Source organism: Xenopus laevis, chromosome 8L, assembly GCF_017654675.1.
Source record: "Xenopus laevis strain J_2021 chromosome 8L, Xenopus_laevis_v10.1, whole genome shotgun sequence".
NCBI classification, from domain to species: domain Eukaryota; kingdom Metazoa; phylum Chordata; class Amphibia; order Anura; family Pipidae; genus Xenopus; species Xenopus laevis.
Genome location: NC_054385.1, coordinates 72240816 through 72384994, shown reverse-complemented (window position 1 = coordinate 72384994; position 144179 = coordinate 72240816). Strand labels below are relative to the sequence as shown.

The following is a 144179-nucleotide window of genomic DNA, read 5'->3' as shown; positions in this document are numbered from 1 at the left end:
CTGGTAGATGGGTGAAGCCGACCCACATGGGTAGAGGATTTGGATTATTGACCACCTTGTCATACATATTGCATGTAAAAAATACTTATCATTGCAGATTGGAAAATCAGGACATTTTATGCTATGCTCCTCAGTTCACCATGACCATGCTCACTCATACTCAGACATGCCTTCATCTGCCCCTGGCTATTTTTGGGTAACTCCCTAGGAATGCTGTTCATGTAAATTATATTCGATTAAATTATTATAGTTTTCCCCATACAAACTCTGCATGCCATTGAAGTGCAAGTAAAGTTGTATAGGTGTTGCTCAATTATCTGAAAATATACAGAGTAAAGTAGTGAGTGGAATCTGTGAGGAACTGATTACTGGGACTGACAGAACTTAGATTTACAGCCTCCTCCTGGCTGCTAAACTAGGAATCTTCTCTGCCAGATATCAGCTGAATAAAAACAGCTTTGCTCTCTGCCACAAACCCATTTGGTAGTAGCACTGCCAAAGCTGCTACAGATGAATACATTTCTCTTGCTGCTCACGCCAAGCTGGCAGCCTTTAACACATAAACAGCCACACAGAATATGTGCCCCACCCATGATGCTCTCTTCTCCAATGTGATCAGTTGCCTTGAAGAAAATGACATTTTTTGTGAGATGTTTCTGAATTTTGCCCTGTCTATTGAATGACATTTAAGCTTTACATTTCTCTATGTAAAACAGTTTTTCTCACATATACAATATATACAATACTCCCATAATTGCTAGCTTCCCGTTTCTTGTGATTGTTAGAAAGTGGCAAGATTATTGTTATGCAGCAAACTACTCACAGCCTGTGTACATATAAATACCAATACAGTACAATTCAGCAAGTCGGCAGCAGGAAAAATGAACTTGGCTTATTTACTGGTACTTAAAAATGTGCACATAATCAGAAATGACCTTTGATCTATCTACTGTGGTTAATAAATTAAATAAATTAAATCCATTGCTATGGGTTACAGTTTACTTTTGGGTATTCATAACAGACTGACAACCATTATCTTGAAAATCGAGGAATTGTTTGGGATGCAGCCACTTTTATTTCCAGCTGCCCAGAAACCTCCTAAATACACTGTTGAAATGTTCAACCCTGGGTTTCCAACATTTTTTTGTTTGAGTGCTGGCCATTAGTCCTCATGAAGCATTGTGCTGCACCAAAAATATTTTTATCTGGTCATGAACACATAGTTTTTACTTTTTTGGGTTTTTAGATGAATGTTTAAAAAGGGTACAGAGATTAATGCAAGAAGTCCATGAGTCTACACACCCCATGGTTTAAATAAAGATATGACAGTTTTTTTGCATTAAACTGCATGTATAGATTTTACATTCATTTTTATGCTAATAAATTTTAAATGTTATTGTATTTTTAATCTAATATATATTTTATGCAACCATATTATTTATTTTTTTGTTTTTATTGTTTTCCAAGTAAAACAAGCAGGATTTTAACAAAAGATCAAGGCTGAACAATAAGGCACACCTACACAACTTGCTGTGGCTGAGCCATTTAGAATGTTCAACATATTAAAACACATGAGTTAAAGGGATACTGTCATGGGAAAATATTTTTTTTTCAAAATGAATCAGTTAATAGTGCTGCTCCAGCAGAATTCTGCACTGAAATCCATTTCTCAAAAGAGCAAACAGATTTTTTTATATTCAGTTTTGAAATCTGACATGGTGCTAGACATATTGTCAATTTCCCAGCTGCCCCAAGTCGTGTGACTTGTGCTCTGATAAACTTCAATCACTCTTTACTGCTATACTGCAAGTTAGAGTGATATCACCCCCCTCCTTTTTCCCCTCAGCAGCCAAACAAAAGAACAATGGGAAGGTAACCAGATAGCAGCTCCCTAACACAAGATAACAGCTGCCTGGTAGATCTAAGAACAGCACTCAATAGTAAAAACCCATGTCCCACTGAGACACATTCAGTTACATTGAGAAGGAAAAACAGTAGCCTGCCAGAAAGCATTTCTCTCCTAGGGGCAAATTCACTAAGATGCGAAGTTGCGCCAGGTGCAACTTCGCCGCACTTTGCCGCACTTCGCCAGGCGTAGTTTCGCCAGGGCTCCGCAAATTCACTAAAATCCGAAGTTGCGCACAGGGGTAGCGTAAGGTTGCGAAGTTGCGCTAGCGTTGATTCGCTATATAAAGCGAAGTTACGCTAGCGAAGGCTAATTTGCATACGGCGCGAAATTCAAATTTCAATGGAGGAACACGTATCTGCACTACAAATGCCTAGAAAACCTTCAAATCAGCAAATAACATTTTTATTTTGCCCTACACATGTGCCCACTGTCTAGGTAAGTTGCCATGAGTCAGGAAATGTAGGGGGGAGGAAGGGGAGTCCCAAAAAATTTTCGATCTTTTTCAGCCTATCAGAAAACACGCCAGCGTTTTTTGGGACTTAGAAAAAAAATTGACTTTTTTTTAAACAATCCCTATCTACTCTATTGCGCTTCGCCAGGTCTGAGGTGGCGAAGGAAGTCTAGCGTAAAAGGTAGCGTTCAGTACACTGCGCAAGTTAGTGAATTTGCGTAGTTTCGTCGCTAGCGAAACTTCGCCTGGCGTAAGGTTGCGAAGTAACACTAGCGAAACTACGCCAGTGTTCGTTAGTGAATTTGCGCAGTAGCAAAAATGCCAAACGCTAGCGAATTAACGCTAGCGTTCGGCGCTTCGTGGCTTAGGGAATTTGCCCCAAAAAAGTGCAGGAACAAGTCACACAGATTTCAAAATTGAATATAAAAAAATCTGTTTGCTCTTTTGAGAAATGGATTTCTGTGCAGAATTCTGCTGGAGCAGCACTATTAACTGATGCATTTGAAATAAACATGTTTTCTGATTACAGGATCCCTTTAAAACCAAATCACACAGCCAAACTACTAAACTACCAAACCCACAAGCAATGCTCAGCGAATATTACAAGCGTCTAAAATAGTACAAACATAATGCAAAGAATGAAAACAAAGAATTAGGGATGCACCGAATCCACTATTTTGGATTCGGCCGAATCCCCGAATCCTTTGTGAAAGATTCGGCCGAATACCGAACCGAATCCGAACCCTAATTTGCATATGCAAATTAGGGATGGGAAGGGGGAAAAAAATGTACTTCCTTGTTTTGTGACGAAAAGTCACGTGATTTCCCTCCCCATCCCTAATTTGCATATGCAAATTAGGATTCGGATTCGGTTCGGCCGGGCAGAAGGATTCGGCCGAATCCGAATCCTGCTGAAAAAGGCTGAATCTTGGCCGAAGGATATGGATCAGTGGCAATATTGCTGTTTTAATTGTACATTGCTCTCCATTTTTTGTTATCCCTCAATATTACCCAGTTGGGGGGGATGGACATTATTTTTTGACCTATCATCCTTGGTCTAACTGACCTGATGGGTCACACATTGCACTTTCTAAAGACATTTTTAGGAAACGAACACAGTACAGGTTGTTGCAGTTAGTGCTGTATTATAATGAAGGGTGCTGCACCATAATATCCATTTTGCACTTCCCTACAGAGATTTGTTACATATTTTTTTATTCTTTCAGACATAAAAGGAACAGATTTTATCTAAATAATCTGATTAGCTAACTCCAATTACATTCTGAGGAATTTATACAATGGGAATAATTGCTTATAATAGTGCTCAAACCCATGGCAGCCTCTATCATACAATCTGTGCAACTGAACATATATAAATACAAGAAGCGAGGTCTGAGGCCAGTGAAAATACCCCACTATAAATGTAATCTTATTGGAAGGAGTGAGTCAGTTGAAACTACAAATGAGAAGTAATTGTGGGGTGTAAGATAAATGTATTATGTTAGTATTGGTTTGTATAACAATAAAAGTGAATTTAACCAATTATATTATTACAATAAAATATTATATTATAACAATAAAAGTGAATTTAGTTTACATTATCTTTTTTATATATTGCTACAACTTTTTATGTACAGGTTAAAGAAAAATGAACCCAAAGACTCGAACTACAGATAATAAAATTATCACTGATGTCTCCACGAGCCACAGGCCATGTTATTAATCCATGGAAGTGAAACTTCCAGTGTTTGGACAATCCATCAGAACTGCCTGGCTGTCTGTGAATACAGCAAATGAAAGAAGCAAGTGCTTTAATTTTCTCTCCTTAATCATGTTTAAAGAATCTAACATTAGAGGATTGCTAGAGACAATTAGTTTCAGCACATTACCCTGGGCTGATAGCCATTAAGTAACAGACCATGTACATGGCTGCCTGGGTATGTCAATCAAACTTCAAGTAACACTGTCCCCTTCTTCTGTCTTCCCCACATTCATATTATTATTCAAAACAGAAAGTCACTCGTACTGAAACATTATATATCAACAAAAATATAGGAATATTTGGAAGACCATCGTCAGACTGGAGCATTTGTGGTCCGCAAAGGCTGCGACACCAAGGGCCCTTCTGGCAGCAACCGGGGGGCCCCCTCCCAACTTCTAAATTCACCCCTTTCCACATGCGTATGTGCACGCCGTCGCTCCATGTCATATCGGTCACCTATAATCTTCTTCAAGGGGCTGCAGCCGATCGGGGGAGTGGGTCAGTCTGACCCTGAAGAAGACTGTGGGGCAGATTAACTAAAAGGCGAAGTAACCATCGCTAGTGACAATTCTCCAGAAATCTCATCCTCAGGGACATCGCTAATTCACAGGTGTAGAGGACAAACTGCTAGTGAACAAGTCACTTGCGTTCATTCTATCAGCAGGTGACTTTTCAATCTGGCGAATTTAATGAACATTACCTCTTTCGCCAGAGTTCACTTCGCAACCCCAGACCAGGTGAACTGATAAAACGAAGTTACATCTTCCTCAATCTTATGTCAGTGACATCATATCCTGTATGCCGGAAATGCATTAGTTGTAAAAAGCACTGGTGACTTTCCTTTTTTGTCTTCAAAAGTCTGAACTATTAAAGATTTATGTGTGAACAATTTTTTTTAAATAATTTGAGGAGCATGCCACATTTGTTTAAGGATGGGCTCATGTCTAGGGCATTAGATGATATCTTCTGTCTTTATTATGGCTGATTGGACATGTGCTTGAAAAAGTGGTCACTTCAAGCATTTGCACCAACATTGATAAAGAAGTCCATATGAATTTAAGGTAACCGCACTTTTCAAATTAACTTAAGTGTAAGAGGCAGAAATGAACGCTAGCGAAAATTCATTATAAAACGCTCGCTCAGCCGAAGTAGCGCTCACGAAAATTCGCCAGCGTTCGGCTGCTGGGACGCAACTTCGCATTTTAGTGAATTAGAATAGTGGTAACGAATTTGTGTCTGGCGAAGCAGTCGTTGGTGAAAATTCACCCTTCTGAATTTTAGTGAATTTACCCCTGTGACTTTCATAACATCTCATGGGTTACCAATTTGTTTCACTGTTTTAAAGAAGACTAGCAGGTAACAGAGGTGTATTGCAACTCATGGTAGACCACAAGGACAAAATTAGACTATATCATTAGCATTTCTATTCTCAGGGAATTCCATAGTACATTCGGTATAAATAAAACACACTCACTGACTGTTCAGATCAGTTTGAAGGACTGCGCAAAGCTGGCCATAAAGGGGAACTTAACTTTAATTATGATGTAGAGAGTGATATTCTGAGACAATTTACAACCAGTTTTTGTGGTTTTTCAGATATTTAGCTTATTATTCAGCAGCTCTCCAGTTTGCAGTTGGCAAAGTCCAAATGACCATAGGAACTATGCATTGATTTGAATAAGAGACTGTAATATGAATAGGAGAGGCCCTGAATAGAAAGATGAATAATAAAAAACAATAAATGTGTAGCCTTAAACTGCACTTGTTCTTTTTAGATAGGGTCAACGATCCTCATTTCAAAGCTAGAAAGAGAAGAAGGCAGATAAATAAAAAAAATATAAAAAAACATATAATAAAGACCAACTCAAAAGTTTCTTCATATTGGTCTGTGAGAATACCTGGTGGTCCCCACCATGCTCACGGCAGGGACGCCCACCGCTTCCTCTCCCTTCTGCTCCAATCTGCAAATGATGTGTGCTCACACCACTTCCAGGTTTGACGGAGCACTGTGTCTGACATCATCAAGTTTGGCACGAAATTCAAATATTTAAAGGGGCCCATGGGCAATAACTCACTTCCCAATGTAGGTATATTTTCCATAGTTCCTGGGTGTGTTTTTTAGTTTGTCTTGCCTGTTCCTGACCTTGCCTGTCCCTGACCATTCCTAGTCTGCTGCCTGCCCTGACCTTTGCGAGTTTACTGATTCTCTTGGATCCTGTTCTGTACTGCGGTACTGTTGGTTTTAACCCATCCTGTGACCTCGACTACACTATTGTCTCCCGAATGTATACTTCAATGCCTGATTGTTATCGACTCGGCCTGTTCCCTGTTCTTCCTGTAAACGTTTGGTTCCCTTGCCTGCCCAGAACACTCTCCCTGGTCCTCTCACTGTAAGACCTGGAGGCATCCGAATAGCAGAGGGTTCCTTCCAAAGTCAAAGGTGGCTGTTATAGGCAGAAGTGTGAGCCGAGGTCAGGACCTTGTGGTATGTTCTGGGTTTGGGATAAAAAAATGGTCATTCTATAGAAGTCAAGTTAAAGGTGAAACACCCCTTTAAGATATATGGCATCTTATGCAGAATATATAGTGGGCATTCCCTGACAATTAAAAATCAAGGATACAACAATAAAAAATAAAACACTTTCTTTTTTAGTGCATACGCACAAGATAATGGCATGTAGTTGGTAAACCCAATGCCTGTCCTTCCTTGAGCCCTATCTAAACTGCATCCTTCCAACACAACAAAATCCTAGATAAGAAACATACTCAAGCAAAGCATTCAACATGACAAATAATACAGTTAATTCTCTGTTTGTTTGTAAGGGGATGTCTTATGCAGAAAATTACAAAAACAGGGACAAGTAAGCAAGAAAATACATTATCCCTAAACAAATCATATAGAAGCAGAAGTGCTGGTAGGAGCCAAGAATGTGAATAATTAATTTCTATACTATTCTATACAGCTCAGTTTAATAAAAGAATCACATTAAGGGGCAGATTTATTAAGTGTCGAAGTGAGAATTCGAAATTTTAGAATTTTTTTTTTTAGGTCAAAACTCTCAAATTTGAATTGTAAATTATCCAAACTCAATTCAAGTTTTAATTAGAATTTCGATATTTATCATACTCTGGCACTTTAAGAACTCAAATTCGACTATTCGCCACCTAAAACCTGCCAAATTACTGTTTAAGCCAATGGGAGAGGTCCAGGGATCAATTTGGTTATGTTTGCAGTCTTCCTGACTTTCGAGTTTTTTTCAGAGAAAAAAACTGAAATCGAGTTTTTCAAATTCGATTAGATTTAATTTGTCCGTGCTGAGAAAATTCAATTTTATTAATAAATTTCGATTGGTCGAATTTATGGGAGTTCTAAAAAACTCATGAATTCAAAATTCTACCCTTGATAAATGTGCTTCCCAGTGTTATAGTAAATAAACCGCAAAAACTAGAAGCTATTTGATATAAGGTAAATCAGTATAGGTGATCATGCACCCTGAACTATTATCGCTACATACTAATGTTTAAATCTGTTCTACATGGTTAATGGATGAAGTAAATACTGTTCACATTCTGACTCATTTTTCAACACTGGGCAAACTTGCACCTGGGCGGTAACATATTGCAACCAGTCATGAATTAGCTTTATTCATTTAGCTGCAGGAAGGATTTGCATACAAAAATTACTTTAAAAACAAACACAGCATACATTGAAACAGTATTCAAAGTAATTTCATGCAGGGGCTGATGTGGTCTCATTTACAAACTTTGGACCATAGATACAACATAATTACTACCATAATGGAGCACAGAAATTTCTATCTCACTATGTATGTGGTGCCATCTGCACTTGGCAGCCCCATGTAAAGGGAGGAACAGGAATGGGTGGCACAGGGGTATCCTCTGGTATGCCCCTAACATGCACATTATTCAAAACATGAAAGCCTGGGGATAATATAAGGCATTGGGGAGCTATGTACTTAATGGCTGGCTGTGGTGCAAGACTCTGAGTACAGATTGTACCGCTCAAGGAATTTTAAGGGCTATGATTATGTTCCTCTGACAGAGCCAAAAAAACATAACATGCATATTATAGCTTCCAGTGATGTGGAAAGTAGTAGCAGATCCTAGAATGTCAATGTTTTGGTTGTGATTGTGTTATTCTGTACACTTTATACTTAGATTGTAAGCTATTTAAAATAGAAGCTCTATGGGGCAGGGACATCCATCCTCTTGTCTTTGGGGAATATTTAATGCAAATGTACTTTGCAATTATTTGTATTTACTGTTGTACTTATTTGTATTTATTATTGCAATGACCCCCTGTTTTTATAAAAATGAAAATATACATAGATATATACATGTAGTGTTCTATTTCAACTCAATTCATGCAAGGCTGGGGTGTGTTTGTCTGCTATTAGTTTGTAGACATGCATAGATTGTCATGACAACAGCTAAGTGCATTGTAGTGTTAAAAGGATGTATAGAGCACTGCTATTTCCTCCTTATAAATATCAGTTTGATATGGAAACATTACAAAGGTATGTACAATATGTGCACCTTTCTTTTGCCCGGATACTAAGAACTAACATGGCAGTCAGAACTAAATATTTTGAGTAATCCTTAATTACCAACAAATTGTCTTTGCACCTGGGCCTTAATGATATTGCCTAATTGTTTTGTGCCTACAGGTGGCCATCGACATCCAGAGCTACTCCTTTGGCAAGACTGATACCTAGGACCAATGACTGGATCATCCATTTGGACCAATGTTCCCCATCAGAGGAGTACTGCATTAAAGGAGAATTCAGCCCTAAACTTAAAAAAAAAACCCACAATCTACATAGACCCCCTTCCTCCTTCCCCCAGCGTGTTACCCCTGCGCAAATGCCCCCAACGTTTACTTACCCCTTGGTGCAGATTCAGGCATCGGAGTTCATGGGCGGCATCTTCAGCCATGTCAGTAGTCTTCGTAATGAGACCAGCGCATCTGCAATTTTCGTGTTTTCAAGTTTTGGCGCATGCGCAGTTGTCGAGAATCTGAAAATTGCTCCAACTGTGCATGTGCTGACATGCAGGTCTAATTCTGAAGATTTCTGAAGAGAAGAAAATGGTGCCTGTGAACTCTGATGCCTGAATCTGCACAGAGGGGTAAGTAAAAGTTAGGGGCATTTGCCCGGGGTAAAACTTAGGCTGGGGGGAGGAGGGAGGGGGGTCTATGTAGGGTAGGGGGATAGGTGTTTTTTAAGTTTAGGGTTGAATTCTCCTTTAATTCACTGATGTACTCTGTGTGGAATTTTCAGACCTGCCTCACTCATATCCAGATTTCAGCCAGAGATAAGTCAGACAGGCCTGTTGGTGGGCATATAGTGGGACAGGCTTGGTCCTGAGGAAGCAAGTTGGCAACTTTTATGTATCCACCTTAACTGGAGAGCCCTCCATATCTTCAGTATAACAAATTACAAACCACTTGCCAAAACAAATTGTTATTCAGTCATCTGGAGTCATTACTTAGGAGGAAATTACATATGTATGGGCAGTTTTACTGTTCTACACTCATATACTTATGTGGGAAGTAGTGAGGAAAATTAAGAGAGGAGTGGAAGGATGTCAGCTCAAGTGTATCATACACACAAAACTACAGTAATCAGTGGTTGCATTGTATCTGGGTTCTCCAAATTACCAGTTACTTTTTTCTATTTTTTTCTGTTTGCATGGACCCTTTCTTCTCCCGGACCATACACACATCATTCCACATGTGGAATCTAAATCTAAAACCTAAAACATAAATCCATTTGATGGGAAATAAAGATTGCTTTGGTTTCTAAGAACTCATTCACTTTCTGCACATACTTGTTAAAATATTGATTGGAGCTGCCTGTTCTATCTCAGCAGGGTAACTTTCTCCTCCCTCTCTCTGCCCTTCAGAAAAACAACTTTCACATAGGGATACAAATCAAACTATTCCTGCCTAGATCCTCCGGCTCTGCTTAATCTGCTGTCCTGTGCGTCTTGCCTCTTTTAAATGTAGTATGGAACTGTGCTTTGTAACAACGTGCACCGGGCAATATCTGTGTTTAAGGCACATTTAATTCTGGAAATAATCCATTGAAGAGGAGACTAGGTTAGAATGAAGAAGGGAAATAAATCACTAAAAGAGAAATCCTGTTTTATACCTTAGTGGTTTAAAAACATATCAACAAGCAGAGCTGGAATCTATCTATCTATCTATCTATCTATCTATCTATCTATCTATCTATCTATCTATCTATCTATCTATCTCTCTATCTCTCTCTCTCTCTCTCTCTCTCTCTCTCTCTCTCTCTCTCTCTCTCTCTCTCTCTCTTGAGGAAGCAAAACTCATGGTTTGCCCCCCCCCTGCAACTACAGGGTCTGCTTCCTATATTCCTCCACTATTCAAAGTATATCTAAACAGGCTATGGGTAAAATTGTCCTGCTTTCTACAGTTTCACTAACTGGTCCAATGTAACAGGCAGTGTTGGTAGCACAGTTAATATCAGTGGTGCCTTGCAGCGTTGTGGTCCTGCATTGAATTCGAACTACAGCAATATCTTGATAGATCTACTGTGGCAGGGAATGATATAAATGATGTATAATCTCTGTAAAGTCATGTGTAACTTATATATAAATAAAGAAGAATGTTGGAAGAAATACACCAAAGGTTAGACTGCAGAGATTTTCACATAGCCTTTCATGATACATTTCCTATAAATATACCAGTATTAAGTGGAAAGTTGAGAGGAGATTACCAAAAGGCTCTGTATGTCACTAAGCAAAACATCTGCTGCTAGTATTGAATATACTGTAAAGCTTTAATCTATGTATTTAAAAACCAACAGATTCATGCAATACAACATATTTACTACCATTTAGACTAAGCCCTACGGAGGCAGGAACCTCCATTCTTTTGTCTCCTTAAAACTGAGCACTTAAAGGAACAGTAACACCAAAAAATGAAAGTAATGGAAATATAATGTACTGTTGCCCTGCACTGGTAAAACTGATGTGTTTGCTTCAGAAACACTACTATATTTCATATAAACAAGCTGCTGTGGAGCAATGGTGGAAATTGAATAAGCCTATATAGCACAGGATAAATAGTGGATAACAGATAACACCATTATGTTCTACAGAGCGTATCTGCTGTGTAACCTGAGCCTTTTCTCATTTGAATAGCTGCCCCCATTGCAACACAGCAGCTTATTTATATAAACAATAGTAGTGTTTCTGAAGCAAACACAGCAGTTTTACCAGTGCAGGGCAACACTGCATTATATTTGTACTACTTCAAAACATTTTCATTTTTTGATGTTACTGTTCCTTTAATCTGTATTATAACTATACTTTTTATTTATGTGAATTGAATGTTAATAATGTACTTATTGGTATTTATTATTGCAATGACCCCCTGTTTGTTCTACTAATTTATTGGTCTGCTGTGCAGTGCTTTGCCCTTAAGGAGAGCTATATAAATAAAAATATAGATGCATACACATTCACGTGAGAGGAACCCACAGCTGATTTTATGAGCAAAGAGGAAATTTTACTTACCGTAATTTTTGTTTCCTTCAAGTCCATACAGAAGCACATATGGGTTAATCCCCCTATTCTGACAATTAATTAATTAACACTAAAATATTCCTTCCCCCTCCATCTGTTGCGTGTCATAAAAAAATACTCTTTTATGTTCAGTTTTATTAGGGTGGGATTAATTTGTGCTGCTGTATGGACTTACGAAATTAAGGTTAGTAAAATTTCCTCTTTCCTTCACATCCTATACTGCAGCACATATGGGACATAGCAAGTAACAGGGTGGGCAACATTTTATTTCCTATGTCAAAGATCGCCTCCTGCAAAGCATCAACATCCAGCCTGTAATGTTTGGAGAATGTACGAAGGCTTGACCACGTAACTACTTTGCAGATCATGTTTGGTGGAACCAAAAGACACTCTGGCCTTTAGGTTGCCATTGCCCACGTAGAATGGGCTTTAATGAAAATTGGAGGGGGCAATTTAGCTGCCATATAACATATCTTTCATCCATCTGGACATGGTCAGTTTAGAGGATGTTAGACCCTTGTTCTTCCCCAAAAGGCTATAAAGAGGTTTTCCAGCTTCCTGAACCCTTCTGTCTGCAGTAGATATCTCCTCAGCACATGGAAAACATCTAAGGACTGATATCTAAACTCTTCCTCTGTAGACAGATCTATGCAAAAAGAAGGGAGCCTGACTTTTTGATTTATGTTTTCTTTGGAAGCCACTTTAGGAAGGGAATGGTTCTAAGGACCACTTTATCTGGAAGAATGGCAAATAAGGTTCCCGTAGATGACAATGCCTGACAGAGGTTATAGCTATAAGGAATGCCACCTTAAAGGATTTGTTCAGTGTAAAAATAGAAACTGGGCAACTAGCCAAAAATGTAGTATATAAAGGCTGAAGTGACTGGATGTCTAACATAACATAACAGAGCGCTACTTCCTGCTTTTCAGCTCTCTTGGTTCCCACTGATTGGTTACCAGGTAGTAACCAATCAGTGACTTAAGGGGGGCATATGTGTCATATCTGTTGCTTTTGAATCTGAGCTGCATGCTGAGGATCAATTGCAAAGTCCTTCAAGTTGCTGACTAACTTAGAGAGCTGAAAAGAAGGAAGTTGCATTCTGGCTATTATGTTAGACTTCTGCTCACTCCAGCCTTTATAGATTACATTTTTGGCTAACTAAATATATTAGAAAATGTTTTATTTTGTGCAGCCTATCTATTTACCCAGTTTTTATTTTTACACTTAACTGTTCCTTTAAAGGAAATGTGCTTTCGAGCTATCACTTCCAGGGATTCAAAAGGAGTTTCATATAACTTCCGACTTTTTAGTTAAAGATTGGCTTTCCGTTCTACTGCGCATGCGCAGCTGCATGAAGGAGAGAGGAAGACTGAAGAGGATCACTCCGTGGTGCTCACTGGTATAACCCCGGGCCCTCCCTTTCCTTCTCCTTCGCTGGCAAAATTATAGGTAGAATGTGAGGACAATATTTTGATATCAATTTCTGGTGTCAGTATCTCTGTATCATAGGCTCAGTAGATAATCAGGAACCCAAGTAGGCAGAATTAGCCGAAACCTGGACCCTGGAGGCATCCATTGTTTTCAAGATCCCCAAGGGATCCTGAATTGGTTTCCCTTTGATATAATTGGCTGTCTGAAGTTAGAGTCTAGAGAGTCTATGACTTCCTGGGAGAGTATTCAAGTAGAATCTAGGGAATCTTCTGATCTGTCCTAGAGTGTAAGAATTTCCCTTTGAAGGGGACGCATGTGTAACCTGGCCCAAGGAAGGGCCTCTATGGAAGCCGTCACCAGCCCACACACTTTCATCATCTGTCTCAAAGAGATAGGAAACAGAGTATTGAGATGACTGACAAAGTTTGTACTACTTCGAATTTTTTGAGGAGTGAGGAGTCAGGGTGACCGTCATCTCTTCTGTATTGATACACATCTCCTGCTTTACCCTTCAGGGGAGCAGAGACAAATTGTCCTCGTTCACAGTCCACCCAAGATGACCTCTATAGATGTTTCAGAAGAAGAGAGGCTGACACTGCCCAGAATGACCAATCGTGTAGATATGGTATCACATGGATTCCTTCCTGAAAATAAGCACTGTGACGGAAGCAACCACTTTTGTGAACACCCTTGGAGCAGAGGTAATGACAAGGACAGGACAAGAAACTGAAAATGATGAAGCTGCTCCCCTAGGAATATTGCAAATCTTAAAAAATTTTCCAAAAAAGGAACACTTTCTAACACCCTCTCTTTGCAAAATGTGCAGATAGCCTCTTCCAAGGCACTTTGAGTCCTAGATAATTCACTCCGGGATCTGGAAGAGTGAGGTTTATCTTTCTCCTTTTCACCATACCTTGCTTGTCTGAAGGTGCCTGGGGACCTCGTTGCTGGACAAAAAAAAGTACCTCTCCATTTCAGCCTGCCCATCTTCAGGCAGGGTTTTACCCTTCTCATTAGACTTCCCCATGAGAGTGTACAATTTGGAGCCTTTGACCTGGCTCAAAGGGCATGTACCACAGATTAGTATTAGATGTGGTGTAAGCAGACAATAGCTTAATCCAGATAGCCCTCCTGGCTGCGGTAGAAAGGACCATGTTCTAAGAAGTCAACTTCAAAGATTCAATGGAGGCATCACTAAATTCCGATGCCAGATCTAGTCCCTTAAGTGTCAGTTAAGTAAATACAATCACTTGGGGGTGCCTTACATTTGGCACCCCAAGTGCCAATTGACTTTCCTTCTCCTTCATCCTGGCTGTAAAGAACTGGTAGTTTTATTAGTCTAAAGATATGTTCAAACCAAAAACTTTTCCTAGACTCCATATTAGCGATGAGCGAATCTGTCCCATTTTGATTTTTTGTTGCGGCAACATTTTTGTAGCAAGATATATTAGAGTCCATGGATGACTTTTTTCTCATTCCAATTACATTAAAGGGAATGGGCATTTTTTTCTCAAATTTTTTCTCGCTCCAAATGCATTAAAGTCAATGGGCTTTTTTCCCAAGTTTTGTCTCACTCATTGAAGTGAATAGGTGGAATTTGCCGCAGATCCATGCACTACTCTTTATCTGTCATAGAACTATTTTGGTCAGGGCATCCACTCTCTCCAATACGCCTCAATATGTATTGCACACCAGAGGTAGCAAGATTGCAGGTGGGAACAAAAGATATTCAAACATATATTTTATTAAGGGGACATTTATGGGAGTTTTAACTGAATCTTACTAAACGATGTTTGCATGTTGTGCTTGTCTATCTATAGCTCACCTTATTACCTTACTACCATTTGTTTCTACACCATTACTACATGAAAGGTAGCTTAATAGAAATCTGTTGAAAATATATGATAATAACATATCCAATAACATTTTGTATCCCCGATACAGTTTCAAAAATGTAATGGTATTTGTGTTTATAGTAAAGTTGATAGTCTTCTACTGAAAAAAAATATTAGTGGGTACTATTTTCTCTAGCATGAAATCAGTGGGTGCTGACATCTCAGCCAGGTAAAATACACCTCTTAGCCCTCCCTTACTGCATAATGCATTCTGTGCATTATCTTTTGCCACACTAACAATTACTTCAGTTATTGCCACCCAAAGCTCAATCTGTTTGTAATAGTTATCAGCTAAAATCTGTATTTATAGACTTACTATGTTATATTTATACCCTTTGATACATTTCTTATACCATATCTGCTTTCATCTCTTATATGACAGATCTGGCATTTCATTGAGAAATAAATCCGTTGCATGTTAGAAGTGGTTGATGAGCTCTGATATCTATTTCAGTCTAGTGAGTAGGCTGACTCACTGTGTGACTGCTGGAGGAGGATTTTCATTGATTCACATGAGGCACCATTTTTATAGGTGCTGTCAGCTTAAATTATAATGGTCAGCACTGCCACACTTTGGGGTTATTTACTAAAATCTGATTTTATCACATTATTATAAAAAGCTTGACCAAACTCCCATCTCTGATTTTGCCTTAATTACTAAAAAAATAACTCAAATGAATCGTATTGGGAAAAAACTGGATAAAATCCAGAGTAAACCACTATATCTTCAAATTGGGATAGGGGGGTCTCCCATTGACTAATACCTGACCTCGACTGGTCTGAGATGGCAGTTTTTTGGAATTGGGCTTTTTGCAGCATCAGCGTATCATAAATCGAAAACTATGAGGTTTTTTTTCCACAAAAAATTTTAGTTTTGCCTAAAAAAACCTCGACCAAAAAAAATCATCAATACATCAGCAAACTGTGCTATAATATCTTCTTTTTTTATGTCCTTGTAGTTGGTTTAAACAGTGCAGTCACAGTATATATATATATATTGTTACTAATTACTGTAACAAACATGAGAACCACCATAAAGATCTACAAAGAATCATTTTAATAGAGGATTTGCGGCATTGGTAATTTGGCAATTTCTACAACCCTGGTGATTGCTGAAACTAGCTAATTTCAAGATGATCTTTAGCTGTGGCAAGGCACTTTAAAAATATTCTAACCACCCAAGCATATCCAAATACCACTGTCTGTATCAGAACTGACTTTTAATCATCCTTTCCTCAAATGTAATTTCCTTCACTGACGGATGGACACATCTGCAAGGATAAAGGCTCTGCTCTATCTGAGATAGCCACATTATCATACAGGACCTATTTAACTGTTGCTTTTGGTGGTAGACCATGGAGCTAGTATGTCAGTCTGTGATGCAGGAGGTCTGTATGCTCTGGAAAACTATCTCTTTGGAATCATACACTATATCAGTAAACCATTATGTAAACATCTCAAGTAGCTACACATTGACCATTTCTGGGTTTGGGTTGTTCTTTATAACCAGCAAAAACGTGCAAAAACTGACAGCATAAGACCACCCTAGAAATTGATTTTTGGTGGTGAGAGTAAGAATGGAGGATGGTGTTAAAGTCCACCATATGTGAACAATGTAGTACCCAAACCATAATTTTACTTAAAGATTTCTATTTCAAGAAAGTGTATTTTACTCTAACAGATTATACACAATTCTGCAGTTCTTCTACAAAACTTTGCCACAAAGTGAAGCAGTGATAACATTTATAAAAAAAATAATCTGTTTACCTTCAACAAGGTAGAAGAAGTTTGCTCACATATATTTGAAAGAAAAATAGGTAGTGGAAGAACTTCAGAAGACCCCGAGGAGCAACTATGTTAAATCCAGCGGCGTAATTAGACCTCCAAGGGCCCTGGTACGTACATTTACAACTGGGCCCCCTTAACCCCCCCATGCGACCCCCCCCCATGCATTGGGCTGGAACACAGTTTCCCATAGACTCCATTATAATCAAGTAATTCAACTTTTTTTGGAAAAAAAATACCTTTTCTCTGTAATAATAAAATAAATTGTGCTTAGTACAGAGGAATACCTATGCTGCCATAGATTTAAGGATCTCTCTGTACAGGCTATGAACATATTTAGGGGCTGTTCCTTCTGAATTGTGCTTAGTACAGGGAATACATATGCTGCCATAATTTTATCGGATCTCTCTGTACAGGAAAGTTGGGTGGCCATATAGACACAAAGATCCGCTCGTTTGGCGACATCGACAAACGAGCCGATCTTTCCCCGATATGCCACTAACGGGCATCGCTATATCGGGGGTAATCTGAACGTTCGGCCCTATGGCCAAATGATCATATTATGATGAGAGCGCAATGGGCTCTGGCAGGACGGTCGGGACAAAATCAAACTTGTCAGATCGACCAAACGACTGATCTCTGCCGGATGAAAAATGTCGGGACTCTCCACACACGGTCCGAAAATCATATGAATCCTCGATTCCTACAATAGGATCTTTGCATCTATGCCACCTTTAAATGTGTTGGAGGATTGGGGTTAATGAACAGACCTGTGCTGCTGGCAGCCTCTATATCAGTTGATTAGTTGATTCATGGTCCTGCTGCTTAAAGGATTTAAGCCCTGGATCGTGTTTGCAGAAATACAATAGGCTGGGGGAAGGTTCATAGTTCACGCTGTAGCCCTCGAGCTGCAGAATTGTGGCTTTACTACTTTGAGAGAAGTTTTTTCTGCCCTATCCAGTCCTGTTGATTGCTCTCTGCTGTTTGTGAGTATCCCTCTGGGAACAAGTCAGCAGAAATGGTTCCGACTCTTCTGGTGCGTGCGTCCAATTGGCCTAAGGCCGGCCCTGGCGATACGGCTCTGATACAGATCCCACCTGCTTCCAGAGCAGCTGCAGCAGGATGTGTACCCAGGCTCCCCTCTCCAAATGTTTGCGTCAGTGACTAGCGAGCTGCGGGCATGCATGCCAAAAATTCCCCTTGCCTTGCCACCTGCCATAAGATTTATCGCAGCTCTGGCAGGCCCCAATTGGGTGCGGGCCCAGGTGCAATCGCACCCTCTCCACCCCTGGTAGTTACGCCACTGGTTAAATCAGGTCATTCAGTGTGTTTCTAGTTTACTATTTCAAGGTTTCTGTCCCAAGCTCTTCTGAGAGGGAAAGCATGAACAATAATCATGTGATAATCAAGTACAGCAACAGATGATGTTCTGCTAAAATAACCCAGTCTGAAATCATAAGTATTAAAATCAATCCAAACAGTTACTGTAAGCAAACAGTCAAACTTCACTTTGTACTCCAAGGATGGATTTTTTGAAAGAAGTAAATATATATTCTGGTTTGAGTTCAGTGCAATAGTAATCCTTATTGAGTAGTACACCAGAGCCCCCCCTTAAAAGATTGTAATGAAAAGTGAGTTATCTGACTGTCCTGATTTCAATCACTTGATAGTTTGCCATTCAGATTTAGATAAATTACTGTATGAAAGATGATTGGGAGAGGAATGATAGGATAATCTGCCCAGTCAGGCAGAAAGGGCATTTTTGTACAATGTGAAGGAAGTTCTAAGGACCACCTTATGCAGAAGAATTGCAAATAAGGTTCCTTCGATGCCAATGCCTGAATCGTTCTGGCAGAGGTTATAGCTATGAGGAATGCCGCCTTAAAGGAATTGTTCATTGTAAATATAAAAACTAGGTAAATAGAGAGGCTGTGCAAAATGAAAAATTGTTTCTAATTTAGTTATCCAAAAATGTAATCTATAAAAGCTGATGTGATTTTATGTCTAACATAATAGCCAGAACACTACTTCCTGATTTGCAGCTCTCTTGGTTTCCACTGATTAGTTACCAGGCAGTAACCAATCAGTGACATGAGGGGGGCACATGAGTCATAATTGTTTGATTTTGAATCTGACCTGCATGGTAAGCATCAAATGCAAACTCAATAAACAGTTATGTCCCATGTGGCCCTTAAAGTCGCTGACTAACTCAGAGTTCGAGAGCTGAAAAACAGGAAGTAGTTTTCTGCTCACTCCAGCCTTTATAGATTAAAATTTTGGCTAACTATACTAGAAACCTTTTTTATTTTGCACATACTATCTATCTAACCAGTTTTTATTTATTTATTTTTACACTAATCTTGTCCTTTAAATACATATTTTTCACATAGAGAGTGCTGGTCCAGGTTTTCTTTTTGATATATGCTAATTTTTAAATTTTTCTTTTTTAAAGAATTTGAGTGCAGTAACTTAAGGAACACAGACACACACACACACACACATTATTTGAAACCAGTAGCAATTGAGCATATGTGTGGGTGTAGGGGATGTTAGCAGTTCTCGACAGCACAATGCATGTGACCTTACATTCACCCACTATAATTATGAGGTGCAATGCATTAGACAGTATTGTGTGTACACAATACTGTAACAGTTTCTTCTGGGAAATAAAGAACAATTTGCCAAAACCGGACCAAGAACTTGGCATGACCTCAGATTTAAGATCTGTCATCAAAGCATGTTTACCATCGAAATGTCTTTTTTCTTCAGTTCACTGCTAAATATAGGTTTTTATAACTGGATGAATATTCCCATGTGGCCGCACAGACATACAGACAAAGGCCGTGAAGCATCATTACAGGAAATCGATAATATATTTTCTTGATTCGGTATATAGACAGAATGCGCTTGCTTTCTACTGCACTAAAAATCCATAATTTCATGTTAGACCCTTCTTAGCTGCAGGTATGTTTATTTTACATAGACAGTAAGAAAATATTATTGGATTCTTTGTTACAAAATTTAAATATGTCATAAAAGGCAATTACATTCTAGCATCATAGTAAACTGCTTCTGTTATATGCTGGATCTAGGCACTTTACCCCTGTTGAAAATAAAATTAAACTCATGATTGTATAAATCACCTGACAGGGATCTGTATGTGATGGGGTTATATGCTAAATATCATAAAAGTGGTGTATTGACTTGATTATGTGCATTCATGCTGCAATGTTAGGTTTGTCATTCTGCTGACAGCACATTGCTATCTATCCTTAGTTTTACATTCAATAACTCTCTGGTTTGAACATCATTTTCTCTCCATCAAAAATGAGTAGAGTGGCTAAATAGAAAATCAAAGCATAGGCAAAAAAGGGGCTTGTCCTCTTAACAAAAATAAGACTAAAAAGAGCAGAATTGGCGAGCATATGAATAAAATGTGTATCACATACACTGGAATTCTGCCCACTACAGGGAAGAACAGATGGAAAAGGGGTCAATATTATGGCTTAACTAGAGTCAATGATTAGTTTAACTGGGCTGTCCAAGCCCCGAGTTTCTTCTTATGCCACCAGGTCCTAGTGCCCGCCCGCTCTTGCATCTACCCATTCCCCCCTTGCCGGAATGCTGAGCTGTGGCTCCCCAGTGCCCCTTAGAATGCAGCTGGGCGGCATGCTCCCTGAAATTTTTCCGCCCTAGGCCAGGGCCTTTCTGGCCTCGCCACAAATCAAAGTTGTTTTTGTAATGATCAGTTCTATGAAAAAACAGAAAACAATTGAAACTAATTATATTGCTTAGTATATTAAATGTTTTGATCAGGATAGATAGATAGATAGATAGATAGATAGATAGATAGATAGATAGATAGATAGATAGATAGATGATAGATAGATAGATAGATAGATAGATAGATGATAGATAGATAGCTAGATAGATAGATAGCTAGATAGATAGATAGATAGATAGATAGATAGATAGATAGATAGATAGATAGATAGATAGATAGATATAGGAAGTACAAAGCCATTTGGTTAGAAATAACCAAGCAAAGTGATTAGAATAAGCTTATAACAATACCCAAAAGCTTATTTACACCCTCATCCATGATAATTCTGTGATAGAGTATCCTATCCTATCAATATAACCATTGACTCTAGTTAAGCCATAATATTGACCCCTTTTCCATCTGTTATTGTGTATAACTGACCCCTTGTTTCTCTCTCTGGATATCAGTGATCAGACAAAACCATCTCAAACACCTTCATTGTAAATGAAGGAATGGCACGAATTGTATCACTCACCTAGAGAACTGGAAAGCGCATTTAAATAAGAAATATTTAATAAGAAACACCCACAGCCAACAGTGTCTTAGGAAAACCCTTTCTACTACCTTCCTCTGATTCAACACCCTCTTTTGTTACCAATAAAAAAATAAAACTATGTCTGCCTTCTGACTCTCATTGGTCAGTGCATCTCCCACAATCCTCTTTGAAACTCCAGTGCTTCAAGCTAAGAGACAGCTATAAGTGTATATATGGTGCAATACTTTAACGGTATTCACACACCTTAGGTGCTGAAAAAAAAGGGAGAACAATTTTGTGTGAATAGAAAGGATCCAACAAAACTTGGATATGTCTGCCGATAATGAGATAAAAATCCAGATGAGAGAAAAATCTATTATAATTAATTAAGAAGGTGCTAGCCTTATTTACCAACACCCAAAAATGGGTACAGGTACTCACAAATCCCTAACGGTTTAAACATATCGTAATCATCTTTCAATCTAGTTGGCTGCAGACACTTATTAAACTACCTTCAAATGCACTTGCTTCTCACGTGTACTTTATTGTTTGCCTGCTGGGTTTATTTCTTTTGTTGTATTTTTTATTAATGACATAACACTGCTAACACTATGGTGGGTTTGGTAATAATGTCAGATATGCACACTTGGCACCTTTTGAATTTTAAATTCTCACTAGGGTTTATTTATAGGGGTTCCTGGGGTTGAATAAAGATTACTTTACCCTTTTGTGCTTGGTCCCCACATTTAGTATATGTTGTTTTGGCTTTTACTTTAATATACATACACTCATGCTATAAAACAACATTATATGCATCTAGTATGAGGAAATTGTGGAAACACAAGCCTGTACATACATTTTTTGCTTAGCTTTTCTTGCAATATTTTTTACATAGACTGGTGAAAATTACTTTCAAACAGTTTTCATCATTTTGTTCCAGTATTATATTCTTTCCTAGTGACTTTCACCCATCATGGGCTTTTCCTTCCAAGGCTAAAGTTCCAGACTTTGGTATCAGTACCCATGATACAGAAGAGAGGATTCCGATTTGCACTTACAAGAGTCTTCAGTGTGTTACAGAACAGCCTCTTGGATTAAATGAATCATTCAGCAGATATCATGGAAGATCACCGAACTGAGAATAAATCAAATAGCTGCCAGCCTGTGCTGCTTCTTCCATACAGGGACATGTTTTCTTTAACGTAATCCATTTATTGATTACCAACCAGGAATTCTCATCCTTGGTTATGTTTCCACATCCACTTTTTAATAGGCTTTTATCTAAACAAGTTCATTAATTAAGTGCAATGATTACAATCCTGTAATTCTCAGCAGAGGAGTCATGATTACCAGTCTAAACTGGAATGATGGCTGACAGCTTAGATTTTTATGGGGCATAAAATGTATGTTTAATTATCAGAAAACTGTAAATGTCTTGTTATTAGTCCATGGGAAATGTCCCTGTTGGATGTTGTCTGGTTGTTCTTCCCTCATACAAGACTAACAATTTGGATTGTGATTGCATTCTAAACAAATCCTATATCCTCTACTTGCATTTGGTGTAAAAATAAACAAGATTTATAGATTGTGCAGTGCTGTCGATTTGTGAAATCTGCACACTCAGGAGAGGAATAGGTTGCTGCAAAATACATTCTGTACTTCCAATGCACTGTATGCTCTCATAGTGTGTTCTTTTAATTGCTCTTCCCCCTTCCTGCTGTTTGTTTGAAATCTATTTCCTTTTCTCCTTATCATTACTGGCTGAAAGAAAATCAAAGTGGGGATGGAATCCAGCCATGTAAGTTTGATTTTGAGATGCACCATTGCCTAAAGCAAAAAGACTGACTTTTCTTTTGAATATATTTTTTTTTTCTTGTTTGGTTTTTACATTTTTATGTTTTTCTGTTGTGGATTCCTCTAATTAGAGACAGTTATATTCAAGAGAAACCTACTTCATATGGGTCTCTGGTTTCAAACATTTCATTGCTCTCATGCAGAAGGAATGACTTGTAAAATTGTATCAATATTTGAAATGCAGAGTGTTTAACTCTCTGAAAAGGATGGCTGCTTATGCCAGCCAAATACACTCTGAGATTTTGAATTAATAGGCTCCATTTAATATTGAGAACTTGCAACTTGCTGGTTCCCGACCAGTATTCAGAGTTTTGGGAAATAAATTATTCTTTCTGCTGCAAGAGTTTTCATTCTGAAGGAGCCGTATTGTCAGTACTAAAAAAAAGCTTTATAGGGAGCTAAAACATTTTCTCTGTTATTTTTCAGAGAGTGCCACTTCCATTTGCCCTCAAATGTTGGCATTTGTATGCATTCCTGTTGGGTCTGGATAGAGAGTCCACTTCCCCACTAAGTCAACTGAACAATTTGCAGAGCTATTGAATAGAAGCTGCAGGGAATTCCACTTTATGTCATTGGCAATAGCCAAATGCACACTTAACCACCTAGGATTTGGAATAAGTCCTTGGCCAATTTGTGGGATAGAAACCCTTATTTATCGAAGCATTAAGGTACTGAAAGCTTTACAGAGATACAAAAGAGAGTTTATGGCACAAGCGCTGATAAGAATAGGTCATAGGAATGAATTTAGGTGAGGCTTTTATTGCAGAAATGATGAAATACTGTAAAAGAATGATAGCTGAACAAAAATGTGTTTAGAGACACCTTCCAGGGGAAAAAACTGTATTTTCTCTGCAGCTGAATGGTATCCTTATAGGTTTGATGGAAATGTATTTTAGAAGAATGTACACGTTGTGGCAAGTAATCAAAAAAGCAAGCTCATTGTATTACCGTATATACTCGAGTATAAGCCGAGTTTTTCAGCCACCAAAATATGATGATATGATACTTTATAATGTAACAAGATACTGTTTGAAATTCAATCTTACTAGTGTTGCAGAATAAGAGGTTCTTGAGTTAAGCAATGTCATTATTACAGGCTGCAGAGATGTAAACACAGATTCTCCTTTTGCCTAGGGTAAAATGAAGCTTATGAATGAAGGACACAGGGGCCATGTGGGTGAAGGTTGGCATTTCGGATACAAATGATCCTTTATCAAGCTAACAAAAACATCACCATAACTTCCTTATTTCAATATAGCATAGCGACGTTTCGGATACAAATGATCCTTTATCAAGCTAACAGTTTTAATGGAAAAACCTGGAGTGCTGCAATTTATATACACTTGAATTGGAGGTATGTGGAGGTGAACATACGTTTGTTGCGTGCACCCTGAAGAGTTAATGACTTGGAGTGTATTGAAGTGTGCTGGATATCGACTGTGAAGGTGAAGGTTGGCCACAGCTTCACTAGAATGTTTATCCCGGATCCTTGCCCAATTATAAACACATATTCAAAGGAACTGAGACCATTTATTTATAGACTCTTCATTTTTATCTCAAAACTAAATGCCAGCTATTATAACAGTAATGGCCATGTGATATCCATATTTCACCATAATGTATGTAGAAAGGAAAGATCAAAAACCGCTCTGACTCAAGGTATTAAGTAACAGAGGAAAAGCTGATATAAAGCAATATGCAATAGATTACAAAAACAGGAACCAATTAATATCTTTTTTCAAGCAACAGAAAAATATGAACATTCTAGAAACAATTGTAGGTACATATAATGCTGAAGGGAAGGGGGGTGGGCAGATGCTTTTCCTAAACAAAATGACATTCACAACTAGGCCAGATGTGACATCATTGACCATTGCAAAGACAAGAGAGAGTGCATCTGGCCACACACGCCAATTTTCTGAATGGGGAGTTATGAGACTGGAGGGGAAAAGGGGTGGAACGGCTGCACTGCTCCCCACTATCCAGGCTGAAGAGTTGAAAAGGCTGATCATCTTAATTTTACTCTTCTGTCATCCAACACACACATACTGAATATAAACTGATAATATGATAATAATTTGAATTGAAAGGGATTCTGTCATAAAATGTATGGTTTTGTTTTTATTTCTAAATACCATTTAAAATGTTGTTATTGAAATAAATGTAATATCTTAATATTCTTTATTCCAATAAGTGTATATTTTTAGTTGTAGTAATGGTGTGTAGGTAGCCATCTCAGGCCATTGTACCTGATATTATGCTTTTCAGAAAGAGCCAGCACTTCACAATGGAACTTCTTTCAGATAAGCTATTGTTTCTGAGCAGTGTTGGATGGGCCCAGCGGGATACTGGGGAAAAAACCTGGTGGGTCCCGACCCTTAATGGGCCCCCGCCGGGCCAGTCCCCCATCCCAATCATCCTTGACAGAAAAAAAGGATTTTTTTTATGCGCCACGCAGCGCAATCTGTGCATGCGCGCACTGAGGAGCGCCTTTGCACATGCGTGCTCGGCGCGTCATAGTAGGGAGGCAGGGGAGTCGGAGGGGACCCTGGACAGTAGTCAGGTGTCAGGGAGCTGTTATTGTGTTACCTTCATGTTGTTCTCATGATAGATACTTGCTTTGCAGCAGTAAAAAGTGATTTAAGGTTATCAGAGCACAAGTCACATGGCTGAGGACACCTGGGAAACTAATTAACATGTCTAGCCCCATGTCAATTTTCAAAGTGAAATATGAAGTCTGTTGGCTTGCTGACGATATTTCCCAGAATCCTCAGGAAGCCAGTGTAATCATGCAATTGCTTGGTAAAACAGAGGCTTTTGTTTAAAACATCTAAATAGCCTGATATCCTCGTCAATTGTTGCTGTAGTCTTCTTTTTAGCAGTTTAGACTGCCACAACCACATTACCTAGGCATGTCTTGCTTACCAAATGAACAAACTCTTATTTACAGTGCTAAATAGTCGTACTGCTATCTGAAAAGTACTGTGAGCATAACCGCCAATACCAATAAAGTTATTAACATGATACTTTGAGGCATTTTTGTTTAGCAGCATTTCAAATCCTTCTACTTCCACATTTCTACAAATTCTCAGTTGTGATCTATCAAAGGTCGAAGTTCAAAGTTAAAAAAACTTCGAACTTCGAATTCAAAAAGACCAATCGAAAAAGTTTTTTGGGGTCGAAGTGGGCCGAATTCGGCCTTCTTCGAATCGTACGATTGTACTTCGATCAAAGGTTTTTTAACTTCAACCTTCGATCTCCCAAACTCCCCCAATTGCCTCCATATAGGTTCTAGGAGGTCCCCCATAGGCTAAAACAGCACTTCGGCAGCTTTTAGGTGGCGTATGGTTGAAGTCGAAGTTTTAAAGAGACAGTACTTAAAAAAAATTCGATCTTCGAATTTCAAAGTTTTTTCAAATTCGAATCGAAGTTGGACTATTCCCCAGTCGAATTACTCAAAAATTACTTCGAAATTCGAAGTTTTTTACATCGAAAATTTACTTCGACCTTTGATAAATCTGCCCCTTAATATAAATAATTATTGTGCTGAGCTTTTAAACAAAGCTGTAATTTTTTTATATAGCCAGTGATACTGTACCCAACACACTGAGTCGTGGGAATAGAAACTAAGAAATGCGTAAAAAATTTAGTATGAGTCAACCTGAGGTTTTATTTAAGGCTAAAAAAGCTGGTAATCATTGTAAGATTGTCAGAGCAAAGCCAGGTACAGCAGTTTGAGCAGTGTTTGAGCTTTGTGGTTTTAACATGGATTTCTCCTGGGGACATGAGAACTGGACATGGGAGTTTATTGTTCTTGCAGACTCCTCAAATTCCTTAACATTAAACCTCTTTTGGGAGCATCTCGTGGATTAACGTTCCTACGTAGGATACATCACCGTTCTCTCTTGCTTTTCTGGTATTTCTTTGAATAGTCTTTCTCTGTGAGATCAGATGGGTTATGGATCCCTTTTATACTTGTGTGAAAGATGGACTCTGGCATAAAACACAATTTGGTTTCCAAGGTAACCATATTTCCATTCTAGAGCTGCCACACAAATGGAGAAGGAGAAACGAGACAGAGAGACAAAAGGAGAGAAAGTGATTGGGGAAAAAGAGAGAAACACTGGGAGTCAAGCGATTATTTGGAAAGATGAGATGGGTACATCAGGGGAGGGGGCATATCTCTCTGTCTGTCTTTTCACTGAAATTTAAAGGAAAAACAACCTGCTGCTAAAGTGGAGAGCAGAAAAACAGACATCAGAGCCGTGGGAGGAGTGAAGGTCGAAGAGTGAGAATATGGGAAGCAGGCCCGGACTGGCAATCTGTGAGTTCTGGCAAATGCCAGAGGGGCTGCTGTATGGTTCCATAGAAAGTTACCATATAGTGGGCTGGTAGGGGGCTGTTTGGGCCTCTGTGGACTTGGAATGGCAGGGCCTATTTTGACTCCCAGTCCAGGCCTGATGGGAAGTATAACAGGAACAACACAAACATCAAACTGAAATACCTAAGATATATATATATATATATATAAATGATGTATATCTCTGTATATATATTTCACAATATGATGGCATATTCCAAACAAGGAAAACTGAAGGGAAAAAGAAGCTGCAAATCAAAGCTCACTGACAGGTGTTAAAAGACAGTTAAATGTCTAGTTGCTAAAAAGCACCAAAAATCATACGCAATAGCCACAAAATGGTATCTACAAAGTGTTCTGAACTTAAAAAAATGCTTAAATATAAATACAACTGTCAGTTCTAAAGACCATGCTAACCATAGCTCTTGTGTAGCAACAAATAGCATTAGATATGACTGCCTTCATCCAACACTGGTTTCCCAGCTGTTAATGCTGGTGAGCAGTGGTTTTAACAGGATTCCCATGTGAATGGTTATATCACTGTATTGTACTTCTACAGCCAATAAATAAAAAGCTGTGTACATGCTTAATAAAGTTGTCCTCATTCAGAGATAATAACACCAACCTTATCCACTGCAAATTAGATTTAAAAGTGGATTATTGAGCACAATGAGAGGAGAACTTCAAGATAACTAAATTACTGAACATTTATTGGATGCTCTGGAATACAGAGGTGGTGTAGAGGTGTACCCCCTTTATTCCTTTAAAAATAAAAGTATAATATATAGATGCCTCCTTTCTTTTACTGTGGCAATCACAGTACAAGTATGGGACCTGTTATACAGAATGTATATTTCCTTAAGTCTACTACAAAATAATTTAAACATTAAATAAACCCAATAGGATTGTTTTGCCTCCAATAAGGATTACTTAGATCTTAGTTTGGATCAAGTATAAGGTACTGTTTTATTATCATAGAGAAAAAGGAAATCATTCTTAAAGGGACTGTTCACCTTTGAATTAACTTTTGGTATACTGTAGAGAGGGATCACTCGGAGTGATTCGTTTTCCGATGTTGCCTGACGAGGAAACTTCGGACGACTTCTGAAAATGAATCGCTCCGAGTGCCATCCCGCCAGTGATTTACAATTTAGCCGGTGGGAAGGCAGGGAGGCAGTTCGGGGAGATTAGTTGCCCCAAAGAAGAGGAGATTCGTCAGATGCTCCAGATTTTGATCTCCTCTTTTCCAAGTGAAACAGTGTTCATACACTATAATACATCCTGTTCTATTCTAAGATGGCAGCAGCATGAAATCAGAGCCCATCTTGTTTTGGTACAAGAAGTGCAGAGAGGGTTGTAGAAAGATCATTCATTTGTAGAACTAGAAAAATTATTTGAGTGTGCCAAAAAAGTACAAGAGGAAAAGTATGGTGGAAGAAGGTCAATATATGGTAGCGTTTTAATGACTGATAAGTTAGTTAGATAAACTACAAAATGTAAAATTACATGGGAACACAAAACTTATTGAACATTGTGTTCTCTTTTGAACATTGCCCTTGCATAAAATTACAAAACTGGGGCAAATTGGCAATTCACTCACCCATTATTACTTTTTGGGAGTAAACTTTCTTCCTCCAGTCTGCAATAATTATTTTCCTTCGTACTCAGCAAAATGACAATCATACAGCCCAATGTGTTTTACAGTGTTTTTGTTTTCTTCTGTAAATATGTTTGCATATTTTTGGTTATTTTATTACTTTTATTTCATTTGCACTTGCTGTGAAGCTGAAAGTGCTGCTGTCTTATTGACATCTGCATTATTGAAGTTAATTCTGTGCCAAGCGCTGCCTTTTGCAGCTGGGCTCAGAGGAATACATGGTTAAAAAAGCAATAACAGTTTGTAATCTACCTCCTGAGCAATGTTATTTAGAAGAAACCATATGGGGAGATCACATATACACATAGTAGCACTACTGCAAATTCCCACCTGGAATGATATGGCATTCTTGTGAACCAAATTTAATATAATTCCCGCAGGGGATGAGAACACCACTGGGTAGCACAAGGAATCCAAAACTGGAGGGCATCATCACTGGTATTCACTAATGCCTTAGGGGGGCAGGGTTTCTGCTGCAGTGGAGTAATTATCTGAGAGCCTGGGATGAAAAAGTGATGCAGTGCATGCTGGATGGGAAGCTTCTATCAAATCAGAGTAGAGTAGTTTCAATACTGTCACAATGAAAGGCAATACAGGTATGGTACCTATGGTTATCCAGAATGCTCAGATAAGGGATCTTTCCATAAATTTGATCTTCATGCCGTAAGCTTACTAAAAAGTCATAAAAACATTCATTAAACCCAATAGGATAGTTTTGCTACCCAATAATGATTAATTATATCTTAGTTGGGATCAAGTGCAAGGTACTCTTTTAGTATTACAGAGAAAAAGGAAATCATTTAAGAAATATTTAATTATTTGATTACAATGGAGTGTTTGGGAGATGGCATTCCTGTAATTTGGATAATGGGTTTCCAGGTAACAGATCCCATACCTGTACATGGAGAATCCAGTTCTCTATAGAAATATATATATATATTAGGACCACAAATAAACTCTCCACTTTACTTGCTATGTTGACTTGCTGTTAATTATTGCCTAGGAGTGCTGTCAATCACTGCAGTTTTTATATATATATATATATATATATATATATATATATATATATATATATATATATATATATATATAGTAAAGCTTGCCAAAATAAACTTAATACCGAAGATGGAAGATGACCCAACACAAGATATAGCAACAACATATCACTTTGTATACCTGAACTTGATCAAACAGAGAGTAGTCAGCACAGCAATACTTGCATTCTCAATGCAGTGCAGGTTCCCCAATGGCCAATTTCCACAGGCATATACACAAAATTCAGGATGGAACACCACCATTTTTTCTTTGAATAATAAAAATGCCTTTATTGCATAATTTTATAGGGCATTTTGGGCTGGACAGCATTGAAGCTTGACAAGCTAAGGATCAGAATGCATAAGAAATGGGAGTAACCGGTGATAACAAAGTTCTGTGCAACTGTAACTTCTTGACCCATAAGCCATAATACGGCATATTTATCAGGATTAAAGTTCCAATAACAGGTTAGATCCATATCCTGTAACACATGGCATTAATCACCTACTTGAAATAAAGTTATACTTAGAATACAATATACTAGGAATAGCAAACAAACCCATGACAGCAACTCTGACCTGGGAGAAACAATTCCCAGTTGTTTGATGTTCCAAAACAAGTACAGCTCTGTAGTCTTGAATGTTCATACGCTGAAGCCATTATTCTGAAGATGGCTATACTGTAAAAAAACTTGGTGGGTTCCACCAGCCCTGACCCGCTCCCTACCTGCTGCTTGAAACTGTGAGCTCCCTAACCTTCCCCTTCCCCAATCACCAAGAAACAAGCAGGTAAATGCTGGTGGAGGGGGGGAAGGGGGTTGAGGCTCGAGTGGGGAACCTGTGTTGATGGCAGAGCAGGGTGGGGTGCTGGGGGTGTGTGCGGGCCCCTGAAGCACCCCCCCAGCCTTATTTGCTTTTTTATTTTTAACTACCTAAGGGAATAAGATACAACCTTTGCTATTACTCTCGTTCTTACCCTCTACAAGCACTGATCAGTTATTAAGTTGTTTCACCCTTTTTATCTGGTACTTTTTTCTAATAATTAATTTAACTAGTCTGGTATCTACCCTTGCCTGTTTCCTGAAATAATACCTTGCCTGGATTTGCTCCTAAATAGTTTTCTGACCCCTGTTAACAGACTTGAGAGCATCGGCTCCACTTGGTTTGATGTTCTGGATTGTCTTTACTAAGTACTGACTTTACTATTCTTCCCATCATCTCTTACTCTTCCACCACTGTCCCTCCATTTGTTTAAGAGAATAATTAAGATAACTTAGTTATTAAGAACTTTTCCTTGGGAAGCCAACTTACTTGTGCAGCCTGTTGTTGCTTACCCATAGCTAAATACCTGCAAAAAGAAAGTGAGACTTTAGTCATTAGTTATTGCCTAGAAACTTTGCTTGCATCCATTTTAGTTGTATTGGCTTTAATGGCTGTTCTTCCAGTTTCTACCCCCCAAACATATGATTCGTACCACTTATTTTACTGTTTTAATATTCTGTTTACGCCCTGCATACCTGTACCTATTGTAATTCTAGCTGTATACATGCAAAGTGGAAATATACTTTATTTTCCATCAACTTAGGTCCACAGTTAATCATTTTGTGCCTTTCTTTCTAGTTGCTACCTGCCAAAATGCTTCTCATGCTTTCTTATCCTTTCTTATCTGTCTGTTTGTTTTTGCTTAAACTGGCTTCCTACTGACAGTGTCTGACATAAAGAGATTTCAGAGATTTCTTGAGTTTGCTAATTATTACAATATCTTCTAGGTTAGAAATGTTGTACAATAGGTTTTGGGCTTCTGTACCAGCCCAAGGCAACCACAGTCCTTTAGCAGTAAAGATCTGTGTCTCCAAAGATGTCCCAGTAGCTCCCCATCTTCTTTCCTGCTGATTCACTGCACATGCTCTGTGCTGCTGTCACTTACTGAACTTAGGGACCCACTCACAATATACAGTACACATAGAATATAAATGTCACAATATAAGGCTGATTAGTAATTAATAAATGGGAGCACAGAAACCAACGCAACTAGCATCAGCCCGATTAGTTTGAAGCCCTGGATCATTGCAGCTATTGAGGTGCTAAAACTTTAGGCTGGTGCAATAAATGCGGTATATAAAATATGGCATTTTTAGCATGTTTTCATTTTTAGGGTTTAGTTCTCCTTTATGTTAAACTTTGACTTTCTTGAAAGAAAAATAATCAGAAAGGATAAAATAAAAGCTACAGAAATAATTTTGTTATTGATATAATGGAATCTGGCTGCCCCCATTGCAACACGCCACTGCTTTCTTTTGGCACATCTTTCCCCACTCCTTGGAGAAGAGTAGGAGTAGGGCCATGCCAGATTTTAATCAGGACCTTATTGTTCCAACCATTTCCATTTTCCATGTTCCATAGCCAAGGACCTGCCGAAGACTGACCAACTGAATAGTTTCTTTTTGAAGAATTGGGCCACAAATCAGATGTTTGTTTTCAAAAATCTTACCAGTAAAAGCTACCTGCAGATTGCCAACTGAATTACTAGACCGTGGTCCCTTTTATCCCATTACCCCATAGAGTTAAATTAAGACAAGAGAGAATAGCATGTGTATGCCTCAACCTGCCTCTGAAGAAAGCAGTGATTATGCAATATGGAAACAACAGGAAGGGAACTGTGCCATTTTGAGCAATTACTGCTAGTACAGTACATGCTGCAAAAAGTATATGTAGCCAAAACACAATAAGCTAGTATTTTTTATGCTTGACATGTGCAAGCCTGAGCCCCAGGCTGTCAATCAAATACTACTCTCACCTTCCTGAAATTATACCACTCTCTATCCATTCCTGTGGGATTTTGTGGGGTATATTTACTAATGGGTGAAAGTGAGAGTTTTGATAAATACTCTTATTAAAATCCCATATACTCTAAATGGAAAACAGCATAAATTCACTCTGGTGAGCTTCAGTTTCTTGCTGCATTCCCTAATAGTTTCAAGTACATTTGTGCTGACTCATGCAATACCTGTTCTTTTATTGTTTGTGTTTTTCTTCTAGCTCCTGAAATTACTATTCCTGCTCTTCCTTGTGCAGTGAGTAATGTTCTATGGTCTAACACTATCCGATCAAAGAGCAGAACATCACGCTGCACAGCTGAGAGTGCATTAGAACTCTCATCTGACTTTAAATAGAAAGCTACAGATTATAGGGATGTTATTGATGCAAACTCCAAACCCTGTATTTTGGAAACACAGTTCCATGAAACTTTTTGGTGTAACCTTCTTCACCTGTGCTATCCTAGCTGAAAATCATTGCTGTTAAGATGAACAAGGATGTTTTTTTCCCCTCTGCTTTTTTCCTTCCCAGATATTGAGAAATTAAATTTTTCATTAGTGTTCAGCAGCATATGCTTTCTCACAGTAACATAATTCCCTGCTGCAAACAACTCAGTCATGCTGTTTATCAGCATTCCAAATTGCTGACTTGTGATGGATTTCATTTAGATGATCATTGAACCACAACCTGACTTGTCAGGAAAACAAATGATAGTTTACTAATAAAGCCAGAACTATAAGAAACTAATAATAAAGGCTTACTGTGAAACAGATGTATTAAACATCCATTGCACATCGGTCTATCTGTTCCCTTCTAATCACTAATCCTATAGCTCTATAATGACAGATTATTTGCCCTCTTCCCCTGTACTGATTTTTCCCTCTGTCTACTTTCTTCTGGTTTCTATTCTCATCTCTTTTTGAGGCTAGGATAGCCCTCGTTGAGCTAAAACATTGGGTCCTTCAGGTGTCTCACCTCAACACAGCTACACAAGACAAAACTGATAATTACACAGCCTTTGCTTCCACAGTGTGAGATGTTCTTAGAGCTAAATCAACATGAATATTGAATAGTCCAGAAACTGCTCAGCCTTTAGCCTGCAGATATCTTTATTGTAAATGCTATTTTGGCTAACTAACTATATTAGAAACATTTTTTATTTTACACAGAATATCCTTTTACCCAGTTTCATCTTTACACTGAACTGTCCCTTTAATGGCTCTTACACATGAGCCCCTGGCTCAAGCCTTTTCTTCACCTATTAATCTTCTCATCAAGAAGCTCAGTTTACCATTGGTGTAAAGTATCTCAGGAGTTACTGACTTAGTTTATAGGCCAAAATCCAAAATCCAGTTATATCTCAAAATACAAACAACTCTTATATGTATCTACATTTGGCTAAACCATGCCATACAAAGAGTACATAAGTACAGTAAATATGCATCACTATGCCAAACAAATGCTCTCTCTTCACTAGAAAAAGAAAAATAAACATTTTGGCTTTTAAAGTTACTCAAGCTCTCCAAAATCAGCAGCGTGTGCTTGTACCTGAGCCAACCCAATGGTTTGTGGCGCAGGCAGGAGAGGAAGCTAATGTCCTCATAGGGGCTGGTTTTCATCCTGTGCATTTCAGCAGGTTGATTTCAGCCCCATGTGTGGCTTTAGTTAGATTCCTTTGTAGGTTGGATAAAACCTACAAGCTAATGCTTAGGTGAAAATGAACAACAACTTGTATAAAGAAAGGATAAGTAAGGCATACAATAGCTATATTTGCAATACTTGCATTTCAAAGGATTAATAAAAATCTGAGCTGTGTATTGGTGGCTAAGTCTTATAAAGTCACATACAGTCAGGCATAGGAAAGCTAAAAAAAACCCCTCTGTCTGCATATGTACTGGTAGAGCTCCAGAGCTCAGACTTGTTTGGCATTCTTTCCTCCCACAGGAAATAAAAGTTCATATTGACACAGCCTGGAGCAGGCTAGATAAAATGACAAAGAGAAGACCATTGTAGCGGAGCAAATAAGAGTCAGTGCATGGGGGTAGAATTAAGGACAGAGGGGGGGGGGGGAGAGCATTAAACAAAACCCAGCAATGTTAATTTTATTTGCACAATGCTAGTAAGCTTAGGGCAATTGTCAGACTATGCGATACACAGACAAGTTAAAATGTTGGTGGAATCTCAATACTTTATTGCAAGGGTTGATATTATTGTTGATTCTATGAAAAATATGTGCTGCCAACCTTCTCTCCCAATCTGTACAAATAAATATCTAATATATTGTTCTCATAAATAATGACAAATGCATATAGACGCCATGAGATAGTATTGTCTATACATAGATGTTTTTCAGTGCCCCCACTGATATTTATACTGGAGAAAAGGAAAGATAAAGACCTGCAAGAATCCCAGCAATGAAAGGTGTTTTTATCTTGTTTTGATATTAATCTGGCTTGAAAACACCACTGCTTTCCTTTTTATCTGCTTATATTCATCTGTCTTAGCGTACAACTTCCCGTGAGCTGGGCGCCCAAGGCAACCCGGCCGGCCACTTCACCCCCATGAGCTGCCTGGTTCCGAGTGCACATGCGTGCCCGATTTTCCAATTCTTGGAAGGGGGAGAGAGCACGTACAGAGCTGCGCTGGAGAGTGTCGGTGGGAGAGAAAGGGTCCGGATCAGGGGTAGGCGAAATAAGAGGTACATGCTTGGCGCCCCCACTTCGTTGTGCCCTAGGCACGTGCCTCTTCTGCCTACACCTAGTTCCGACCCTAGTTCTAGACATACCCTAATGCCCAAACAAGACAAAACCACATAGGAGTGGTGTAAATCTAGATAGACATGGTAGAGATAGACCTCTGTTAGATGCTGCTGCAACAGCACCAGTACCATGCACAAATGCAGCATAAATGCAGAGGTTTCCTTAATTTATCAGAAATTGAAATCTACCCTCTGTCAAATGTGAGTGTAATTTGTTGCACTCAGTAGTCAGCAGGTCAATAGCCGCTGGCAAACACAATGAGAAGGGACGGACAGCCAGCCAGCCCGGAGAAGTGCCCAGAACATTAGCTATTGATTTTTCTGATCTCTCATGAATCCAACTGATTCTTCTAGGTTGATATTTGGATTGTAGAAACATTTGCTTTTTCCTGTTTCATTAGCAAAATCTTTGTTTCAATAATAAAGAGTTAAAACACGTTCTGGCTGCATTTCTTCAAAGCAATTTAGAAGCTTTGAGCCAACATACTTACCTTGCTTCATGGCTAACCCCATCTAATTCAGTTTTAGCCTATGGCAGATACCTCAAGCCCCAAAATGTTGCAATTATGATTATGATATAGGATGAATGTCCAGTAATGTCAGAGCTGCGCTGGAGAGTGTCGGTGGGAGAGAAAGGGTCCGGATCAGGGGTAGGCGAAATAAGAGGTACATGCTTGGCGCCCCCACTTCGTTGTGCCCTAGGCACGTGCCTCTTCTGCCTACACCTAGTTCCGACCCTAGTTCTAGACATACCCTAATGCCCAAACAAGACAAAACCACATAGGAGTGGTGTAAATCTAGATAGACATGGTAGAGATAGACCTCTGTTAGATGCTGCTGCAACAGCACCAGTACCATGCACAAATGCAGCATAATTTGAAAGAACAAATGTTTTAAATTCCCTTTGCTATATCACCATTTAATCATGTAACAATTAACAGGAAAAGCTATGAATTAATCACAGTCAGTATGAAGGTAACCATCATTACATTGTTATTATGCAGTCTTGGTCACAAGAATTTCTCAGTAATTCAGCCCTGGTGATGAGGAACAGTGAGGAATAGTCCCTGCTAATTGTAATGAGATTTTGTGAAAGTCCTTGCTACATCCTTTCTTATCATTATCTTATCAGGCAAGGCATTCATCAGTATCGAGCTGGAGTGATTTTTATCTATGACTGATAAGCTGATGCATATATTTTATCTGATGTCAATATATGAATATGGCTTTTCCAATACTCGCGCTACCTGAATTATTTTTTCTGCAAAAAACATACAGTTTGAGCTCATCTTTCACCCAACCCAAATGAGGTTTCCTTAATTTATCAGAAATTGAAATCTACCCTCTGTCAAATGTGAGTGTAATTTGTTGCACTCAGTAGTCAGCAGGTCAATAGCCGCTGGCAAACACAATGAGAAGGGACGGACAGCCAGCCAGCCCGGAGAAGTGCCCAGAACATTAGCTATTGATTTTTCTGATCTCTCATGAATCCAACTGATTCTTCTAGGTTGATATTTGGATTGTAGAAACATTTGCTTTTTCCTGTTTCATTAGCAAAATCTTTGTTTCAATAATAAAGAGTTAAAACACGTTCTGGCTGCATTTCTTCAAAGCAATTTAGAAGCTTTGAGCCAACATACTTACCTTGCTTCATGGCTAACCCCATCTAATTCAGTTTTAGCCTATGGCAGATACCTCAAGCCCCAAAATGTTGCAATTATGATTATGATATAGGATGAATGTCCAGTAATGTCAGACATTGGCATACAATGATTAATTAGTTCTATGGGCCATTAAGGTGCAGTAGTGGTGATTCCATACATAGCAGGCCAAGGTGTAGTACAGATGTGGAGATTGACTCGGATTCCTGCAACATCGATCTAGATCCCTTACAGCAGAAATAGTTCAGGGTTAAAAACACAAAAGCTCCAATGCCTCTTCAGTAATGCTGTCCTTTACTTTAGGATAGTAGTGCCTAAGGGTAGCTATCTGAAGCTATCAGCCCTTGTTAGGGCACAAACTGCTCATACTAGTTTGCTTTACTATCTTACGTTCCTAGAATATACTATAACAAAACTAGACCTATAAATGACTTTACTAGTAGGGTTGTCCCACTAGGGCAGAACTCTTTACTGGGCCTTGTTGACACCAGGCTCCCAGACACATCCACCTGCGTCAGACGATGGAGGCCAAAGAAGAAGAACCACCCCTCTAATTATCTCTAAATAATTATATTAAATTGTGACAGAAAGTGTCAGTAATAAACATATGTAAATAAGATAACTCAGATACATATCAGTGCATACACTTACCTTGATGCAGCATGCAAAGTACAATTTTGATTGCAATTGCTATGGTTTTTTTCCACAATGTACCATTTGCCCCAGAATTCTAGCTACATTGCAGGTACAGGCGTTGAATATAGAAATATTTTGAAGATATTAAAAATTTAGAACCCTTTACAGTAACAAAAATACTTAGAATCACCACTGGTCACATGTATCTGTAGTCATAGAGGAGGAACACAAGGAGCACCATCGCCTGTGATTATAATATTTATACAATGCATGCTATTTGTAACAATTCAAGCAGATTGTAATGATAAGAAACCCTGTGGTGATTCTTGGTGCTCCTACTTCATTACTATTCCTGGGAAAAATTGTACAAATCAAAACCATGCCTCATAATTGCAGCCTTATTAGCGTGCATCATTAATGCAATTACTCCTATTTACCTTTGATAGGTCATAAAAATTACGGGTAATTTTGTTGCTTATTAAAGTGGGTGTTTAGAATTGTATTAATGCTCATTGCATCTTTATCAGATTGGTGCAGTTCACTGTATTTGTTTCAGCAGAGACATTCTTATTGTAGTGTAAAGGCCAGCATGCAGGTGAAGCAAATATTATATTTAGCACAGGAAACAGCACCCAGTGATGCCAACTGTGGCTTAATACTTGAGAGAATCACATTCCTTTCTAAATGGATTAAACCCCCTGTCACAGTTTTGTTTTAGATGCCATCTGTCTTGCTTATGAAGGGGATGGGTTTGATTTTGGTATGCCAGATTCAAGAGCTCAGTCGCTGACGGTATTACTTTAGTTTCAAATGAAACCATCTACACTATAGCTTTTTCCACTTTCGTGCTTTGCACCAAGTCATTAATGGTCTCACCGATCTCTTTCCATTCTCATTGATGTTTCTGTAGCATCTTGATGGAGGATTTACGGAGAGCCGATAAAACCCATCACTGACCAAGCAGATCTTCTTGTTTAATCTTGTTTAACATAGTGCCTGCTCAGTCAAGTTTTTCCAACCCATGACAAACTGAAGACTTTTTTTTTCCAGCCAAACAGCCACATTTAATGTGTGCTGCCACTAGAAACATAAACAGGTACAACTGCTTAAAGCTGCAATCCTCAGAGGCAGGCAGCTCTTAATGCTTTTAGCAGAGCTCTCTTCACAGCCCAGCTGGTGAAACTGATTTAATATTTGTGTTAATGGAAAACATGTGTACAGTTGCTACTGCCCTCTACTCTACTGCCCTCTAAGAGGCAACACAGAAACATTATCAAACACACAGATCTTTGCTGATAAATTTATTATGGATTTCAGTTCCCTGTTACAGTCTTAAGGACTCATTTACAAGAAAGGGTAACATTTTCACATGGAAAACCAACCAAATGTGTTGCTGGTGTGGAACACTGCTCTTCTCTCTGCATACACTGCTCATTGCAGGGATTATTCTGGGTAAGATGCTCCCCAGAGGCAGTAGACATGTCTTCCCTCTTCCCCATACTCACCCATAATCAAACAAAAGGTGAAGTGGGCAGGATCACTACATTTGCAGTTATAAATTGAAAACAACCAAATAGAGGTCTGGCATTTTGCAATTTTAATCTTTACTACATAGCCTCACAACTTCTACTGCCCCCCCCCCGGACCACTTAAAATTGGAGAGAGATTTTGGATCCTTCTTCTTAACATGAAGTACCCCATTCAAGGTGATTGCACTTTCTCAAAACTCTTGCCCTCATCTAGACTACAACTATGGGGCAACTATAGAATGTCCCATATACCTAGGGGACCTCATAATTAACTCCAAGTTCCTAATACATGCAGAGCTGGGCCAACTACAGTATGTTCAGTACCCCATATCTCCCTTTTTAAATATCATCAAATAAAGCATGGATTTTCATTGGTTTGGATTTCTCCAATCTTCTCTGCTCTTTCACCAGTACTTTAACAGCATTACTTTGTAGACACTCTCTACTCACCAAATAATTCCAAACTAGTATCTGGACTATACCGTGAGCAGATGGCCAGTAACCATTAAGGCTGTCTTGAATGAAATTGATCGATTTATCAATCCAAATACATTGGAGGCTCATTAATGATAAATAAATAAAGTACCATTCCACCTGCAGGTCCTGCTTCTAATAAATAAAGTGAACCAATATCTGATGGGATTGTGAGACTGTGGTTATGTTATGTGACTAAGAATTTTTAATGTGTAAATAAATGGTATATCTAGTATAGGTCAATCTAAAAACAACTGGACTTGCTGAGCAATCAATGAATTACTCAGCAAGTCCAGTTGTTTTTAGATTGACCTATACTAGATATACCATGACCTGGATGAATGAAAATCTTCATAGTCAAATAAATGGTATATTTTAGCGCCAGGATAAAAAAAATTCTGGGTATTTGGTACCTTACCAACTGAACTGGTTCTTTGGTTTTTGGGAAGGGGAGGAGAGATGAGAATTCTTTACAGTGTTTCCAATCCCAATAGGTATTGGTTCACTTTATTTTTTATCCCATAAAGACTGTGTGGAGGTATAAGCAACAGCTACAAAATTCCCTATCTTAACTAGAGACTGATTAAAGGGGTTGTTCACCTTTAGGAACAGGACATGACCATGAAAAAATTACCTTGAGATGGCTGCCTACACATTATTACAATTAAAAATGCATTTATTTTAAATCATAGAATGAATTGCTTGCAATGTATACAAAGTAATTTAGTAATAAAGCTATACCATAAAAATCATGACATAATCCCTTTAAGGACCCACGGTTCTGCATCCCTTAGTGCTCCTAAGATGTGCCCTTCCTTTTGTTAATGGGCTCATTAGAGTTTTTAGTTCTTTCCAACTATTAGAAGAACTGTATACAAGAAAAATATTTTCCCAAAGTGACAACCCAGTCACATTTTGCAGCAAATCTTTAAGAGTTGTTAAAGTGAAGTAACTCTACAGGTGCTGATCAAGATTTATTTTTATGCATGAAGCAAGCAGGGCCAGATTTCGAATTCGGGCACCCCAAGGCTACGCGCTCCTAGTGCCCGGTGCCTGCACGCGCCGGAGCACTTTGGGAGTTGCGTGTCCCCAGTGTCCCTCAGCAAGCAGCTCGGCGTCATGCTGCCCCTAAAATTTTGCCACCCTAGGCCTGGGCCTTTGTGGCCTCACTATAAATCCAGGCCTGGCAGCAAGCAGTTATTTAAAAGCTCAATAGTAGCATAAATCCTTTGTAAGCCTGTACATAGTGAAAGGGTACACATCTTACTCACCATCTGACAAATACCTTAGCTTTGCCCAAGAAATCACACTATTGCTGTGCTTCATTCATTAAAAGAGCTTCTCTATGCTACCCTAATGCTAGTGTTATTTGCATTAAAAAAGAAGGCTGCTGTTCTACTTTACTCTAGACAAGACAGAATATTCACTAAGCAGACACTGTGTCTACTGGGGGAGTTCCTGCTATTTCAGAAGGGCACAATTGATACATGCCTTGTGTTCTTGTGGTATTTTTCATAAAGAAGTCACAGCTTTTATATGGCTGTAGGTTTTGGGGACATTATAATCGTTTATATGTGAGTACTTTACGGAACGGTGCAAGGCTTACGGTATGTTAATTTTTCTGCTGGGGTATATCTGTTTTGGCATGTGTCTACAAAAGTGCACTGCAGGGTTCTTCTATGGTTGCAGTAATGCTGTCTTCTGCAGGGCAAGCATCAGTTCAGATACTAATAAAGTGAATAATCAAGTCTAGTAGTTGCTGAGATGGTACCATGCTGAGCAATTTTTACTGCCTGTATGGCACTGGCCAAGTAGAATATGGCAGCTCACCCACCAGAATCACATTGTGGAATGAGAGATGTAAATAACATTCCTTTAGCTCAGAAGGAAGGAAGAGGGATACTGGCATTATCACATGCAACTGGAAACTGTGGCATGATCTACAATATAGATACAGAACAGCATATGCTTAGGTAAGACACACTGTTCTCAATTATGCAAATAGTTTAATAACCAACTAACTATTAGTGTTTTGACATGACAAAGTGAAGTCCCTAATTAGTTTACAACCTCTTTAAGTACTTGTCTCAATCAGCAAGATCCGTGCTATTGACTACTGAGATCTGATAACAAGCGACGTGCATGCATTTAGATATAACCTGATTATTATTGTAATCTCCTCATAACAGGAGCTTTTACTTGTGGTTTATTTTCTCCGCTCCCCACATTAAACTGATGTAAATGCCTATTTCTCCATTGGCACTTAAATAAAGTCTACAGTGGACCGAAAGCAGAGGAGAAAATGTATGCATCTAGCCTGTACTGACGGTCATCACTTATCAGCGCCTCCCAGACCCTGTATTAATAAGCAAAACCATTTATTTTCATATGAAAACAACTGGCGTCTGTGCACAGTCTGTTGCCTTTGGCTTGGGTGCTCAAGTTAAATTTAAATACCTAATGGAGGGAGCTGAAATCCATTATGTGTGCTTTGCTTCTGCAATAAATTAAAGAAAACCAAGCCCTCTATATAAGTCTTCCCTCAGCATGTCCACAATCACATACAATAAAGATGTATGCTGCAAGAACTTATGTTATACTGATGTCATTTTTGGTGGAAGGAAGCCTTTCCAAACCTTCTGTACTCTATTCATATGTCATTGATCCTGGCACTACAATACAAGAGTGCCATATCTGCACACAGTTGCACCTAAAGTATTCGATGCAGTCATCAATCCCATGATGATGACCCCATGAAATGATGGCAGGCAGACTTTGAAAATATTTGGTGCAACTGCAGATAATTTACTCTAACATGCACAAGCAATTGCATCCATGTAGATGAACTGGATGTAGTTGTGTCAAGTCAGACAAAGTTCAACTGCATCCAATTAAATTCCCATATTGCACGTGGTTTTAAAACTTGCCTCCAAGCTAGGAATTCAAAAATAAGCATCTGCTTTGAGGCCACTGGGAGCAACATCCAAGGGGTTGGTGAGCAACATGTAACTCTGAGCCGCTGGTTGGGGATCACTGCAAAACCTGCAGGGCGTATAATGGCTCGATAGCTTAAATGCTGAACGTAACTCTGTAAGGCTAGATGCCACCTTGGTCAAGCTCCAAGTGTTTCTGTCTATGTTCACACTCTTTTTTGAATCTTATTCATCTTACATCTTGTACCTTACTTTTTTTTAATGTGATACAGAATTATGGAAATGCCATCTACCTTAGACTCCATTTTAATCAAAAAAACTCAAATTTGTAAAAATCATTTCCTTTGCTTCCCCTTGCTTTTATAAATATGATACTGTCTTAAAATGCATGGGTTTTTTTAAAAATAGCTTTTTTTGGTTATTTAAAAGATGAAGACAACTTTCTTTCTTGCTTTGCATTCCCTTGCTTTTATAAATGTGATACCGACGTACAATGAGTTTTAATCTTGTTGATGTTTCTATTGTTGTATGCTTTAGGTATAAACAAAAGAAAGTGAGTGGTCCTTTAAGATATGGATGCATCGTCTCCTCTTTCTTTTCCTTTCGTTGCTTTTATAAATAATATACTGACATAGCATGCCGTTTTAGTCTTCCCTATGTTTCTTTTGTTGTCAGGCCGCCGATGACTTTATTACTTGCCATAACCCACCTGTATTTTTATAATCTCTTCATAATTAGCCAGCACAAGGCTTAGAGTAGAATTATAATAAAGATCTCTTTCTGGTGTATTTGCTAACTAGACCAAATATCCTGGGTGAGTGAGCCCCCACCCTTTTTAGTTTAAGAATACAGCACCATTCTTGCACTGTGGTCTCCCTATCTTAAAATTCTGGAGTCTGAAGATATGGTTTATATAGAAAAATGTATGTTTAATTCTGGCAAAGACTCCTCTTTTTATGCTCATTGCAATTCCAAGATTGACTGAAGATGTGATAATTTTGTTTACTATTTGGGTAAATGTTTTTTTTTTTTTTTTTTGTGGTTGGTAGAGAGGAAAATGTTATCTTACTGTATCTTATTTTATATAATTTTACTTTCATTGATGAATTTTGTTATTATCTTTATTTGATATTTAGTTATGAATGAATTGTTGTGTACTAATTCTCTTCTTATTATGAAATTGACAAATGTTTGGCCGAGCTATTGCTTTGCTGCTTTCTGTTCTTTTTGTTTATTCAAAAATGCCAATAAAAACAATTGGAAAAGAAAGAAAGAATAAAGCACCAGCTATTTTGTAGCAAATTAATTACTATAAATGCTGCTTCTCGTGAAATAAGTTTGAAGGAAAAATGTACTTAGATTCATAATCAAACTGTAAATGTCTTCTAGACAAATATAATTAGCAAGGACACCAACACTCACTATCATAGAATAGATTCCTGGATGTTTAAGACAACACTACTGTGCAAGAGTGATATTTCTTCTGTGGCTTGCCCAATCTAGCTCAAATCCAGCCATATATGTTAAAAGAAGAAAAAATACATTTAGAATTTTAAAAACCACCACTAAAACTCCCCTTATTTTTCTAAATGCATACACTGGAAATTCAACATAATCAGTGCTAATCTTTTAGCATAAATGACAATGTAGCATTCCACAAATATATATATATATATATATATATATATATATATATATATATATGATAAGTGTTGCAAGCAGGGTAAGCATGTGCACCGTGCCCACACAGGCCATATTACTGGACAACCAGCAAACAGACTAATGTTGTTATTTTTTATTATTATTGGACACTTTCATTTTAATCTGTGATCTGGCAGAAATTTAATAATCCAACACCAAGTGGCTCATCATCTATCTCACCTTAAGACTGAACCAAAAATATTTTTGCCATCTAAATTCTGCATGCTGATATATTATTAGAGCTATAGAAGCAGAAGACAGGCATGGAGTTAATTAGAAGGCAAGTCCAAACTGTCTAATCTAGGTGTTTTTTCACTCTGAAATATTCTAATTCAAATTTACACTTGCTTGTTCCTGGATGCATTGGGGATTTTCGCATATAAATGTATTTTGTAAAACCTCTCCTGCCAGGTGGCTCAGTGCATTTTACACAACCCTCTCACCAGCTGGCAACATATTCTTTGCGCATTCTACCTTCTAGGTGGCACATCGCTCTTCCAGCTTTTCTGTGCTCCTTGCGTGACCATTCCTATAAAGGTCTCTTTCTTAGCATCCAAGCACCCTCCAGACTGAGAAGAGCATATAAAGGTTTTTAAAAAGCCTAGACCGTATATTAATGATATTAGGTTCCTGGCAGCGACATCAGACTTTGCTCACTTGTACACAGCACTCTCTGCATTAACCTGTGGAGCATGTCAGTGTACAGAGCTTACCATTCACTGCACAAGGCTCTGTTAATTAACCATGTGCTAATTGACTCGGAAAGAAAAACTGACAGATTTACTTGCTGGTTTTTGGTGCTCTGCACTTTATCATGCTCAGCCGTCATTAGCATGCAATGTCTGTACTTTAATTATTTGAGAATAATTACGGAATTCAAGGGGGGCAGTGTTAGAAAATCAGTTTACGCAGACCGCCAGGTTCTTTTCTTTCTGCTATAAAAAGTGTTGTGCTACAGTTCTAATCAGCCATCTTTTAGTGGGTTATTAAAACCTGTAGGCTGAGTTGAGTTGTTTTGATTTACTGGGGTTCTAAGTATTCCATACATATTTCAAGTGTTCATAGTGGCAGTGAGACATGTACAGCATACTACCCATGTTGTGCATAGCTTACTAAATTTCTGGGTGGCAACAGATGGCAGTCTACAGGAAAGCTAGGTATGATCATCTGTTGGTGACACTTGCCTTGCTAATAATGCACAAGGCAAGATTGCTCTTCAGATGCTGTCTAGATCTATTTAAAGCTATAATAAATGGAAGCTAAGAAACCCACCAGTCTTGTAAGCCTAAACATAGTTATAGCTTTCTACAGCCCCAAGCAAACATTACATTTAACTTGCATCTAGTAATGAGTAAACATTTTTAAGAATCAGAGGTCGTTGTTTTGATCAAAGCTGTTTTGACAGCTACATTCATTACAGTGCATCATTAATGGAGGGGTTTTGGTCAACCTCATTTGGGGAATTTTTGGCCTGAGCAACTGGAAACAGGATATCTTAGATGCTATCACAGCCTTCTATGAAGAATCGTTTCAGCATATTACTGTATGTAAAAGCTACTGAAAAGCTGAAACTCCTTAACCACAATGTTATTTTGCCTTCCAAATGACCTCAATAGATTGCAGTGAAATTTCACAGTTTTACAAAGTGTAATGCTCCAGATTTGCTCATCACTACTAGTATTGGACTTTCTTTCTTTTTTCTGATAAAACCCCACAGAACTATGCACAGATTAATTCCATTCACGTAAATGGTGGATTTGTGGCCTACCTTGAAAGATTGGACAAATCTTTGCATATTAAGACCTCCTGTATAGGAGCCACGGTGCTAGTTACTTTGTTTATTACTCAGAATTATCAGCAGCTGTTTCATGTCGGCTGGTCCAAATTTTGTAAAAGAAATGGAATCTTTGGTGTTCTCTTACCAAAAACTTTTTTATAGAGATGGGGCAGAAAGATCTACTGTTTATACAACCCCTCAATATTAAATTGTTTTTATGTCTTGGCAGTGACAGTGACCCTACTATATCCTATGAGAACAAGCTGAACTCCACCTCTCTCCACAACACTGTAGAAATAAATTAAACCAAATATATGGACACTGTCCCCTTTTTTTTAGAATAAGAAGCCCTGACACCCAAGGTTAGATCACAAGAGCCTGTTAATATTTTGGTGCCTAAAGCCACTCCCATACTAGAGCGCACCCACAAACTGGCAACCTCCCTGACACAAACAGATACTCCCCAGCATAAAACAGCACACTGACTCCCAACATTTAATCTCACGGTTAACCCAGCATCAAATGGTGCAGTGACCTTCATCATTAAATTGAACAATGACACCACCATGGCCCCAGATTTTAATGACGCAGTGATCCCAGTATTAGATGACACAAAGACTAACATCATAAAAATGCCATAGTGACCACCAGAATCAAATTGCACAGAGAGTAATATTATTAAAAGGCAAATGACACAGTAACCCACGGCATTAAATGGCACTTTGACCCATACCATCAAATGGCCCAGTAACCCACAGTGTTAATTCCCACAGTCATCAAGTAGCACAGTGGCTCACAGCATCTAATGGGACAGAGACCTACAGCATTAAGTAGCACCATCTAACTCAACTCCTGGACAGTCATGGTCCATTTTACTGGTAGTGGCAGTGATACTGTCTTTATTCTCTTCTCAGTTTACTGGATGAATGCCACCTGGTGCTCAAAAACAGATGCTAATTTTGCAGTGTTGTTTTTTGTTTAGGGCCTAACTGGCAGTTAGGCAGGGTAAAAAAGAGTTAAAAGGCTGAACTTGATGGACGTGTGTCTTTTTTCAACCTAACTTACTATGTTACTATGTAAATGGAAGCACACAAGCAATATTTCCCATAAGGCAACAGCCTCAGTGTGGGACCTGCCTCCTCTCTGAATGATAGCAGCTGATTAACAGTACTATCTTTAATCTTTATAACCCAAAATTCCAGCTGACATTAACGGATATTCACAAATTTTACCAAAATTAGACACCCAACATCTATGGCATTCTTGGATTCCGTAGATAATAAAAAAAGTGGCTCTTTTTATAGGACTGTACTGCTAATTTGATTTTGAAAGTGCTTCCTCTTCGCGTCCTCATAATCTCATCAATATGCAGATGTTTATGTTCTAGCTAAAATGATTTGGTGCAGAAATCTTGTGACCTGAGGGGTAGAATTAAGACATGGTCATTCAATGTCCAATCTGGTTAGAGCTTTTCACAGAGCAGTACAGACCTCACTAGATACCGGGTTTAATAAATATAGACCAAATGAAGGAATTTGTCCATCTAAGATATCCAACAAGAAAACACCCATTTCTAGTTTGTCCCCTGGCTCCATCAATTGTGTGTTAACATATAGCCCTCAATTTAATGATACAGTTAAGATTGGTGTTTTGCATCTTTGATTGGTTCTATAGTTCTACCAATAAATAATTTGTAGAATGGTTGAACACTTCTTTAAGTACCTTGTATTGTGAGGGCCCTCTAAGACTAAGACTAAGGTGTCAGAAGAACATGACAATCATAAGCCTACCTTTTGTTGTACTTGAAAAAAGTTTTACTTTGATTTTTACACACCTGATTGGAGGACTGCTCATTTAGTGGCTGCTCGCACACATATGATTGCACACACTTAATGTGCCTAAATATAAATCCATCAGTCCAGGACCTGACTGGGCTGGAGCCTCATGGGCGCCCGTGACCCAGACCCAATCTGCCCGACTGCCCCCCCCCAAAAAAAGATATGTGGCCCGCATGTATGCCGGTGCACTGGCGTTCGGGGGGGGCGGAAGTTTGGAACTCAGTGGGCCCCCAATTGTCCAGTCTGACCCTGCATCAGTCCACAGTGATAGGAAGACTGATCCTAGCGCCACTCATTGGTGCTCTGTCAGTTCTTTTTGAATAAGAAGACCCTCTTCTCATTTGTATGCAAGCTGAAGAATTCCTGAAAAGGAATTGTATTTTCATGCAATAACTTAAATGTGCCTCTGTGCATCCCACCACCCACCCTCATAAATATAGCACTCCTGATTGCAGGTAGCGCTGTATTTTTAGGACATGCAGCAATTCTATTAGGCAGGAAGACACGGTGTAAAGTACAAAAAAAGGCAGATTGTCTTCCTTTTCATAAATGAGTCTTTTCTAAAAAATGGTCCAACAGCACAAACCTCTATATACAATACAAGGCAATGGAACCCCTACTAACAAATAAAAGCACATGAGTAGTCATAAAGCTATGTAAAAGAAATTAGGCTGCAGCATCTGGTAATGAACTCCCCTGGAATCTTCCAATAGCCATATTTATCAGTTGGGGCACATATATTCCAAATGTTTCGTTTTTCATGAACACTTTATTGCTTTTTATGACTTACTACTGAAGGTTATAGAAAAAACATTATTCACGATATTTGCATTTTAGGGCATGTTTACCCTGAGCAGCTTAAGACATTAGACAAGTATTACAGGAATCAAGCAAGCTGTACCATTACACCTCATCTTCAATTTTGCATAAATGTATTGCAAATATAGAAGACAGTACCTTGTAATTAAAGCCTGAGATTGTTGAATTTGCTAATTTCAGTTAGATCGTTTCTGCTGCCAATCGTAGGCCCGGACTCTAATTAAATTTGATCATATTCCAGAGCTATGAGAGCAGGATAAATTTAATTAAAAGACAAGATATTGGGTCTTCAATCTTTCATACTGAAACTGTGATTGCCGGCAGGGTAATGAGAATACCCAGGGATGGTATTAGTATTAATAAGTATTGTTGTGTTCCCAGTACAAGGTTTAACCCTTTATTAATGGCATAAGGCACATTCTCTTGCAGCTTGTGAGATGTCACCTCATGCCTTGGGCTATTTCCCTTTAATATCTTGGGAATAACAAATCTTTCTCTCTGGAGACTTCATTTTTAATTCTTCAGACTCATACTATCTTGAATTTGTGTTTTGTGTGTTTACCTATAGGGAAAACCCCTTCTACTGAGTCATATAATTTGGTCTGGATAGAAAATACTAAGCGTTCATTTACATTAGCATTTTTTTCTCTGTTCTTGCTAGATGGCAAATCAGACAGTCTGTGCTATTTTTATTTCTGTCTGCAAGTCGAATCTTTAGGCAAGAAACAAATAGGATATTTTTGTATCAATTCACAAATTTCATCCGGCAAGACCATACAACTTTGAACAAAAATGATTTTGATGTTTAAAATAATTAATAAAAGTAAGTAAATCATTTGAGTTACAAAATAAAGATTATCTGATCTGATGCTGATCATTTTACTTCTGATTGACCCTATACCTTAATGAATCCTAATGCACATTGGTTGAAGAATGGACATTAATGGACATTCAAATGTAATGTAATATCCCCCCAAATGTTACTGCGGCTAGAGACTCTCACCAGGCTTATTATACCATACGAAGATCAACACAGAGAATAACTACTTCCTACTCCCCATATGTTCTTCTCTGACTTTGGAACCTCACATAGTGATGGGTAGAGTTAGTGGAAGGATTAACCCTGGTGAAATAATGAATAGATTACTATTCTGTAGGTTAATAGCTTCCTGAGAAAATCCAAAATTCCTATACCTGGGCAAACTTACTCATATAGGAAAGTCAGGTTATGTAAATTGGATATCAGATGAAAACACTTTTTATTACACAAACACTTTTTTCTGACCTTTTCACAGGTCGTTTAGCCATCTGGTCTTCCAGTTTGGGCTGCATAGCTGTTTGCAGTTCAAAATCAGATGGCTACTTAAACAAATATGCAAAGAACAGCATCCCCTGTGCATTAAGGGAGATGGAATATATTCTTGATAAGCTTCTTTAGATGGGAGTTACAAAGCAGCAGCATTGGATCATATGATGTCTTGAATGTTTCTCAGGTTCCTTTGTCACATGAGATTTAATACTAGTTATATTTTTGTCGACACTTCTTGATTTCCAATGTTATTTCTTTTGTAAAGACAGAATGTTGTTTTGTAGGGTTACTTAGACATTATAGGCAGACATAGTGGGGGGCATTTATATACATGGTTTTCAAGCTGTCCCAGGACACAATCCATGCACACAACAGAGCGATTTCAGACATAGGTCCTAGATAGTGATGGGCGGATTTCTCCTGTTTTGCTTTGCCGGAAAATTCGAGAATTTCCCACGAAATGGCAAAAAATGAGCGAAAAATGAATGAAACGTCAATGGGCATCCGTATAGTGTTGACAAATTTATTCACTGGCCATGAAACGCTGAAATTTGACACGAATTTGCGCCAGGTGAATTTATTCGCCCATCACAAGTCCTGGAGTTTTTCTGATCACAAGTTCTATCAGCTTAATTATACCAAATTATCAGTAGGAATTTAATCAGTTATGTTCCACTTTGGAGATTATAATTGCATTGGGGAAATAAGGGTGGCAACTATGTAACAAAATACAAGAATACATGGCATAGAGAATCGGACACTTATGGCATGGCAACTGATTGAAAAAAGCAAAGTTATTCTATACCAAAGCTGTGGTGATGTAACCAATTTAATCTGGATGAAGTGGCAAGCATCTAAATCAACATTGTTCTATAGTACCTGAAATCTGAAATGTTGGCTTAAAGTGATACTGTTTGCAGAAGAAAGTTGGATGTGCTCAAACCTCTCAACCTCTAATTTAAGGAGTGAAGCAACACATCTTTTTACTTATTCATAAAATCGCTCACCCTGTTACTGGGTGGGTCCAGGTGCGAATGCCCCGGACCATTTGCCTAAACAGTGACCTTCACATGCATTTTCAGGTTACTCACCGCTCAAAGTCCTTAGCCCAGGTGCAACGCCCCGAACCAGTAGCTTAGGGATGCCTGAACGACAATGTACTTAGGAGGAGTGTTGGGGGAATAAAGATATTCTTAAAATCACTGCTGATCTCTGGTTTGTGGAAGTGCACGCAACATTGGAAGTACATTAAAGTTATACTGCTCTTGGGGATTATCTGTTAGATCAAGTTTAATTGTGGTGTATGCTGGCAAGGCAAGTGGTGAAATTGGTGAAATTCGATGTGAATGTCTGTCCAGTGATCTGCTTTGCAGATATAAATTATTTACTATATCCATGCCTTTTATTCTTCTTCTCCGTCCTGGGCAAAACCAGCCACAGATATCATGCCGCAAGAGGACAAAATATAATATGTCAGCAAATCATGAGGCAGAAAGAATGAGCCTGAGTCCAGAAAGTGAGAGCAAATAAAAAAAATCAGAGATATAAAACCCAAGATCATGTGCTGGCAGTTAGAATTGTAAACAATGACCTTGTTGCTGCCAACTTGTTCGCTTAAATATCTAATAAAGCTTTGGGCAAGTTGTTAAGTTTTCAAGTACATCATTTGGCAACAGCTTTGTTTCAACTTCAGCATCTCGAAGGAAAATCTGTGTAAAGAAGTGCATTATCAGTGATTTAGCATGGCAAGCCGTCTCATACTTAAAGTTTATTACTATTTGTATTATGTACCTTCACTTCTGACTAAAGATTTGCTCTGTCTACTCATATCATTCACATCAAAATAAACATCTTGGGCTGTAGAACTGCAGACTGACAATGTTTATATAATAAATAAGCAAACTTACTTAGTGGCTTAGTGGGTAGCACCAGGGCAAGGAATGCATATGAATGATTATAATCTCTGTTTTCATGTGTCAGCACTACTAACTATTTTCTCCCTAGACAGTTTAACATTATATTAACCCCTTGTATGTCTAATAATAATGTATACTCATAGGAGCGAAGTGTAGTTTTAGAAGTTCCTTAATATGATTGTACTATTTAGAGTCATTTTCTAGTGTTAGTTATACTTTTCTAATTTAAACACTCCTTACTGAAGTATGGAAGTTTAAACCTATTTTTTGATAAACTTGTGCCTGGTTACAAAATTCCTCGGAGTGCTGCCACTATTTGCTTATATATATATATATATATATATATATATTGGTGTCTAATAAAAGGGCAGCCAAGTTTGGGAGTTTTACTTTGAAAGCAGCTAGTAAGTTGCAGGTAAAACCTAGTCCCTGTGTAAAATGTATAATGAAGCAATAGAATTCTTAATGAATCAGATAAAATTGAGCATAGGACTGGCCAGATATGGGATGACTTTGACGTAGTTGGCCAGCTTAAATATATTGCAATATATGGACAAACAATCCCTGTTTTGTTTAAAGGGTAAGGCATTTTTCAGTAGCAGTATGCACAAAATGTCGCTGTCTTAAATATATTGATAATGGGTTGAGTGCAGAGGAATCTTGTATTTGTCTATATGTATTTTGTGGTCACAGCCTCATTGCACCCCCGCCTAATGGTTTTAAAAACTAGTGGTGAGCACAACTTTCCCTTGTTTAATATCTACAGTTTAGAATGGACCAGCACTCCTGTAGTTTAATCAAACAGATTTATTGACAGATTTATTGACACGAGTGATGTGTCAATAAATCTGTTTGATTAAACTACTGGAGTGCTGGTCCATTCTGAACTGTGTATATACCGTATATATATATAGCAAAGAAAAAGATGCACACCAGGCACCAGGGTTTGTATGGAAAAAGTTAAAATTCCATATTTATTCCATATTTATTGGTTTACATTAAAAAACAGGCCAACGTTTCGATCTGCTCCTAAGACCTTTATCAAGACATCTTGGGAGCAGACCCAAACGTTGGCTGATTTTTTAATGTAAACCAATAAATATGACATTTTAACTTTTTCTATACAAACCCTGGTGTGCACTTTAAATTCAGTTGAGGTGTACCAATATGGTGTCTGAAAAAAGAGAGGGTGTAATCCTGATCCCCACCCACCAAAACTTACTAATTATTGGTGCATTTGGGTAAAGCCTTTTGATTAGTTGATTTGTTAATTGATGTTTTGTTCTGATTGGTGCACTCTTGTTTAAATATTTGAGACATGGCTCTGTTAAGAAGTGTTTGTATCACGAAACGCGTAAGGCTGTGGACACAATAAAACTTTTTCACTTTGAACTAATTGCCTAGTGGAAGATTGCCTTCATTGAGTGCCTGCTCTAAAGAATTTTTGGGTTGTCCGCTCCCCGTGCTGAGGGCTCAGGGCGGTGCACCTGGGCCTCTTCCCCTATGTTCTGAGTACTCACTTTCTACTTGGAGACCCTGATCTCAGATTTATCAGCACTATTAATACCAAGAAATAAATAAAATAAAAATGACCAAATACATGTCATCTTGTATCTCTTTTATTCATTGTTAAATATGGACTTTGTTAATAAATGACGGAGCATGCGACAAAACCTTGCCTTTATGAATATGCTGACATCATTTACGATGAATACATATGGGACTTTGTTACATATAGGGGCTATTTATTATACTGCGCAAAACAATTAACACCAGAAAAAATGGTGTAAAAAGTTGTGTAAAATAAATGGCAAATTGATCAAGGTGTGTTTTACACCGCCCACACACTGGATTTGACACCGTTATTTTAAACCATTTCAGACCATTAAAGTCAATGGGAAAAACTCAAGCAGCAAGCTCCAGCGAAAGAAATAAAATTCTGATGGATGGACGCCATATTTTTCCAAAGCGTTTTCATATGGCTGCTTCCGTTTACACCAGATTGTTTTTCAGAGGTACTCGATCGCTGAAAATCAATATACAACTTTAAGTATAGTACAGTGATTCCTGGTGATATGGTGTGTTTTGTGCTGTTTTTACACAGCGTGATATATAGGTCCCACCATGTACATAGTGACTAGTTTCTTCTCATTAAACAGAAACATTTATCTAAGTGTTAAAAGGAACAGTAACACCAAAAAAATTAAAGTGTTTTAAAGTAATGAAAATATCATTTACTGTTGCCCTGCACTGGTAAAACTGATGTGTTTGCTTCAGAAACACTACTATAGTTCATATAAACAAGCTGCTGTGTAGCAATGGCAGAAATTGAAAAAAATCTCTATTGCACAGGTTAAATAGTGGATAACAGATAACACCATTATGTTCTACAGAGATTATCTGCTGTGTAACCTGAGCCTTTTCTCCTTTGAACAGCTGCCCCCATTGCTACACAGCAGCTTATTTATATAAACAATAGTAGTGTTTCTGAGGCAAACACATCTGTTTTACTAGTGCAGGGCAACACTGCATTATATTTTTATTACTTTAAAACACTTTCATTTTTTTAATGTTACTGTTCCTTCAAGTCAGACTGACCAGCATGTGGTCAGTGACTGTGTCAGGGAAGCATCGCAGTTTCCGTATTTGCAGCCAACCAAAGCAGAACCCCATGACCCCTTGTAATGCTGCAGAGCGCAAGGGGACGTGAAGCTCCCAGGAATAATAACCAGTGCAATTATGGACTTATGCCAAAAGCTCAATCTACACTACAGTAGCTCAAGATCTAACATCGCTTCACTTTCATTCTCAAAGAGCACAGCAGAGGATAAAACCACAAGTCTTTTAGCTTCTATTACAATGTCTGTGAATATGAAATATGTTATTTTTGAATTCTTCAAACAAATAAAACAGGACAGAACATACTGGAATCATTTTATAAATAAAGCTAAAAGGCAAAGATAGTGTCTCTTAAAGGAAAACTATGGCACTATGGTAATCCCCAATAATCCTCTGTTCCTACTGTTATAGACATAGAAACTATATGTAACCGCTCAAATGTGCATTTTTTGGGCTGCCTGTCATATGTGGTAAAAAGTAGTTTCCCATTACTGTCAATGGCAGGAAGCATCAGGGTGAGGTTGGAGGATAACAAGCATTCGTCCTGCAAATGAAATACACTAGTGACTGAACACAATTTTTGCCATTGGCCAAAACATAAACACACAAGCTGCATTAAGAAACAGTCAGAAGCAACTCTCCTACTGTTTTTTTTTTTACTGTTACATATTAATCTGCCTTATCTGACAAGACTTTATCACAGTGTACTTTTCAAAAAGTTCCCTACAAGTTTCCCCAATGACCAGTACTGATGCTGGTAGGGTTGCCACCTGGCCGGTATTTTACCCTGTAAATTCACAAGAATCCTTTGTTTTTCCATTGTTTTCCTTCTGAATCACTGTTAGCCTGATAATGGAACACTAAGGACCATAAATAAGCATTCACTTCATCTACTTAGCATGCTCCCTTCCAAGCCAAGTTACACAGTTTGGAAACCACTGCTATGAATTAGAAAGTCTTATAAAACTAAAAAGGATGTGACTATAACATATACAGTCTTAAAGAAGTACAAACAATGCACAACTATAATAATAAAGCTTAGGGAATTGCAGCAGTTTTCTACTGACTGTTATAGGAAACTCAGAGTGCAGCCCCCTGTCCAGTATTATTGCCTGAACACATACAGGAGTTTTATTATTTAACATCTATGCATCTAGAGCTAACTACTGTATTTCATTGTGGAGTCAATGGTAAGAAACCTGAATTGATTCTTAACTTTTTGAAGGAAACAACTCAGTAGAGGCTAATAAACACCTTTCATGTTATAGCCCTAAATGCTATGGATATTGTTTGCCTGTTTTAAAAAAAAGGAATTGAAACCTCTTGAATAAAACAAACTGTAGCTCCAGAAGACAACAATAAAGAGCCTTCTGCTGCTTAGCTGCTTTGTTACTACTCATTGGAAAGACACATTTGATGTTTGGCCGTATCAGATATAAACTGTATATATTGAAGACTCTGCTTTGCAAGTCCAGCTTTCTTTAACTTGTTTTTTACAATACTTAAAATTCTCCCTTAAGCAACCAGTACTGGTTTATTATATTAGTCATTTGGAATGTTATTTTTGAGCTTCCCCCTCCAACAACAATTTCCCCTCGTCCTCATCCTTTATTATGCAAAACAGTTTACAGCTCAAGTTCTTGATCCCTCCAACGTATTTACATTTTGTTTTCTATCTTGCAACAGGCTGGGGAAATTAAATTTCACTTGCACTTTCTCCCTGTCAAGAGGCTGCAGTCTACAAAAGAAAAGTAATTCACTAAATGAAGGTAATTTGCTTTTTCAAACAAATTCTCACTCGCCACATCTTTGTGCATACTTGACTTTTTCATATTTTTCTTCTAGGCAAGTATCTGCATCTTCACTCATATACTCTAAGAGCTTTCTTTGCTAGCATGGGCTCTATAGAGGCCTCCCAGCTTGGATTTTGTACCAAAGTGTGGTTTTAGCCTACTAGCACATATATTTACTGTGTTTGTTATGTTTTGACCCTTGACTGTTTTCACTACTAGCTACATGGCTGGTGTTGGTCTGTAATGTGTTTGGTTGCTGCCTGGTTAGATACTAGTCTGTATATTCACAAGCCTGTTTTTGTATATCCAGTACTATACTGGGTATTGTTAACATACTCAATAGCAGGAATAATGTGAGTGGTGGGAAATGTAAAGCAGATGGAGCTGTTGAACATCAGAATCTATACAGCGCACTTACACGACGAAAACATTGGTTTGAGCTTCAACAGATGTAAATAGTTTGAACCTAATGTTTTTAAATGAGTGCTGTCCAACATTATCCATACACCAGAATTACAATCTGTTGTACCTACCATTTCATGGTCCAAAGTCTAATATTGGGTAATACATAGGTCTTAGGAGTTCTTGTGCGTCCTGTAGTCTATAATAAAATGTTTAAAGTCTTATGTAGTATTGGTCTGAGATACCTTTGACTTTGGATGGCAAGGCTTAAAATAATATATTGGATTTCCTTAAGTTGGTAGGATCCGAAGAAAAATGAAAAACCTCTGAGTTTAGGAGATATATATGCTCATCGCTCATCGCTCATCGCCTTTGTAAAACTGCAGGGTTGTTTCTTTTTGTTTGACTTAGGACTGTAGGAGGCATGAAGTCATGGCCCTTCCCAAAGACATTGCTTTTATATATTGGCCTCTGAAATAATACCCTGGTACCACATTTTAAAACTCTGTAATGAACTCTTTTTATAGTTATTGGCCATCATTTGTTAAATTTTAAGCAGTTGCATCTTGTAGGTCCTTAGTCATTATTGTCCACATTAGCTTGCACAATAAGCCGACTTGATTTGCTATTTCTGATGCACTGGGTAGGATATGGAGAATATGATATGGACCTGTCTTAAAGAAGAACTAAAGTTTAACAAAAAAGTAGGCTAGGAACGCTGCACTTTATGTTTGTATGCATCTGTACCAGCCCATGTCAACCACATGCTTTTAGCAGGGAAAATATTTATCTCTAAAGATGCCTCTGTAACTCCCCATCTTCTTTTCTGCTGATTCACTGCACAATATGCTGTATATATAATCTAAAAGTAACAATACAAGACTGCTTAGCTATTACTTCAGATTCTCATTACATGGCAACTCAGAAACCAGTGCAATTTGCCTCAGAAGTCAGAACTGAATAATCAGCCCTGTGTCAGATATGTGAACCTCGTTATATGCTTGATGATTTGTGACAACCCCTAAGCATAGCTTCTGGACAGCTTCCCGGGCCACACTGAGCATCTGAGTGTCACTGACATGCCATAATCCAAGATGGCAACCCCCTGTGCACAAGTTTATCGTTGAGCTAAGTAAACTGTGCTACATGTGCTCCTTCATGCAATGGCGGATTAATACTACATGAGGCCCCTATGCTACACTTTCCACAGATCCACCCCCCAATTTCCACAGCCCCCCCTCACTGCTGTTGGACTTGGTCAGGTGCCGTGCTGCTCCCCATGCATGCTTTACGCGTGTCTGTGTGCGCTCAAGCTCTACATGCTGCGTCTGCCTTGGTGCACGGCGGTGACATCACTGGTGCATGCCAAATCCCCGAAGCTGTGCTTGCGTCTTGCTACCTTGCCTAATCCTATATAAGCCAGCCAGAAAACAGGTAGCACCTGTGCAGGAGGGGAGGGGGTGCAGGAGGGCAGCACATCACCCCACTGGGCCCTGCAGCACAGTTACAAAAAGTTTTTTCTAAACAAAATAAAAACATATTGAAAAAGCCCCATGGGCCCCTCAGCACTGTGGGCCCCTTAGCTATAGCCTAGGTTATCCTATGCATTAATTTGCCCCTGCCTCCATGAGGTACAGTATGTTATGTGCTTCAATTCTGGTTTCCTTTCAGATCCATCCTAGACTGCAGTCTCTCTAAATGTGCTGGTACATGGTTGGACATTTGCTGCTGTTAGCAGTCTACTAGCCTATGTATTGGCCCAGAATTATTTTAATAACATCTGAGCTGGTTTGGTTACTAATCAGGCCAGGTACAGATGCATATCATCTGAGGACCCTGTGAATGTGTTTTTTAGCCAACAGTCTTTCTTGGGTCCCCAAGTAATAGAGAAATGGCTAAACATTTATATCAATCCAATTTGACCCATCACTTCCATGACCAATTTGGTCAAAAATCTAATTCATTTGCACATGGTTAATGTGCTGATCTTTGTTTATGGTGAGCTTCTTTCAATAGATCTCTCTTCCTATTTTTCTGTCACATACATCTTCAGATTCCAGTATGCAAGCTTCCAGTTCTGCTAAATTGTATCTTCGTCCATTCTTGCACAGCGTAATAAGCATTAGATTTCCTTTACTATATCCCACTGCACACTGGCTTTCTTCTTCCTTTCCACAGAAACATGTCTCTGTGTTTCCCCCATTCTCCTAAAACTCTAAACTTTAACCTCCACAATCTTGGCATTCCAATTTTCATCTCTTTCTATGCTTTTAAATGTCTCACTTTTTGTTTCCATTTCATCCCTTTGTCTCTCCTCCAGTTTTCATTCCTATGCCCCCCCATCATCCCTGTACTTTATCGTTTCATTCAGTGTAGTGCCTCCATTCTTATGTCTGTTGCATTATTCTGCATCTCTTCCTCTTCGAACCCCTAACACTTCTCTTAGTTGTTCAATAATCTATTATACACTTAGGGAACAGATTTATCAACATGTGAGATTAGAGCTCACCACAGAAAAACTCATGTACTATTCATTCCTAGGGGATTTCTAGAACTCAAACTTTCACGTATTGATAAATATGCTTATAAAATCCATTAGGAATAAATACAAAGTGGGTGAGTTTTTCTGTGCTGAGCTCTAAGCTTTGATAGGGGTAGGCTAAACATGAGGAATGTACCCTGCGCCTCTTATTGTTGCACCCTAGGCACCTGCTTCTTCTGCCTACCCTTAGATCAAGCCTAGAGTTTTACCTCTGTATCTCCACTCTCCCTGTCTGTTTTTCCCTCCTTTCCTAAGCCCACATTCAATTCATGGCACCAATAGTGTGTCCCTTTGCAACCTCTATCTCCCCCCTCTCTTTTCAATTCCCTGTTACCATCACCTACACTTTCCTGTATCCTTCATGGTCTCTAACTCACCCCCACATCTATTCGCTGAACTCTCTCTGCTGCCTTTAATATCCCACTCCCCTTTCACTCTACTTGCCTCTCTCTGCTTTCTGTCCAGCAACATCGATCCTCCCCCCCCAACAGAAATGTGTTCTCTCCATGGCTGCTGAATCTTTGCACACTGTCTCATGCTCAGTCTCCACCTTCAGTGCCCAATCCCTCCATTTCCCCAAGTCCCTGGACCCTCCTGGCTGTGACCTCCTATTATTATTATTATTATTTCCCATGAAGCTGCTGCAGTGCTAAAGATTTCCAACTTGGGCTCCTCCTCCTCCTCCTCTCCAGCAGCTCCCTCCCTGCTCCCCCACCCGAGCCCCAGACACAGGGAACCGGGGATTGGATGAGGTCGGCGCCCAGCTCTTGCTGCAGAAGGAGAGTCTGCCCTTCTCCCTGTTACTCTCCGGGGACCTTGTGGAGTAGGGAAGGTGGGACGAGCACAATGCTAAAGTGGCCGTGGGGAATTGTGTGGGCCATCAACTGAGGAGCCCGGACTGTGGGATTAGCCAGGAGCTGGCATAATGAATGGAATAATCCTCATCCTTTGAATGCTTCCTTTGATTCTTTTCCGAGGCGGGGGCAGCTGCGGGAGAAAAAGGGAAGGCGAGCGCTGGCAGCAGGTGTATGGCGTGGTGCAGAGAGGCTCCAGTGAAAGGTAGGTGCGACAGCAGCGACAGTAGCCGGTCAACACTGCAGTACTGGGCGGGGGGCAGGAAGATGCTGGACGGTAGGGAGGGAGGATGCTGTCCGTGGTGCTGAAGTCGCTGCGGTGGCAGCGGCCGGGAAAGACAAGAATGGCGGCTTATGTACGTGCCATCATCCTGCATCTGTTTGCGTCAGTAGGCATGCAGCCAAGGCGCAGTGTCAGCAAGGGCACACACTATGGACACACAAGAGCAGCACGGAGCCATGCACTGACACTGGCCGTTTTTGGACAGACTTATGATGTCACTTTATTCACTGTAGGTCATAAGACATGCAGTCATTAGTTATTCGTCATCAGCCAGAAGATACCTATCAACATTCTGTATTAGCCAGAAGACATGCTACCATTATCCATTAGTGGTCAGGGTATATCTCACCAGCATTAATTACTGAAAAAGAAGCTATGCTAAGTTATAAACGAGGTCACATCAACATCAAATATCAACCAGATGACACCCATATATGTGTGGCACCAACACACTGTGTCAGATGGGATAGATGCCAAGGAGCCAGGAATAAAGACATAAACCGATGGACAATACATTGGCTACACACACTCACAGATCAGACAGGACTGGAGATACCCCAGTTCCAAACAGACAACATTATATTATAAAAGCTAGAAGACAACAGACTAATTCAGTTGTGAAAACATAAAGCCAGCGCTCAATATCAGACTAAAAACATGGCGGTACATAGGTGACAATATACCTGCATGAAGTGTTAAGCTGAATAAAATTACTCTTAAGTTGTCAGTCAAAAGGAATCACATCCAAAACACTGAATTCTTCATATGATTTGCTCCCAAAAGAGAGCCTGAGCCAGGTTTACAACACTCAATACCATTTAATAGATATGCTACTCCCAAACAGCATCAATGTAGAGATATCAGTTAAGAGATATTCTTATGTGCTGTGTCCAGCAGGAGCCATGCCACAGTAGCACCATCATGTAATAATAGCAAAGAGGTGACATGATATAAAGCTATCAGCTAGGAGGCGCTCTTCTAACTTGTACTATAAGACAAGCTTATCCAATAGATATGCTAACCACATATAGGTATCAGCCACCAAACCTACAATTATGCAGAGGCAGAAGAGATAGAAGCCAGGAGTCATAAACCAGACATGCAAGAAATCATCAATTCCCCACCATTCATATTACCATCTGGAAACATAAAGAAGTGAGAGAGAGAGAGAGAGAGAGAGAGAGAGAGAGAGAGAGAGAGCACATTACTAACTTGCAGCTCACTGTCAGGAACATACACATGACATTTAACAAAATATACTGCCAAATATGGACTCACCAGAATATAGTAGTAATTAGATTTGTGAATATTACAGTCAAAAACTAGTTAACAGAAAAACATCATGCAAAATGACCTTACACACAATATTTTATACACGGGATTGTTTATTGTAAATGTGACACAGATGTCACCAGTCTATGGTAAATGTGCTACTAATCTGCGTGTAAAATGTATTGGCTATAACGCATTATTACAAGAACACCGAAGAAAAAGACAGAGAATGTGAAGTCCAAAAGCCTTTACACAATATATGCATACTGAATGCATTTGTACGTTTGTGCACTTGTATGTGTTGAAATGTATATTTGTGTTTGTATGCATATATTGTAGCTTAAGCATGTGCCATTGTGTATACATGTACATAATCTTATGAGTGTGTATCAACAAACTGTATATATTATTTCATATGTTTGTATTTGTGCGTATAAATTATTTATGATATTTAATTATGTATGCTTGTATGCACTCTAGTGTCACTGTATAAAATATATATATGTGTGTCAAGATTTGTTCCTGTACATCTGTTTGTGTGCTTTTGTTTGTAATTAATACTTTATGTTTTGAGGTGTAGATGTGTGTGTTTGTGTGTGGAAGGGACCTTGAAAATGTATCTTTCTCAAGTAGTCTTGGAGAAGTAATTTAATAGCTAAATCTTATCAGCTTCAAAGTCAGCACTATATAGCATGTTACATCAGAAAGCATAACTCTATTTCTACCTCTTTTAGCAGTTACAAGGCCTTGGCCTCTCCTATAAGTTACAGTGTCTCTTTTAGCATAAAACCTTTGATAGTGGGCTTCTTTTCCTCTGCCATTCATTCAGTAGTTCACATAATCTGTTAGTGTCCTCTACCTCTTCCTAGTTTTGGGTAAAATGGGTAGGGGTTAGCTTTTCCCATTCTTAGTTGTGGTTATATAGTGACAAACGTGTGTGATTTTCTGACTTGAAGCCTTAATTTATATAGTCATGCCAAGTCTCAAGTACTGAATCGTCACCATCCTTAAATAATGGCATTCTGTTTTGGTTGGTGCAAACCATTTATGTAAAACATGATGATTTACCTTCTTAAGAGTCGAGCCTTCAGTCTCTCTGTCTGTCTGGTATGCATTGGTTTGTATCTCATACACCCAGATGCTCTGTAAAGGTGGCCATACACCAGCAGATTTAATTTTACGATTCTGGCCCTTTAGACCGATTTGGCAGTAAATATGACTGTGTATGAAGACCTCCAACAGGCTCACCAGACTGATACCTGACCAAAAATCTGCCAGATGTCAATTGGGCAGGTTTAATTTTACCGTCAGTTCAGGGACCACATCACTTAGTAAATGTGGCCCTCGCGGCTGCAGGGGGGCCCAGGAGGTATAGGGGCCCCATGAGGCCCTAATTCATATATAATTTTAATAAATATACTTAAAACAGGTCAACTTCTAGACATTTTGGGGGCCAGAAAAATAATTTGCTGTGGGCCCAGTAATATCTAGTTACTCACTGATTGCTCGTATACCTGTCATTGTAATCAATCATTTGGCCCTAGGGCTAACGATTAGTGATGGGCGAATAAATTTGTCAAAATTGATGCGGGTGTCAAAATTTGCATTTTCCCCCTTTTTTTGCAGTTTCTCAAATTTTCCGGCGAAATGGGACAAATTCGCCCATCCCTACCAATGATCAGATTAAAGCCCAATAGGTGGGCATGTCTGGGAAAGATCTGCTTGTTTGGCTAACTCGACAAACAAGAGGATCTTATAGTGTATGGTTTCCTTAATAGTTGTATGTTCCCATAGGTGCTGATGTGTTGGGTCTTCTGATTATAATGCATTGGTTGTAGAAACTGCCGGAACTAGGGATAGACAGAAGATTCACTTGCCTAGGGTGAAACAATGAGGGGTGCTGGGCAGGTGCCTGTTGAAGGGCCCTCTGCCTACCCCTTGTCTGGGTCACATAAACTGGTATATTTACCCTTCTTGTATATTTCTGGTCTCCGAACCCTTGTTTCCATCCAAAACAAAGTAATCAGTCAATCCAAGTAGATGGGTGAAGAAACCAATCAGCGCAGGTGTACTGCTGCAAGGTGCTTTTATTGAATACACGACATGTTTCGAGCTTAAAAGCTCTTTATCTTGATAAAGAGCTTTTAAGCTCGAAACATGTCGTGTATTCAATAAAAGCACCTTGCAGCAGTACACCTGCGCTGATTGGTTTCTTCACCCATCTACTTGGATTGACTACCCCTTGTCTGGGTTTGCATTCTCCCTAGTTCCCAGGTTCTCTGAGGATGTTTATTTTCTGCTCGTCCCCTCCTCCACACACATGCGCATGTTTGCAAGCGTGCATGATGGGGAGCGAGGGGTCAGCCAGGTTGCCTAGAGTGCCTGATAGGCTTGACCCGCCCCTGGTTGTAGGTATTTCTTTTATTCTCAGGTTCCAAAGAGTGTTGAATTCAAATAATGTACATTGCCAGTACGTGTCAGATCTGGCCAAAAATGCTTTGAGTCACACTTTCCTAAATCTTAAAATTCTAAATTTTGCACATCAGTGTCAAGGTTTAGTCTTCTTTAGGATCATTTGAAGGTTAAGCTAAAAGGTTTTTTTGTGCAGGCCCTTTAGGACTATCTGATATTTCATGAGAGTTTACCTTTGTGGGACACTTAAATTAGGACACTCATGCTTTCTGAACTACCTATTGAGGCAGATTTAAGCTTGACATATTAAAAGAATTCATACAATGAGGGTGTTAATTTCCAAACTGTTAAATATTGATCATCCAGCTACACTGTAGTGGTAAGTCTATTCCTACACATTGCATCTTCACAGTAAAAATAAGGCTTCATCTTTTCTATCATGGAAGTTCCAGTTCCTCTTAAAGTCACAATCCTGTGTTGTCTTTGGTGTAAAGATTCCATAAGCTCTAAATGTTGGGGTTTAACAGCAAGGACATTGGGCCAAGAAACACATAGGGGCAGATTTACTAAGGGTCGAATATCGAGGGTTAATTAACCCTCGATATTCGACCAGGAACTAAAATCGTTCGACTTCGAATATCGAAGTCGAACGATTTAGCGCAAATCCTGCGATCGAACGATCGAAGGATTATTCGTTCGATCGAACGATTAAATCCTTCGAATCGAACGATTCGAAGGATTTTAATCCAACGATCGAACGAATATCCTTCGATCAAAAAAACGCAGGCAAGCCTATGGGGACCTTCCCCAGCTGCCGAACTAGGGGGTCGAAGTTTTTCTTAAAGAGACAGCACTTCGATTATCGAATGGTCGAATAGTCGAACTATTTTTAGTTCTAATCGTTTGATTCGAAGTCGAAGTAGTAGTCGAAGGTCGAACTAGCCCATTCGATGGTCGAAGTAGCCAAAAAAACACTTCGAAATTCGAAGTTTTTTTAATTCGAATCCTTCACTCGAGCTTTGTAAATGTGCCCCATAGTGTGGGTCGAAACGAATGTGTAATTTCAACACACTGTAAATATGCAAAACAGATTTTCGTAATTGTATGGGGATTAGGGGTGAAGATTTATTGTGGACCCAGTAACTTTTCTTTTAGTGAATGCTACTAAGTATTTTCTTCTACGATGCCAGTGTTGCCCAAACTGTTCATGTGAGGTCAGTCAATTTGCTGCTGTGCAGTTGCACACGAGTTTCTAGATTCTATAAATTGAAGGTATATTTCCTGTTCAATTCATAAGGCTTTGACCTCTCTTTAATAGTGGGAATTCTCTCTGTTGTCTGTAATTTTCTTGCTTCTCATTTTGAAAGTTCTTATATTAAAACAACAGTTGCCAACACAAAAAAATATTAGCATGGAAAATTCAGAATTCATCAAAATGTTATTAACTAGTGCACCTGTACTATGTATTGTCTATTTTATTGACAAGGAGAGTTTGATTTCCTGTCGTCCATTGTGCTATTCAATGCTAAACTATAAAGACTTCCAGTAATATGAAGTAACTCTCATGGGTATAAGAAAAGCCCAGGTGCTCAAGAGTAGAAATATAGATGGGAAGTCAATCTTGGCTGTTGCACAGAGGACCTCACTACTAATGGATTTGTAAAAACAAAGTAGAATGTATTTGTAAAAAGTAATTCCAGGATAAATGCCTTCTTTCTTGAAATTTCCAATAATTGCTATTAGTAGTGGGGTCCTCTGGGTACCAACCAAAATTGGTTTTGTACAGATTTTTCTTTTGATATTGTTATATCTATAGGAGCAAAAATCGCACATACAAGTCACTTGCTGAAAATGTTGCTTTGTATATAAACCTGCATTTATTTTAAACATACCGTAGCTAAGTGATCTACAGTATTCTCAAGAGTCAGTGCTGGTTGTGGTGAAATTGGCTAGTAAATTGTTTGCAAATATAAGTCTGCTGTGTGCACAATGCTTTTCCAACCTAGAGCTTGTACCAAGATCTGACCCATACACACAGAGCCATCTGCTGGAACTGTACTGTTTGCAGCTCTCACAACATCTGTCTTAATATTGCTCATTTTTAGCTAACTGCGTAAAGGCTATGTTTTGCTATAAGAATTGCTATCATTAATTCTCTTTGACCCCCTACAGTGAGGTCATCCTCTGTTACCTACATCCCCTATTATCTGTCCTTCAATCTCATTTGTATCCAGGAGGTGATTATCCAACCTGGTCACACACAGTTTGTTGTGGTAGGCAGATGACAGATGCACAACATCACAGGAATAATATATGAGGTGAAACAATGCTTAGCAGATATTGATTCCGGTAATGAATTGTTGGAATTATCAAGAATGTGATTGAAAACGGTAGAGCAGCTTTCAATGTAGCCATCAGTCCTGAGGCTGAACAAAATGGTGGCGTCTATGGAAAATATTTCTATTTCATCAATGTCATGTTGTCATCTACAAAACGAATCAGAAAACATGGAATATAGGTGCGGTATATTGGAAATCTGTTGTATCTTGCTGTAGTTAGAATTATTACAGTTAAGAAATACAGATACATTAAAAACTCTGTCACTGAATGATTTACTTTCAGCAGACAGCCAGTTACAGACCTGTTCTGAATTCTTTAGTTGAAAAAATGTGTTTTAATCCTGAAATGCCATATAATATGTAGTTATGTAGTAAACATTCAGACAGGAATACCATAGAGGATGGCAGAATAGTGACCCAAGAAATATAAAAAAGTGTCTTTTATTATCCTAATTTGCAAACTAGAATCACATTTGTAATGATAAAAAGATAAACAACCTTCTGGATTGGAATTATTATAAAACACAGTTATAAGTGCATAGGAATGAGGTAGGGATGCACCGAATTCCCGGTTTTGGATTCGGCCAAACCCCTGAAACTGGCCGAATACTGAACCGAATGTGAATCCTAATTTGCATATGCAAATTAGGGGTGGAAAGGGGAAACCATTTTTTACTTCTTTGTTTTGTGACAAAAAGTCACACAATTTCCCTCCCCGTCCCTAATTTGCATATGCAAATTAGGATTAGGATTCGGTTCGACCGAGCAGAAGGATTCAGTCGAATCCTAAACTGAATGCTGGATTCGGTGCATCCCTAAAATGAGGTATTGGAAGGATGTCCCATGATTAAGGGAATTTGGTATACCTTTTGTGTAAGGATATACATCTATGGCCAACATTATTATTATTGTGCTAAGGAATTGGAATGGACCTTATTTACATATATAAGGAAGGCAGAATACTCCATGGTATACTGGATCATATTAAAAAATATATGAAAAAAACATAAAACTTGTCTACCAAGAAAATATTCAACAAATGGTATTTTCTTAGCATCTGAACTCACATACTGTCGATGAGTTTTGTATCACCTTTATACTGGTAACTTGTTTCAAATATACACTATGGTGTCAATGCTCCATAATTCACATTGGGGAACTGACTGGTCCCTTTAAAGAAATCACCATAAACTGAGCCATGTAAGAGACAGCTTGATATAGACAAGCCATCCCATTTGTGAATTAAGGGCCACTGCGATTGAAGCAATTTAGCCTCCACTGAGAGTAGGAGACAGATACAAGCTTCTTTTACAAATTAACGTGTGATCCACACATTGTAGGCTTTGGCCCTGGGCTTTAAACAGTTTTTTCAGACTAGGTGATTACTTGACTTGCTATATTTATATTATGGAAATACACTAGATCAGGGGTGTCCAAACTTTTGGCTTGCCGGGCCACATTAGAAAAAGAAAAATTGTCTGGGGCCACACATAAAATACACTTTTAATTGCAAAAGTAAAGGAAATACACAGAAAAGAACTACAATGCCAGTTGGATAACCAGATAGAGCTATACACTGGAATATGGGACACCTAGATAATAAATAGACGTATTATTATATTATTATTACTAACTGGGCAATGGGCAGAGACCCCCCTCCTCCTATTTCCTCGGGAACCAAGAGTTTCAAGCTGGGCCGCATTCATATGCATCCTGGGCCGCATGTGGCCCTCGGGCCGCAGTTTGGACACCCCTGCACTAGATGGTAGTGTGTATTAGGGGCAAATAAAGTGGACTTTCAATCTGTTATAAACTATTATAGTACACAAGAGCCATGAATATCCTGTAAATTATATAGTGAATAAAGTACCCCCTCTTGTAAAATATAAGGATATTATTAGTTACCGAGGAGTTTCATGACCATATAAAAACACGAGGCCGAAGGCCGAGTGTTTTTATACAGGTCATGGAACTCCGAGGTAACTTCTAATATCCTCATATTTTACAACTGGGGGTACTTTATTTATTATAATACACAAAATTTAGTGAGTCATGTGACAGAAATGACATCACTACTCACCGTTTATAACTGATGACATCACTACTCACCGTTTATAAGGATATAATTTACAGGATATTCATGGCTTTTGTGTATTATATCCTTATAATACACAAAAGCCATGAATATCCTGTAAATTATATCCTTATAAACGGTGAGTAGTGATGTCATCAGTTATAAACGGTGAGTAGTGATGTCATTTCTGTCACATGACTCACTAAAATTTGTGTATTATAATAAATAAAGTACCCCCAGTTGTAAAATATGAGGATATTAGAAGTTACCTTCGGCCTCGTGTTTTTATATGGTCATGAAACTCCTCGGTAACTAATAATATCCTTATATTTTACAAGAGGGGGTACTTTATTCACTATATAATACACAAAAACCATGAATATGTTGTAAATTATATAGTGAATAAAGTACTGTAAAATATGAGGATATTATAAAATACCGAGGAGTTTCATGACCATATAAAAACACAAGGCCGAAGGTAACTTCTGATATCCTCATATTTTGCAACTGGGGGTACTTTATTTATTATAATACACAAATTTCAGTGAGTCATGTGACAGAAATGACATCAGAACTCACCGTTTATAGCTGATGACACCAGAACTCACCGTTTATAAGGATATAATTTACAAGATATTCATAGCTTTTGTGTATAATATCCTTATAAACGACGAGTTCTGATGTCATCAGTTATAAACGGTGAGTTCTGATATCATTTCTGTCACATGACACATGAAACGTGTGAATTATAATAAATAAAGTTCCCCCGGTTGTAAAATATAAGAATATTATAAGTTACTGAGGAGTTCCATGACCTGTATAAAAACACTCGGCCTTCGGTCTCGTGTTTTTATATGGTCATGGAACTCCTCAGTAACTTATAATATTCTTATATTTTACAAGAGGGGGGTATTTTATTCACTATATTAAAGGAAAACTATACCCCCTGGACAATGTAGGTCTCTTTAAAAATATATTGAATAAAAAAGCTTATATGTAAAATCCTGCTTCATGTAAATAAACCATTTTCATAATAATATACTGTTTTAGTAGTATGTGCCATTAGGTAATCATAAATAGAAATTGCCATTTTAAGAAATGAGGGCCGTCTCTTGGGATCCTAGGATTCACGGTGCACAAAAACAAACCAGGGTCGGACTGGAGCATTGGGGGCCCAATGGGGCTGCAAAATAAAGGACCCTTCTAGCAGGCCCTGAGGTCCCCTCCCAACTTGCAAACCTCTGCACCTCTTGAAATGGACCACCACGCACATTCGCGAATACCGGACCAACACTCCTGGGCGGCCAATTGGAGAGTGGGTCTGGGCTGGCGGGGGCCCATCCAGTTTTTCTCAGTGTCCATGTGACCCTGAACCAAACAAACCATACATGTTAGATCACATGATCCAATTAACAGACAGAGTTGTGTCTTTTGCTTCCACACTTCTTCCTGTTTCAGTTAGAGCTGTAGTATTTCTGGTCAGGTGATCTCTGAGGCAGCACACAGACCATCACGAAATCGTGGTTCAAGGCAAGATATGTAAAAGGACAATATTTACTTAAATATATATTCCAGTTTGGTAAGATTCTTTAATATGTCACTTAATTTTATATAAACAAATCTTAATCTGTTGATTAAGTATTCATTTCGGGGGTATAGTTTTCCTTTAAGGTGACAGACTATTCATTTTTCAACTTTTAAATACCATGTGCCCCCAGCAATACATTATACAATTCTATACTATAGTGCGCTGGTCTGTTTCTTTTAAACGAAACATTAAAATGCTCTCACCCATGGGAATGTGTTGTCCTCAACAGAGATGCAACAACCTCAGAATCTCCTTGTTTCTGATTACAATACCTCTTGTTTTTTTCCTTGTTATGTATTCACATTTCCTTTGTAATGCAGAGCAGTTGTGATAAGTTTGAGGCTGAAGCTTTGATGGTACTCAGTATCTGATTAATGGAGATGGGTCCAAGAGACATGAAGAAAGGTGTCTCAGGAAGAAAGAAAATGAATTTTATCATTCAGAGCCAAAGGATATTTCCTTTTTCATAATCACTAATTAGAAACATGAACACTAAATATTTAAATGACCGAAGTGCAATTGTCTACCCAGTTTACAGGGAGAGAGTTAAAGTGCTAGAAGTGCTCTAATATGTTCAGTTTATTAGGCATTCATTTTATATTGAAAGGGTGTGTTCTTTTGTACATCATCTGCTTTAACTTCAATTTTGTTTTGCTTGTAATTGCTATGCCCAACTACCCTAGAAACCAGGTGGTAATTTGAATGCAGACTGGAAGAAGAGCATGACATGATGGGTCAATTACAACCACAAGTGCAGTGTGCAAAATGCTAATTCAGACACAATTTACCATGTTTTTTCCCAGAATGCAGCATTTATTCTAATTATTCCAGCATAATTTTGTCCAAAATTGTAACCATGCTATTTATTAACACAGCTGTTTGCAAAATTATTTTCATGCATATTATATTGTCCTGTTCCATAAAGCTTGCAATTTAATTTTAGTAACATGAAAGGAAACCAAATAATATATATTTTGCCTTGTACAACAAGCTCTCTTTTTTGGCCAGAGCTCTTTGCTAAGTAGTCTGCATTAACTAACAGGATCGGAACTAGGGGTAGCCAGAAGAGGCATGTGCCTAGGGTAAAATGCTGGGAGTGGATGCTACACAGGCACCTCTTCTATTTGCCTACCAATAACTAGTTCAGGGTCTGGAGAATTGGCGGATGCAATTTTCACAGTGACAAGCAGTGGGTCACTCCATTGATAACACTTTGTAACATCATCTGATCATATTCCCCTTTCCAGATATTATCCTTAATTAACACAGTGATTAAACTAAATTACCACCCTATTCTCTTCTATCCCTAAAGCACTATGTTTCCTCAATTATAAATATCCTTACTAATAATATAAAAACCTATCATCGGGATGTTGGGTTGTGACATAGTGGTCCGTGGTTGGCTTAATTGTGCATCAATCTGGGAAGGGTCCTGAATGGTTTTCAGACTTTGAGGCAATTTTGAACTGGACAGTCCATGTAAAAACTAGACTGTCTAGTTCAAAACCCGACTTTTGGCAACCCTAGTCATCATATAATGCAGAATGCATATACTTTGAAATCAATAAAGATGATTGCATTGAGTTCTGATATAGTGAGTGCATCTGCATTGGTTTGCTCTGATTTATGGAATGGAATGGAATGCCCCACTGAGTTTGCAACAATGCATTACTTTTTTAAAAAGTTCCATAATTTAGTATTACCTATATCTGAGTAGTCCTTCTGCTTGTTGAAAGCTATTCATTCATTTCTCAAAAATATTATATAGCCTAACATCGATTAAGTGTACATTGTATGTGGCTCTCACTTTGCATCTCTCACCTTTTCACCTGACTGTAAGCTCTTTTGAGCATGGCCCTTTTTTTCTCTCTTTACTGTACAGTACTCTGAAATATGTTAACATGGCAGTCAATCTCTTTTCTTACTTTTGGTCTGAACAGCAACAGTTGCAGATGAGCAGTGGCTAGCAAGTGGCAAGCTCTGGAGCAGTTCATATGCTTTCTCATTAGCAATGTAGAAAAACATATTTAAAGCTAGATGATTTGACTCCAAATGCCCTTAATGGAAAAAATAGTAATTGTTATATATAAGACTCCCAGCGTATATGAATTTTATTCCAGTACATTCCCCAAGGGACAGGACTCTGTTTGGGACCTGAAGCTGATGTAATCCCAGATTCATTCTAGTATCTTTGGAGAATTAGACTGCTAAATCAGCATTTCTTCTTAAATGAACAAAAATTAATTACATTTTTTAGCTATATTAAAAACATTGAACAGCATAGAAAACCCTGCTAGAGAGATCAAGTAAAGCTGCAGATGTTGGTGGGTTTATCCCTAAGCCTATGAAAGAGACGTATGCATGCATTTGGCAAAGATGTATTTCCCCTCTTAGCAAAGCACTGTATAGGTACAGGAACAGTGCTGACAGTGGATGTTTTCCTTTTTTTAAAAAAAAGTCACGTGAACATCCCCCAACACAGTTCCTGCAGAATTACGGCAGAAGAATCTTGTTGTATAGAATTCAGTTCTGTATGCAGTGGATTTTTCAATCTCTCTGTTGCCATTGATAGCCAAAAGGAACATATCTGGAAAAAAATAATGTACCTCTGTACAGATTCACATCTACCCATGCTGTTTAACAGCTTGATTCCTTCTTACACATAATCCTATGCGTTTCAGCCAATGTATAACTGAAGAGCACATGATTCTGTGTAAATTTAAATGTGCATTTCAAGATATTCTTATTAGACATTTAAACATAAATGATCATAATGCAGTGGATGAAACCCTTCCTACACTTTACATGGTGGGACCCTACAACTTTCCATTTTCAGAACTGAGAGATCAAAAAACTCAATTGGAATTCCAGCATAGAATACACTTGATGAAAGTGTAAGTGTAAGCATCTCCTGTAGTGATGATATGTTGCTGCATCTACATCTAATCCTGTAACCTTTGTCTATCGAAGGCTTTCCATGCAATGGTAAGAAAATGATCACAAAAACAAAATACTGCAGTTGCATTTGTGTAAATTTTCCTGCAGCCAGTTGTGTGTAAAAATCCCATTTATTAAAGATACTTAGGTCAAAATGTGTTCATCACCTTTGGACTAAGCGGTAGCTCCAGGGTTACCTGGGATCACATGTCACTCTTGCTCTGAATTCAGATAATTACACCAAACATGGAAAATTTCCATTAGGCACAATGCCCCTTGCAGCCGCAATGAAGCTGGAATTCTGGTAAAATAATGCTGCATCATAGGAAAAAAATTACAACTGAGCTCAAAATCACACTTTGTTTACTGCACTTGCTGCACTGCATGGCCATAAATAAGTGTGTAGTCTTAAACATTAATGTTCTGTGGGGGTTACATGATAGCACTATAAGTGCCTTTACATAGTATAATATCACAGCATTTTCAACACATTTTAGGGTTTGTAATGCTGGTGAGTCTTGTTCTGTCCCACACAGCTTGCCTCACTATTTCCAAACCATATTTTTTTTCTCAAGACCTGTGATACATACTTGCATTTTTCTGGTTAGTTTAGAATTTCCACTGGGCAGGAGACAACTCAACAGGTCTATAATGAAGGTGTATTTTGTACAATGCTTCTCAATATAGCCAATGTACAAGAAATTAGTTGTGCTGGTACTGAGTCTATAACTAAAGAAAATAATCATGACTTGGCTCATCAAAATCCAATAGCTTTTAAGCTAAACTACTTTTGTTTTTTAGTTACTTTTACTTAGAAACCAGAAAACAAATCATTGTAATAAAGGCAAATAGTATTATTAAATGTACAACAAAGAAACACAATGCTTCCATAGGTGATAGTGGGATTAAATGAGACTTCTAAAAATACTTTTGCAAGGATGGGTCAAACATAAAGGAGGACTGCTGTCCAAAGACTATGGTTTTTTCATGATGCATTGTATGTCATATAGCAGGGCAACATAACAATGCCACAGAGTGACCCTGGTTTGCAGAATTGTTTTCATGTGTACTCATGTAATGTATTTGTTTTTGAGTTATTTGATCAGTATTGCCAGTGGTTCATCATCATTTATAACATCTCCAGTTTTGATTGGACTCTATTGGGTTTATTAGATGCAACTGAGAATACAATGACACCATAACCTCACAACATGCACTAAGATCCATAATCCATTTGACCTTAGAGGGAATAATCCTTCTAACGTTGACTTGGATTTGAAATAACAGACCCCAGTTATATTCCGAAAAATGTTTCCCTGGTCTTGTAACCAACAGCAACCAATAGCATATTCTCTTCTGTAATTAGAGTGTTTAGAAAAAATAGGTCCCTTGATTCTTGTTTGTCAGGATTATTAGCTCTTGAACCTAAAGCCAGAACTGTTTCCTAACCCCACTAGACCCAATTGGCATGTTTGCTGATTTTATGTGAGACACTGCTAGATTCTAAATCTTGTTACTCTGTGATACATCTCTGTTTCACCACTGCCTTCAGCTGACTTTCCCTTGTTAATTCTGAATCATGGGAGAGAAGACCTAGAATCTATAACATAATTCCCAGCAGAGTGGTTTTTATTTCTAGTTTTTTCACATGGCTAGGCAGCTAGAGAGTTTGAAAAAATCTAATTAGTGCCGAGCTTTTCAGTCATTGGATATGTAACAGAACCTGCTGTATCCTTGTATACAAAGGAAATAGCATCTTTAGTTTGTTTTTTTTATAATTAATTGCGCAAAGCTGACCTTAGTTGGTAATCATATTCCTGTGTGCTCATTTAGTATACGAACAGCCCAAATAAAAGTCTTTCTGTACAAGGGTATCCAAAGGTTCTTGCTAATAATAATAATAATAATAATAATAATAAAGGCCACTGATACAAGGAAGGAGAAAAGAAAGGAAGACTTTAGAACTCAAACGTGTGCTTCCTTGAATGTTGGCTACATTGAACTTGGAGTAAAAGTGCTCTGAGAAGACAGGCGAGGGAAGTCTGGACCCTTTTTTTGCAAATAGAGGCCACTAACACATGAAGAAAAGTTATAGAAAGAAGCAAGGATATTTAGTGAAAGCAGGAGTCGCAACACATAACAAGGGCCGGGTGAGTAGGATGAGGAATGCATGGACACAGTATGTTTGTACAAGCAAACATCTATAAAGTCAATAGAAAAAGTTATAAAAGATATGCAGACATGTCAAGTTTGTCCAAATCTGGTAGGATTTACAGGTAACTAATTTGATGTCAGTTTTTTAGTTGACAACATCCAACATGACAACTCAGAAACCTTTACTCTTTGTGGCAGCCTTGTCCATAGATGTAAGTGAATCAAGTGTAGTAGCCTTTCCATTCTTCACTCTGTCCTTTTAGAAGGACTCCTGCTAGGACTAATGTTATGACTCCAATGTGTAGTTCTTAAATGTAAAAAGAAGTGACTGTTGTTGAAGTACAGACTTGCAGAGAATTGTACAGTATAAGGAAACGCTGCCTATGTAGTAAGAGCTTGGAGCAATGACACTTGTTAGCAAGACAGCAAAAGATTCAAAGTCTGAAGTTCAAGAAGGTTAAGGAGCAATGACTAAAGTAGCAAGCAACAGTGAACAAAGTAGAAGTTATGGTTCTTAAGTCAGAGCTGGGAGCAGTGACATTAGCTTGGAACACTGACAGCAGTATGAGATGGCAAAGATGTATGTAGATATAGGTTCAGATAAGGATTGGATTGTAAGAGTCAGAAGGAAACTGTCAAATAAAGGAGCTATGGCACAAGCTGGAAACGCAAGGTGCAATGACAGAGGGAATAAGAGCTGGGGAGAGTGACATGAGCTGCAAGAATTTATGACTGGAGGACAGAGGGAATTGGCTCTGCCAAAAAGCAGCTGTCCAATCAGTGGAAAAGCAGGTTTACAAGTAGGAGAATTAATCCAAGCAGACACAACAATGTCATAAAAAGGGATTATTCCATCAAGCAGGGGAAAGGAATTCAAGCCAGGACAATTGACTACAGCAGATAGTAAGAACTTAGATATTCAACAGGTATGAGTAACTTGACTGGGAGCTGTTAAACAGTAAGGATGGAATGACACAAATAGGAGAAAATGTGTGACACGAGTCAGGTGCATTAACTTGCACAATGAGTAGTGTAACAAGAAAAAAAGCAAGGACTGATGCAAGCAGTGAAAGCTGTAAGGAATCATGCATGCACGGAGAGGTGACACAAGCAGGTACACTGTCTGATGTGCACTGGGAGCTGTGAAACAAGAAATAAAAAGAAATGTGAAAAGAAAGCTGGGAGCAGTGACATTTCTAATGAGAGTTTGGGGTAGTGTTGCATGCAGTGAAAGCTGAGTGAAGTTATACATGTAGTGTGTGAAATGCCATAGCGGCCATAAAACAAGGAGGCAACAAAGAGCTTTGCTTGACAAATGCACAGGGCCGTATTTCGAGCGCTGACACCCCTAGTAGGGTGCTATGACATTAGGGGGGTTATTTATTAAAGACTGAATTTGTGAGGTTTGTGAGCAATTTAACAATTAACAACAATTTCAACAAACTCGAATGTTTGCTTATTTTTAAAAAAATCCAAATGTAAAAAACTTGAATATCTTGAATTTATCGAGTTTATAGGCTTAAAAACCTTGAATACTTCAAATTTATCAGGTTTTCAAGTGGAAACCAGTGTAAAACACCCAAACATCATGAAGGCAAAATACATCTTCAATTGGTTAAAGGGAACGCTGCCATCAACAGGTTTTAGCTGGAGTATTTTCAGATTCTGATTTTTTGCAGCTACGGGGAATAATAAATCTCGAAAAATCTGAGGGGTTTTTTTTCCCTCGAAAAATTCAAGTTTTTAAGGTGAAACTAAACTTTAAAAAAACTAAAATTTTGCGAGAAAACAAAATTTGACCTCTATTAAATAACCCCCTAGGGGTACAAGGAGTAATGTAAGAGAAAAACACAAAACAGTGAGGGCTAAGTTTTGGAAAGAAACCAGAAGAGCTTCAGGAATGAGTCTGATGGGTTGATGCCATTCTTGACACAGCTTCTTGGAATTTTGTTGTTTTTAATCTGTAATATTTTCCTTTTAATTAGGAGCCTTGGTATGAGGTACAGGTGTAGCATGATAAGCAGCTGTGTGGGCTCTCTCCACCCGCACATATCAGGGTAGGCTGGATTCACATAGGCACATCAAAGCTGCCTTACGTACACATCTTAGTTTCTATCATATACTAATGAATGTCACAGCGTGCCCTTTCTCACAAGCGCAGCCGGTATGCTGACGTACTGCTCAGGCTTTGCCACCAGCTACATTGTGTGTGTCTCTCCTTATTATGTCCACAAAACATTTCCACCCGTTTGGCAGAAGCATCAGATCTTTCAGAGTTGCAGTTCTATTGACACTTCAGATGTGCTCACGTGATTGTTTCCTTCACATTGCAACATAAAATTCCCATCATAATCTAAGATACCACAAAGCATTGTACTGGGTGACCTGTGCAATCAATGATGTTACATCAAGCTCTACATAACACTGCTTCATTCCACCCCTTTCTAACTAATTACATATTCTCTACTCTCATGTCACTCTCAGAATACTCCCTTGCTAGGAGCCCCTCTCTCTCTGTCAAGTGGGGGACTGTGGAGCATCTGGCAGATGGGAAATATTGATGAAAGGAACATCAGTGCATCCGTGCTGATTATATTGTGCAATTCTCCTTCAAAGTAAAAGCGCTTAGCTCTGAATGAGCATGGAATATACACCAGGGGATTATGGACATTTCAACTAAGCAGTGTTCTTTCTTCTTATCCCATTCTGGAAAGAAATCAGTCAGTCTATTTCCACTGTGCAGCTGAGGCAAAAGGAACTTCTAGGGGACTTCCAAAATATATTTGTGCTCAAAATGTTGTTTCACCAGATATCAGATATAAACACAGGAACGTGATAGGACATGCCAACAAGTGCCCAACATGCCCAACAAGTTTCATATTAAACACCGTTTTACAAGGACATGAATAAAAACTTCAAAAGTTTTGTATAAGGGAATCTGTCTTCAATATTAAACATGTTTTAATATTCAAACCTTAGACTCAAAATCAACATGTTCATAGCATTAAGATACTGTTTTGGCCCAGTAAATGTCCAAACGAGTATTGAATAGCACAGTGCAGCGATTTGCTTTCAAATATTCTTATTCAAATGCAAATGATGGCCATTATAATGCATTGCCACCAGCACAGGTGTGTTTAAACCAATATAAAAAATTAGCATAAGAATACATAATAGCATTCGTAGCAGGTCATAAATCCTGCTGATTTACGATGCAGAACTGCCATACAGCACAAAACAAGATAATAAAAAAGCTTGAGAAAAAAATCAGGGAAAACACACACAAAAATCAATAACATAATAGTCACTCAATTATTACATAGAAAAATCCACCAGATTAATGAAAATGAGATTAAAAAATGAAAATGACAAACTCCACTGTTATAGTTTAGTTCAATATGATTCTTTACCTGGAAACTGCAGTAGGCACAAACCAACCTAAGACTGCTGCTTAAAAATACAAAGAGGGCTGGGGAATTCATTTTGAGGGGGCCTAATAAATTAGCAAAAACAACCCAGAAAAATATAATCAGAAAGCTTCAGTTTTTAAACAATTTAAAATTACCAATAGTACACTAAGATATCTAGTATAGGTCAATCTAAAAACAACTGGACTTGCTGAGTAATCAATGAAGACGTTTCACTACTCATCCGAGCAACTTCTTCAGTTCAACTGACTGGTGTGGGAAGTTCTCGGCATATAAACTCTTCCACTAATCCATTTACAATGGCACATTGTAACTCTTCAAAGAGGTGACATCTGAAGAAATTCACAGAGATGTAGATTCTGTGTAGTTGTGATAGGATTATCCAATGTGTCGTGCAACTCCTAGATACAGGTGTTACTTGTGAGAGTTGCATGAATGGATGTGTGAAGTATTCTGAATCCGCCGGGGTACAGATGTTAGAACAGCATTATATGTAGCAGACAGGTGGTGTCGAAGGCCCCGAACTCTGTTCAGAGATGGTCTCTCCACCTTGACATGAATCGCCTCTTTCATGCCTCGTTCAAACCAGCTGTCTTCTTTGTCCAAGATTTGGACCTTGCTATCTTCAAAGGCGTGTCCCTTGTCTTTTAAGTGTAGAAAGACAGCCGAGTTTTGACCTGTAGAGTTCGCCCTCCTGTGCTGAGCCATTCACTTGGAGAGCAGTTGTTTTGTCTCCCCAATGTATAGATCTGTGCATTCCTCGCTACACTGGACTCCGTATACCACATTGCTTTGTTGTTTTTTTGGGGGGTGGGGGCCTTCGACACCACCTGTCTGCTACATACAATGCTGTTCTAACATCTGTACACCGGCGGATTCAGAACACTTTACACCTGCATTCATGCAACTCTCACAAGTAACACCTATCTCTAGGAGTTGCATGACACATTGGATAATCCTATCACAGTAACTACACAGAATCAACACCTCTGTGAATTTCTTCAGATGTCATCTCTTTGAAGAGTTACAATGTGCCATTGTGAGTGGACTAGTGGAAGAGTTTATATGATGAGAATTTCCCACACCAGTCAGTTGAACTGAAGAAGCTGCTCGGATGAGTAGTGAAACATCTTCATTGATTACTCAGCAAGTCCAATTGTTTTTAGATTGACCTATACTAGATATACCATGACCTGGATGAATGAAAATCTTCATAGTCAGTACACTAAGATAAAATTATCAGCAAAAGTCTCTTTTGCAGACACATCTATATTAAGCTACTTATCTCTCCAGAGATCGTAGGGGTCTTTCTCTAAGGCTCTGTCATTACTGACCAAATGAATAAACAAATTGCTTTTATAGACGTAACACATCAAGAAAGGTGGCACTAACACACTGCTGGGGTTTTAGGGAGGCTGTAGGCCAGGGGTGCCCAAAAGGTAGATCGGGATCTAGCAGTAGATCTTTAGCTGGTGATCAGTAGATCTCAAGAGACTGTCAACAAACAGCTTGACTAAATCACCCTCCTATTTCTTGCTTTTCATTCAGATATTTATTTTGTTAAGGTTACATATGAAATAGTTGTTTCTGAAATATAGCAATATAAATTCTCTCATAAATCAATATAATATTTAAGTATTATTTTCCATGGAACAGAATGCTAACAATGCTATTATGGATGTCGATCATAATTGTACAACATCACTAAAAGTAGACCTCACATTAGTAAAGTATGGGCACTCCTGCTTGTAGGCAGTCATGACAACCATTTATCCTTAGAGTTCCCAGATACTGGGTGAATATGGTTCTGAAATACAGGCCTTTGGAGAACATTTCTCTCTAAAAGAATTATATTTCAAATACAGTATATATCAAAAAATATTTTTGATTGCCAAGAACAGTGTACTCCAACCAGTTGCTCTAAAGCAACATGTTTTTACCAACCCTTGATGATGTTGCTCCCAGTGGCCTCAAAGCAGGTGCTGATTTTTGAATTACTGACTTGGAGGCAAGTTTAGTTGCATAAAAACCAAGTCTACTGCCAAACAGAGCCTCTTGTAGGCTATCAGTTCACATAGGTGCTATCAAATAGTGAATCAATGACCTTATTTGGCATCCCCAAGGACTTTTACATAGCTCTCCAACTCTTTTTACATTCTAATGTGGCTCACAGGTTAAAAAAGTTGGGGATCTTGGCCAAGAAGCTTAAAATTCCACTGTGACTGTCAAAGGTTCCCAAGCCACAATATCAGGGTTGGGCTGACATAAACTTTGGATATTGAACACTAATTGATGTGGCTGTGTGGTCTCATATTTTCAGTGATGAATACAGGTTCTATAATAGTTCTGTGTTCCCTTGTACATGTCATATTGGGTGCTACCATATGATATACTACTATTCTATGGGCAGTAAAAATACACACAAAAAAGGAAGCAGTTTGTTCATGTGACCCCAAAATGAAATATCAGTGTGAAATGTGCCCTCTCTGTACTTATCCCTACTTTATCTCTCAACCTTCAACCTACTGGGTAGCTCATTTTCTCTTCCTGAATCCATTTAGATCTTCAGATGAAGTGAAATGTTTAAATGAATCCGTTGGCTTCCCTTGTAGAAACTGACTTGAAAAGAACGGATTAATTCTTCAATCACACCTCCTCAGAGAATAGCTTTAAGTGCTCATGATCTTGATGTTTTTTTTTAAATCACACTGCTAAAACACATTGGAGGCTAGAATATTAAATGATGTGCAGCCTTTATATATTTGAAGGTAAATTGGCCAATTTGGCACGCCTGCAGTAAGTAATTTTCCAGAAGTCTCTGATTTGCCCCCAGTGCTACCTTACCTGTAAGTGCCCTGTACATATAAAACTGTAACATACAGAGGGCAGCCTATTCCAGTCATGAATTGACCTTTTTAGGATGAACAAAGTGATTTCATTGCTAACAAAATACAGATTTCGCCCAACACACTTTTCCTACACAAAGTATCAGTCACACCAGGTAACACTAGGAGCTCACTATAGGGCAGAGCAGTGGAGTGTGACTTTAGGGTGCAGATATGTTTTATGCAAAACTATAGCTGCTGAGCTGTAGACATTGTAAAGATCCATCAATATGTTCATGTATGCTTTGCCCTGACTGTGTCCTCTGGTCAAGGGTGCTTGCTCTGTGACACATACTGTATTTATGTGTATATGTTAGATTTCTAATTTCAGTGAAATAATTATTCCTTGCCACAGAAGCACTTCTGCTTCTCTCTACCACTTTCATGAGATATTTTGCTTATCTACAGCACCCCCTTCCTTTTTATTACTTTCTATTGCTTCATTACTTCCTTCCTCTCCTGTTTATTGTCCATCTGTTCCAACTGTTCGTTTTTCTCCATTTCTCATTTCCCTCTATTGTGGCACCCTTTTCTTTCCTGCCTACTCTTCATCAGATTAGTAATGCTGTGCCAAACTTTATATTACATGCCACATTATGATCCTTTTCTCTTTTTCCCTAAAACATTCTTTTCCCATGACCCTGGATAGTGGGATGACAAGGTAATTCTAGACCTAACAGCAAAATCAATTAAAGACTCTCATGGGCCCTCAGTAGTATTCTTTATAAACAAAAAAAAATAAAAAAAATGCTAGACTAATAATAGTAAGAATGCATGCAAAACTGAATGATAAAGCTGCCAGTGTAAACACTGTTCATGTATGATTCATACTAAAAGGAGCATGTGTCATTAGAGTGGAATAATGTTTGGGATAATGTTTTGTAGGAGATTTGCTAGGGATGTGACGCAGGCAGCATTAATGCATTATATAATCAAATCTGTTTGATTGCATACCTAAAGAAAATGTACACAGCTTGTATGCTTAGACTCCAGTATTTCACCACACTTAACCCCTACCCAATTAGGAGTAATGTACTTATGGCTAATTATCTGCAAAGGCAGAGGTTTATTTGTCAAGGAGTTAAGCATCTTATTGCTTAGAATTAATGTCATGGGGAGACGAAAAAAACATATCAGCACATCTTTAATGTAAATGAGAATAATAATAGCATGCAAAATATACACAGTGTCTCTACATGCACGAATATGCAATAATTATTCCAGTTTTCCAAATGATTACACATATCAATTATGACCACAGTTCTTCCAGTCTTTATGTTTTTTAATTAGCACATACAAACATGCCGACTGAATGCATGCCCTAGTCCCACATGTTGCTGGATTTTTTTTGTGCATTTTAATTTACACCTTATAGGGAGTTTGACACCCCAAATTGATTATGAATGTCAGGAAGGGAGTACACCATGTTTCAGTAAGATCTCACATTAATGAAGTGCAATGCAGGAAGTGTTGTCCTATGTTGTCTGTAGAGACCTAACAAATGTGACATTATTTTGTAATATAGCTCTATCTAAAATACTTGACCATAAATACCATAATCAATCTACATTTGCAAAGTCAAAGGAGAATGGAAACAAATATATAAATTCAATACAAATGTTCCATTAGTAAAAGGTTTCAGGAATACTCATATCAACTGCTCTCAAAAGAGCAGTTTGATGACAATTGACAGTTGCTGGAAATGTGATATGGATGAGCACATCTAGCTGTCACCTTGGTCTGGTACAGAAGCTCAAAACATCTATAATTTCTAGCCTAATCTTTATTAAAGCTTTAGTTTTCCTTTAACACCAAAAACATTTACTGAATTAATTCTCAATTATATACAATGGACAAGTTGCAAATGGCACAGCTATTTTTGTTTTATTTTATAATGTGGCACAAAATGAAAATAAGACAGGTAAAAATGTTTCAATTGCTCTCTTTCTCTAGGGTGTTATGTTTAACCTTACGTACCCATGTCTAAAGAAGATCCCCCATCTGCCTCCTATTGTATTGATACCTACATACATACATTTTTCTTAAAGGGATTGTTCACCTTCCAACACTTTTTTCAGTTCAGTTGGTTTCAGATACAGTACTGTAGCTCACCAGAAATAAAGACTTTTTCAAATTACTTTTTATTTCTATGTGTGACCATTTTTTGAATATTATTCACCTTTCTAAAGCTGCTCGGGGGGGGGGGGTCACAGACTAGTGATGTGTGGGTCAGATTTTTCCTGACCCGATCCGCACCCTCCCTTACCGGCTTCCCTTTATAGACCCACGCCGCCTATAAGGCTGAAAGATGGAAGCCGGCACTTGAACCCACAAAGGGGATGCAGTTTTGGCCCAAACCCAACTGACCCGCGGGTATCGGGCTGGCCCGCACAGCACTGTCTCAGACTCCCTGCTGAGCAGAATCTCTGGGTTTCATTAAAGGCAGATGTTTGAATTGATACAAAAGTTGCTAATACTCCAGAGATGCTGCTGAGAAATGGACCAACTAAATGTTGCAAAATTGTAACAGCACAGAATCTGCATCTGAATTACTGAGCTGCCAGACTCAAACACCAGAGACAGGAACGTTACACTTTAAATTTAGATTTTGGAAAAAAATGTAAAAAATTAAATATGGAAAGCAATTGAAAAAAAGTCTTTATTTCTGGAGAACAATCTGAAAACAACCCAACAAAAGTGACATTATTTTGTAATATAGCTCTATATAAAATACTTGACCATAAATACCATAATTCACATTCAGTTTTGCACATTTATATCTCCATTCATCCTCTTCTGACCTTTATTTTTCTGTATTACAGGTTCAGGATCACTTATTGAAGGGAGAAAATGCTTAACTTATGGATTGCAGAGTCCAAAAGCCGAAGTGACGCATTTGTCTAAAATTCCAGGTTGGAACTCTGTGTTATTATTTATTGGCGTTAGTGGGGAGGGATAACAAGCTAATTAAAATTTAGAATTTCTGACCTATTCTACTTTTTTTCCCCTTGCCATATATACTACATTCTTAAATCCTTAAAAATAACATGGGCGATTTATCAATATTTTATTTTTTTTAAACTTGAATAAACTTGACATTTTTCCAAACCATGATAATAACTAAAATGCATATTCTGCTCATCATTTTGAATGGGTCTGCCAAAGTAAATTAGTTACATTTTGCCTAGGACAAATTCCATTGACTTCTATATGAAATTGGCAGCTTTTAGATGCTGAATTTTTGTCAATTTGAATCTTTCATGCTTATTAAAACTCTAAAATGCAAGTTTTTCAACTCTCAACTTTCAACTCTAATTTGAATTACAAGTTTAGCTAGAAAAAAATGAAAATTCGTATTCGTAATTGCCCCTTAGGAAGTGGTATAGGAAGGGTTAAGATTAGGTAAATCAATCTGAGGAGTATAAACGTTTTTATAGCCTTTACTTCTTCGAGCTAAGTAAATTATTCTGTAGCCTAAATCTTAAGGACTTTGAAGATTCAAATTATGAAAAGATCTGTTATCCAGAAAATCCCAGGTCTCAAGCATTCTGGATAACAGATACCATACCTGTAATATAAAAGTTACTTTGAGTCAATAACATCATGAATCATTCAGTATAAGGATATATTTTACAGGATATTCATGGTTGTTGTGTAATATATACATACCTCACCTTAAATGAATATAAAAACTGAAAATAAGGACATCTTGCATTATATCTATAAATGTGTATTACCAACGAGTATCTATGCCTGATGTTAAAACCAATGTAAACATTGACACAGTACAAAGCTTTGTTCTTCAGTCTGTAACAAACAATAATTGCTGATATTTTGCAGTGATTTACAGGCATGTCTTTGTAACTCAAGGATGTTGTGAGGTTCTGTCCATTCATTAGGCCCATGTTTCCTGAAATGTATCAGATGAATCTTAGCATATCCACATTAATCTTTCTTGCAGGTACATTCTGTTTACTCTTGCCTATAATTGCCTGCGTAATTATCCAGGGCGCAGCCACTGGGAAGCCACGTGCAGCTTGCTTTCCAACCAAATGAGCTTCAATTATTTATACTCTCGTCTACTTAATTCCTTAACCTTTAAACCTATTAGAATTGCTCTGCATTCACAGTTAATTCCTGGGCTGCATGAGAAGTCCACTTCTCCCCAAACATAATGCAATCATTCAGTGTTACTAGGAACTGAGGATTTAAAGGGGAACCAGAAACCCCAACAAAAATATGCAAAATCCATTTATATATCAGCCCATATTTTAAACATGTTAATTGGGCTGCTGTTACTACAAGCTCGTGTAGTAACCAAATTACTATTAGAGTCTTTTGATCCTTTAGTAAACCTTTAGAATAAAGTTTCTTATGGGCATTTGTTGACCACCACTTCCCTTTGTCTCGACTTTCCAGATTTCTATTAAATACTTTTTATATCTCTCCATCTCTTGGGAGCTTTTCTCATGCCAGTCTTTCCTATGTGTATTGCCTTTAATTACACGCTTCCTCTACCCACATTTTGTGTTTTCTTTCTATGACTCTATCTTTCTGCAAGTTTTACTCCCACTTATGGGACTTTTGGTACATTTCTCACTATTTCACTCTCACATGGAGAGCCAAATTGGTAGCAAGATCCATTTGCCAATACTAGCATGGAGTTATCTGGGATAGAACAAATCTACCTAAAAAAAATCATTATGGTGTAAACTGAGGTTTATATAGTATGGTATTAGTGCTCAGCAGCAGCACCGCTCAGCAGCAGCCCTGAGGACTAATACCCAAGAAAAACTCAAATCCCTGATGCAAATCATATGCAGGGATTAGCTCAGAATTATTGACCATGTTAACATTATTATTTCAGCAGATAGATTGGGGCAATGCATTCCAGGATAAAAAAAAATGTTAGAAAGCAGCACTTAAGAAATCAAAGACAGAAAGTTGACACAGGACACAGTAACATGTAAGCAAAGTTAATATGAACAAGGCTCCAGGACCTGCAGTGGAGTAACTAGAGTGAGCTGGGCCCCCCTGCAAACAAATTTTTAGAGTGGCCTAGCACACTCAGATCCCCATCCCCATCAACATTAATCACTAAGTAAGAGTGGGATTGCTTACATTGGAGAATATGCATTAAAAAGATGGATATAATAACATTTTAGACCATGCAATATATATTTTGAATGCCTATACAACAGATCATTGAAAAAAAAATCCCTGAAAAAAACAAGAGCTGTCCCATTCTTGTGGTTAATAAATATTCATATAAATATGGTAAAAACCCAGCACTTGTTTCTTATTGTTGTGGTCATTGCTCGATACATTAATACATTATCAAGCAAAGGATTGAATGTAATGCTACTTTGGATCCATTTATGGTTGAGCACAATAAATAACATAGTATGAGCAGTAAGGAGAACATTCCTGTTCTGTGTTTCATTATGTGTTGAGCTGTTTTATGTCTTAGATTTGGTGCATTTATTCAAATCCCTTGTGCTAAAGAATTAGGGGACATTTTTCACTGAATAAAGACAAAAACTTATGTTCTGGTTCCCCTGCCTTTAGTAAAGGGGTTGTTCACCTTTGAATAAACTATTAGTATGATTCTAGAGAATGATATTCTGAGATAAATTGCAATTGATTTAAAAAAAAAATTATTTATGGTTTTTAAGTTATTTAGCTTTTTATTCAGCAGCTCTCCAGTGTCCAGTTTTAGCAATCTGGTTGCTAGGAGCCAAATTACCCTAGCAACCATGCATTGATTTGAATAGGAGACTGGAATATGAATAGGAGAGGGTCCGAATAGAAAGATGAGTAAAAAAAAGTAGTAATAACAATATATTTGTAGCCTTACAGAACATTTGTTTTTTTTCAGCGACCCCCTTTTAAAAACCGGAGAAACTCAGAATAAAAAAGGCAAATAATTAAAAAAAACTATAGAAAATAAATAATGAAGACCAGTTGAAAAGTTGCTTAGAATTGGCCATTCTATAACACACTAAAAGTTATCTGAAAGGTGAACTATCCCTTTAAAAGATATTGTCTAGGGAGCTACCTTAAACATAGTCTTTGCCAGTACATTATACATTTATTTTATAACTCCTTTGAATGTGTATCATTGTGTGTGAGCAGCCTTGACAGTGTACACCTATATAATTTGCAGTTCTTGATTTGAAAGTGTTCCCTTGGTGGTTACATTGCATAGGGGAGTTTCTTCTGTCAGCTCTGTCAAATGCAGTAAGGCTTCATTCAGCAAGAGCTTTATGGGATTACAATTGGTTTTGTTGTAGCAAATACTGCTAAGTAGTATATTCATTTTGGCACTAAGCCTACATTCACCGGGTTGATCAACGCCTGAAAAATCACTTTAAATGTGTTAGACAACACTTTTCGAAATAAATTTAAGCTGATAAGTATTAGCTGCAGGTTAACTGAAACAATGTCTGCTTACGCATTGACAGCCAAAACACAAAAGCCTTGATTATGTTTTGCTGACCAGCAGCAAAACAAGTGATGGGGCACAGTGTAGTTTACAGGGTCATATGACCATTGCATCTTGCAACTTGTGACTGTAAAGGGCAAAAGTATCTCTTGAATTAGGGTCACCAGATCACTTGAAAATTCAAGGACACGTCTAGAAAATCCATCTAGAAGTTTGCAGTGATTGCAATTTTATTGTAATCACTGCTGCTCTGCAGCATGCATTTATTAGTGGCGTCCATGAATTTTCAAGAGAACCTTATCTCAAATGGGTTTCTCATCACCAGTGACCTAGTAGTGTAATGAGAGTGCCACAGGGTTACCAAATGCATCTAATTATTTTCTTTTTTTTTATCAGGGAAGAACGCCAGTTTGTTGTCCTAGATACGAACTACGAATCAGCACCTAATACACCAATATTTAACAAAATCTATAGTAGTGTCATGTACTGACTAGGTTCCTGGCTATATGTTGGACCTTAAAGGAGGTTTAAATATTAACAGTCCAAAAACCACTATTTATGCTTTTAAAGTCATTGATAATAATTGCAGAATGATTGCACTACAGCCTTGATTACATGTTGTGCTTTTCTTTTCCTGCTTCACACGGCGGTTGCCTGTTCATTTTTGTATATTTACCTCTGGGACAATTACAGGTATGGGGCCTGTTATCCAGAATGCTCGGGACCTGGGGTTTTCCGGATAATGGATCTTTCTGTAATTTGGATCTTTATGCCTTAAGTCTTCTAGAAAATCATGTAAACATTAAATAAACCCAATAGGCTGGTTCTGCTTCCAATAAGGATTAATTATATCTTAGTTGGGATCAAGTACAAGCTTGATTGATTGAGTTGATGAACCAGAGAACCAGTACTGGGATACCCAACAGGATTTTCTATTTAGTGCGACCAAGTCTTATGTTAATCTATTATTATTTGGTGGACATTCTCATTTATTGATATGTGGCTAAGCTGTGTTCAGAAAATTCTGCTGAAACAGTGAATATACAGTAGAAGTGAAGACTTCACATGGTTTTACTATCTGGTCACTGTGTGTTATGGGATGGGGAACAGGTAAGAGAAGAATAATACCAACAAGATACAGAGCATATCTTATATGGTTGGATAAGAAGGCAGCTCTTATAGTTTCATACCAGAATCTATCGTATCCACCATGAAATCTCTGTAACCATTATAAAAGCTAGTTGCAAGGACCAGAGCTTAAAAGGGATATAGACCCCAAAATAAAATATCACCTACGGTAATTAATGGCAATATGATTCTAAGCAACTTTCCAATATACATAAATTATGCATTTTCATTGGTTTTACAGTTATCTTATGTAACAGAAGTTAGCTCTCCTCTAGCCGAGACAGACCTGATAAACCTTTGGCTTCTGTTACAAAAGTCAAAACCACCCAAGCAAAGAATAGCCAGGGAAAAGCAGAAACTGCTTATAATAGCAATTACAAGTACAAATAATTTTAAAAACCATTGAACATTGTTAATTAATGCATTTTAGAAAGTTGCTTAGGATTGCATTTTCTTTCTTTGTGCAAAATAAGATAAGTAGAATAGTTTATTGTCTTTGACACAGTGGGTTGTGGTTTAAAGATAATGTATTATTCCTTATGAATTATTTTTGCCTGCCTCTGGCTTTCTGCCCCGGTCAATGGATCTCCCATAATTCTCTGAGAAACAATTCAATTGTCAAAATTCAGCGCATCAATTGTCAAACTCCAGCAGTTATGGTTTAATGGTATTATAAGCTATATTATTTCTTATGAATTACTTTTGTTTTTGTTGTGAGCCATTATATTATATACAGCAGATTAAGATTTAGCCGCTTTTGGTATCTCCAAATGAATGGAGAGCCTAGTTTGGTGGGTGCAAAACAGATCATCTTTGCAAAGGTTGGGTGGATGGGGATAAAAAATATTTTAGTTGCTAACTCCTAGTTACACCATTGCCTAGATCACTATTTAGCCATTACCATTTTGCACCCAATTTTTGTTCCCAAGAAAATGAAGTGGGTTCTTTCATGTCTACTTAAATCTATGGCCAGCAGCCCCAAGAGAAAATTCTATAGATTTATTGTGACCCTACTAAACATGGTGACTGTCAGTCTATTTATTAGCTCTCAATACTTTTAACCTTCCTAAACACCATCACTTGTATACTTATGTGTCTTACTGACAAAGGCCTGTATGACACTTTAAAGCACTCTTTCACTTTGGTTTGTACACACTTGAAAAAGGGCCCTTGTTGCCCGAAACATGTTGTGTGGATGCACAATAATTACTAAATAGCAGGTATTTCTACGTTTTGCTGCTTCTTGATTTACCCATTCTACATATTGAAGTAAATCCTGTGGTTGCCAGTGACGGAGCACCAGTGTGAATCAAGAGTATCCAATAACTGCTGGGCGTTTTTGTGTTACCTCCAAATGTGACAAAGGCAAAACGTTGTTTTGTCTTTCTCTTAATCAATTTTGTGGTCACCCCCCCCCCCCCCGTTGCACCCCTGTCTACTGGGTTAAAATGGGCATTAAACTTTTGTCTGCTCTAGTTTATATGTGCCTTACTGCCTACTCAGTGGTACATATAAATGTTCTTCATGTCACTGTGTTTCCATACAGTTATAGTACAACACTCAGTATACATGGATATTGGGATACAGTGGATACATCGATACAATGGAAAACTGTTGCATAGAAAAACTACTAAACTGAATTAAGTACATAGGCATGCATATGAGTTTAAACAGGTAATGAAGGTGATTATGCACGTAGTTTAGGCAAGATGAATATGCATATAGACTGATTGGCTGGAATTGAAGTATGAAGTTAGGAAAGTAAATTATTAATAGTCATGTATTTTACATTAATTACATATAGGGAAAACCTTGAGTGAATTCTTGTATTAAGATGTTCTCTGAGATGTCCGGTAACCCATCCTATTCTTACTATATCATTTGTTACTTTATCGTAAGAGCCCTGTTTTTTTATAAATTGATGTAGATCACTACTTGTTGGCACTGTATAAACAAACGATGATGATTAACTGTAGCCTATAACTTTCTTTGAGTGTAATACATTAAGTGAAAAATTATAGACAATGAAGAAAGTCAATACTGAGTATACTAAACAGATCTTATACTATGAATTACTCTCCTATTCTTTTATAAATATTTTGTCTAACCTATTACTTATTTTTAAACACTAGTTAATCTATTTTATCCAAATACCTAGATACCCCAGCTGAATACAGGTTACAAGACCTCTTTCCATCTAGTTGAGCTCTCTGTAAGTTGGAGGAAAGGGTTCCACAGCTTCACACCCACAAACCTCTGGGCACCAGTTGTTATTAAAACAACTGATAATTTATGAATGGAACTGGAATGTCATAAATATTATACAAATGTATTCATGTTAAATAAAAAAGTTATTAGCAATTTAAGAAGAAGTACAAATCTGTAGTACCAGGTCCCAAGATAATAGGATAATAGGAATACATATACAAGAAGTGTGTGAAGTTTACTACTTTCTTAAATTCAACCAGGATTCATTTTCCACAACACAAAATGAGCACGCTGTTTACTACACTGACTCTGCTGTTTTGGGTGTGTTGCCAGGAGAAAATCAGAGAGTTTTACATTACTTTATCTGCACAAAATGGTCCCTTGAGTGGTATAAAAACCACAGAGACAACCAGTTGTGACTAATCCTTGCGCTGTAGCTGAACCCCCACAAAAACAAAGTAAATAGATGCAGAGCTCTGAATGTACAGCAGGCAACATATCCAGAGAGAGAATTTGTTCTGGAGGAGGTAATGGGAAGGGGACCAGGTTCAAAAGGATTAAACCATTTAACCAATCCCTTTAACATAGCTCAAGACTGCTCATGAATTTGTTTAGTGAATGGATTTTCTTCCCATGGGCCAGATAGTAACTGAAGACAATACATTCAGCCCTTCCAACATCTATATTTTATTAACTCTGACAATTACAGCTTCCCACAATATGGAGACTCTAGCCTCTCTGAAAAAGCATGAACAAGCAGATTTGCCTAAACAGCTTATTCTTTGCCTGTTATCATGCTGTTCTTTTAGTTTACGAAGGCAAGGTTATTGATAGTGATTTATATTAACTATGGGTTTACATCCTTGTGCACCATAGCACACAAATCTCGTATTGCCTAATAGCTCCAGCTTATATGCAGGAATGGACTTACCTTTTACTGTACTGAAATATTCCGATTTTCTGTTGCTAGGTAAAGTGTGTTCTAAAAGGTTTTTTAAAGAGAAGCAACAAAAGGGACCAAAAACACCAGATTTTTAAAAAGATGACACAGTCATGACCCTAAATCAGATATATAGTATTGGCAAGGATGTAAAAATTAAAACCTAACTTCAATGAAATCATTAATACAATAACTTAAAATAAGTACATTTACACATGCACAAAGTGGAGGGGGGGCAATGGCCATTTAAAAAGTACACATTTATCATGCTGTGAAAAAGTGAAGTGAAGCACTACCGGTGTTGTTGCCCAGAGTAACCAATCAGCAGTTAGATTTCAACAGTTAGAAAACAAAGGCAAAGATCTGATTGGTTGCTATGAACCTTGCCAGTAATGTTTCACTCTACTTTTTACACATCATGATAGTCCTCCAAGATATTTTATGTAGTTTATTGCATCATCATAGAAATATAGGTTGAAAAAAGACACACTTCTATCAAGTTTAAACTTTTTGCTTAAATGAAACCTAACTGCTTATTGATCAAGAGAGCAAAAGCATCAGACAGTTTATTGTGTAGTCCCTTTATATACGTAGCTATACATAGTTCTCATACTCCTAATTGAGACCTTCCATTGCTGCTTCTGACTGGAATTGCTTGCTGCAGCAAAAGGTACCCCTAGGTTTGCCTCCATTATGTATTTGCCTAACAAAATCACAATAATTATATATAATTGGCTTGCAAATGTTGAAATCCTGGGTCACGGGTGATTCTGTACCAGGTGCATAACCTTACATTTATCAAAATGTAATCTCACCTGTCACTTAGCTCCCCAGATTGCAAGTTTGTGCAAACCCTGCTGCAAAGTTGCCTCAGCCTGGATGGGAATAATTGTGCTGCATAGTTTTGTTTCTGCAATCACACAATGATGCAGTTCTTAAAGTGCCCACTCCCAAGTCATTATTGAACTTATTAAAGTGGACACTATCACTATAAAATCCCTGCAGTACTTGACTAAGAACACTACTCCCAATTAAGAATGTACAACCAGCCTCTGTACATGATGCTTTAGGGTAGGGACACACTGGGCGATTTGGGGAGATTTAGTCGCCTGGCGACTAATCGCAGCGACTTTTCTCCCCGAATGCCTCCCCTCACTCTGCGCCTGGATAAAATGAAAAGTCGCCGGCGCTAATCACACATGGCGATTCGTTTTCCGAAATTGCCCGAAGTTGCCTCACGAGGAAACTTCGGGCGACTTCAGAAAACAAATCGCCGCGTGTGATTAGCGCAGGCGATTTTTCATTTTATCCAGGCGCAGAGTGAGGGGAGGCATTCGGGGAAGATTGGTCGTGGAAAGTCGCGGCGATTAGTCGCCAGGCGACTAAATCTCCCCAAATCGCCCAGTGTGTCCCTACCCTTAGCCATTTTTCTTTCCAGGCACAAACAGCTTAACCAAGAGAAACACATATTAGTTTTAAAAGCAACTGCAGCACTGTATTAAAGCTTAGGGTGAACACAGTTATGTCACCTCTACTGCAACCCCGCTATTCAGGTTCCTACTAGTTTCATAAAAAAACAGCTACTCGGTTTGTTTAACAAACAAATAAAGCCATGCTGATTACATCTTATAATGCCATTCTCCTAAGGATAAGCTTGGATATGATCTCTTAACAAACATTCAAAAAAATGTGTCCATCGCAGATGTCAAATTTATGGACCAGGTTGAGATTGTAATCCATTTTTAAATATTGGAATTACATTAGCTTTCCTCTATACCATAGGTACCATAACAGATGAGACAAGGCGCCTTAACAAAACTAAGCTAAGCTCTTTAAGTACTTGAGGGTGTATTCCATCAGGTCCTGGTGCCTTATTCAAATTAACTTTAAGTAAACATTAAAGTACCATTGTGTTGATTGAGCTGAACAATTTGTGCCCTTACAGATTGTGTCTTAAACCCCTGTTTTCTCTTATGTATACATTAATGAAATGAACTGATTAAGCTCATTTGCTTTTTCAGAGTCCTTTATAACCAAATTATTTAAATTCGTTAATGGAGCCACCATTAATTAGCTTTTGTCTTAAAGTTGCTTTTCTTTTCATTCCTATTAGCTTCTGAGTGGTTATACCACACAGGGTGGTCCTTAACAGTTCATTCTTAAAGAGGTAAATTGAGAATGGTAAAAAGCAACCATTTCTGCTGTGGGCTTGTAGCTGATACTTAACATTCCAATTTAAGTACTGAAAGTAAGGTGCTACAATTTGTTTTACTGAAATTTAGAATCTTGTTGCTTCAGTGTAAATTTGCTTTTTGCAACAAACATTAAAGGAGAAGGGAAGGTTAAAATGATGCAAGCATTATCAGAAATGCCTATATAAATACACACAGTTACACTCACTGTGCCACTGTTCTGTGTCCTCCATGAAAAGAAAAAAAGCATCAGATTTCTATCTCTTAGCCCCAGATAGGATCTTGCATAGCTTCTGCTCTTCCTCCTCTCTCCTCCCTGCTGTAATCTGAGCAGAGAACTATCAGCAAGCAAGCAAGAGACACACATGAAGCTAATATGGTAGCTGCTATCTTAAACAAACAAATAGAGGGTATATGGCTGTTTATTCAGGTATGGTAAAACATTCTACATAATAAATATAGCGTTCTGTTTTGCACTATTGCATCTATTGGGAATAAACTGCATCAATAGCTTTCCTTCTCCTTTAAATGAGATAATATTAGGGTCATAGTTCCTATACGGTTGTAGTACTTGCACATTTATTATGTATCCTGGGTTGTTAATGACCACTAACTAAACCCATAATTTCTGGATGGCTCATCAACAATCTTCAACATAAAATTGAAAAGTAACAAGTTTATAAACTTGTTTCCAAAAACATATACTTTTTTTCTCAAAAGTTTATGTCTGTGAGTAACATGTTTGACTGCTTTGCCAACTGAACCCCATTCTGCTCTATGGTTCTTCTGCTCAAAGCAGTCAAACATATTATATTGAACTGACACATATATCAGCTGTGATAAAGGTGTCAATTTGTTTACAATTTCCTATCTGTAAGGAATATGATCAATGCTGAGCACTATTGCCATCTGTATCAGTTTGTATGTTATCCCTGTGCCTTCATTGGTTTCTCCCTTACTCCAAAACCATACAGGCAGGTTAATTGACTCCTAATAAAACTGATCAATGTGTATGTGATAGGGACCTTGACTTTAAGCTCCCCTAGACCAGGAGTGTGAACAATGTATAAAGTGCTGTAATATGTGCTGTTCTTTAGAAATAAAGAATAATACTACTGAAATATTTTCGAATATCCATCAGTCAAAGGAAGCCCTTGGAACTGAACAGCAATCTGACATCTCCTATAATGGGTCCATTAGGCTCTAGAACAGAAAAAAAAAAAAACATTTGTTCTTATAAATCAAACACTTCAATGGGAAAAACAATTCAGTTGGTGTTTGGCCAGCATTTTCATGAGAAACCCAGACAGGGGCATATTTGTCTCTATAACACTGAAGAAGGCAGCTAAGTCTCTGCTAAATAGAGCTAATGAACTGAAGGAATGGCAATGCTGCCAGCTGATAAGCATATTTAAACTATAACAGCATTCCTTTTATTTTCATTAATAGGCAATTATATATATATAAATATGGTACATAGAGAATTCCATTCTTGCATCGTCTCATTTGATTGTATCGGATAAGGAACAGCAGGAGATGCTATTGCCTTTCCACTCCTGAATTGCTTCCTGGAACCCTAGAGGATGCTATTGTGGTAGCCTGTAAAGAAGATTTTATTGTATAGCTAGAAAAAAAAGCAGTACAGAAATAACATGTACAACATGCACTGATGCCTTTTAGGACTTCAATGGGGATTGTTTAAATACTCCATTACAAATATCAATTTAGTCAATCAAATACATTTGGTCATGTTTTCTACTACCTGTCCAATAATGAATAGACCTGGACTTGTATAACTATATGTACTATATGCACTACTATATGTAGCTTGAGAATTTGGTCTCAAAATAATTGAGATTTAGCCCTGCACCCTCATACCATAATTTTTTTAGTACGCTTAGGGGGTTATTTACTAAAATATTTTATCTAAATTTTATATTTTTTTTTAATAAAAAAAAGCTCAACCAAGCTCCCATCCATGCTTTTGCCTTGATTATAATGAAAATAACTAAAAAAAATCAGATTGGGGAAAAAACTCGATAAAATCGAGCAAAAACCCTGAATCAATTACAATTTTTTCAGACTTTTCTCCCAAATTGCTAGATTTTTTTAGGTTGTTGCCCAAAACACACCAATTTTTTTGGATTATCTGGCTAAACCCAGCGCAAACCACAACATCTTAAAATTGGGATAGGGACATCTGCCATACATGACCTCGAAAGGTTTGAGATGGCAGATTCATATAATACTGCACATTTTAGTAGCCATTTACTGACATTTTTTAAAAAAAAAATTTTTTTTCATTTTATGATTAAAATTAAGTCATTTTTGGTCATGCCAAATGCATGAAAATCATTGGGTGTTTTTCGCATTTTTTTCCTAGCAAAACAAAATGCTCAGCGAACTTCTAGCACAGATTCTTTAAAATTTTCGCTACTCGCGAAAACACAAATTTCACTGTTAATCTGCATCAGGAGAAAACAATCTCTCATCCCTGTAAATGAGGCTTAAAGGACTAAAGAAGTAGCTATTAATGTTGTACAATAGGTTTTGGGCTTCTGTACCAGCCCAAGGCAACCACAGCCCTTTAGCAGTGAAGATTTTTGTCTCCAAAGATGCTCCAGTAACTCCCCATCTTCTTTACTGTGGATTCACTGCACATGTTCTGTGCTACTGTCACTTACTGAGCTTAGGGACCCACTCACAATTTACAGTACACATAGAATATAAATGTCACAATATAAGGCTGATTAGTAATTAATACAGATAATTGCTACACGGCAGCACAGAAACCAGGGCAATTAGCATCAGAATTTAATAATCAGTCCTGTAGTTTCAGCATATATTATAGACAACCTTATTTTTTGTTTGATAATTTGCGATGACCCCTAAACTTAGATTCTCAAAAGCTGCTCAGAGTCCACTGAGAATGTGAGTGTCACAGACACTTTCCAAGATGGTGACCCCCCTGTGACAAGTTTGAAGTCCTGGATCATTGTAATTAATACAGATAATTACTAGATAGCAGCACAGTGCAGCTACCATCAGAATATTAATCAGCTCTGTAGCGCCATCTTACATTACAGGCACACCTCATTTTTCTGCTTGATATTTTGTGACGACTTCTGAACTTAGCATCTCAACAGCTGCTCAGAGCCCACTGAGCATGTGAGTGTCGCAGACACTTTCCAAGATGGTGACCCCCTGTGACAAGTTTGAAGTCCTGTATCTTTGCTGCTATTGATAAGCTGAAATTTAGGCTGGTGCAATAAGTTCAGTATATAAAATATGTCATTTTTAGCCACTTTCATTTTTAGGGTTAATTCTCCTTTAAAGTCTATTTGCACAGCATTTAGTGCAAAAAATGTCATGGAGTAATATAATAGTTATCCCCAAGTATAAAAGGTTATATGTATCCTATCAGCTATCCCTTGCTATATAGATGAAGGGAAGATACAGCAAGATACTTTTAAAATCTCTGATTATAGGGCTAACTGTGTCCAAGGCTCAAGGGTATTAAGATGTCAGAATGTTCCATATTCCAGCATAGCTGATTCAGTTCCTATAATGGACCATATGCTTGTACCAGTGGATTAATAAACGTAATAACTGGCTTGTTAAGGCTTATCAATATATAGAGTACATAAGAATACAGTATATAACATCATATATGTAAACAGCAATATTTAAAGCATCACAAGGTAATAAGCAAACTACCCAGTGTGGGATACTCGCAATGTTCTCTTTGTAAATAAATTTGCAAAACAGTTAATCTTACCAAAATTTTGACAACACTATATTTTGCTGTGCAGCTACTATATATATATATATATATATATATATATCTGTCATATGCAATTGAATTTCTGGAGCACTCTTATAGAATTCTAGAGTTCTTTTGTTATTGAGTTATTCATTATGTAACTGTAGTTATTAAGATGGAAACAGTTAACTCTACCTTAGAATCGAATTTCCCCACCAAAAGCACTTTCTTTAATCATCCTGTACTGTACCATCATTAATAGTACCTTAGTTAATTTTTGTTATATAGCACAACCAGCAAACTAATCCTGCATTCTGATTTTGATCATGTTAGTTCATTCACTTAATATGCTTGAGCATTATTCCCATACCCAAATAAATGAATATTCTCTTTGCCTGTCACATAGCAGGGTCTCATCCTTGGACCTGAATAAAGGAGTAGTAAAGTAGTAGTTTGGTCATAAACATTCATTCAATTAATTCAGATTAAAAGGCTGGCTCAGTAAGAATGCATTGCCTAGCTACTAAATTATCATAAAATAATGTAAAATCTCTTTTTACATTTGTGTAGATGGGGTATTGATATGTACCACACACCTTATATGATGCTGAAGCAGGCTTTTGCATTTTATATGGATACTACCTGTGTTTTGTTTTATAAATGTATAAATATTGCTTTTTATTCTTTATTATAGTATATAGGTATGGCACCTGTTATTCAGAGTGTTCAGGACCTGGGGTTTTCCAGATAAGAGGTCTTACTATAATTTACAGTTATATAATACCACTATACAGTAACATTTCTAGAGCAGGGGGTCATTATATGCATTATACATGTACAGGGTATGTTATTATCCAACCAAACTGGAGAATGAATGGAATAGTGCCTCCCATAATACTACTAGATTAAAAGGGACTTGAATCCATATAAGTGTATGTTTAGAGTATGAGGATAGGGATATGATGCATAAAAGTATGAAACTGAATGGCAACCCTATGTAGAAACAGGTTCCCCTTTATGACCGCTGCAATCTAGGTTCCAGATAAAAAGAAAAAAGATTTACCTAGGAGCAATGGACAATAAATAGGAGCAACTGACTGCAAGCTTTTGGGACAGATTACAACTACATCTTTAAGTGGATGATCAATCCTGTCTGGCTGAGTTGTGTTAATGCTTGGGGCACTGCTGGGAAACGAGTGATCTAATGGGATAATGGGAAGCCGTGGGCTTAGCAAATCAACAACTCACTCTAATAACTGGAATCAACCTTCCTTTCTGTGGAGAAAGAAGTTTTTGTGATGTTCCATACGTTCCATTCGTTAATGAAAATTGTAATTCTGTCAAAAAATTGTTTTTGTCATTGGTAGGTTCCTGTAAGATGCTGCAATGTGACAGGGCTTCCTGTTGTGCTACCTCAGGACAAAATGTAATGCACCCTCCCTGGTGAGAGGTAGGTAATGTACTGTTTTGCATGTGCACAAAGAACACAGGGAGCACACTTGTCAGATCTTGCAAACTAGAATCTGTGGAGTCCACACCCCAAGGTTTAGTTGAGCTACAGGAGGCCATGAAGGTGTTTTCTATTTGCCTCTGCTTTTCATTGCTGACACCTACAGGATGTTTGGGTTCAGCTGCAAGCAACTCCCCAGTTAAGGGTCCTGAGTTGCTGCACGTTAATGAGTTCTGGCCTTGCCCTTATCTTTTACTTTTGAACTCATGGTTTTGATCCGTGTCTGTTATATGAACTGGCTTTTGCCTGCCCTTCCCTGACCTTCTTACCTACAGACCTGTTATTGCCTGTCTCTGTGATGCCACATGGGGCTTCCTGTACACCAGTTTTTCAATGACACAAATGTTTACATTAAGCAACCTTTTGAGTAGCTCACTGTATTATGATGATGAACTGGGTTACAAAGAACTCCCTCGGTTTATCGCCATGCTTATTGGGCCTTGGGGGGACCTGTCTAATGAATATCTGGCCAAAAATTGGACATATATTTAACTTGCAGGTTTGAAAATCATGTTGTTGAGGACTGCATTGGTGAGCTGATGTGGTCCTCTCCCGAGAGGTCTCTGTAGGTGCCCGGTATGTTGCTATTGTTAGCCTGTGTTGTTGCTTGTGATATCCATTAATTTGCCAATTGAGCAATCTTACATTTTATTCTCTGTTAAACTGTACATTAGGTTTCCTCTGACATCATAATGGCCTCTTTATATCATGGTACATTAGGCTCTTATCTAAGTTTCTGGGAAGCCATATGATTGCCTCCTGCCACAAAGTTACTCACTCTCTGTGCTATATCAGCTCATTGGTGCACACTTTATTTAACAGCATGTTTTTCTGCCTTATGGATGTTAGACTCACCTCCTCCCACTTTGCCAATGACAGACACACAGTTGTGAAGCAGCCTGCATGTCTCTGGTGAAGCCTAATCAAATTGAAAAGTCCACGCTTGCCCTGTCCAAAAATGTCACAACAGCTTAGTCTCATGTTACTTAATCTAAGACAACTGACACATCTCTACTGAGAACAGCAGGACAAGCAACTACCACCTCACATAACCCATCACAAACAAGCCTCCCAACCACTTGTGGAGAGGAATAGAAAACGAATGTTTAGAAAATACATATTCATGTCACAATATGATTAGAAGCTATGTGTACTTTGCCTTTGTTATATAAAAATACAGTATGTCATAGATATGTCAGACAGTTCTGATTTAATCGAGGGTTCTTCTATGTCTAATACATTTTTGCATTCAAAAATGGTGACTGTCCACTTGCAGCCTGCAGCAATAAAAAGTTGCTCATCTATTACATTGATTATTCGACTCTTATATCTTGAATAAAGAATCTCTCAGAAATAAGAAACTTGTCTCGTATAGATATTCCTTTAAATTCAACTCCCTTTTGCAAACATCTTCGCTTGGCTTGTGCAGGGGATGTCAGTCTACATACAGTTGGTTCCTTAAGGTGGTTTAGGCCTTGTATGCAACATGCTTCTATGGGCAAAACACAAAGCTTATGCAATAGCTGTCTACAGGGGTGTAACTACAGAGGAAGCAGACCCTGCGGCTGCAGGGGGGCCCAGGAGGTATAGGGGGCCTATGAGGCACTAATTAATGAGAAATGTCAATATATATTGGTAAAACAGGACAACCTCTGGAAATGTTGGGGGCCCTAAAATTAATTTGCTGTGGGGCCCAGTAGCATCTAGTTACTCCACTGGCTGTCTAGACCAAGTAGTGATAATGATTATAAATAGTGATGGGTGAATAAATTCACCAGGCATGGATTTGCGGGGAATTTCCAATTTTCGCCGCCTGTGAATAAATTTGCAAAACTGCGAGGAGAATTCACCTCGTCTAAAAAAATTGGATTGCGTCAAAATTGTTGCGTGCATAAAAATTGTCTCGTGTCAAAATTATTCAAACGCCCATTGACTTTAATGAATTTGGACCATATAGTCTTGCATATAAAAATTGTTACTCACGTCAAAATTGTTGCACATCAAAATTATTTTGACACCCATTGACTTCAATGCATTTCACAAATTTTTCACGTTTTGCAAATTTTTAGGAAAAAGCGAAACAGGACAGATTCGACCATCACTAATAATACATTTTAAAGGGACCCTGTCTTTGGAAAACATGTTTTTTTCAAAATGCATCAGTTAATAGTGCTACTCCAGCAGAATTCTGCACTGAAATCCATTTCTCAAAAGAGCAAACAGATTTTTTTATATTCAAATTTGAAATCTGACATGGGGCTAGACATTTTGTCAATTTCCCAGCTGCCCCTGGTCATGTGACTTGTGCCTGCACTTTAGGAGAGAAATGCTTTCTGGCAGGCTGCTGTTTTTCCTTCTCAATGTAACTGAATGGGTCTCAGTGGGACATGGGTTTTTACTACTGAGTGCTGTTCTTAGATCTACCAGGCAGATGTTATCTTGTGTTAGGGAGCTGCTATCTGGTTACCTTCCCATTGTTCTTTTGTTTGGCTGCTGGGGGGAAAAAGGGAGGGGGTGATATCACTCCAACTTGCAGTACAGCAGTAAAGAGTAATTGAAGTTTATCAGTAGTGATGGGCGAATTTATTCGCCAGGCGAGAATTCGCGGTGAATTTGCGTGTTTTGCCGCCAGCGAATAAATTTGCGGCAAAAATTCGCCAGCGTCAAAAAAATTTTTTTCAAAAAAACGGACGCCGGCGTCAAAAACTAGACGCCGGCGCCGTTTCGCAAATTTTTCGGCGAAACGGCGCAAATTCACCCATCACTATTTATCAGAGCACAAGTCACAGGACTTGGGGCAGCTGGGAAATTGACAATATGTCTAGCCCCATGTCAGATTTCAAAATTGAATATTAAAAAATCTGTTTGCTCTTTTGAGAAATGGATTTCAGTGCAGAATTCTGCTGGAGCAGCACTATTAACTGATTGATTTTGAAAAACTTTTCCCATGGCAATATCCCTTTAAGCATTAGAGAAAAAGGCCAAAAAGATCAGCCATACACAAAAATACATAGTTCTGTTAGTCGTATATTGATTGCAACTGCCTCATAGACAGAAGAGACATGTGTGCCCTCCATTAGAACCGTAGCTTCTTATTTTGGCTGAGCAAAGGTTTCGCTCTGATATTATCCCCACGGACTTGTTAATTTGAAGCAATTTTATTCATTTCAAAAATGATCTTCAACTAGTAAGAAGCTTTTAGTGAGTAGAATATCAGTAATCTAAATACTGTAAGTGAATATAAAAGGCAGTGATGGAAAGGAGACTTATAAATGTCATCTTTTATAGTGATTATTTTATGACAAACTTGTTAAAGTTGAAAGCAAAGATACAGATCCATCAATTTCTACCCCTTTCTTATATAATTGCTACCTATATTCCAACTTATCCAGAGGAAAGAAACTCCCCCACCCAACCATTCTCCAGTTTGCCGCATTCCTCTCTGACCTAATTATATCATTGTATTATGTTAGGTGCAGTATGCAATTCATTTTTTTCTGGTATGAATACAAATGGCAGAAAGCAGTTTTCCTTTAAACCATGTGTTTATTTATGGTGTTTTTCATAGTATATTCTTAATTTTAACCATAGTAACATAGTTACATAGTTAAATCAGGTTGAAAAAAGACAAAGTCCATCAAGTCCAACCCCTCCAAATGAAAACCCAGCATCCATACACACACCCCTCCCTACTTTCACACAACCATACCTAAGGGGTTTAAATAAAGTGCATAAATCATAGTTTGACTGCAAAGTGGAGAGTGCCAGAGACGCAATGGTAAACGTTTCCAATGCAGAAAGGGAAAAAGACATTTTGATAATAGTACATTACAAACATAGGTACAAAGTTTCTTGTCTGCAGTTGCCAATAGTAATGTAAGGAATCCGACTTACCCTGGTGGTCCAGTGGTGTGGCGGGGACGCCCACCGCGGCGCTCCGTGTCCGGTGCCATCTTGGATCCTTAAGGGGCGCGCGCGCCTCCTTGTTTTTTAAAGGCGCGCTGGCGTCATCACGCCAAATTTGAATGTATATAAGGCCTATTAGAGCTAAAGGACCTTGCCCGTGATAGGATTTGTTCCTGGTGCTTAGCTGTTGCTATTCCTGTTCCTGAAAACCTGTTTTGATTACCTGTTGTGACCCCAGCCTGTTCTTGACGATTCTACTTTCTGTATCCTGACCCCTTGCCTAATATCTGACGCAGATTCTGCCTTAACCCTCTGATTGACTTCCTGGTTTGACCCTTGCCTGTCTGACTACATTTATTCTCTGCCTGCCCTGACCTGGCCTGATCTGACTACTCTATTTGCCTAACGCCTTGTACTACGACCTTCTGCCCAAAGACTCTCGCTAAACAGTCGTGCCCTCTGCCTATCCAGAACATCTGGCCTTGCACCTCTCGTTTAAGTCCTGGTGGCATCCAAGTAGCTGAGGGCTCCTCCCGAAGCCAAAGGCGGTCACACTACAGGTGAAGCACGAGCCGAGACCAGGGTGCTTGGCATTTGTTCTGGTGTTGGGTGCCGACCGTTACAAGTATCCAATCATTGATTTGCTACAATTTTCCAACTTTGAGTAAAGTTAAAAAAAATTAATTGTTGTTAATAACTGTACTCTTACATAGTTTAGCACCTATGTTCATTAGTTTGCCCCAGTGGAATTTATAACAGAGGTGTTTTAAAGACTAGAGATACACAAAATTCATAATTTTTGAATTCGGCTGAATACTGAATCCTTGACAAAAGATTTGGCTGAACAGCAAAGACAATGGCTAATTTGAATATTAAAATTTGCAAAAAATACTTTTTTTGTATCGTTCTTGATTTTATTCAAGGGTTTGGCTTGGGCAAACCTAAATATTTGACAAATCCTGAAAGATAGTGTGAAATATTGTCCTCTAAAAATGAGAATTGCTTTGGTTTTAAGTCATATGTATGCCATTATCTCAACAATGTATAATAATCTATGCATGGAAGTATTTTCAGACAATTCTTTGGTTTTATTCTTTGCCTCTAAGAAAAAGTGTTAGATCATTTTGTTCTTAAGCCAGAGTCATTATTAAACTTTGTGGATTCATTGGGACTTTTGAGCAATACATTGATAAATAATAATTTGAGTTTGTTGTTAGTAAGAAAAATTGTGTTTAAAGGAGAAGGAAAGGCTTGGTGCACTTGGGGGTGCCAAATGTTAAGCACCCCCAAGTTATTGTATTGACTACCTGAAACTCCTATCAGAAGAAAACTGCACCGGCCCTGGGTTATACCAGTGAGCACCACGGAGCGATCTTCTTCTGTCTTCCTCTGTCTCTGCGCCGCTGCGCATGCCCAGTGGAACAAAAAGCTGAACTTTAACTAAAAATCGGCTATTTCATTCAACTGCGCAAGCGTTTGCCCTGGGAAATTTGAAGAGAGAAGAAGACAGAAGTGGATCGCTCCGTGGTGCTCACTGGTATAACCCCGGGCTGGTGCAGTTTTCTGCTGATAGGAGTACTGGACCAGGGTTTCAGGTAAGTCAATACAATCACATTTGGCACCCCAAGTGCACCAAGCCTTTACTTCTCCTTTAAAATTGGTATTTAATTGTAAATTGAAAATTCACTTTTTTTCTTTCTCTTATATAGACCATCTTGGCCAAAGGGCCATGGAGAAGCTGCTATGCCTGCTTGTGATGGGAGCCATGGGGTATGTAGGGGCCACACAGCACTGCCCTGGTCGATGCCTCTGCCAGAGCAACTCCCCTACACTAACCATGCTGTGTGCCAAGACAGGTCTCCTTTTTGTGCCACTAGCCATTGATCGTCGAACAGTAGAGCTACGTCTGACTGACAATTTTATTACCATCATCCGGCGAAAGGACTTTGCTAATATGACCAACCTTGTGCATCTGACACTGTCACGAAATACAATTAGCCAGATTGTGCCACTGGCATTTTTCGACCTCCGTTCTTTAAGAGCTCTGCACATGAACAGCAACCGGCTTTCTATACTGAGGCATGAACACTTTCGAGGGCTGGGCAACCTGCGTCACCTCATTCTTGGCAACAACCAGATCAGTTTTATACAACCTGGTGCTTTTGTTGAGTTTCTGTCTACTGTAGAAGACCTTGACTTGTCTTACAATAATTTAGAGGAATTACCCTGGGATGACATTGGTCAAATGGTCAATCTTAACACTTTGACACTTGATCACAATCTTATTGACCATATTGCTGAGGGGACATTTACCATGCTTCATAAACTGGTGAGACTGGACATGACCTCAAACCGGTTGCACAAGCTGCCACCTGACAACCTTTTTCTTAGGTCACAAGTGTTAGCCAATGCTAGAGGCTCCAGCCCATCCAGCTTGGCCATAAGCTTTGGTGGAAATCCTCTACACTGTAACTGTGAACTTCTGTGGCTTCGACGACTGACTAGAGAGGATGATCTAGAGACATGTGCCTCCCCAGAGCAGCTGACAGACAAGTATTTCTGGTCAATCCAAGAGGAGGAGTTTATCTGTGAGCCACCTCTTATAACACGACATTTTGCCAGCAAACCCTTTGTCATGGAGGGACAATCAGTCAGTCTGAAGTGCAAGGCAGTAGGAGATCCAGAGCCATCAATCCATTGGATTGGTCCTGATGGCAAGCTAATTCATAATACAACAAGACTCATGGCCCATGACAATGGATCATTGGACATCATGATTACCACACTGAAAGACAGTGGTTCTTTCACTTGCATTGCCTCCAATGCAGCTGGAGAGGCTACTGCCCCAGTGGAATTGGAAATAGTACCCCTTCCACTTTTGGTTAACAATACAGCACACATGAAAGAACCAGATCCTGGCTCCTCAGATATTACAACTTCTACCAAGCCTGGCTTTAATGATACAAAGAGCCATCATGATCGAAGAATAGTGATGGACAAGCTCAAATCCACATCTGTGGTAATTCAGTGGCCCTCTGAGCGTCACATACCTGGAATACGCATGTACCAGATCCAGTATAACAGCTCTCTGGATGACTCTCTGGTGTATAGGTGAGATATACAGTATATATATATCAAATACTGAATGTAATTTTCTCCCCTGTGAGAATATAACTTTATTATGAAGTGGGCCATGTATATGCTAAACCTGTGTAGATAGATGGATATGTCAAATAGACACAATCATTCAGTCCAGCAGAAGTGGTCTCAGCAGCACATAATTTTGCCCACAAATACTATTCTGAAACCCACACAGCATTCCACAGTAAAAGCACTCATTGAACAGCCAAAGAATAGTGATTTGTGGGAAGAGCAAAAAATGAAAGAAAGCAATGCTATGCTGTCTGTGGTCTAAATCCAATAAACCTTATGAATGGGACAACACAACCCCACCCCACTGCTCACTGATCTCTGAACATAACCCATTATTTATGCATCGTTAATAACACATCGATGAGTAATATCGCTGTTTGGTTTAATATATATGGGGGAACGTAATAAAAGTAAATACAGAAAATATATGCACAATCCAAGCTACTTATCTTTTTATGTGTATTTAATAGCTTTAGGAACCCAAGAATTTATTTAGCAACCCATCTGTCAGCTGAAAAGAGATTGTGCATTTTATAGTTTGTGTCATATAATAAAACAACTCTTAGGTTCTCTTGTAATCTGTACATATAGCTCAAATAAAATTGTGCCATCATGATAACCCCCCTCTAATAAGAAAATGGCCCATTAAGTTTGTTTTCCATGCTTGCCATTCTTTCCCTTTGTCATTCTCTTGATCTGTTAAACCCAACATTCCTGAAAAAGCAAAAACCGAGAATACACCTGTATTGCTAACAGTGCCTCAAATAATGTTTCACACACCCCTCTGGATCACTAGACTATGCTAGAGGTTTATTATAGAATATCAGATTATGGGAGCTGGTAAAAAGCTTGGGGCCAGTGGCATGATCATGGTATAAGTATAAGTAACAATGTATAAGTTAATAATGCCTTCATCGGGGCTAAAGGAAAACAAAGCAAATAGAAAGTCATTATACACTTACCGCCTAATCATTCCACTAGACGGAAAATATAAAAATAATGTAATTCATGACTTTGTTAGGTTTGCATTCTCTTATTAAGAATGCTTTATTGCTACATTAGTCTACCATCTTTACTTTTACCTTTTCAAATTTGCCCTCCCTCATTAGGCTTGCCCTTCGATATAAATGTTTATATATCCCTAATTGCCCATGCCTGGCTATGCTTAGCCTCAATAATGCCCTTGTTACACTTATACAGTTGCCATTCTATATTTTGCATGGCCAATTTGTACTGTTGAGTTGACTTGTTCTTGTGTTTTTCCTAATTACACATACTGTCACTCATTAAGGCTGCATGTTATTTTTACCCTCTCATTATGTTTCTTGTGTTTCGTTATTACTCTTGCCCTTTGTTATGCCTTTTCTTTAGAGTGAGAGTTCATTGTATATTAGTGTTGCTGGAATTGTATGTTAGATAATCAGAGCTCAGGGACAGCATGAATAGTAATTATACTTGGGACTTGCTTCTGGGTAGGTGTCTAATGCTATGAACACAGTGTACAATTGGCAGCTTTCTGCAAGAAAACAGATCCCCAGTCTCAATATGACTCACAAATGAATTGCAAGATATCAACAGAGAAGAGAGATGGACATAGAGGAAAATGAAGCATTGATAGGAAGAGACTGGAACAGAAAGCTTGAGTGTTGGATTACAATGGGGAGAGAGGGAAAAAGATATCACCCATTCTAAAAAAAATACATCATTCTAATCTTTGTTTTTTTAATTCCCCATTAACAAAATTGGCATAAGGCTGTGGTATAACTGGCATATTCTCAGCACTAGTGCTGACAAATTTTATCCCACCAGTGTTTAGCCCACCAAACATTGACTTTGAAGTTGGCAGTGAGGATTCTTGGTCCTTCTCCAGCCCTACTGCCGGTAGCGAATACCCTGTGTGCCCATGAAGGTTAATTTTATTGGCAGGTTGTAACCTTAGTTCTAGCTATTTTCTTACTGACTGTAGGAATTTGCCATTCTCCAGCTGTTCTCCTATCCTTAGTTCTGCTTCATATCACGGGCCCTGCATTGTCTAAGTAAGGAAGCACTACAGATGTATTGCTGCCATTCATAGTGGTTAAAGCATTACCAATGCTGAATCAGATGTGTGTTAATGCTTCAAGAGGTAGGCTATGTGTTTAAATTAAATGAGAGCATCCTTACAGGGGAATTCAGTGATCTTCCTTTTCCTTATTATTTCCACAGTCAATGATAATTTGATTTTCTCTCAGACCCCTGGTATACTGATATGCCATATAGAATGCTTATGCCCAGCCTATCAATACAGCCTGTAATGTCTGCTCCATCATTAGTTACACTGTTTTGCTTCATATTCCTTTGCTGGAAACTTTGCACTCTCCATAAAGTTGTATATACTCCAGTCTATATGTACTTTTCTAGGGCAGTCCCTTCATTTGGACTTACTTATTGTAAATACCTTATTTCATTTCCAACTTAGATGCTCTTTCTGTTCTTTTGACTCTCTACACTACCATTCTGCACTATCCATTGTTTATACTATTCCTATTGCTGTGCAATGCAAATACACCTGCAAATCTGACCATTGGTCCCAATGCACTTTGGTCCATTTTTTATTAATGCCAGGTAGGCATCAAGCTGGGGACCTTATTTTGCCCACTTTTCTGGGCTCCTCTGTCTCTTTTTGACTGTGGCCCCATATGTATTTCAGGCTCTCCCACTGCCCCTCCTAAAAGTTACTGATGTGTTTTTGTGTCCCATCTGCATCTCCTGCCTTACTACTTTCTGAAAAATCAACATTAACTTCTAAGCTGTTTTTTATTATTCCCTATCCTGTGACTATTTCTCTGTACAACTGCTGCTGCTCCATGGTATATTCTATGTTTTGCCGCTGTCTGTTAAACACTTGTTTGTGTTGCTGACATTTAGCTTCAGTCCCTGCTCTGCAAGTGCCTTCTCTCTGCATTTTCCATTCTGCCACTCTCCCCTAGCAACAACCCTTGTACTACCATTGTCTCCTAAATACATTCCGACACTATCTACGACAGGTATTTTGCAGTTGTCTTTTAGTTACATTGCTGTTTCCTAAATACATGTTTTTCTACTGCTGCACCCTTGCTATGTGAACTGATGTGGTGCACTCCTAAATATATTTTCCTTTGCTTCCGTCCTGTAATAAAATCACAGTTTCTACTACTGTCCTCTGTCTGTAGTCTCATATGATATGCTGGTCCTGCCCCTTTTGTGTATTCCCTTTCTGATGTGACCCTTGTTCACAGTTGCTGTGCTGCCACTGCTCCTTATATGAATTCCATTTACTGACAATATCTCTTTAGTCAGAATAGATTTCCTGCTTGATCATTGCTCCTATTTTTCTCATTCCTCAATCTGTATCTCATGTTGTGCCACTCACTGTTCTTGGTTGGTTACTTTGTTCTGTTCCGGTGCTGTTTGCTATATCTAGTCCTACTTCAAAATAAGCAAATGACGTTCTCCGCACTGCCCTTTCAATTTGTTAAAGATTGCATCAAATCCTCGCTTGGGTACACCACTATCCCAACATCCGGCAACAAATTAAAGAATGAGGAGAGCACTTCTCAATAGCAAAAAAACGCTGTGGTTGTGTTTATTAAGGTCCTACTTCTGTCACTGTCCCCTGTCTCCAGTCACAGTATTGTCATTGCCTCTTATCTGCAGTGCTGGTTCTGCCACAGTCTCTCTCCTGCAGTTGTCTCCTTCTGCTGATGGCCCCTCTATCTGATCCTACTGTTTTGTAAATGATCCTTCTATGCTGTTCTGCTTTAGTCCCTTCTCTGTTTTGGCTGTCCTGCTGTCATCATCCTGGAACAGTCCTGCTTATCTCTGTGGTTCCCCATATATTTTCTTGTGCATTCATCATCTTCTCTGTGATTTATTACATTGTTTCTCGTTTCCTGCTTTACCTTGACACAGATACAGAACTGTCGCTCCATTCCCTCTCTACCCTTCTTCAGATTTAATTCCAGATTTCACTCTTGTACTCTCCTGTGAAACTTAAATTAGGGTAAAGGTGGTGGTGGATGATATGGCGATACTGTGAAGGCAAGGAACATTTTTCTATTTTAGTATCTCAATGTTGTGACACTTCTAGAAAATCCAGCTATTTGCATTTGATAGAAATGCCCTTGAAATTTCCAAAATTTGGGTACTCTTATGGTACAGTAATTGTCCTCAATAGTCATTAGCTTATATTCTATATTTTGATTGTACATTGTAAAAATACAAATGAGGCATGTCAGTAGATGAAAGGCGCAAGTGCAAATGCAGACTCGGCTTGATACATACAGTATTCTTCAACCTACACAGAATTTGCAGTTATCATTAATTTAGCACTTGGTGTCCATGTATATATTCATTCTTAAAGGCACATTTGTTCACATTATTGCCATATCATCACCACCACCACCACCTTTACGTTTAAAGGGATACTGTCATGGGAAAAACATTTTTTTTCAAAATGATTAAGTTAACAGTACTGATCCAGCAGTATTCTGCACTGAAATCCATTTCTCAAAAGAGTAAACAGATTTTTTTATATTCAATTTTGAAATCTGACATGGGGCTAGACATTTTGTCAATTTCCCAGCTGCCCCTGGTCATATGACTTGTGCCTGCACTTTAGGAGAGAAATGCTTTCTGGCAGGCTGCTATTTTTCCTTCTCAATGTAACTGAATGTGTCTCAGTGGGACATGGATTTTTACCATTGAGTGTTGTTCTTAGATCTACCAGGCAGCTGTTTTCTTGTGTTAGGGAGCTGCTATCTGGTTACCTTCCCATTGTTCTTTTGTTTGGCTGCTGGGGGGGGGGAAGGGAGGGGGTGATATCACTCCAACTTGCAGTACAGCAGTAAAGAGTAACTGAAGTTTATCAGAGCACAAGTCACATGACCTGGGGCAGCTGGGAAATTGACAATATGTCTAGCTCCATGTCAGATTTCAAAATTTAATATAAAAAACTGATTAATTTTGAAAAAAACATTTTTTCCCATGACAGTATCCCTTTAAGTTTCATCGGAGACTACAATAGTAAAATCTGGAATTACTTTATTAAAGCAGGGTGGTTAATAAAAGCTAAACTAATATTGCAGATATGCCTCCTGGGAGAGGGATCAGATACTGCATGCTTCTATTTTTTATTAACAGAATTTTTAAATAGTAAAAATGCTACATTCTAAACTGTGTTGGATACTGTATGTATGTATTTTGCATTCCCATGGCCCACCTCTCTTCCACTTTTACATGTATCTCTTTGTGCCTTCCTCGTTCTTGTCTGTAGATGATGATTACTGTTTTCTTTTAACATCTTTTTTGTCGTGTTTGCCTTGTGTAGGTGCTTCTTTTCTCCTGCTACAAGCTATTTTTCTTACCCAATAATTATGTCAGTCTTCTGTTCATCTTTACTATTTCTTCTTCTGTATTTCTTCTTTATTTCTTCTGTTTATAAAAAATCAGTTTCATTTCCTTACTCCACTTTTCATTTATTATCTCATATGACTCACATTGGATCTTTTAATGTATCCCTGCAGGATGATTCCACCCAGCAACAGAAGCTTTTTGGTTAATGATTTGGCACCTGGAAGAGAGTATGATCTTTGTGTTCTGGCTGTGTATGATGACGGAATGACCTCCCTGACTGCAACTCGGGTGGTAGGCTGTGTCCAGTTCAGCACACGGGAAGAGAGTGGGCAGTGTCAACCACTTCATACACAGTTCCTTGGGGGCACTATGATCATAATTATTGGAGGAATCATTGTGGCATCAGTGCTTGTATTTATCATCATCCTTATGATAAGATATAAGGTGTATAGTGGCCAAGAAGAAGGAGGGAAAACGAGGGTCAGTAATGTGTATTCCCAGACAAATGGCCAACAAGGTGTGGCCTCTGCCCCTTCCTGTGCCAAGTTGGGAGAGAATAACTATGAACCATTACCACCGCCTTCCAAAGATCATCCAGTGGAAAGCAAAGACCATGGCAAAGAAGATCCCCAACTTTCACCTAGTCCAATCCCTTTGACACAGCTGGACAAGAGGAGAACAAGGACATCCAGTGATCTTCAAACAGTGGCTCTCCTGTCCTCTCTTTCAGGGGATGGAGAACAAACAGAAACCAGTGCACTTGGCTCAACAACCTCACTGTGTCTGATAAGCACTGATGGGCAAAATCAGAAGGGGCCCAAAGCAATTCCCAGGACTTATCAGCATAGATTCTCCTTTGATGGAGACTATTCTTTGTTCCAGAGCCACAGTTATCCCCGCAGGGCACGGACAAAGAGACACATGTCCACATCTGAGCTGCAGAATCAGGAGACTGCTCTTGATCACAGGAGGGTCACATTTAGCAGCACAGAGTGGATGCTAGAGAGCACAGTTTAAGGACACCTTGGGGGCACAGAACCTGTAGGGTGCAGGTAACACAGAGAAACATGTAAGGGGTCTGTCCATCTTCAGAATGAGTGTGCTGCATCATAGATATCTGCTAAGTGCTCCAGTACTTGTCCTCAAACAAGAACCAGACAAAAGTAGTAGACAGCCTCTATATTAACTCTGATTCAACCAACCATACACTAAGACATTCCATAGCCTAGGTTGTGTTTAGTGTAAGGAAGCAGTCTTTACATTAGGCTAGATATTGATGTAAAACACAGCAATTGCATTCACCAGGAGAGGTTTGAAAATGTGACCATTCAGCTTACCATCACAAACTTGCTGCTCCTGAGCCAGCAGAGCAAAATGGGACCAAACACAACTGCTTTCAAACCCAGCAAATGAAGTCAACAGCACCAAATGCTAAATAAATTGTTTCTAGATTACTCTCCACCCACCCAACACTGCTGCTCAGTAACAAAATGTACACACTTTCCCTAATTTGTTTCTAAACATCTCTGTACTCCAGTTTGAGATATAGAGGGCTGTTGCTCTGCTTGGGTTTTGGTGTTGTAGTGGATAAATGTTGAGCCCTTAAAGCAGTGCCTTAAACTGAGAGAGAGACCAGCACACAGGATTTTCGGACCCCACCCAGAAAAAGGCCTCCCCTTTCCTAGTGGGTTCTGTGCCCATGGGTGGAGGTGATGGATGGACATGCTGGTTCATCCAGGGGAAAACAGGACATATGCACAAATGACACAATGCCCAAATGTACTGTACAAAACCTTCCTATGAAGTTGAGAAAGTGAAATCCCACAGGGATGTATCCACCAAGATGGCAAGAAACCCTGATAACCTATACCTTCTGTACATCTAGCTGGTCTGGATCCATTTTGAGTCCATGAAGTCAGAAGCCTCCCTGGGACTTGACAGGAAGAAAGTTTAACAGATGAATACTTAACACAGGTTTTTACATTAAAGATCTGTGTCAGCCCCCACACATACCACTGCAGAGGGAAACACTCGAGTTGGTAAGGGGGGAATAAAACTCCTATCTGTGATTCAGTGCTTTGCTCCTGTGTTTTCTTTCTGCATTTGCTTTATTGTCCTTCCCCCAAATAAGCACACTGTGTGAATGGCAGAATCGCTGCCTGTGTGGGAGAGCAAAAAGGAAGATGCTGGCTGTGAGGAGCAGAAGTATGAAGGTGATAGATGTGTGAGGTTATGCTGTTTATTTGGGGATCAGTAAGAATTTGGGAAAGAGCACTGGTTGTGCGAGAGTGGAGTATGAGCCTCAGATTTACGGGATCTCACCAGATAGTTTCTGGCTATGTGAAGGAGCAACAGAAGCGAGTGTTCAATAGATGTACCCAGTCTGTTTCCTGTCTGTTTTCAATTCAGGTTGGAGGTCCAAACTTTGATTAGGGCACCACTTAGTTCATTAAGCCGGTCATACACTGTAAGATCTGATTATGCACAGATAGACCTGCCCTCTCACAACCTGAACCAAATTTTATCTGTGCCAACATGACTTACAAACCCATGTCCAACCTGCCCATGTCTGATGTCATGGAAGAGTGCAAGTGTCTGAAAGAACACAAAAGGCCAGGGTCAGATAGACCAGAGCTGAGTGAATGATGCTGGAGGGGGCTGGGCCAAGAAGGGACATAACCAGTGGGGAAGGCACTGGACAAAATTAAGCCTGTGGCCAGATGACAATTGTTTGGCCCAAACCCACCTGACCCATGGGTTTTGGCTTGACCTGTACATCACTAGTAAGATACAGTTATTTGGCAAAGTCAACCAAATAAGTGGAACCTCCCTGATATGTATGACCAGATAATCTGGTCCCAAGGCCAAACAATTGAACTCTAATGGAAAACATAGGGTGAAATCAAACAAGCTGATGCAGTCAGCAGCGTTTAGTCACCCAATCATGCCCATAGTAAGAGCAAAATATTGATGTATGAGTAATTCAGTCTTAATTGCAAGTATATACAGGACATCAGATAAATTTTCACCACATCTCAGCATAATTGGCCTTCAACCCGTGCCTTCAGGAAAGGCAATTATTAGGCTCAACCCAATGCATTACAGGCTGAAACTGCAGAAAAATTCAGCAAATTGTATTGATCCAGGTTTCTTTTTCAGCGCTGTTCACCATCTTACCCAGTATTGAAAAGGTGTCTGTAGTGAACTAGTGCGTGTGCCCAATAAAAATGCTTAAAACATTTACTTTAGTGTACCTGCTTACATCTAAGAGGGAGAGCTTATACAGAAATAACTCAGTACCCATTCAATTATTCTTTGAAGAGGATCATTGGTCCAGAGAAAAAATATAGTGATGTGATACCCTGGAAGTGCATAAAAAACTGCAACCCTCTAATGTTTCACCCTATCCTTTAATGCAAGAAATGCAAAAAAAAGGCCTCTTAAAATGAAGGCAGTCACATTCAGTACCTCATAATACACAACTAGGACTCGGCTTCCATGGTTTATACTTGTAGAGCAGCTTAAATAAGAAACCATTATAATTAGTGTGAGAAGAGCCAAAATTCTGTACGTAATGCAAGACATGCAAGAAAATGTGTATAGACATTAAAGCTGCTTGGGTTCAGTGTAACATCAATAGTAGTAACAGGGGGTGTACTCATTGGATTGTGATGTGTTAAAGGTTACTTCAAATGTATAGTCCTTATCTGCTTAGTAGATATTACTTTTTTCAAAAAGGAAATATATATATATATATATATATATATATATATATATATATATATATATGTAACTGTATTTGTTTTTGGTTTTATATTGACATGGTAGGCAACTTTAACACAGAGTTTTCTTTCTCATTAAATGTTTGGTCATGTAGAATTTTTCTACAATCAGTAAAATCCAGCTCAGTAATTGCAGTAGGCTGCAGAATGCCCAAGTGCTTTAACATCCCATATGTTGGGAGACAGGGTGGGTGTTTAATACTGATCACTTTTAGAGCTGAACATCTGCCTCTGTTCCATCAGAGAGTTTCTCTTCTTGCTTTCCCTCCTCTTTCCCCTCCTATATCATTGCCTTTCGTCTACCATGCCTTAACACTTGTTTCCTTTTCAGTGTCTGCCTTTAACCACTGAATTTAACCCTAGTCACTAGATTTTTGGCAGAGGGCAGAACCTGGGGTTGAAGAATAATGTAGGTACCCAAATTCCATCAGATTTAAAAAGGAGTAAAGGATGGATATATTTTCATGAATTCATCCATACATGCAGTACTGTATATGTAGCTGCTCACTGAACATGATGAGATGTAAACCTAAACAAAGCATCCCTGCTGGCATCAATACACCCAGAAGTCCTTATTTTATAAGCTTAAAGGCCAAACAAGCTATGAAAAATATTTCAGATCTCCTTTCTCATTCCAAGTATCTGTGTCTAAACCTGTTCAGTTTGCACTCTCTATTTGAGAGAAATGATGGCTTTATTTTTAGAGAAACTTTACTTTGGAGACTTTTTATATTGTGTGATGAAATTACACTAGTCCCTGCGACACCAATCCTTGCATGCCTATAAAATTTCATTGTAAATTTCTCAGTATAATCCTGTGAACCCTCGGCAGTCTCTCACAGCTGGTATTGCCAGTCCTTGCTAATTTTTGCTAACTCTTATGTCATTCTAGCCTCTGCCAATTACAGGATAGCCAAATGTGTTGCTGTTATTTTAATGTCTCTGTCTGCCTTTCCAAGTCATTGTATATAAATGTCATTCCAACCTCCACCATTTCAAGCGCTCTACTGTGTCAGTGCTGTTCTAGTCCTACAGTGTGTACCAATCAATACCAGCTTTTTATTCCCAGTTCTTATTCTGATGTACTTGTAACCTGTGCTAATTCCAGGAGAGCCCAGTATTTTGCTCCTATCTCTTTGTCGCAGTATCAGTATATACCTTTACCACAATTCTCCAGTGTCAATCCTAGCTCCTGTTTTCTGCTATCCGGTGGATTTGTGCCAGTTTCATTTATAAGAGGACCCCAGAATAAGCCCTTCTGTCAGAAAAAACAGTTTCTGATAACTGAATGCATAACTACCATTCCCTATAAAATCTCTTTCTCTAATCTCTTTTCCTATTTATGCAAACATAGAATAATAAACTGAGAAAGGTAAGAAACATCTTATTACCAATTCTGTAAAGGTAAACATTTTTTAGTCCTGCTTATATTAAGGGATTAGTATATGTCATAAATAAAATAAGTAGATGGGCCAATTGGGTCCAGTGTCCCAGCCTAAAATTGGGGCATTGTACATAAAAGCAGTAACCTCACAGGTAGTAGAACAGAGCAGATGAGGGAACAAGTAAGAGAAGGAGACTAAAAGATTGTGGGGTGTATCAAGCAACAGCAATGTTAAGGCAAAGAGATTGGGTGAGGGAAGGAAAAGACAAACAGAGGAAAGCCCAGAGGTAATGTGTGGAAATCATCATAACAAGATGATGAGAGAAGGAGGAGGTAGCACAGACATAAAAAGACTTATAATGAGTTTGATCTCTGCATAATAACAAATAATGAGTGACTACTATGTGACAGCAGACAGCAGCTAATTAGATTTCTGAATAAGAAAGAAGCCTTCCTTGTAATGAGCATGAATGTTGCACAAATTGGGTATCATGAAGACTGAATAATGGGCTACACCTCCCTTATTTGTCCCACTTTCGCCTTCCCAAACACAGGCATCTTTGGACCCTGAGCTGCTGCTGCACAGAGATGGGTTGAAATTGTTATCTGTTAATGTACAGTACAAGCAGTATATCCAGCCAGGCTGTCAGTGAAAGGTTTGTAAGTACAGCAAACCTCTGGGGTCCAATGATAAGGGATGAGAAAGCTACTAACCCAGCTCTATTTTCCTCTAGGGAGTGTGTAGTCCTACTCTTGCTCACACCACTACCTTTAATTGCTTTTAGTAATTGTGTGGCTAAATGCCCACCCGAACATTTTGTGAATATTAAGGGATAATGATGTTCTAAGCAATATGGTATGTCTGCCAGCAGCTTAATGAAGTAGGCTACTACAGAAGGAACATTTCAGCATGAAGAGCTGGTCAAGGTGATGTAAAGGAGGATGATTGCAGAGTGAAGCATCCCAACATTCCTGGAGTATGAAAGCTGGTAGTTGGGTAAGTTGCTTTATGAAGGGTTCCTGCAGTGTTCTAGGGGGTGATTAGGACCATGAAAGACCACCTATTTTAGATTAGGGGTCGCCAACCTTCTTTACCCATGAGCCAAATGTATAGAGAGTTGGAGAGCAACACAAGCATGCAAAATGTTACTTGGTGGTGCAAAATTAGTGCTGTGTTTGGCTATTTGGTAGCCTCTATGGGGACTGGCAGCTTTCTGGTGGCTCTATTTGCCTTCAAGCCAGGAATTCGAAAATAAGCACCTGCTTTGAGGCTACTGGGAGCAACACCAAAGGGGTTGGGGAGCAGCATGCTCATGAACCATTGGTTGGGGATCACTGTTCTAGACTATAATTTTCGTGCACAGCTGCCCTTAATCATAAGCGCTTATGATTAAGGGCAGCTGTGCCCGAAACGCGTCAAGCTACCATGCAGCGTGCTTTTAAAATGGATTAATAAAGATTGTTGGCTTTTACCCTACTATCCGGTGTGCGGAGTTTCATCCTACCTTCTCCTTCACTAAGTTGTACGCCATGGGACGCCGATAATTTCCAGCACCCGGACACATGCTGATTGCTGCTGGCTTTAGATTACAGAAGCGCGGTGAGTCTGAGTGGTTATATTCTTTTTAAAGCAGTTATTAGCCTACTGGTGGAAGATGATCAACTGATTCACATCAGGAAAGAATCTACAGCAAAAGGTATGTGGAATGCAATGCAGGCACTCCATGAGAGATCAAACTTAAACAGTAAACTGTACCTGCTACTTAAGCTATACAGCACGAGACTGCAGAAGAATCAGGAAATGCAGGAACATTTCAATGCAACTTTAGAAATTGCAGAACAGCTCAGAGGAATTGTAGAGGAAATTAAAGACAGCCATTTAGCAGTTCTCCTTCTATGCAGCCTTCCTCATATAGCCCTCTGATAAATGCCATTGAAGTCAGACCAGAGTCAGAAATATTTCTAGAATATGTCAAAGGCAAGTTAATTGATGAATATAATTGCAGAAAGGAAAACAGAGCTGTGAAAGAAACTATAGCACCAGAAACATCTCATTTTTGGAAAAATTGCTAAAGGAGATTGAGCAGAGCAGAGTGTTTTTGCTGTAAAAAGCCAAGCCATTTAAAGAAAGACTGCTTTATTTGGAAAAATGAACAAAACATGCAGTGGCAAAGACAGCAAAAGAAACTGCATAAAACTCCATATAGTATGGATGTTTCAAGCTTACTCAAGATAACTGCTCATCAAACTGGTGTATTGACTCAGTAGCAATTCAGAATGGTTCCGAAATTATAGCTGAGGGAACAGCAGACACCTGTATGAGCTCAAATGTGGAGAAAACAAGGCTAAAATTGAAACTCAATCGCCTCGTGAGAAATGCATTCATACATGGCACAGACGTCTGGGACACAGACATCCAGATGCAATACATGAACTGTTAAACAAAAATATGATGGATATCTCACCATGCAATACAATCATGAAATGCATCTGATGTATCAAAACAAAGGCAACAAGGTTAATACTACCTAAAACAAGTCATAGCAGGGCAAGTCAACCCTTAGAGTTGATCCACAGTGATGTGTGTGTACCAATGAGAACACAGACCCCAGCTGGAAACAAGTATTTTGTGACTTTCATAGATGATTATTCCAGATACACAAAAGTATATCTAATAAAGTGCAAAAGTGAAACACTGGATAAACGCAAAGCGTATGTATAGCAGAATCCCTAAACAAATTTCTGTGACACTAAGATCTGACGATGGAGGGGAGTACACAGGTATTGAAGCTAAAGCATATCTAAAGGAACAAGGCATTCAACATCAAACAAGTGCTCCATACACTCCAGAACACTTTCTGTAGAAAGAAAGAATCGCACACTTGTAGAGATGACAAGGTGTATGCTAAATGATGCCAACCTCCCAAACAAATTCTGGGGAGAAGCAATAACCATAGCAACATACATACACAATTGTCTACCAACAAAATCTATAGCAGCTACCCCTTATGAGCTGTGGAATGGTAAGAAACCTAGTGTAAATCACTTGAGAACATTTGGTTGCACATTCCAAGTGAAAAATGTCACAAACTGGGAGACAGAGCTACAGAAGGTGTATTGGTTGGATACAGTGAGCAAAGTAGAGCTTACAGAGTTCTAAATCCCAAAACCTGCAAAGTGACAGTAAGCCACAGCTATATTTTGACGAGTCTTCCTTATCAAAAACCATGATACTTGAATCCTCTGAAGAGACAATAACAGTGTCTGTGACAGGAGGGGTAGAACCACTTGCCAAAACAGGTGACTCTATAAAGCACATGATGGAAAATTCACAAAGTACACATCAACAACCAAATGTCACAGAGGAAACTGAACTGTGAAGGTCAACCCGCACCACAAAAGGCATACCAGCTCCCAGATACTCTTACAAAGTTTACACACAAGAAATATTTGAACCAATCTCCTAGGAAGAGATCAATCAGCTACCAAAGTTCCAGCACAAGAGTAAAAATTGATTCCTTGAACAAAAATAGAACATGGACTTTGACTCAGTTACCTCAGGGTCGCAAAGCAATAGGTTGTAAGTGGATATTTAAAGGGATACTGTCATGGGGAAAAAAAAAATTTTCAAAATGAATCAGTTAAAAGTGCTGATCCAGCAGAATTCTGCACTGAAATCCATTTCTCAAAAGAGCAAACAGATTTTTTTATATTCAATTTTGAAATCCGACATGGGGCTAGACATATTGTCAATTTCCCAGCTGCCCCAAGTCATGTGACTTGTGCCTGCACTTTAGGAGAGTAGCCAAAAAAAACGTTCGAAATTCGAAATATTTTTTCTTCTATTCCTTCACTCGAGCTAAGTAAATGTGCCCCATTGTCTAGTTCTTGCATAGTCATAAATGTCCAATAAAAAGGTCTCACAAAATTATGTTTAAAAATTGACAACTTTGGATACACTGAAACTCTCTTACTTGCTTAATTACAAAGAATTACACCTTTTTAATTACTTATGCAATTCAGGACATTATTTTAATAATAATTTAGGTTTTGATAAAAAACAATGCTTCTAAATCCCATGGGATTGAATAGAGAGTGGGTGGGTTTCTATGGTGAGCTTTAAGGTTATTGTTTGATAAATCTCCCCCTGTGAGTAAGGGACAGCTTAGTCTTAGCACCATTTCAGTATCTAATGCCAGGGCAAGACACGTGAATATTTCTAGTTAGGTATGCAGTAATATTTCATAAAATTACACATTTCATAAAATTAAAAAAATTAAAAATAAGAATAAATAAAGCCCTGAATTAGTGCATGTATGAATATGGTGTTTGTGTCCACCTAGATTTGGTTCCCATTGAGCACAGTGAAAGTGGTTTCATATATATAAATATGGAATTTGTTCCATATAAATATAAGAGCTTTTTATATAGGATGATTTTATAGTCACCCACCTCCCTTTAAAGCTTTTATGCATAATTTGTTTGTTTGAGTCAATTCTTCTAATTTCTGTACATAGATATGGGCTGGGTATGCATTCTCTTGCCCCTCTATGTCTTCAGCGGTATACCTTTTATTCAGTATTTAGATATCTGCAGAGATAATTTGCCTTGCAGGAAAAAAGGAAAATTCTGCACCATCAGCGAGAATTTTCTGCAGTGGTAGATCAGCAGGTGAAAGTGTAAAATCTCTTACATATAAAAGATGTCTCCTCTGTGGCTAATAAAACATCTTTGTTATTTGAACATAGAAATATAAATGCAGATGACTAAATGGATATTATCATAATCTAATTTCCCTGTGTAAAATAATTTATTATTGTTTTAAAGTGGCTTAAATAGTTCTGAACTGTTTCCTGAGATATCAAGGTTTCAATTTATGAGTGGAGAATTTAATAAATGGGGACAGTGTAATCAAGAATAGACTCGAAGTTTGGAAATCTCTTTTCTTCTACTGTGCACTTTGTTTTCAACCTAAAATGGGTAACTAATAGACACTAGATTCAAGGTCACAGTGACATTAATAAAAAAGACAACAGGGGCATTTGCCATGGGTCCAACATCATTGCTTTCCACTACAATAATATACCCTCATTATAAGCAGCTGGGGGATCAACAACACCAAGTTTTTATACTTTATTTTATTTTTTAATTCTCATTTGTTATTGGGAACTTTAGTGTTGATATGTTTTTTTAGTGGTGTATTGGAGGGTTATGACATGCTGGTGTTCCCTCCACCTGAAACTTGCTAATGAGGTTCTGCAAGTTGCTTTCTTATCCTGGAGAAGGAGCCACAGAACAAGGCATTTATTCAAGAAAAAAAACATATACATTTATTATTGTTTGAAATAAATCAGTTTGATTGTTACTGCTGAGTGTGGTGCTTTATTTTGTTTCTATAAAATGGGTGTATAAAAAGGAATGAAGTGGAGGCCCCTGCTGGATTCCCCTAGAGCACACTGCTCCACTACAAATATTCTGTATATGAATTTTTGAGCAAACAGACCTAATATATCCACATGTGGGTGTTAAACAAGATGGCAGTGGGAAATTTAGAAAATAAATGGAGAAGCTAATGTAGATAGGGCTGTGGGGTTAAAAGGGGTCAGAAGGGTGGAATGAGGTGAACACATAGTATACCTGTTATTGAGATCCCACTGTTACAAAGAGAACTAACAGTAACTATTACTCTAACTCTTCAATGAATAATGCAAATATCAAACCTGAAAGTAGTAACCATCAGTTGCAAGCTGTATGTTTGTCAGGTAAAATGGTAGGGCTAGAGTTAATTGCCTATACAGAAAACTGTAAGAGAATTGTAGAGATTTCAGCTAGAATTAATCTTAATTAAAAAATTATTGGTCTAAAATTATTGAAGCTGCAAAAAGCTCAAATCCAAAAATACTCCAGCTAAAACCTGTTGAGGTCATGTAGAAGTCAAAGCAGAGGTCCCTCACAAACTAGACCTTTGATACTATAAATAACCCTTTTTTTTAAAAAAAAAATGTGGATTATTTGGATAAAATGGAGTCTATGGGAGATGGCCTTTCCCTAATTCAGAGCTTTCTGGATTATGGATCTCCGGATAATAGATTCCTTACCTTTACAAAAAGGGCAATAAAGCATTAAAAACAATTAGTCAGGCTACAACAGAGAATGAAAAGTATACTGCATTAAGAAGAAAAATAAATCCCAAATTACTATGTTAATAGTAAAAAAATTAGCAGGACCCTTCATATCTAAAGAAGGTAAATTGATTGATGAGTGCAGGGAAAAGGCAAACATTTAGAACTGTATTACATTGTTTGTTTACAAAACCAATGAATCAGCTGAATAAGACTTCATTTTTAATAGCCCCAATTGTAATATTATAACATTTGAGATTTTAAATCACAATACTATAAGTTTGTGCCAGTATGGTTTTATGCACAATAGCCAGAGAAATTGAGGTGAGCAGAAACCTACACACTGGGGTGGCAGTAGCTGTGATGTACTTGGAGTTTACTTAATGTGTTTGACACAGTACCACAAAGAAGGATATAGATTAAAACAAAAGGAATTTTGGCCTGGAACATGAGACCTGACTGAAGGATAGATTACAAATGGAACATTTTCTAATCAGACCAGTGTTGTTAATGGAGTACTGGTGCGGTCTGTCCCTGATCATTTGCTTTTTAATTTGTTTATTAATGACCTTGAGGTTGGCATTGTAAGTATTTTTGCTGATGATACTAAATTGTGCAAAACAATAAGTTCCATTCAGGATGCTGCTACTTTGCAAAGAAATTTGACTAAACTGGAGAATTAGGCAGAAAATTGACAAATGAGGTTTAATGTGTATAAATGCAAGGTTATGCACTTTGATAGAAATATTATAATGCCAAATGGTAGTGTGTTGGGGCCTCCTTAATTTGAGGATTTTTGAGGATAAACTCTGAAACTCAGATATGACGTGATGAGAGGAATCGTGCATCCGACACAACATGACTGTCGGATGCGAACGTTGCATGTTGCGTCTTCATCCGTCAGTCGTGTCAGATGCATGCATGGTCCGACATTCCTATTACTTACATTATATTCGGCCCATCCGTCTCATCGCATACACTTCCATACACTACACCTAAGGGCTCTCCAGTCATATTGGAGAGGGTTGTAGTGTTGCCATAAGTCGAGCCAGGGCAGAGGCTGAGCTGGTATCCCTGGAGGGGAGATTTAGCAGTTTAGTTTAGTAAGTCCCCTCTCCTCAGAGAGGTGGAAAGTCTTTAATACGTGATGTCTTTATGCTCCAAATCCTGCACTTACCTCCCTACATAGCTAAATTCCCCCTAAAACTGCATGTACAGGCAGACAGCTTGTCACTGTGTGTGTGTGTGTGTGTGTGTGTGTGTGTGTGTGTGTGTGTGTGTGTGTGTGTGTGTGTGTGTGTGTGTGTGTGTGTGTGTGTGTGTGTGTGTGTGTGTGTGTGTGTGTGTGTGTGTGTGTGTGTGTGTGTGTGTGTGTGTGTGGTGTATACTGTTTATATTGTACTGTCTGCACCAGCCTAAAGTTTCAGCATCTCTATAATAGTTTTGATTCAGGCCTTCATTCAAATTGTGCATAGGAGCTTGCTATCGTGAAAGTGTTCTCTGCTTAATCGGAAAATAATGATTGCCTGTCATAAAAGCTGATTCTACAGGGCTAATTATTAAATTGTGGTGCAGAGTATTTGGGCTGTCATGAGAATCTGAATCAGTAGCTCCACATCTTCTTTTCTGCTGTTTTACACAACATCATCTGTACGGTTGTTACTTGAGCTTAAGGTGGTGAATATATAATGATACAGGTATCATGACTTCTATATTATATATATATATATATATATATATATATATATATATATATATATATATCTGTTGTTTGTTATAAGCTGGTCTCTATGCTCTGGTAACTGACAGCAACACAGAGGATGTCATGCGCATCACTGGTCTTGGGCTGGTACAGAACCCCAAAACATAATATGCAGCAATTCTAGTCTCCGTCTATTTTAAGCTTTAGTTCTTTAATGCTTTGAAGATTGTGTTGGGTGATTTCTTGGACAAGGATAATATACAAGGTTAGCAAAATGAGGTCAATGTAAAGATATTGCCATTAGAATACTAGAGTGTATATATACAGGGCCGCCATTAGAAATCACGGGGCCCCGTACAAAAAAATTTTTGGGGCCCCTGGGCCCCGCCCACACTGACGACCAAGCTCCACCCCATATCCCGCCCACTCCACATCGCAGTTAAAAGACCACACAGACATCAGCGCTAAAAAAGTAACCCCCCCACACAAGTTGTAAAAAGCTATTGATGGTCAGGGCCCCCTTATAAAAAATTGGGGCCCCAAAAAAAAAAATTTTTTTTTTTTTTTTTAAAAACATTGGTGGCAGGGGCCCCCTTATAAGTTAAAAAAAACTTGGGGCCCCAACAAAATTTTTTTAAAAAAACTAAAAAATAAACAAACATTGGTGGCAGGGGCCCCCTTATATGTTAAAAACAAATTGGGGCCCCAAAAAAAATTTGAAAAAAAAAAAAATTTTTTTTTGAAAAAAAAAAACCATTGGCGGCAGGGGCTCCCTTATAAGTTAAAAACAAATTGGGGCCCCAAAAAAAAATTTGAAAAAAAAATTTTTTTTTGAAAAAAAAAAAAAAAATGGTGGCAGGGGCCCCCTTACAAGTTAAAAAAATTAAAAAAATTAAAAAAAAACAAAAAAAACAATGGTGGCAAGGGGCCCCTTATGAGTTAAAAAAAAAATTGGGGCCCAAAAAAAAAGTTTTGAAAAAAAGATTGGAGGCAGGGGCCTATAGAATATTAAAATAATACATTGGTGGCCAGGGATTAAAAAAAAAAAAAAACACAAACTGGTGTTCAGTAGGATTGAACTCATGGCTTCAGTACTTCCACTTCGCCTCCTTTCGTGACTTCGGGTCTTTTCACCGCTTCAGGACTTCAATTTCGGCTCTTTTCATGACTTCGGGTCTTTGCGCTGCTTCAGGACTTCGGCTTCGGCTGTTTTCGTGACTTCGGTTCTTTTCGGCGCTTCGTGACATCGGCTTTTTCCGTGACTTCGGGTCTTTTCGGCGCATCGGCTTCGGCTTTTCGGCACTTCCGCATTCGGCACGCAAGAGGCAAGACGTACGGGCTCGGGCGCTCGTAAGGGGGGCCCGGATCTTCAAAAAATGCAGCGCTGCCGGGCCCCCTTCATGCCCGGGCCCGGTACGCTTGTCCCCCCTGTCCCCCCCTGATGGCGGCCCTGTATATATATATAGAATACTAGAGTACTCTCTCCTAACCTTTATACTGTCTAGGGAAATATGGTTATTTAATCAGTACAACCTTCACTACTAAATCCTGACTGTATAATACAAGTACCATGCCAGGGACGGTGTGTGGTATTCAATATAAAGTGTTTGTTTGCAGCTACCTGAATGTATACAACAACCTTCCAATTTATCATATAAAATGTGTGTCTTTCCAGTCTGGAGAGTCTTCCTGCATTGTATTCTGCATAAGGCACTTGTACTGGGTATAACTTTCTGTGCCAAGGGTACTGTACGATTACCATTTAATTTGGTGCCATGGCTCCATAAGGTAACTGTATTCTGCATGCATACAAATACCCAATGTCTTATTTGTTACTTCTTCCTCTGTTCTCTCTTCTAAACACACACACTCTGTGGATCGTTAGCATGCAGATCACAGGGCATCGCCTAATGACTTTCCTCTTGGACTAAGTGTAGATTTAAATTAATGAGCCTCTGATGACTGGACAGTGCTTTGAATCTCTCACATAAATATTTCTAACTGGCTTACACACTGTTCTGATTGACTATTGATTTGCTTGTATTAAATGATTATTGCAGTTGACTGTGTGATGGAAACATCTTTACCAAACTGTAGACAGAGTGTTAAAGTTTGATTTATCATTAAGCCAGGATGATCACTGGTCATTTACAGGTGTCTGGATGTAGTCAATATGTGAACAATCCATAATCTAATGGATATCAGAGAATCACGATTATTTATGAATGTGCCATGCTATCAATATAAGAGCAAATGTCCAAATGTGATCCCCTCCATGTGTTGTGCATGTGCTGAGAGTGAAAGGATGGACCAGTGGACATATAGATGGTTTTGGGCTTAGTGATTCTTTTATCGATCCCGAATAATTACAAGTGGTTATCTCTGAAGTTGGGATACTTAACAGGGAATTTTAGCAGGTATTATTTGACTGAAAGCGAAACAGATACCAGGATTGGTTTTCTAAAAACAGTAAACACAGAAGAGGAATATTACAGATATTAAGGGGGAGTACTAAAAATATTAGACAACATTATGAATAATGATTACTGAAGGTTAGTTAACTGCTCTAGGAGCCAGCAGCTTAACTACAGAAAAAGCAGGGGGGCCAAGGAGGTAAAGGGGTCCCACGAGGCTCTAATTCATATACAATTTCAATAAATATTGGTAAAACAGGACAACCTTTGAATATGTTGTGTGCCCTAAAATTAATTTGCTATGGGGCCCAGTAACATCTAGTTATGCCACAGGTAGGAGCATATAGTGTTGATAACTATAAAGTAAGAAGATTTGCCCCAACCAAGGGGTCCTAGTGGATTATTACAGATCAAGTGTGTTCCCTGGTAGTCCATGAGGTGGATGCCTTACAATGGCTGTTGTTGGAACTGTAACCAATTTCCACATTGTATATAACTGCTGCTATTGATCCTTATGGTGACAGTGACACCTCAGTTTTGTGATATTTTCTTTAATAGCAATAATAACTATTAATCACACAATTACTCACATAAACCCACCAGATTAGTAAAATATATTGCTGTACAATTGCACTCTTACTCACTAATATGTAGAAGGATGCTACTTCCTGCAGGTGGCTGAGTACTACTTCTTTATTCTTGCTAAAGTTTTTCTGTACATCATTTATTATCTCACACCCAATTTGGCTTCTGTAAGGGCTAAACATTAGTATGTCCTTTTGTATAGTCACCTTACATTTTTTATTGTTCAATACATTTTTATTGATTTTCAAGTTTTTTCTTTTAAGTACACTTAGTTATGCTGTGTATTAACATTGTATATTGTCTATGGAAGGGTATTTTCTGGCATTTTGTAGCTGTGACAAGTAGCTGCTACTAGTAGCTCCATGTGTCTTCACCCTAATCTTGCTAGCAGTCCAAGCACAGATTATTCTGTTTTTGCAGGAAAAGCAGGCAGGCAAGGAACATGCATAAATAATAAAGGGGGAATGAGTTCAAAAGCACCATTTGTAGTGCGGGGGGGGGGGAAGGCAGCTGTGATAAATAAGCTGTGAACTCTTACCCTGCATGATCATGCTGGCAATGCCGGATTTAGTGGGCCGCCTGCAGGGCTGCCATCAGGGGGGGACAGGGGGGACAAGAGTTTTGAAATAGCCGGGCCCCTCTTACGAGCGCTGAAGCATGCGGCCAGCTGAACAGCCGGAAATGCGGTGCCGAAAAGCCGAACAGCCAAACTCCTGAAGCAGCGAAAAGAAGTCCCGAATCGGCGAAAAGACCCAAAGTCACAAAAGGAGGCAAAGTTGAAGTCCTGAAGCCATGAGTTCTACTGAACATCAATTTGTGTTGTTTTAATCCCCTGGCCACCAATGTATTATTTTAATATTCTATAGGCCACTGCCACAAATGTTTTTTTTTTTTAAAAATTTTTTTTACTTGTAAGGGAGGCCCCTGGCACCGATACTTTTTTTAAAAAACTTTTATGGGGGGGCCTGGCGCCAATGTTTTTTTTTAAAATCTAATAAGGGGGCCGTGCCCATCAATAGCATTTTAGAACTTGTGTGTGTGGGACGGGTTACTTTTTTAGCGCTGATGTCTGTGCGGTCTTTTAACTGTGATGTGGAGTGGGTGGGGTCTGGGGCAGGGCTTGGGCACCAGGGTGGGTGGGGCCTAGGGGGCCCCAAAAATATTGTTGTACAAGGCCTTGTGATTTCTAATGGCAGCCCTGTCCGCCTGCATACCCCCCTCCCCACGAGCACACATGTGCGCCAGCACCGCAGCGCTGGGGAGCTGTGCTCCCCACTGTTCCCAGCTCAGTATAATCTGCCCGATTCTTCTTGTCAGTCAAGTGTATAATTCCACCTTGTAAGCGCTGATTGATAAGTGCCAAGGGACCAGAAGTGCATGTCAGAATCTGGAACACCCTTATAGCAGAAGCAACATATGTCCAATTTAAATGGAGAGAGGCTGAAATGAAGAAAACATGACATATAGCACATACTGACATGCCTATATAGTCTGGTAAAACCTGAAAAGTATCACTATACCTTTAATATTGAATTATGTGCCCCCTGTTCCTGTTACAATATCATTATCAAGCTCCCCTAGTGCTCATGATGGGTGATTTCCACAATACTGGATTGTGCTCATAATCTTCCAGATTAAGCAATGATTTCAGCATTGAACCTTATGGACATATCTTTATTCAACCTCAGTTATGCAATTCTGTATATCTGAAGAAGGCCACTTTGAAACATTACTATATAATGCTTTTCCTGCTTTGTTAACATTTACAAGACACCGAGACTCATGGCATAGAGTAAAAACAGATTTTACAAAATTATAGTGATATACAAACAAAAAACAAATTAACATGCAGACTCCACCAATTTTGTATTCATTTTCCATAATGAAAAAAAATGTAATTCTAAACAACTTTCCAACAGACATTCATAAAAATGTTGAACAATTTTGAGAAATGTAAGTGATGTTAAAGTTAATTAAAATGTAGCAACAAGCTACATTGAAGAGTGAGAACCAGCACTGGGGACAACAGAACAGTAAACCATTTGACAATGTTTAATTGTTTAATTAATGTAAGTAAATTACATTTGTTTCATTATGCAAAAAAGAATGTTGGGGTCAAAAGAGTTCCTCCTTAACACTTTAAAGGATTGGTTCAAATTTAAGTAAACTTTTCTTATGTTATAAAATAGCCAATAATTTGTCTGTTTCTTCTGATTCTTCCCAGCTTTGAAATGAGTCACTGGCCCCATCTAAAAAACAAATGATCTGTAAGTCTACAATGTTATAGTTATTGCTTCTTTTTATTAGTTTCTAAGGTCCTCTCCTATTCATATTCCAGTCTCTTATTCAAATCAATGTATGGTTGCTAGATTAATTTAAAGCCTAGCAACCAGATATCTGAAATTGCAAACTGGAGAGCTGCTAAATAAAAAGCTATATAACTCAAAAACCACAAATAAAAATAAATGAAAACATATTGCAAATAGTCTTAGAATAACACTCTCTTCATCATACTAAAAGTTAACTCAACCTAAGCAGCCTAATACTATTTACATTGAAATACTATTTGGCTTTGTACCCTAGTTCATTCTTTAGTCTTCAAGCTGTTGTGTGGTGTCCAATATTCAACATTTCTTCTACAGCAACAGATGATTTTAGGCTGGAAATTCAAGGTTACATGAGTTGCAAGCAATCTATACAGCTGTGACACTCTCGCTGGAGCTTGTACTTTCTCTAGACAAGATGGTAGCATTGTTAGGGCCCTATTCCCTTTGCAATTGCATTTTCTGGTCACAATCATTTCAGCAGTCCCTTTCACATGTGGTTGCAAAGAACTCATGTCATACAGCATCTCTATGTGAAAACATATGTATAAATGCTCTCTCACTTTTTATTATGTATTTGCTCCTCTAACTTACACAACATATATATATTTGCAAAACAATTATCATTTTACAGGAGAAATAGAATTGATTTTGTTGCCAGAAAGAGAGCTTTGGCTTTGTAAAAATTGGTTCATAGAGAAGTATATCCAAAGAACTATGTGCAGTTAGCACTGTATGCTGTAGATGGCAGAGGAAGGCAAAGATCTTAAGGAACTTGGCATCCACAAGTATGGAATGGATGAACACATTTCAGCTAATAGATATAATCAGCTACTGCTGGACTGCAACTCCCAATATCCTCAGCCACCCAAGGAATGGCTCTCCAGACCCTTTTGAAGCCTCTTTAGGGAGGACTGGATATTTCAATGATCAAAGATTGTTCACAAGGCAGTATTTTAGTGATAATCCAGATTTGTCTATGTGGCAGAATTGGCATTACAGAGTTAAAACCCACTGCAATTACTTAAATAGGCTGCAGCTGCATATATCCCTGGTAGGTCAGAGGAGAGTTATAAACGAGCTTTGTGAAGAGCTGCAGCCTACCCCACACATAACATATCACCTAATGCCAAGAGCACCAGTGGATGCCAAGCTGGGTACAAAGATCTTTTATGTAATGGTTATATTTGAACAGATTGTGCAGATTGTCGGTGTAAAAGTCTCTGTTTTGTCGAAATTGCATTAATTGCCCTAAATTCTATCACCTCCCATTACCCGAAAGCACAGATGTGGTGATCTCGTTATGCCGGCTCAGTAATTAAGAACTCTGCTTTATTACTGCTGTGAGAATCCTACTGGGCAGAATTGTGCCATTTCTCCGTATATATGGGAGACAGGAGTCTTCAGGCAGAAAAAGAGATTTATCTAAGGAAATAAATAGATGGTTCATTAAGAAAGGGTTAAGCTCCAGCTGTTTGGCAAAGCTGTGATAGGAGGAAAGGGTTATGGAGTTATACTAAGCAAATCAGCCAGGCAAGGAGTACCGCATAAGGAAAGATGATTTCAAATAGAAGTGGTTAAAATATCCATGAAAACAAGGTAATAATAACAGCAGAAAAAACTGATAAATACTGAGCAAATGAAAGAGGGAGCAAATGGTCTGCAGCTCTGTTATAAAGACTAAATTAATGGGAAAACATTCTACAGATCTGTTATGGAGTAGTTATCTATGCAACGACATCCATGTTAATTGTGGTGGGTAAATTGTACTCCTGACAAACCTGACAGCAATCATTTCTTGATGTGGCCATACCATATGTAACATTGCCAAATCAAGTGCCATTATTTTCTACCACCTAATAAAAACAAGAATTCTCATTGTCTTCAAAGAACGAATGTATGTAACTGGGCATTAAACTGGAAGGGAACATCTGAATCAGTCCATTAGAAAGAGACACAAAAGTAAAGGCATTGATTGATGATGGGGAGAAAACTGTAAGGAAATGAGGGGCATCTCTGCGTAGCAGTAAGTAGAGATGGAAGAATTGAGGTCATGGGCAGGTAGCATTAGAAGGAGGAGGAGGAGGAGAGCAGAGGAGTGCTGGGGAAGCTCATCATGGGAATAGGTGGGGGTGGAAGAATTGAGAAAATAGGCAGGTAGGAGAGGGAGGGGGACTGCAGGGGCGAGGTGGGACCAGATCATAATTGGAATAGGAGGAGGAGGAGGTTTAATAGAAGTAAAAGTTAGGTAGGGAAGGGTGAAGGACAACAGAAGATGGGTAGGAGAGAATGCAGTGGGTGGGAGAGAACACATTCTAAGTGGGAGGAGGAGGGGGTAGCAGCTGGATAATGACTGCAGGTGTAGCACAAAAGCGGGTCGGTAGAGCAGGAGAATTGATAGATGGGTAAGAAAGGGCACAAGATAAAGAAGGAGAGGTCAGAGAAGTAAGGGGAAATAGGTGGGTGAGCTATTAAAGCATGAAAGAGTACACAGAATAAGTGGGGTTAAGTACAGTGACATTATGGAGACAATTTGAATTGATAGCTGGGGTAGATGGACAGCAAAGAGGTTTGACAAGTCAGAGTGTGAGTAGATGGGTGAGTAGATGGGTGGGGGAATCAAAGAATTGGGGGAGGTTGGAGAGGCACATGAACAACAGGAGGAGTGGCACCTACATGTAATTAGGGAAAGAACACAAGTAACAGGTAGAGAGAGATGGATAACAAAGAAAAGATGATACACGTGACACAAGTGGAAATTGGTGTAATAGAAGAAGATAAAGGTAAAGATTTGTCAAGCACTTCAGTTAGTAGAGTGACTACATACTGTGGTTAGCTTAGAGGGGTTTCTTAACGTTTTGTTGGGGTTAAACAGTTTTTATTCCAACACTTGTAATCCACCGTTTAAGCTCATAACAAGAATACAAATAAAACATTTCTAAAGCACTGGCCCAGATATAGGGACTATAAAAATAATTTAAAGCTTGTTCCTTCTGTCTTGGATTTACGCAATCAAAGCAAGCAGGCAGTAGCCATTTGTGAACATTGTTCTAAAAGGACCACTACCATCAAAAAATGAAAAAAAAAAAACAAAGACATATTAAACTTTTAAATCTCTAAGTCTTTATTAAGAAATAACTTACCAAAACTCCGCTTGTGCTCCTCTTCAGAAAAGGCGGTCCATCATGCGATGCTCGATTTCTCCTCCCTGCTTTCCTTATAGGAAATAGCCAGGGAGGAGAAATCAAGTGCCGAATGGTGGATCGTCAAAGTGATGCCTTATGTATAGAGGAGCGCAAGCGGAGTTTCTGTAATTTATTTTTTAATAAAGACTTAGCGATTTAAAAGTTTAATATGTCTTTCTGTTTTTAATAAAAAAAATTGATGTTACTGATCCTTTGAGGAACCTTTGCATCAAGCTAAAAAAAATTTTCCCAGAATGGGAGAACCTGCTGCCCATGCCCATGCACTGGCAACACAATTAGACATTGAGGAGGGAGGGGGAATATGAGAATCACAGCAACATCTAGGAAGAACAGAATGAGGGACAAAGCCGGGGCAGGCGATATATAATAGATGACAGCTGAGATTTTCAAATACCTTTAGTATGGATGTTATCATAAAAATAGAACTTGGGTTTTGTGTTTAATTTGAAAAGGACTTTAACCAAATATTCATGTCTGGTTGACAGGTCTTTAAAGCTATACTGAGAGGTAAATACTTGGGTAACCTCAACACTGTGCATGCACACAAGCATTTTCACTTACCTATGGGCCGCGTCTTATAAACATTTTTTTATCTAAGACATTCTGCAACAATCATTTGAGGTCCTTAAAATAAGCTTGATATTAAATGGAATCATTTAATATCCATTAAGCCTAAAATCTGTCTAAATTCAAAAACAAAATGATTAATTTTTAAAGCAAAGCTGCACAGAACCATGAATAATTTAAAAAGAAAAAACAGAACATTTTATGGGTCAGAGGAAACCTGGATACAGTTGGCAATGCTGCACGGCCAAAGCAAATCCACAAACCCACCTTCCTGGGAACTCTGCCAATAACCTTGGGGGGGGGGGCACAAAGCTCTGCAGCATATCTGGAGATTAGTGCAACCCTTTGTTGTGGCTTTCTACAAATCACTAATATAACACAAACAGATTTGTTTGTAAAATTCCACATAGATGCTTTTTTGTGCAATCATCTATCAATGTTTTGCTGACAGAAATGATTGATCTAGGCAAACAACTTCTTGCGCAATTTCTCCAAAATTGGTATAAAAAATCAGCACACTTGTGATCCAATTCCTTGCATGTGGTGGGTTATGGGTCAACCTAGAGATGTACAGTCCTGAACTTCCTCAAGGTAGCTTGATAAGGCAGGTATAGTCATCTATGTCAGCTGCTGGACAAAAATTCAGAGGACATCCAGCCAAATTCCATAAATAGTTAAGCCTTTATAACAGCAGACATCTGGAATACAGTTGACATAGTGAGGTGACACATCATCATGAGCTCTGTATTGCTTTATTGTGGAATTAACTCTCAGTTTACCTGACTTGGTATTTGGTAATGACATGGTGAACTTAACTACTCAAAAAAGCTTTCATTGTATGTAAATGGTATAATGCAGGTGTATTGCTTTCTTAGCACATTCTCTTTGAATAGGATTATACATGGGACACATTGGATGCTTACCTGCTTGCAGGTCCGGACTGAGAATTAAAATAGGCATTTCAGGTACACAGAAGCCCAATCAGTCCACATAGAGGCCCCCACCAGCCCACTAAATACTGATTTTCTATGGGTCCTTATAGCAGCCCCTCTGGCATTTGCCAGAACCCACAGATTGCCAGTCCAGGCCTGCCTGCTTGCAGTCGGGCCTGGAACTCTCTGCAGGAAATCTGAATGGGAGGAACTGGAAAAACTGGGATTTAACAGAAAAGTGCCATCAACTAATGGACACTAAGGGATAAGCCTCAGGAGGTCCCACTGGGATGTAAACACACACACACAGAGTTGTGCATGCAGTGGGCATCCAAACAATTAAAACTCCTACAATCTGGACATGCAGGAGTCTTCATAATAAAATATAAGCTGATTGAATAACATTTACGGTAGACGTCCTACATTTTAGCTCGGATGGGGATAATAAAGGCACCTTTTATTTCCTGGCACAAAGTCCCATTTAATAGCTCTACTATCTCAGGTATTGCTATCTTCCCACAACTACTTCTTGGAAAAACTAGTTGTGCTCACATAGCAGGCACACATGGAAGACTCGTCTTTGCACAGTATCTGCCAGTATTCTCGCCTTGGTGGGTTTCTCACTGGGGTGTTCGCAGGGGCTGGAACATTGGAGTTCACAGGCAGCTTTGCAACCCTGACACTCTCCACAGTATCATTGACCACCTCTAGGTATCTTGCAGCTTGGCAACAGAATGGTGGACTCTTGGTGTAGTTGGAGCTTCAGGCCTCACCTCATCTGGTGGTCCACCCTGTAACTTGGGTGTCAAAGCCAGACTTCCTCTGGGTCATTCTTTTTTCCCAGATGTACCCTGGAGTTGGTTCACTTGTCCAGCCAATTGGACTACTCCCCTGTCTGTAACCAGACTGGGTGATGTCACAGGCAGGGGAAGCTAAGGCATAGTAGTTGGTTGTCCTAAATAGGGATGTAGCGAACTGTTCGCCGGCGAACTAGTTCGCGCGAACTTCGACTGTTCGCGTCCGCCGCAAGTTCGCGAACGTCGCGCGACGTTCGCCAATAGGCGTTCGCGTCAAAATCGTTCGACCATTCAATCGCTAAAATCGAACGATTTTCGTTCGAATCGAACGATCGAAGCCATTGGATTGAATGAAATCATTCGATCGAATGGCTTAGATCGTTCGATTCGAACGAAAATCGTTCGATCGAACGATTAAAATCCTTCGATCGTTCGAACGATTTTCGGATGTTCGAAGTTCGCGAACTGTTCGCGAACTGTTCGAATTTTTTGCCGGTGTTCGCGAACGGCGTTCGCGAACACATACTCGGCAGTTCGCTACATCCCTAGTCCTAAAAGAAATGCAAGCAGACAGCAGGGAACTAGGGTAAGGAACCTATGATCCTCTACCCCTAGTTGTACCCTTGGTACAATCAGGTTCTGACTGGGCTGCTCCCTGCCTGGACCTATTGCTACTGCCCCTAACCTCCCTCCTTGGCCCCGGTCATGGCCCTGAGAAGAAAAAAAGTATGAAGGGGGCGGAGGGGCCCAGAGGAGGGGGGGGCCTGAGTCCCCAGTCTGATGCTGGGTACTTCATACAAAGATATAGCCAAGACAGCTAAGTACAATATTAGGTTAGGGTTGATGAGAACAAAGACAGAGCAAGTAAAATAGAAAAACTAAAATAGATAGAACAAAAATGGCAGAAGGGCAGAGAAGGAGGTAGTAGGATGGAAAAGATACATAGAGAGAAAGGACAACAAAATTATTGAAGGAGCAAGAATGGTATATGACAAGGATTATGCATATATATTATAATGAATATACAGTATATTAATGAACTCACAGTGTTACTGGTGGGCTCTTGCTAGCCCACTCCAATGCTACTTAGGTCTAGATGTGAGCAAGTGAGAATGAATGACAAGAGCTACACAACTGTTTAGAAGCTGATAATAGCAAAACAGTTTATAACAATGGAAAAAGGATATTGTTTATATAAGAGACCCAATAGCATGTGTACTAAGGCATGGTGTAGAGCTTTTAGTGAATTAATACGAGGGGCCTAGCATGATTCATTCATTTTTTTAATAATAATTATGGACCCCTTTTAACCAGTGTCAGTGACAAAATACTTTTATGAATCCAATCAGGCCACTCTTTTAAAAGGGAATATGTTTGCAAATGAGAATTTAATGAAGAGAGACACTTAACAACAGTAATAGCATGGTAGAATATTTCAAAGCACTATTAACAGATGCTGCTGAGAAATACTTTATAGACAATAAATTAATTACCAAGGGTCAATATGGTTGTATTATGAGTTTCTAAGACGGGGAAGTATTAAGCAAGATCAGGATAGGGCAAACAAACCTTATGGAACTATTTCACATGACAGATGAGAGTCTAAACTTAGGGCAATGGGACTTTGGGAAAGAAAGCTGTCTTGGGCAGATATAATGTATGTCTGAACAACAGAGAGCAGATAGTTCTTGTACAGCAGAATGGCCAACAAATTAAATATATTAATCAAAAGGTTATTTTATATATGCCTTTTTCCAGTTTCACTATACACATATGCAACAAGGACAGATGCATCTTTATTATTGCCTATGTTGAACTCAGCTAGCAATAGGCAAGATTCTGTTTTTGATGGCAAGAGGCATGACTAGAAGTAGAAAGGGACAATACCCTGATAGATGTCAACACAGAGTCGACAGTACTAAGTCTAGGATCCCTTGTAAACCATCTCTGTTCGGGCCCAGTGTGTGTGTGTGCACTACAATGGCTGGACAACTGGGAGTAGAAGCCAAAAATAATCTAGAGGGCAGGAAAAGTGTTCCACCAGTGGTGGTGTTCCAGACAGGTGATCACCATTGGAAAATCAAGAAACCACTGTCTGACCTGTGTTCTTAGGGCCTACATCTGAGATTAAATACTGGGAGGGCAGGTTGAGCACTGTGTTACAGCTGTGGTAAAGGTGGTGGTAATGGACTCTGATTGTCATCAATAAAGGAGTAATATGTTTCCCTGGAGCTGCTTCATATACAAAGGTGCAAACCTTCATTAAAGGAAAACTATACCCCCCAAACAATGTAGGTCTCTGTTAAAAGATACTGAGTAAAACAGCTCATATGTAAAATCCTGCTTCATGTAAATGAACCATTATCATAATAATATACTTTTTTAGTAGTATGTGCCATTGGGTAATCATAAATAGAAAATTGCCATTTTAAAAAATAAGGGCCGCCCCCTGAGATCGTAAGATTCACTGTGCACACATACAAACCACATGTAAGGTCACATGAGCCAATTAACAGACAGAGTTCTGCCTTTTGCTTCCTCACTTCTTCCTGTTACAGTTAGTGTTGTAGTATTTCTGGTCAGGTGATCTCTGAGGCAGCACAGATAGAGTCATGAAATGGTGGTTCAAGGCAAGAGATGTAAAAGGGCAATATTTATGTAAATATATATTCCAGTTTGGTAAGATTCTTTAATATGTCATTCAATTTGATATAAACTATCTGTTGCTTAAGTATTCATTTTGGGGGTATAGTTTTCCTTTAAGGTGTAGATAATACCTCCTCACATGAAGCTGTGTGTGTAGCAGTCTATATAATTCAGCTACCTGGCAATAAAAACAGTTACCACAACACAACTAAGTAAGACTAAACTATTATTAAGAAGGATGCCGCACAGAGTCACTGCTAAAAGTAACTTTAAGAAAAATCATAACGTAGGGAAGGATTAAGTCGCTTATCTATCTAATAATAGGGAGAATGAGACAGGGAAAGGAGACACGGAGAGAAATGTCATTGTGTTAAAATGTAAACAATCCATTAAGTGAATTCTAGCCTCAGCCAAAATAGAATAAGGGGAAGTTAAGCGCAAAGCAACAGCTTTCAGAGTTCAGTAAAAAGCATTATACTGTTTTATTATAAAGATTATAATAATGTTAATGTTCTTTTGTTTCAAATTCATTGCACTCACAGTAATCTTGTTCAGAATATGAATAAATCAAGACTGGGGCACTCAGATTTTACTAATGTGAAGTTTACTTTTAAATGAATGCTTCTAGCGCTACTTCCTCAAGCTGTGAAGTGCCATTGAAACCTGTATTTATATGAACATATGCTTTCCATTTTATTTAAAAAGTGAATCATGAGAATTACTTGTGCCTACCTGCTTTACACAGGTATATTGGTGGTGCACGTAGATACCTGGCATGGTGTCAGAACAGTAAACAGTATATGGAAGATAGGGACTGGTACTTAACCACAGTTATGTCTTCATACATATGCAGCACCACTACTTTCTGAAGTAACCACAAGTGCAACTTTGTGCTGCATATGTTTCCCAATGTCAGTTCACATTTTATCCGCTGGGGAAGCATTCAAAAAGGACGATAGAGAAGATCAATCACTGGCGACTAATGAGCCAACAGCCTTGTGCCTTTATATTGTTACAGAACTTCTCAGTAACTTCTAATATCTTAATCATTACAGTAGGAGATACATTATCCCTTATTGTGATACTCAGAGTTACCTGCCATGAATCACTCAGTTGGTATGCTTATATGAGAAATATAGCCCTATGTTCAAAATGAGTTCAAGGAATAGGTCTTCTGTTATCAAAACTCTGTGCCTATTGGCTCAATTAAGACATATCTAAGATTTTTTTCTAATTCATGCACTAAACAGAAAGTAAAATTGAAAAAACTTTTCATTCTGAAACTTTTTGGTTCTTTTGTGGCACAATGAGAATGCAGTTAATCAATGTTGTAATTCTCAGTTACACCTTCTGAAAACCAAAAACACGAGATTTCTTTGGTGGAAGAGGAGGATTTGCTTATACAGAACTCATGAACTATTTTAATTACATTGGAGGGTGGTAGGAAGGATAAAAGCAGAATAACAATCTTATAATAAAGCTGTGCTTCATATAAAACTGTGCTTTATAATTAAATACAGTATTGTATTACTTCATTAAAATAATTGACAGAATACACAACCCCTATATTTTTTAATTATGCTTATTTTGCTTATTTTATGCATGACCCAAGGATACTTGCATTTTATATGAAGGTATTCTAATTTTTATTATTTCTAAAATTTGTACATATTACATTATATATTGTCAGTATTGAAGTGGGGGGCTTGTTTTTGTCAACAAATACTGCCCTGTCAGAAATAATATAACATGTCATAAGGTACAGGTGCGAAAAGGGATAATTCAGTTGTTTATAAAAGCAGCATAAGGTGTTTTAAGGTAGGGAACATCAAACTACAAATAATGGGGGTGGTTATAGTGTAATTGTATGACAATAAGTACTCCTAAACTCTTTTTTAAAAATATGGTTTTGTAACTAACATGTATTCTTGAAAAGATAACTTAATTAAGCCATTAAGTTATTTTTTCAAAAATACATGTTAGTAGCTTATTTATGGATGGTGCCCATTTGTGTTATGGGGTCTACAAAATCTTCTAAAGCATTAGCAGGTACCATTTAAATGCTGGTTATACCACTCAGTACAGGTTTAGGTCATCTCCTATAGACTCCATTTTAATCAAATAATTCAAAATTTTAAAACACGTGCCTTTTTTCTCTGAATTAAAACAGTACAGTGTACCTAGTACTTGATCCAAACTAAGATATAATTACACCTTATGGCAGTGATCCCCAACCAGTAGCTCGTGTGCAACATGTTGCTCCCTAACCCCTTGGATGTTGTTATGTTTTGGTAGCCGAGGATGAGTAGAGTATAACAGTGCTTTTATTAGCAGGCTCTCATGCAGCCATTACACAACAGTAAGCTTAAACTCATTTGTATAAGCACCACAGATGTTGCACTCCGTGTCCTCAAACCAGGTGCTTATAGGCTTGGAAGCAAGTTTTAATTAGATAAAAGCCGAGTATAGTGCCAAGCAGAGCCTCCTGTAGGCTGCCAGTCCACATAGGGGCTACCAAATAGCCAATCACAGCCCTTATTTGGCACCCCAAGGGACTTTTTCATGCTTGTGTTTCTCCCTGACTCTTTTTACATTTGAATGTGGCTCACGTGTTAAAAAAAGGTTGGCGACCCCTGCTTTATGGGTTGGAAACAATCCTATGGGGTTTATTTAATGTTTAATGGGGAACTATCGCGAAAATGAACATTTAATATAAGCTTCCTCCTACTGAAGTAAAACACTTTCTAGATACAATCAATTAAAAATTCTGCATTGTTTCTGAAATAATCAAGTTTATCTTCACTATCCCTCTCTCAACATCTGTGTCCCTTCATTCTGTCTTCATGCAGCAGTTGGGTGTCACTCAAATAACTGATTCCACTACAAACAAAATCTAACAAAATAACTACCTTTTGAATTCTGAATGTAGAGAGACAGGATTTCTGGTGATTTTAATAGATTGAGCTCTAATACAACTTCTGGGAAAAAGAGGCCCCTCTATAAGATATATTGTATCATTCATCTGACACCCAACTCCTGAATGAAGGCAAAATGAAGAGAAACAGATGCTGAGAGAGGAATAATGAAGATAAAGTGATTATCGCAGAAACGGTACAGAATTGTTAATTGATTGTTTTTAGAAAGTTTCTTATTTCAGACGCTTATATTCAATTTTCACTGTCATGATAGTTCCCATTTAAATTATTTTTTCAGCAGATTTTAGGTACGGAGATCCAAATTATGGAAAAAACCCTTATCCAGAAAAACCCCAGGTCCCTAGCATTCTGGTCTTATACATGTATAAATATATGTACTCTACATTATACCGTTTGCATTTTTTAACATTTTATTGTAACTCTTACATTTTGTGTGGTTGTTAGTGTCATAAAGAGCTATAAATAGAGCTAGAGAGTGGTTGTTAATGGTGCATACTTGATAAGGACTTATACCGTTATACGACTCAGTATATACATTAGTATGCCCTATATTACATTTCTGTGTTCTTTAAAATATTAACTCCCACATGCATGCTGTGGTTGTGAGTGTCACAATGAGATCTAAAGGGAACTGTTTCTGGAACATATTTGAAATGGACAAGACTTGTATGGCAAGACATCAGGGTTCAGCAAAAGGATCACTGATGTTTTATTCAATAATGATGGCAAGCTTGGTATCTAAACAATGTATTTTACGAAAGCGCCAAAATGTGTAGTTGAATAAAGTAACATGATGCTTGTAGATGTCAGATATATCTTCACTAACATGAGAGCATAAGTGGAGGGGAGGAAAATGGACTTGGACAACATTATAGTGGCCATTTATGGATTGAAAAAAAATTACCTGCTGGGAATGTTTCTGATTTCAAGCAAGAATTACATGATAATAGCCTGAGCTAGCATTTTAACATGTTTCTCATAGGGGCAATGAAGAGTGCTTTAAAGTGTTTTGACACATGGTTTTAGGGAAGAAAATCACAAAGGTCAAAACGTTCTTTCAAGCAATTTCCCAAAGGGTAATGGCACACAGGGCAACTCTGAGTGTATTGTAACTCTCTGAGCGGGGGCAAGGTCCATAAATCACCTGAAATATCCTGGATCAGTAAGTGACAAGCCCTTATTGTCAAAAATGTGACACTCTAGTAAAAAGCAGCGGTCCCTTGACTGCACTGGGCACTTGGAGGTGATTCCTATTTAAAGTGAATAAGGTGGCAGAAAGCTTTTCCCAATTCAAGTAAGCTGTCAGGAATATTATTAATAGTATCTAATATTTATAGCACTAAAAACTGCACATTCCTTATCTCAGGAGATAAAATTGGGTGTAAAAAACCACTTGGGAATAGTTTTTAAACAGTAAAATGCATAATATACCTTGTAAATGTATATGTCTTAAGTCATTTTTGTGTTATATTGTGTTATAGTGTCACCAAAGAAGACTTCACAATCTGTGATCCACCACCAAATGCCAAAGTAACCTCAAGCACAAGTAATAAAATATAGTGTAATACAGAGAGTGGCTACTCGCAAACAGATTGGAGTAGCCAATCTATAAAGTGATCCTATCAAGAATGGGATTTGTCTGCAGTGGACAGTCACTGCCATTGCATTTGGGTTGTGACTATGGATATTATATTTAAAATGCTTTAAAGGAGAACTAAACCATACAAATTAATATGGTTTAAAATGCCATATTTTATATACTGAACTTATTGTACCAGCCTAAAGTTTCAGCTTCTCAATAGCAGCAATGATCCAAACTTGTCACAGGGGGTCACCATCTTGGAAAGTGTCTGTGACACTCACATGCTCAGTGGGCTCTGAGCAGCTGTTGAGAATCTAAGTTTAGGGGTCATCGCAAATTATCAAACAAAAAATAAGGTTGTCTATAATATATGCTGAAACTACAGGACTGATTATTAAATTCTGATGCTAATTGCCCTGGTTTCTGTGCTGCCGTGTAGTAATTATTTGTATTAATTACTAATCAGCTTTATACTGTGACATTTATATTCTATGTGTACTGTATATTTTGAGTTGTCCCTAAGCTCAATAAGTGACAGCAGCACAGAGCATGTGCAGTGAATCAGCAGAAAAGAAGATGGGGAGCTACTTACACCCTGGTCTTGTTCCACAGTTTAAGGTCTGAACTCCATGTGAAATAATTTGTTGAAAATTGTTTGTGCAACCTGGAGGAGCCTGTGAATAGCTGATGTAAGGAAACTTACCTGCATGGAAGACTTTGGAATGTTTGCACCTATTTTTGCACATGCACCCACATTTGTAAATCAGCCTTCTGGTAGCACGTAATGAAAACTTTAAGCTGCCCATGCATAAATACTT

The 144179-nt window shown here is 38.5% G+C and overlaps 1 protein-coding gene across 1 annotated transcript; it reads left to right on the top strand.

The window, feature by feature from the left end:
* The first annotated feature begins 60085 nt into the window (after positions 1-60085).
* Positions 60086-114455, top strand: lrfn1.1.L (leucine rich repeat and fibronectin type III domain containing 1, gene 1 L homeolog). The gene is made up of 5 exons (XM_018230314.2): positions 60086-60597; positions 84587-84676; positions 99808-99890; positions 105566-106967; positions 112553-114455. Exons 4-5 carry the CDS (start codon positions 105586-105588, stop codon positions 113397-113399), a joined length of 2229 nt encoding a protein of 742 aa, XP_018085803.1. The 5' UTR covers positions 60086-60597; positions 84587-84676; positions 99808-99890; positions 105566-105585; the 3' UTR covers positions 113400-114455.
* Positions 114456-144179: the final 29724 nt, after the last annotated feature.

Coding starts and splice junctions, on each gene's coding strand:
- lrfn1.1.L (XM_018230314.2), top strand. CDS start 105,586: ATGGAGAAGCTGCTATGCCTGCTTGTGATGGGAGCCATGGGGTATGTA. Junction 106,968..112,552: donor GATGACTCTCTGGTGTATAG/GTGAGATATACA, acceptor GTATCCCTGCAG/GATGATTCCACCCAGCAACA.